Source organism: Pogoniulus pusillus, chromosome 8, assembly GCF_015220805.1.
Source record: "Pogoniulus pusillus isolate bPogPus1 chromosome 8, bPogPus1.pri, whole genome shotgun sequence".
Classification (NCBI taxonomy): domain Eukaryota; kingdom Metazoa; phylum Chordata; class Aves; order Piciformes; family Lybiidae; genus Pogoniulus; species Pogoniulus pusillus.
In genome coordinates this window covers 32,101,625-32,237,151 of record NC_087271.1, presented here as the reverse complement: position 1 = coordinate 32,237,151, position 135,527 = coordinate 32,101,625, and the positions used below count along the sequence as shown (strand labels likewise).

The following is a 135,527-nucleotide window of genomic DNA, read 5'->3' as shown; positions in this document are numbered from 1 at the left end:
ATGAATTAAAAACCCTGCCTGTCTGCATTAGCCTTTCTGCAGGGAGCCTTCCTGCCTCTCGTCATTTGCAGCTCATTAAAGGCAGCCACGTGTATGCAGCTCACAGCTGCCAGCTTAGCAGCTCAGCAGCAACTCCTTCCTCTGCCTGGAATATTTTGTATTTTACCTTGGGATCATTATTGTGAGTTTGAAAGTGTCTTTGATACAGGAGACTTACTCATGGGCCAAAGCATCATGAGTACATCTGTGGGAGTGAATGCCAAGACTCCACAAGCATAGTTAGAATTTCCCCTGGTTTTGTGTTACTATTTTCCAAGTTCTGATTGTTTAAACTGTTTAATTCCATGCAATTACTTCCTGTTGACTGAAATTCCAAAGAATCTCAGGGGATTTCCCTGATTTCAACATATTAATTAAAAAATAATATTCACACAGACATTAATATTCATAATTCATAACCAATTATTAATTTCCAATACACCTACAGATTAGTTCAGTCAGAAATTATTCCTTATGCTCTAATCCCTGTTTAGAACATAATGGGCCAAAGACTAAAGCAGACAGGATTAGTTCTTGGCAGGACTGAACACGCCTACAGCAGTGGAGAGGAGAGCTAGCAGTGACCCTTGAAGCATCTCACAGTATCACAGTATCATCAGGGTTGGAAGAGACCTCACAGATCAAGTCCCACCCTTTACCACAGAGCTCAAGGCTAGACCATGGCACCAAGTGCCACGTCCAACCTTGCCTTGAACTGCCCCAGGGACGGCGACTCCACCACCTCCCCGGGCAGCCCATTCCAGTGTCCAATGACTCTCTCAGTGAAGAACTTTCTCCTCACCTCAAGCCTAATCACCTCAACTTGTCTCACTTTGCTTTTGCCTCACAACTCTCATGCTCAGTTTTTAAGGCTTGTCCTCTCTGTTGAAACGATGCACAGTGGCTGAAAACTCTTCCAACTATCTTTGGAGACCTGTGCTCCAGCCTTGGAGTGTTGGAAACACAAGGGGAAGATTGGCTTTGAGAAGCTCACTACTTTGGTTGTCTGCTGGCCCCCCTTTTTTTTTTAAATGTAATCAGTTAGAAAACAAAAAGTCTTAAAAAAAAAAAAAAAGAAGAAAAACTAAGACCTGGAATACAGAAACAATCAGGTCTGAAACCTGCAAGTTTTGGAAAGTCATATTTTTTATATTTAGGAGTAACTTAGCCCCCTGTGCTCTTCTGAATGAGGACTCTTAAAGCCTACTAATGGAGAAGAGGAGGCTCAGGGGTGACCTTATTGCTGTCTACAGCTACCTGAGGGGTGGTTGTGGCCAGGAGGAGGTTGCTCTCTTCTCTCAGGTGGCCAGCACCAGAACGAGAGGACACAGCCTCAGGCTGCGCCAGGGGAGATTTAGGCTGGAGGTGAGGAGAAAGTTCTTCACTGAGAGAGTCATTGGACACTGGAATGGGCTGCCCGGGGAGGTGGTGGAGTCGCCGTCCCTGGGGCAGTTCAAGGCAAGGTTGGACATGGCACTTGGTGCCATGGTCTAGGCTTGAGCTCTGTGGTAAAGGGTTGGACTTGATGATCTATGAGGTCTCTTCCAACCCTGGTGATACTGTGATACTGTGAAATCAACGCTGCAAAGATGGGATAAAAAATTAAGTAAACACACAGGGCTTTTTTTTTTTTCCTCTAATGAAGCTCTCAAGTGTTCTAAGTGGCAAACCTTGTACTGGGGGCACCAGTGGGACTCCCATGCCACCATCTGGCCGTTGGTATGGGTCCTGCAGTCACCTCATCCCAGCATCGTGCTCAGAGTGACTGGTGCCCACCTGACCACCTGACATGGGTGGCCATGGACCTTCTAGGGTACTTGAGGCATTCTCTAATGCTGACTGTCAATGTGGGCTGAAAAGCCACAGAAAAGGAGGCTCGTGCCAATGGCAGCTCCCTGAATTGCTATGGCAACACATCTGCTTCCTCCACTTCCCACTCCCCCCTCCCTCCCCCTCGCAGGATAACTCCAGCCCCACCAGCGTCAACACAAGCCCAGGAGAAGTCCAATTCCCAACAAAACATCTTTTCACCAGTCCCTTGCTCCCCAAGCTGCAGCCTTCTCTGCAATGACTGTGAAAACATTTACTCTCCTACAAAGAATTTGTCTTGCTGCTGCTGCCCTGTTCATGAAAAAGCCACAGAATCCTGGAGCATTCAGGTGCCCTTACAGTATCAGGGTCAGCAGTGCCTTCCCCAGCCATGGGTATCATCACACTGCACAGCACACAACAACTCATCACCTCACATTTTTCTAGGCCTGCAAGTCTCTATTTGCCTTCCTCAAAGGTTTGATGATCACTGAGTTTTCCTTTCAGATTTCCCATGGAAGATCATTTGTTCTGGAAGATACACTGCTCACAGAAGAGTGTGGATTATGGTCCTAAGAAAGAAGGAGCTTGTCCTGGAAGGCTAATAGGACTATTAGATGTGCTGGCTTGCCCCAACCTTCTGCTGATGGGGAAAGCAAGGGTGGGAGGAAAACAAAGGCTTGGGCCATTATGTCCCTTCCCAAAGTGATAAACAGGTACCCACAGGTGTTTAAGTGCTTGTTGGTGTCTTGCCCAAATAAGGGTGAGCAAGCTCTGCTTTCACCTAATATGCTCAGCTTTGCAAATGCCATTTTGATTGGTGAATCTCTGTGGCCCAAGGAGCCTTTGCACTCAGGCAAATAACATACATTGAGCTAAGATGCAGACAGTTCTGCTGCCTCTGCCTGGCTGCCTCTGCCTCACTGCTCTTGGACAATGTGTTCTGCTCTGCCTTGTGCTTCAGACCAGCTTAGCCCTGATATTTTGGGCTTGGACTATCTGGAAACTTAAGTGCCTCAAGTTTCCCAGGAGAAGGCATTTAAGTGCCTCACGACATGGCAACAAGTGCCACCGACATGGTGCTCTCTGCACATCTGCAAGAGATGCTGCCTGCACCTCTGCAAACCTCCATGCCAAGAGGAACCAGGATCAAGTCAGAGATCATCTGCCTCTTTCCCAGCACCCTGGGAAGATCTGGAAGCCTTTCAATGGCCAAGCAGTTCCAACACTGCCAAAAAGGACCCAGGGACTACCTTGAACTTTCTACTCCCCAGCAGTGAGCAGCACAGACTTTCCCTAGGGCTCCAGGCTGCCTATTTGTAAGTGTGGCAAAGCCATTTTGTGGCTAAACCTCTCCAAATGTTCTGATTCTCCTGAGGGAATGAATCACCCATAAGCATCCTTGGGAAGACTTTTCCCAACCGAATGAGCACCCAAATTTAACTAATCAGTATATAGTTGTGGGTGGGGCTTTCTGGAGGTAAAATTAACTAATTGCTGCCTTGTTAATTGCCCCAACTAAATCAGAGCCCTGGAGAACCTGTGAACAGCACAACAACTGTGGCAGTTAGACCATTAACATCTGAGGTGCCTGAATGGCAGCACTGGCCACGGTGAGCCCCTCATACAGCTAGTTTCTGATATCAGGCACCATATCAGTTTGGAAGCACTTCCTCTCTGCTGTCACAACCTCTGCAGAAAATAATTGCTGGTAAAGGAAGAGTGCATGTTTGGCATTTCCTTCAGTGCCTTATCAGGTCAAGCTCCCAGGAAGGGCCACATAGACCCCACTGGCTGCTTAGCCAAGCCAGCCCTGAATTGGTAGGACCACTTGATTGCACTTCCACTGGGCAAGCAGGAGCTTTGCAAGGCCATTTCCACCAGCTCAGAAAGTTACATTTCTATTCAAGTGATCTGTGCTCTGATAAGATGCCCAGTTTGAAGTACCCCTGGCTTTGTAGACGCTCGTCAGCTCACTGAAGGAACAGAAGTAGAATCTCCCAAAAGTTAGGCTGCATTTTTAAGGAACATTGCAGTCACCAGCTGGAACATAGCTGCAGTGGTACTTATTTACCATGCCTTACCCTTTGCAGCATCCATGTATGGGTTCTGACATGCTGGTGGCAATAGTGAGAAGGGTCAGTGTCCTCAAATGCCACAGGCTGCACACTGAGACCTTACAGTGAGGATGTAGCAACATATTTAAAGAACATTATACATTCTGTCCCTTTGAGCCTGGCAATCTACTCAGCACATCCAGTGCAGAGATGCTGCAGTCAAGTGTGTGAAGAAACAGCCTCACAGGTAGCTCGCCTGAAGGGGTGCAGCTCTGCTCCTTCCCACTACAGTGAGCCTATCACTTTCACCCTTTACCCCTGAACTGCACAGCATTGTGTACCTCAAGAGACAGAAAAACAGGGTAAACCAGGCTGCACACCTCACCACCACTGATCCTTCCTGCATTCACTCCTGAAACTTCAGTTTCCTGAAGTTATTCTCAGCCAAGGTGATGACTTTGTTCTGTGGTTTTGTTTGCATCTTGTTCTGGACTTGTAAAAATCTCATTTGGTTTCCAGCTGTAGCCAGCAACTTGTTCCTAAGGGCAATCTTGTTAACTTCACTTGAACTTCTTTCTTTTCTCAGCTCACAGTAAGGAAATAGGATGCCACAGCTCTGCCAAAATATTTCACTGAATAAATAGAACTGCAGGCAGTCTCCACAAGCCAGTCTAACAGTGCCACATGAACCCAACTGGCAAGAAACAAGGGTTACATTTAAATTCAATTCCAATTCAGGAAAACATCAACACTTATTTACCACAGCCCATAAAGCTCATGTGACAAAATACCTCCAACAGACAGCTTAGTCCTCTTCAGCAATGCAAAAGCACATCACATCAAGTTGGCACATGTTCTCCAGTGTCACACCAGTCTGGTAGCAACACATGCACTGGCAAGTGACTGAAACCTCTGTGTGCTCAGGGGCCCTCAGAGCCTTTGGCAGTCCTAAATTCCCTTGCCACCTCTGTCTTGTTCCCAGGGAATCTTTCAATTGTGTGAAGTAGCTAAGGCTCCACCTCTACTATAAGCTATACATTACAGAACTGTCACACGTCCCATCTGACCCATTGCCATTACCATTCCCAATGTTGATGCCACCGCCACCTTGCCCCAATGAGGATGCCACTGGATGTGTTACCCAGATCCTGCAGAACAGTTAGTTCAGCTTGCCTGCAATGTAAGTGTTTTACTCCATGCCCTGGGATCACATACCTTGATAGTGCTGCCCATGGTAGTACCTGGGAATACAGCTTTAGCCAGAGCAAACCCTGCTGGCCCTGGCGATTGCATTCCTCGGGGCTATTGTATTTGTTTTCCCACGGGGAGCATAGCCTCTGGGCACAGTTGGCCCTTCCTGGCACAAGACAGGTGTAGGAAGCCCTGCTCTGAAAGCCATCTGCACTGCAGCCCTCTATACCTGCAGGCAGCCCAAGTGTGAGGACCCAGCGTGGCCCTGCCAACCACCATGATCAGACTCACAGTTTACTTGCCAGCTGTCAGCCGCAGCCTACTCACAGCACAGCTTATTCCATAACAAGACAGTGATAAAAACATACATCTTCTGCCAGCATAAGCTCTTTCAAACGTGTGCCCAGAAACAGAGTTAGGTGCTTATGCTGGTCTGGGCTTCTTTAAGTAGAAGTGCAGGGGCCATTGGCATCCATGCACATCTGCTAAACCTCACATTCCTCTGTGGCACACAAGTCCTCTCTGATTCCAGTGAGCACGGGACAGGTCCAACCTAGATCTGCCCATCAGGTCCTCTGCACCCAGTGCTACAGACAAGAGCATGATAAAGAGCAGGATGCATGACAGGAAATCAGGAGCTGAGCCTGAGGCAGATGAGCATCCATGGGTGGAGGTGGATCTGCAGAGACCTGCTGCACTGAGCCACCCCCCTGGCATGATGCTGCCTGCCTAGCCCTGCCCTGGCACTGCCCCTGTAAGGAGGCTGAGGGGGCTCATCCTCACCATCCTGGTAGACCTGATACTGCTTCTGGGCTCCTGCAGCAGCCCTGGCCTTTGCCTGTGGCCAGTGCTCCCATGTACCCAATGCTCGGAGGGATGGAGGCAGCTGTGTGGAATACCTGCACCCTTGGCATGAGGGGCATCTCTGAAGTAATCACAGATGATGAAAAAGAAATAGAAACTGCTTCTTCACCTCACTCTTAAGGCCTTCATATATGCCCCAAAGGAGAAAAAAAGTCAAGAATGCAATTTTGTTACCAGAACCCACACTATCAAATGTAATATATGCAGACAAGCAAAATAGCACCAGAATGGGAATTCCCAGCAGTTATTCCACATGCAGTGAAGGGCAAACTGGCCCAAGCCAGTCAATAGTGGCTGGTGGGGTCGTGCCCTGGAAGCCCCCTGGGCTGTGAGGCAGGGTTCCCTGGGGCACGGGATCTGCTCCAGCTGACTCCTGCTCCCCAGCACATACATTCACAAAACTGAAGGAAGAGATTTGTTGGGACTTAGATAACTCGGGCCACAATCAGCTTCTCCCACCAGCACACAATAAACAGGACAGCATCTGCTCCAGCAGCATGATGTCACCACCTCAGGTATCTCCAAGGTGGTTTCACCCGTGCTGATGTTCCCATCCTGACGGGTGTGGCCCCGAGATGCTATCTCCTGCAGGGCATGTGGGAAGGAGCAGGGCTGCGAGGAGCAGACCAGCGTTCCCAGCCCTTTGCAACTTCACAAAGAGCAGCCCAGAGGTTAAGAGCAGGCACTATCAACAGGGCTCCCTCAGCTCCTCAGCAATGCCCGCTCTGTTCCCAGGCCAGCTCCCTGTCGGGGTTTATCGAGGGGAAAAGCTTGCCTCAGGCTGCTGTGCTTATTGCTCCCACCTCTTCCAGGGATCCTGGAGAGGAGCACTTCATGCTCCATCTCAGCAGGACAGAGGTCTCAGTATAAAGAACCAAAACTGGAACATATTATTGCTTCCAACTCAAAGATACAAAGAAATGAGGAAAATGCCCCACGCCAAACATGGGCAGCATTACCCTGCCACCTTTGGTCAGAAGACTTATGTCAGACACAAGGGCTAACAGCATCATTTCCCCCGCTGGCAGGGGAGGCAGGAGCCTGCACACCCCCATCTGCACCACAGCCAGTGCTGGTATTTGCGCTAGCAGAGCCCCCACATTCCCCCAGCAGAACACAGGGCCCAGAGCCAGGCAGCTCTCCTGCAGGGATGGCTTCTTTGCTGGCCATTGAGCTGGCTGCCAGAGTGAAGGGATGGAAGTGAGACCATGTGGCTATAAATCGTGTCAAGTCTAATGATGTTTTTCAAGCACATTTTCCTCCCAAGGGATCAAACCCAAAAGATGGTTATGTTTGATCTTTAAGTAACCCAGAAACAAAACGTTTCCCAGACAAATAATCACATTGCACTGTGACAATGTTAATTATTACAAAAGAGCATTTTATTTCCATTTTTTTTCCTGGGTGTCCTATATAGCAATGTAACACTATGCAAATCTACTATTATATTAAGGTTCTTGCTACACAGTTAAGAAGTTTGTCCGTTTGGTCAGATTTCAGTTTTTCCTTGGCATTCTTGCAGGACTTGTCACCACTTAAGCACATGAATTATTGGAAGAGCCAAAAATGTGATCTGAGCCCTGGAGGAGGCACTTTCCAATCAGAATTTGCAGAAAGCTGTTGGGCAGACTAGATGCAAGAGGTCAGCAGAAACGTCTATCCTAATTTTGATGAATTGGGAGGTGCACCTCTCCAGCTTTTGATCAGAAAGTGGATTTGCTGTTGTGGCTTAATGTTCTATTAAGGTTGACATCTTATTTTTTGCTCACTTTGTCATCTCTGCTTCCATCACTGAGGAAGATTTGCATTATGCTTAAGCAATAATGTAAAAATGCCTTGCCAGTTATTCTGAATTTGCTGTACTTGTTAGGCACCTGATTAATGTAGTTATATAAACCCTTTGCATATAGATATATATATATATACAAACCATGCCAAAAGTATTATCCACGGAACGCCCACTCAGTCCAAGTCAAACACTAGAGGTCACAGAAAAGCCTAGTACACATTGCATGTGGATATACATATGAGCAGTACATGAATCACTGAGTAAATATGGCACTTCTACAGATTTTCCTGGATGTCACACAGAATTAGGAAACAATCTTCTCTTAGTTGAAGCACTTCTAAAACACTGCAATGTGGTTTTGGAAAATATACCCCACAGACTACACAGTAGGAAGTTTAGAAAAGTCAACAGTGCAGCTACCTGAGTTTGTTTCATTAAGTGTAATCAATGAACAGTAATGTGATAGTTTATCATTCACTGTGAGCCTGAGGGTTGCCGACCCACAAAAGCCATGCTGCCTAACCCTGCTACAGATAAAACAGCACAGCTTTCCAAGCAGGTGGCTCGGCAAGATAATGAACTGACACAGCAGCTCAGCACCTCCAAAGTGACTTGTCCCACCATCTCCTTGCCTGGGGCCGCAGCTGAAGGATCCTATCCCCCTGCTACAGCCACCCTAGTTGATTGGTTAGGGCTGGGTGATAGGTTGGACTGGATGATCTTGGAGGTCTCTTCCAGCCTTGTTGATTCTATGATTCTATGATTCTATCCAATCCTTCAGAGAGCTGATCCAGCAAAAAAAGAATCCCTCTTTTTTTTTTTTAAGCTGGCTTTTTGTCTGGCTTAACAAATTGATTTGTCCTGTGGAGGTATCAAGCCAGCACTGGACCAGTAAAGGTACAACAACACGTCGACAGGAATAAGGAGCATGGGAGAAGGACAGAACTGCACCAGCAGTTAGCTGGTAGACTGACCAAGCTGTCTCAGCAGATCCAAACCCTTGGAGAAGATACAGTTATTAGTGTGAAAGTGCTTACACCAGTATAGTTTATTCCTGTCGAAGTGAATAAAGATATGCCAGCACAAGGCACTTTATACTCCTGTAACTGTGTCCACATGAGGGGCTGCACTGGTATAATCAGTAACAAACTGGCCCCATCCCCTGCATGGGAATCCCCTAAGCCATATATTTACAAAAATGGCATAGAACTAAGTCTCAAACCTTCAGTTATGAGGTGTGCATAACTTCCACTTGGAAAACAGACCACAAACTACACATGAAACAACATTAAGACGCAAAATAAATTAGGGACTTAAAATGCTACCTGTAGGAATATAAAGATCTTTTAAAAAAAAACCTTTAAGTGTAATCCCATATTTCAAATCTAAGTAAAAGAACTATACAGCTCCACCAATTACTTGGACATTTTAAACAGCTTACATTCATCAGGGACAACAGCACTTTGGTTTACATAATTAGGTTAATATGAGCAACGAAGCATTTCCCTCCCTCACATTACATCAAAGTGAAATACATTTAGAATATATGTACTGCCAAGCTGTTCCACTAAGTGCATTCTACACACGAGTAAGAGTAGCTCTCACAATAGCTACACCAGTTACAACTCTTTGATAGAAGTAAATAAAGTCTCTTTTAAAAAGGCTTGCTTTGATTCCTTCATGCCTGACCCATTTTTTGATTAATCACATGGATCTTCTCTGGAACCCAGCCAAGCACAAAAAGGAAGTCAGACTCGGTAGTGTGGCAAGCCCACACGCTAGATTGCATAGCACACCCTGGATTAAAAAGGAAATTCTCATTTTAGGCTCCTCACCTTTATAAATCACTCTTAAAACAACAGTGTGCTTTTGTACTAAGCTTAAAAACTGACTAACTGTAGCTTCAGACACACAATAGCAGTTAGAAAACGTTTAAGAGCAACCAGCCTGACACTCACCAAACAATTATTTTACATCATTAAAAACAATCATCAACTCTCAGCCTCTGCAGCTTATGAACAGCATTGCCCTCTAGAAAGAGAAGTACTTATTCCTAGATATTCTTGCAAAGTATTTATCCTGCACCTGCATTTGGAGTCTTGTTGGATACAACAAAGAATTCTTCTCCCAGCAGAATATTTTACTATCATATGGTAGTATTTGATTAGCTTAAATCATCTTGTGAGCAGCACATGAGTTATCATATACTTGCTAAGCTTGTCTAAAAGAAACAAATGGATGGATTAAATAAACAACTGAACAGAGGATGAAGTTCCCAACCTGATGAAGAGGAGGCTCCGAGGTGACCTTATTGCAGCCTTTCAGTATCTGAAGGAGGCCTACAATAAAGCTGGGGAGGGACTTTTCAGGATATCAGGGAGTGACAGGACTTGGGGGAATGGAGCAAAGCTGGAGATGGGTAGGTTCAGGCTGGATGTGAGGAGGAAGTTGTTCAGCATGAGAGTGGTGAGACCCTGGAATGGGCTGCCCAGGGAAGCAGTTGAGGCCCTGTCCCTGGAAGTGTTTAAGGCCAGGCTGGATGAGGCTGTGGCCAACCTGGTCTAGGGTAGGGTGTCCCTGCCCATGGCAGGGGGGTTTGGAATTAGATGATCCTTGTGGTCCCTTCCAACCCTGACTGATTCTATGATTCCATGATGCATAAACATTACAGATTATTACATTATTCAAAAAAACAGACTTCCAATTGTATGATTTCTGATTTAATTACTAGCTGGGAGATGGAAACAGAGCCTTCATCACTGTCCCCTGGTAGGTTGAGACTTTTGAAAAGTTAACATACTCATTTAATCTCATTTTTGCAAATCTGCAAATGTTCCTGTGCTGAGCTTGGTTATAGGATATCCAAGTTCAATTAAGGAGCATATTGGATGCTGTTTCCTTGTCAGATGCTTTAGAAACTAAGCATGATTGCACTTGGTCTGGATTCCATTCCTGCAATGAGCCAAGCATGCGGGTAGGGAAGCGAACTGAGGGGGGCAGAGGGCTTTTGCTTCCTTGCAAAATGGGGGTGCTCAGTGGAGCACAGGGATTTTTTAAGATAGTGTTTCATTTTACTGGATTGACATTTCAAGCACAGTGAGTTCATTGCACCCCTTCCGTTCACATTAGCAGCCGTGTCCCTTTGGAAAACCTTCAACGTGAGTCATTTCAGTCTTGACTCCTCTGTAAACTGTGAGCTTACTCTTCCTGCACCAGAGAGGAAATGGCAGTCAGTGCCTTCTGCTCAGCATGGTATGTGAATGGACAGCTGGACCAAACTTGCCTAAAGGCCCTGACAGAGTTCTGCATCCTCCCTCAGACCCATTAAAACACATTAAAAATACTCCCTACTTGCTTAGACCATCTGAGAAAACCCTGTCATAAGTAAAAAAAAAGGATGGTCAACCCAGATTTGATTCCATTAGATGTTGAACACCTCCTACTTGCTACTGAAGAGGAAATAATGCATTCAATGCCGGCAGCACCACCCTTTGAAGACCATGTCCTAAGGGATTACCAATAACCAGGAAGACAATATAATCATCTCTTACAAACGATACAACCCAAAGTATACAGCTTGAACACAGTTCCCCTGTTTGGAATAGGCAAAGGAGGGGAAGGAAAAAAAAAAAGAAATTAAAAAAAGATCAGTAGATAAAACCATTTACTTTCACCTGTAAAAATTAAGTTACAGAGACCCTTGTTTGTCAGGGCAAAACAAATTTAAAAAATACCTTAAAGCAGTGAAAAAATATGAGACATTTTTATTTAAAAATATATGTACTCCTTACTCCAAATTGGTTTATACAGAAAGGATTTGTCTGGAAAAGAAAAAAAAAATTCATAATAATAATAATGACAAACTAAATGCATACTTGGGAGTATGCACTTTCTACAGGCTATTTGGTAGAAGTGTTATTTCTGGTTAACACTGAGCGAGAAGTTACTCAGCTTTCATTTGTTCCCTGACATCGGAAGGCAACGTTTCAAATAAGGTGTCCTCTACAGTGAAACCAGTCCGCTTCAGAGCTCTGCATTCACCAAGCTCAGGCGGGAGGATTTCAAAGTGATTGCCTTTAATATCCAAGTGGGAGAGGACCACCAAATTACCAATCTTAGGTGAAAGAACTGACAGGTTATTTTTCCCAATTTTCAGAGTCTTAAGCTTTTTGCAGAAGTATAGTTCATCTGGCACGCTCTCCACTTTGTTGCAAGTAATGGAAAAGTACTGTAAACTCTGCAGGACTCCTATTTCAGGCGGGATAAAGCGAATGTCATTGTAAGACAGATCCAAATATCTGATTTTGTTGCATAGGAACAGGTGGGATGGAAGAACCTCTATTTTGTTATGGCTGAAGGAAAGTCGTTCGAGACTGGTGAGCTTCTTTATGTGCTCTGGAATGTAGGTTATACTGTTGTACCACAGCTTTAGGATCGTCAGTTTGCGCAGATGCTGAAAACTTACTATTTCTTCGATGGATTTGAGGTTGTTTTCCTTTAGATCCAATTCCTGAAGACTGAGAAGGCTGAAGACTGCATGAGGTATGCGCTCTAAATCACAATGAACTAATTCCAGCTGTGTCAGGTTGACCATCTTCTTCAGGTTGTTGAGCATCACTAACTTGGTGCCATCGTTATGGATGCACAATTTTTGCAGGTGACTTGAAACATCCACTGCAGACTGTGGGATTTTCGACAAATTACTTTTTATGTAAAGAACTTTAAGGCTTTTAAGTTCTCGAAAAGACTCCAGCGTAATGTTTTTGGAAATATCATGACTTAAGGAGCCAATTAAATAGAGCTCTTCCAAATTTCTGAGGCCATACATCCAGTGTGGAAGCTCTCTGATGTCATCAAACTTGACGCTCAAGATCTTGAGGTTCTCCTTCAGAAACGCCAAGGCGGCGCTGTGGATCTTCACAGAGCACTGGTGCAGAGAGAGCTCCTGGAGATTGTCCAACTGTGCAATGGTTGCCGGTATCATTACGTTATTAATTATCTCAAGTTTTAACGACTGCAGCTCAGTAATTTCAAATACTGTGTCTGGCAGTCCAGAAAGCATGAAAAGCTGCAGCTCCAAATGGCTATGGGAGTTCGTCTGCAGCCTCTGTCGCAGTTTATCTGCGGTCCACTCGTTGTTTAGGTTCAGCTGCTTCAGTTTATTTTCACTGACTTCAGACAGGAAGACAGCAAACCGCTTGGAATAGAGAGGATCATACTGATCGATCATGTGAAGCATAAAAGCAAAGTCATTCCTGACGTCTGGGATATCATCAATTCCCGTCTCTTGCCGAACGTATTCGAAAGAATATTCCTTCAGCGAGCGGTAGAACAACCAATACAGTGTATAAAGGCATGTGAGGCCATAGATGCTTACAAAGCACAGGTAGCAGTAAGAAAGTTTAGAGAACAGATGTGCCATTGTGTGATTACAGCAGAAATTCTTGTAGCCTGTCATGTCTTCGATGTCGACGTTACAGACTACTGTAAAGTTAACTTCTGAGACAAGTGCTGTGTTGTAGGCAATTATAATAAGGAATTTAATGACCTTAAGTACAGTCTGGCGAACATACATGACATAGAGTATGTCACCTTCCTCAACATGCAGTCTAAATTTCTTCACCTTTTCAAACAGTGCTTTGGCCTGTTCACCTTCTTTTTTATCTAATGCCCCAGGTGTTCCCTTATCCACAACTAACTTCTCAGGGATTGATTTTAAAGACTGTGTCTTGACCAAAGTGCCTTCAGTGCTTGGCTGAGCAGTATTAGACTTGTTTACGTTGTTCTTCCTGTTATCCTTCTCTTCAGAGTCTTCCCCTGACACTTCAGATAAGGCTCTTGTTGTCCAGGGAGAGTCAAAACATTTCCCGAGTATTGAAATGAAGTGTTCAATTTTGGAGCTTGATCCAGGGAATTTGAACCAAAAGTTACTACAGAGCATGAAGACCAGCGTGTGTATAAGGACGAGGTAAGGGAAGTACTTGGCATACCAGTGCAGAGCACGTTCATAGCACACCTGATTTATAAAGCTGTATTGCTGAAGGTCCAAATCAGTTTTCAGTCCTTTCATTTCAACGGTAGCTGGAGGGGTGGATGGCTTGGGTGGAGGAATGGGGGTTGTGTCTGGGATTGTGTTAAACACATTTGAACTATTAGATTGGTTCTGGCAAGGCAGCACACGCTTTGGAAGGCATATTATCTTGTCTTGCATGACCTGAAACACACAAAAAGACATACTTTACACTAATGTACGAACAATGCTGGTAGTACCAATGGGTAGCTGTCCTTGGAGTTCCTCCAGCTGCCAGGCATTCCTCCCCACAGCCTGGCACTTGGCCCCACTGGCTGTGCTGTTATTGTTCCCAACAAGACGCTTGATCTATATGCCATAACTAGGTCACCTCTTTTCATCTATGGGTAGTTTTCCATAATTTGAATACAAGGGCATTCAGATAATCTACTAAAAGGAAAAGCCTGAGTAATGCTTCCAGAAAAGACCACGGTTCTACTGTGTTGTTCTTTCCAGAGACAGACTTTTCTTGTCAGGTGTATTCACCTTGGCTACATGATGCTCAGAGATAGTTTTGGCCTGAAAGCAGTATAACTACATTCATGTGGCTGTATGCTCACACTGTGGTGTCTTATCACACCAAAAAGGGCCGACAAAGAGCTGACATGGGCATATCTATGCTGGGACATTATTAATCTTCATTCTTAATACAGACAAGTAGAGAACTAATGGCACTTGTGTGCATGTGCACACAGACAGAATTTTTACTCAGTTTCTTATACATATACATAGAGTCCTCATACCACACACCTAAGAGGAGGAAAAAAAAGAGCTCTGGACTTCTGTCCTTGAATCTGTCTGCAATGCAAAAAAAAAGAAAGAGAGAGAGAAAAAATGCTGGACATCCTTGGTACCAAACTGAAGTCAGAGTGCCTTTTGGGACCAATCACCTTTGTTCTATGTTGGGATAACAATTTAAGTTCAATGCAAAGCTCTCTGTACGTCCAATTTTGAAAGGCTTCTCCATGTGATAAACCAAGAAGCTCTGTTCTTTACCCTGAATGACTAACTAGGATTTGCCCAAACAAAGAATGCTTGTGTAGTGTAGATGTGTTCTTTGACATCATGGCTGTGGAAAGCACTAAATACAGGGTATGCAACAAGAGCTACCAACATCAGATCCTCCTTGATGATCCACCCTGGTGTAGACAGATGCGAGATGGGACCACGTGCATTTAGAACACTGTCAGTGCTGTAACTGTTGACATGCAAAATCTCCTGCCTGTAAAAGGTACTCTACTATACAGCCTTACTTACACTCCGAATTCATGCCTCTGGTAATAAGCTGGAATAAAACCCCCACCCTATTATTTACAGTGTTTCCACATACTATTTTCAAAACAAGCAGGTGAAGTTAAAAATAATAGATGGTCTGTTCTGTGTGCTTAAGCAACCACTGAGCTGCTAATGCAAAAATCAGCCCTACAGAAAGAGATCTTTAAACACGGACATCATAACTTTTCAAATTAAAATACCTGAAAATGGAGAGTACATTAAAAATTGCAAAAGTCCAGTTGATTTCACATGAAATTTGGAACACGGTATGTGAAAATCTTGGGCCAGATCAGCGAGCAAATTCCCCTGAAGTAAGAGCCCAGTTGTGTCCCTTTAGCTCTCTTTCTAAGCTATGCCAAGAAATTTAAGATTTGTGTTTGAACTGTACTCTAACTTTCTATTTTCGTGGAGTTCATCCCAAACAGTACTCTCCATTTCTTTTTCAGCTTTTGGCTCTTTAGCCAAATGTAACTAACAGTGATTGACAGTAATGTCAATTGTTTACATGTAAGCATCCTCAAAGATACTCTGGAATGGAAGAGGCATAAAATTAGTTGCTGGCGACGTTAATAAAACAAGCACATTCATTTCAAATCTCTTTGAAGCATAAGGACAGAAAGAATATTAACAATGGCTAAATAAAGAAAAAAACAGAAATTACAAAATGATGTATTTCAAACTTCTTAACCAGAAAATGGCAACAGGAACTTAAGCTGGTCGTGTGTTTTGTTATGCCAAATTGTGGTGGAAACAGGCATTTGGGCACAAGGCAAAACAACAACTCTTCTCTTAGCTGGCACTGTTCCATCGAGTCTAAAAAGTCTCTGCTGACTTACAGCTGCTAAAGGTCTGGTCTGTCTTACTTGATGTTGCTACCTAAACAGCTTTAATCCTGAGAGCAGCAAACTTTTCCTTTGTCCATGGTGAACCCAAGAGAGGTGATACCATCCTTGCAGTATATTTCTTCCTTTGTGGTGCTCTTTCAGCACCCCCAAAAGCACCCCCCTTGCTCCCACCCCATTTGCTTTACCTGTAAGGTGCACCCAAACACACCGATCATCAGCATGGCGACGGAGAGATAGTCTGTGAACACATCCCACCAAGGCTTCAGCACTCTGAACGCCGGCTGCTGCTCTGAGAACTGCCGAAACTCAGTCACGGGAATCATCTTCCTGCAAAAGAGCAAGACCAGCACTCAGCCTCCTGCCGCCCATACCCCTCTGTCTGTAAAAGCAACTGCTTCTGGGAGGTTTGAAAGAACTGTCTCTGGACATGAAACTCTCAGGACATGGCACAGAAGTTGGCATCTACCACCCAAGTGCTCCCTCTGATGCCCTGCCTCAGGAGAGGGACGCTCAAAGGCAAGGGGGTGGAAGCTGAGGCATAGGAAGCTTCATGTAAACGTGAGGAGGAATGTTTTTCACTGCGAGTGTGACAGAACACTGCAACAGGCTGCCCAGGGGTACTGTGGAGTCTCCCTCTCTAGAGATACTCAAAACGTGCCTGGGTGCGTTTCTGTGTGATCTAGGTGATCCTGCTCTGGCAGGGGGGCTGGACTAGATGATCTTTCAAGGTCCCTTCCAGCCCCTGATATCCTGTGATTCTTTGATTCGAGCTGCCCTGCTGCAGCTCCTGTGAGGAAGGGGAAAATAGGACCCGGGTCCTGTCCATGCAAGCAAGCAAGCAAATCCCTCTCTGCACTGTCTCCAGCTATATCTGATGGGTCAGCAAAGCCTTCTGAATCCCTGAAAACCAGCCTATTCTGTAGATAGAGGCATTCAGCTTTATAGACATTAGCCTTGATCTCAAAGGTCTGCCTAAACCATTTGCCTTGCAGTCAAATTTCACAGGCCTTTTTAGCTATCATGTTTCATTCACCCCCATTTTACTTAGAGTGATTTCAGGGATGCTTTGGAATATTTTTGTGCATAGTCACTGCAGTTTCAAAATCTACTAAGTTTTGAGTGCAAGTTGCTAAAATGCTTTAGTGAACCAAAACTACAGGTAGATAAAGACTTTACCTCTGCCTCACATGTCTAAGCTTATATCATCACTTCCCCTGAAAAAATCAGCTAACACATGAACATGTACAGGCAAAGCAGCTGATTTTAATGCCTACAGCATACTGTGTCATTGGATCCCCGAGACCAAACCACACTGAAGCTCCCCAATAAGATATGATGGAAAGATAAATTCACACAGGAATGCAACAAAAATACTCCCAAAGGCAACTTACAACATTTCTCTTTCAACTAATACCACAAATGCTCACTACATTAACCTCATCTCACAGTAATATTGGAAGAGTTTATAACCTTGATCCAGCTATAGCCTGGGACCCCTTGGTGTGGGTTTGGTGCCACTTGGCTGTGCGCAGGCTTAGCGAGAAGCACACACTTGCCAATACTCTTTTGTCCACAGACTGAAAGGATTCAGTTCACTCAAAGCAAGAAAGGATTCAGGCCCTAAAGCCTGCAATCCATCACAAGCATACAGCTATCCCAAGAATTTATAACTGGCTCACACTACACTGGCCATACTTGTGTGGGAAGATGCTCACTCTTGACACCTTCTCAGGGACTGCTGTGCATCTGCTTGCCCAGCTCATCCTCACGGACTACTGCAGTCCCCAGAGGCACAAGATGATGTCTGCAAATGAGCTTGGGTTAGTAGCCAGGCTGCAGCTTTGCAGCTTTCTAAGTGAGTAGCACGAAAACTCTTAACCCTTTTCTCTGCTCCCTTCTCTTCTTGCAAACTTTCTGTGTTGCTTTAAGCCTCTTGCCCTTCTACAAGCTGTTCCCAGGATGCACACTCCAATGCCAGATGAAACTGCACGTACCTTTCACACGGCTGGCAGTCCCCAAGAGGAACACTTGGAAATTAATAGACTACCAATGAGAGTGATGGCAGTGCAAGCCTGACTTCACACAGCCAGGCTGGAGGCTCAGTAGCATCCATGCCAACATGTCCAAATTGCTGCAGTGGCTGTGAAGGAATGTAGCATTCATTATCAGACTTCATGCAGCCAGGAGCCACAGTTCTGATTTTTCTGTATCTGTCTTGCAAACGTTCAGCAGGTGTATTGGTGAAGATACATCTCTATAGCAGAGAGCAGCTAGGGTAGCTATTGGGAAAAACCTTTGCTGCCTTTACTTTTAGACACACTAGGGAGGAAAAAAAGGATCTCATAAATAAGAGGTGCCCCATGCACTCCTACATGCCCACTACTTCTTCAACTGAACTGGAGGAGAGAAGACTCTCCACTGGCAGCTCCAAGCTGAGCGATCGTGCACTGATCACTCTTCCACACCCATATGCATTTCGCTGCTATTGGCAAGGAATTACCCTCCTGGATTTTATTTCCTGGTGACTGGCAATGGCTGCTGGCAAGCCTTAAAAAATATTTTTTCTTGTCAAGCATTGAAAAAGAGAACATTCTTAAAGGAATACACTAATACAAACGTTAGCTAATCAGTTGCTATGCAACAGCCCTTCTCAAAGCCTTGTAACACATATGCCACTGTCAGATCAGGATTTGAGGCCATTTAGCTGGCTGGAATGACATCGGCAGGCCCAAGGATATGTATCAACAGACTGCTTTTAAATCACACCTCTCTTTTTTTGTTCCCCCCCCCCCCCTTCAATAATGGCTTATGAGGGCTTTCCACATTCTGATGTCACAAACTCTAGAGTTTGTCAGGTTTTCCCAAAAGTATGGCAAATTTGAGTGTCAGGTAAGGCAGAGTCATAATTCCAACAGTGGAGAGTCCTGAGAAAACACACGTGCTCACATGCACCAAAACATACAGAGACCCAGTCCTCACTGGTTAGACATCTAAGCAGCTCTGTGGATCTGGTCCATGGTGCTATGAAAGCCAGCTGTACTGCAACAGGGGAGGCAGTGCCTGACAGCAGAAACAACTAGAAACTATCTTGCAATTACTGTGCAGGGACAGCTTTCAAGACCAAAAATTAATTTGGCTCTTGCACTTGATAGGTTTTGCTCTGTATTTTTAGGGGATGTGTGGGGAAATAGATGAAGGCAGATGGTTTCTGGCTTCTCTGATCCCTTGGTCCCTTTAGAGGCTGCTGATTGCATAGTGTGACTCCTCATTAGTAGAGTGCACACAATGTTACTCTGGTTAATAGGGCAAACAGAGGGACGTCCACATACAGAAAGCAGCCTCTCTGCACCGTGCTAGAAAGCCCACCTCTGAGGGTGGAAGGATTGCAGTCCAACACTAGACTAGATTAAAATGTACCTGCCACTGAGATGTTTTTCTTTAATTTTGAAAAAGAACACAAATGTTACTGAATGATGGCAATATTAATGCACACCATAATGGCAGATAAACCAACAATGTCTAATGGCAGGCAGTATTTTTTAACTTGAGGAAGAAAAGGCATTCACAAGAAGCTTTAAATGGAGACTGGACAAGAAGAAGTAGAACAACTGTTTTCTAGCAACCTCTAGGGAACCCCTAATACTTGTCCCCTTGCTGTACTAGCAACAAAGAGAAAATGCTTGAAGGAAGTGCAGACAAATCTAGGTTTATCAGTGCTGCTGGTATCTGCAGGCAGAAAAGAACAAAATTATATTGTTTTTAATTGTCTCACTCTAGTTTTCCATTCTGGCCTGTCCAGTGACTGAAAGAACATCTATTAGTAGTGGCTCTGAGGTCTCAGAAATGGTGCAGCAGGTCCAGGTGGCTCAGAGCAATCCTGAAAACCCCTTCCTGGCTGTGGCCAGGAGTCTGATTCTTCCCCACTGCTACATTCAAAGCCAGACCACTGCCACACTCATTTATAACCACATGTAAACCAGGTGAAAGTGATCCAGTCAATAGTGAATTTAAACAAATCAAAGTAGGGATGCTAAAAAGTCACACCGCAGGTCAAATCACAACAATTTCTGGGACAGTCTATCTTCTACTGTAGTGTATATATATATATGTGTGTGTATATATACACTGTGTATATCTCTTCTTAGAACATGGAGACAGAGGAAAATGAGTTCAACAAAGAGTGAAAAATAAGACAGCATTAATAATTTCATTTCACTTATATTCTAAACGCACAGCACATCATAGCTGAGAAGTTGAGTCTGATTTATGTTAAATACCATTCTAACCTACTTTGGGAATACTGAACTATAAATACTGGATTTTTTTTTTCCAATTAAAATCAAAACTCATTCTCTTTTTTTTTAATCTCTCTTGCATTTTGAATAATCTTCAGTCTCCAGAGGGGAAAAAAAAATAAACAACTGCACATGAGATAAATCATCTGGTATTCAGCTACCAGAAGGAAATAAAAAGGAACTTGGATTTAAAAAAACAGTTGTACTGGATGTAAGCATTGCTGCAGAAAAGGGCTGAAGGTTTGCCAGATTAAATAAAATAACCTAACAAACAAATTAAAAAACAAAACAAAACAAACTCAACAAAAACCTGGAGGAGAGAAATTAGTAAAGTTGCTATTATTCTACATTTTCTAGGAGGTACAGAGAACTCGATGAGTGAAATTGAGTTATGTAATAAAATGAAATACTGAAATCCGGGTACAAGGAAGACGTGGTGTTTACTCCAGCAGAAAAACTAACTACAGGAATCAGCTAATGCATGGGAAGTTTGAAGCAAGACCTAAAAGAGTTATGGAGAATCACAGAATCCATCAGGTTGGAAGAGACCTCCAAGGTCATCCAGTCCAACCTAGCACCCAGCCCTATCCAATCAACTAGACCATGGCACTAAGTGCCTCATCCAATATTTTCTTCAACACTTCCAGGGACCACAACTCCACCACCTCCCTGGGCAACCCATTCCAATGCCAATCACTCTCTCTGTCAACAACTTCCTCCTAATACTCAGCCTATACCACCCTTGTCACAACGTGAGACTGTGTCCCCTTGTTCTGTTGCTGGTTGCCTGGCAGAAGAGACCAACCCCCACCTGGCTACAGCCTCCCTTCAGGTAGTTGTAGTCAGCAATGAGGTCACCCCTGAGAATATATAGATCCAAGTCAAAGAGATAATATTGGAAACAAATTAGACTTAATAAATCAAGAGACTGAATCACAGAATGGTTGTGAAATGGCCGCAGTGTGGAGCAAACCAACCTCTCTGCAATTTGCCTTCATCCGAGGGAACAAAGGAAAGTACAGAGGGCAGTTTGGAAGCAATGATGGCTCTTGCGAGTGTGGCTGAAGAGAAGATCGGGTGTGTCTTACAAACTGTGCAGCCCATGTGATGTGCAGTGCACAACAGAAGAGAAATGAATTCACTTCCCACTCACTGGTGGCTGAGAGGATGCTCAAGGCAGGGAGCGTGAGGCATTTCTGGGCAGGGCCTGCCTTTGCAGCACTGGGGCCCCTGAAGCCAAGCAGCCCAGCCAAGGCTGCAAGGCAGCAGCTCAACCTAAGCTATCAGCACCATGTCAGCGGGACCTCTGCGGGAATGGGCACGGAGATGCTGACAGTTTCCAGCTGTAGCTACCCTGCTTCCACCAGTGACATCAGCCGAACAGATCAGCTCCCCAGCCGTGGCACAGCTGCTCAGGCTGGCATTGTTCCAGCAGCGCTGTCACAAAGTGGTCAGCGAAGCCCCAGGGGTAACCCCTGGGCACTGCAAGCTACCCCCCACAGCTTTGTGTCCGCTACATTTCTGTGATCTCCTTGCAACAGCGCATAAGCAGCCCCAGTCAGCAACAACCCACCACGCCAGATGGGCAGATGCCCGGGGACATCAAAGTTTACACACTTGACCTGCCTGAGGTGCGTGATGCATTCTTTCATCAAGCTGCATTCGTCTTGAGAGATGCTTTACAAAGAAAAATCACATTAATCCTCACAGAAGTGCCCCTCTGCTGTAAAACTGCTTTTGGCTTCCAGTGGCTGCCAAGCCCAGTGCTTCCAGCTATTGCTAGGTGACGGTTGCTATTTTTATGCAGATTCTCACAGAATAACTTCATTCATTTCAGGGAGCACAAGTTCAGGGATCGACACCAAGCCCTCAGAACTGCAGGGCAGGCTGCTGGAGAAAATTCTGTTACCGGTGAGAGCTGCCCCACTGCTCCCCCTCTGCCCCACCTCAGATTTAAGGCACAGTTTGTAGAGATGCTGCCATGTAAAAACAGCAGACTGAGCGAAACGGAGAAATTAGTGGGAGGCCCTGCCTTCATCTCACCAGTGGTGATGCCACTGGTGTGCATTCCTCACCAAACCAGACTTTTAGCAGCCCCCACCGCAGCAAGACAGCGGCTAGGCTGCCTGCATGGTGCTGGTGGGGAAGCTGCTGAGTGGTCTGCAGCCTTTTGCAGGCGATGCTTAGCATTACCTGTTGGCACCAGCGCCCCTGCACCCCAGCTATGGCCTCCGTGCCCAGTAAAGCCCTGAGGCCTGTCCTTGTGATTTGCTGACCACCATGTGACAGAGAAGCAGCAGCAGCACTGCTGCTTCATGGGCTGTAGCAGATCAAGACTTGTCAGAACAAGATAGATGTGGAGATGCTGGAGCATGTCCAGAGAAGGGCCATAAGGATGCTCAGAGGGCTGGAGCAGCTCTGCTGTGAGGACAGACTGAAAGAGTTGGGGCTGTTCAGTCTGGAGAAGAGGAGGCTCCCAGGTGACCTTCTTGTGGCCTTCCAGGATCTGAAGGGGGACTACAAAAATGCTGGGGAGGGACTTTTTAGGCTCTCAGGGAGTGACAGGACTAGGGGGAATGAAGCAAAGTTGGAAGTGGGGAGATTCAGAGTGGCAGTGAGGAGGAAGTTCTTCAGCATGGGAGTGGTGAGAGGCTGGAATGGGTTGCCCAGGGAGGTGGTTGAGGCCTCATCCCTGGAGGTGTTTAAGGCCAGGCTGGATGAGTCTCTGGCCAGCCTGCTCTAGGGTAGGGTGTCCCTGCCCATGGCAGGGGACTTGGAACTAGATGATCCTTGTGATGCCTTCCAACTCTGACTGATTCTGTGATTCTGTTTGCCAAGCTACAGGTGCAGGGCTTGATATCCCCAGAGGGAAGGTGTTTTCCCTTTGGCATGAGGGGCCTTGGGCTGGTAGTCACAGGGCCACAACCACAGCTTGGCTGAGTGAGCTGGGAATGGTCAAGGCTAAGATGACCTCCAGAAACACTTCATACTGGGACTGCTTGATCTTTTACATCAGAGATCTGCTGAAAGGACAAAGCCCTGGGCTAGGCAAACCTGCCCTCCTGGCTGTCTTAAACATACTGTACGTGTTGTGATAAATTAGGAAATGGCTTTTGGGAATAGTGCCACAAGTAGGTCTCTGGGTTGGTTCCCACATGTGACTTACTGCATATTCATCTTCATTAAAGGAACAGAAGACAGCACATATTTAACATGCAACGAGCCTGTGATCTGTTAGTGAAGACTCAGCAAGCTCAGGCGCTGTGGGCCACATGTGCAGGGGCTACGCTCCAGAGGGTTTTGCTTTACACAGGACATGACACCGCACGCTCTGAACGCCACAGCCTGCAGTCCTTGGCTGTAAACATTTGCTTCTCTGCATGAATACCAAAGTCACTTTTCAGCTGGTTCTGTGCTGTCTGGCCTCTGCAGCCCTGGGCCAGGAGCTGAAGTCAAGCAAATTATGTTTTCAACACAGGGCCCAAGGCTGCACTGACAAACAGAATTTTGCATTCTTATTTGGTCTGATTGGGAACTGCACACCAAGACACTTAAATAAGAAGGGATATATGAGTTTTACAGTCAGGTAGTTCTTAAACAAGAGCATTGGTCTATGCAGAGCCCCAGGGCTTAGGGCCACAGTCTCCTCTAGCTGCATCTGATAGGCACAGCCTGGCACAAAACTGGCTTGGTACTACCACCAGCAGCAATATTTTCTATGCCAAATTTGTATTTTTGGGATGGGATTGAATCCTTTGAGTCACTGTAAAGTAAAACCTGTATAATTTTTAACCCAAAATTTAAATGAACCTCTAGCCAGCAATTATTCAAAGCATTTCTAGGAACAAGAGTAGCACACTGGATGTGCACACCACAAAACTTGTGGTCTTTTTATTTTAAACTTTCTAGACCCCTCCATGCCTCCAAATTTGGCCTGTGTATCAGGGATGCAGCTTTCACTGCAGTGTGAACAGCTGCCCCCAGCTGACTAATATATAAACCTTTGGAAAATGTAGGTTTGCATGTGTCTTTTGATCTTAGCAGCTGAACAGTCCATCTTCAGCAGGCCCCTCACAGCTCCTGGCACTGCCTATGTTGGCACCACGGATAACAGATAATGAACCTGCTTCACTTCATCGCCTAACCAGGAGAGGACTAAAAGTGGATCCGGGGATAAGGCACCAAATTTGGAAAACTGAGATTAGACTAAGGGGGAAATAAAATGATAAGGGCTGGAATTAGCAACTCCTAATTCCCAAGAGGTTGATGTTCCATCTGTATCAGTGTATTCTCACACACGTTGTATGTGCACTGAAATAACGTCTGAACTATCCAGACATTCAGTTTGGGTAATTACCTTGCTATATATTTGCACTGACCAAAATTCAGTATTCTGCTAAGTGTAGGTGCTTTGCTGCCCAGGGAGGTGGTGGAGTGCTGGAAGCATTGTGGCCTTCCAGTATCTGAAGGGGGCCTACAAAAAAGCTGGGGAGGGACTTTTTAGGATATCAGGGAGTGACAGGACTAGGGAGAATGAAGCAAAGTTGGAATCCCTGGAAGCATTCAAAAAAAGACTAGATGAGGCAATTAGTGCCATGGTCTGGTTGACTGGACAGGGCTGGGTGATAGGTTGGACTGGATGATCTTGGGGGGTCTCTTCCAACCTTGCTGATTCTATGATTCCCTGGGTAACATACAGTAATACCTGCATTCAGACACAGTATAATACCTTCTACTAACTTCTCCCTGAATTTGAGGCATTTCAGCAGATCAGTTTCCCTGCTATGGCTTTAAAGTCATTGCTGTTTCCTGTAATATAAAATGTAATTAAAAAAACAACAAAACCAACAAAACTAAATAAATAAATAAACCCCAAACAGCCAACCAAAAAAAAAACCAAAACCACAAAACAACCCAAACCACAAAACAAAAACCTGTCAACAGTTTTTGGTTGGAAAGACTACTTTGAATGCTGGGTATTCGGGAGTACAGCAAAGAAGTATAAGATGTTGCCACTCTTTCAAACATGATGGGCTACTTTTCGTTCCACTGACCCTAGGAGAGATTTTCAGGATGAAATGCCATCATTCTGAAGTCAGGAATATAAATAAATGATGCTGTTTCCTCAACATAAATCCCACATTAAGGAACTGGAAAGCCATTAAAAACAAACCATTTGCATCTAAACAGTTATTTTTAAAAGTCTGTGTGTTTACTGTATTTTTAAACAAATTCATCTTCTTTGGGCTGAGTCTGGTGAAGAAATGTGGCCTGGAGGAACAACAGAGCATGAGTCAGGAGTCCCCATTCGAACCTGGCCAGAGACTGCTGCTTTGGACACAGCGCCTTGACTGCCACGCCATCAATTTTCCAGCTGCAAAACTGAAAGGTGTCTACTTTCTTTACTACCTTTTGTAGGAAATAGGAATTAATAGTACTACAAAATCACAACAGTCTGCACAACAGCTATTTAGAATAGAAGCAGGGCTTCATTTCTGAACGGTGAAGGCCAGGATGTGCCATGTGAACTGAACTCTAGCACAGTCACAACCCAGCTGCTGAAAAGCCACCCTCTATTATACCGTCACAACCAAGCTTTCCCTGTGCCCTGGTTCTGCAGGTCCATAACCATGGGCAAAATTCCAGTGAACCACTGGGGAATTAGTTGCTTGAGAAACCTGAAAAGGTTTTAACTTCCAGAAACTTGCTGAACATCTTGACCTTTGCCATTCTTTCCCCTCATAATTTCTGAAGCCTATACTGCAATCCAGCATACATTTAGGCTTTGGTTGCCCCTCCGCCTAACACCTAGAAGGAAGCATAGTGGAGTTAGAAGTGGTAGTGAATCCCTGTACTCTGATGTTGGTACCATCTGCTGTGGCAATGGAAGCTCAAAGGCCTGAATTCATAACTCATAGGACATAAAGGACGTATAGAGGAAGTAACTTTAATAAACTGCATTTCAAAACACATGCTGCAATTTCCACCTACATATAAAGTAAGTGCACTTTGGCAACACATCCCAGAAAATAACCTTGCTGTTTGTTTCAGTTGACTTACAGTACTTTTTCATGTATTACACACCAAAAAAGACTTCCCATTGTCAGCAGCTCTTTGCCTTCAAATTGGTTGGACCAAAGACAAAAAAGCCTTCAGGACCAGATTCTGCCAGATAAAGTCTTAATGAAATCAATAGGAGTTCTCCCTGTACCAAGCACATAGGTCTGTGTGAAGATTTGCTTTGCTGAGTCCAAATCTAAAGAAAAGTACACTCTACACTTCTCCATGTCAAAGACCACTTCAAAGGCAATACTTGCCATTTTTCAGCTCAGGGAGTAACATTCTTAGTTTATCAAGGCTCAAGCTGCCAGCCCTCTTTCCAGAGCTGCAAAGCGTTCTTAATGCAAATGAAAGCCTTTATCAGCAAATCAAAGCACTGAGCAAGAAACTATCCAGTAAGTGGTATTTTAGTACCCCTGAAATATATCTAAAGGACTGAGAAAAGTAAACTCAGATCACATTTTAATCAAAGTTACACTAGGTTTTCCACAAACACTTATTTAACATACTCAGATAACGAAGACAGAAAGAATGACATAGAATGTCACAGGACAGACAATAATACACAAACCAGTGCCACTCATTGTTAAAGGAACAGTCAGAAGACTCAGGCTAATACGAGTGTTCATAATAAAAAATGTTCAGCTGATATAATTAAAAATTAATTCCTAATTGGGACAGGAAGCACAAAGGGTCCATTCTGAGTCTTAAGCAGCTCAACCATCTGAAAAGTTAGTTAATTTTTTTTAATGCAGTGATTGAAGCAAAAACATTAAAGAAATGCCTGTTTTCATGTCATGATTTGTGAGACTTCTTCACATAAAGGATCTTTTCTGCTCCTTCTTGCACGGTACACAAGAGAGCTTTCTAAACTTTGCAATAGTCTTATAAACATGGATCCCAAAATTCTCAGACAAACATACAGATATTCTTAGCCTGAAACACAGCTAATGAATTTTCTTCCCTCCAAACCATCCTTTATGATGGAAAATCCCAATAAGGTTCATAGTCTCTTCCATATTCCTGAAATTTGACTAAGAAAGACTAACATGAATAAATTCAAGTACATAAAATGTATGTGAGCTACACACACTTGAAGATAAATATGAACAGCTACAGAATCAGAATCAATGTTCAAGTAAGATGACTTCTAAAGATCGTAACCTTCAGAGATGTGGAACACCAGAGCTATTTCCTAAAATCTCTTTTTCAGCAGTGTCCAGCCATAGCCCACCAAAGAAAGATTTGCTCTAATCTTGTTTCATCAAAAATTCTCTTACTGCATCATAAAACAGAAAGAAAGGCTGCTTCCATCAAGCCTAAACTTTGCAGGATGAAAGCAGTTGCTGGGGAGATGAGGGGGTGGTGGTTTTGATAACACTATAGCAGGTCTACATGTCTTTGAAATTGTGCTGTCATAAGTAAATGATGGAAAAGAGCAAATACTCTTTTTAATCACATTACACTTAACAACGGTCTTTTCCAATGATATTGTCTGTGAATGTCTTGTTCTATAAGCCTGCGTGACAACTATCTACCCAAGACAGCTCACCAAGCATTCACACTGGCTGAAAAATGAAATCTCTAAAGATGCTCAGAACACCAAACTTGTATTCTGACAGCAACCTGCACTTCTGAGCTGTTGTGTTTTGCTGAAAATCGCATGCACGTCAGGATCTTACACTGCTGCATGTTCAAGGAAGAGCTTGATCTGTGCTCTGCTTCACCATATGCTCCAGAGCAAGCAAATCATTCAAGCTCCCACCTTGCTTTCAGTGATGAGTAAATAAAATTGGAAATGTTCTCAGTCCTTCAGCAGTCATATTGCTGGATTGCTGAATTTTGGATTCTCATCAATACAAAATCACTATGTGCTATTGGCACTGAAGGGAGACATGCTAGCACCTCCATTGTCAGCAGATCCTAGTTTAGCCAACTATGTTATGCTTGACATAAACTTCATCCTTCAGCTGTTTGCCCAGGGACTGCATGCAACAAACCAGATGCAAATTCAAGCTACATGCAATGACTTTTGTTGAGGTTTGTGTTTCTAAGATCTCTTTCTTACTGTGAAGATACTCAGTTTGGTTCACCACCCTGGGCATGTGTGGGCATTGCTCCATTGCTTTTGTTCATAATACAGGGCAGGCATTGCTGTCTTCCCATCTCTAGCCAGGCAAAGTGTCTTTAAATCTGACAGACCCTGGGTCAGCTTTCCTGGACATTTACATTTTGGTGCCTTACACAAGCAGCAAATCAGATAGCATACATTTCACAGGTGTAACATATAGAGTCGTAGCCTTGGACCAGGACAACTTTTCTTGGCCTTTTTTCCCAGTGTGGAGGTTATATGCACTCTGTTTCCATCTCTCACGAAGGACTCATTTACAACCTAGTGTTTGATCAGGTTAGACTTTAAAAGATGGGACACTGCATTGTACGTTTTTCACGTCTGGGAGATTCCTGCATTAAGATGCAGTGGATGTTTTTTCTTGGTTTCAAAGTAAACCAAAGTCCTCCCCTGAAGCACAGAATGGCACCATTCTCCACGGAAAGTGTCTCAGGCTGCTGTCACGGTGAGCATACAAAGTTCCACCAAATATGAAACAGCATTATGTGAAAACATTTGTAGGCTAGTGTTAAAAATCCATTCCTCTCTTTCTTAAAGTAAGCTAACTTTTGCACTGACTTTCAGGTGAGCAGCACCCAGGATTTTATACTTTGTTACATTCTTCTGACAAAGCATTTTGGAAGGAGAATGGCTTCTTTACTCTGTAAGGAGTATTTTGAGGTTTTCTTTCCTCCCTCCAAGTTATATTGTTTAATTTTCAGGGTTTTCTTTATTATATAGCCCTTCCCTTGCCCTTCAGAACTCTGTGACAATGAGAGCAGTATCTCTTCACTACATTTTCTCAAGGAGAAAAAAAGAACCCGGTTAAATTAAACTGTAGCTCCTGTAATTGTGAATTGTTTGGACAGTAATTGATTTTTCCCCCACTTCCCACAGCTTTCAAAAAGGCTTGGGCTGGGAAGTGCTTTTGTGGTGGTGAACACAGGCCACTTCAGCCAGTAACAACTGAGGTCAACAAACAATCAAGGGAACTGCTCCTCCCAGCACTCTCTGACCCAGTTCATAATTTCGGGTCTTAGTGTGTCCTCTCTCTGACACTAAGGCCACCTGAATACTGTCAAACACTAGCTCCTGACCAGCCCGGATGCCGCCCTCCTCCCATCAAAGCCCCTTATTGTGAGCCTCAAAACACAGACACAGAGGTGGGATGCGTCTGCCTCAGGAAGTCAACTCTAGTCAAACTAGTACAGGAACTGACTGCAAGATAACCAAGCACTGAGACAAGGAACTTGTGTGCACACGACTTCAGCAGTCTCCAGTTTTGTTCTTCACTGACAACCAACAGTTCCTTTCCAGTACTGGCCACACGAAGTAACTAGAATTGCAGGCTTTCCATCAGAAAGATTATTTACTTTTGTGAGCAGTTTTAAAAACAAAAGCAACAAAAAATCCACCCGCAGACAAACAAACGTAGAAAAAAAGAAGTTATTACAGTAAAACCTACAGTGGAAGCTGTTAGCATTTAGACTGGAAGAAAACAGCATCACAGCTGCCACATATTTAGCAAACTCAGAATACAACTGGGAAAGGAAATGATTCAGAAACCACAGGTGCTCAACACTAGTCTGCTGTGCCTCGCTGGCAGCCCCCGGGCACGGGCACTTGTGAGACAGCAGGATCCAAGGCCAGGTTAAATTAGGGATTAGCTCTGAACCACGCTCATCCCTGCTCATCTGCACCGCAGCGGCAAACAGGCATTTCTAAGAGAAAAGTGAGTGCTACACCCTCCTGAATGTTCTCATCATGCCAAAAACAATCACAGAAGCAGGGGGAGGCAAAGTAGGCATGTTTGATTGAATTGAAAATTATTATTTCTAATTCTGTCACCTTTTTCTCTGCTGTATTGCAAGGCACCTTACTACCTGTTCAGTTTTGTACAGCATCACTGAAGCCCACAGAGCAAACATATGCCTCTGTCTCTCAACAGTGCTGCTCCTCATACTGAGTCTTTCCTCACAGAAAGTACTCATTCCAAAAGAAAAAAGCAATTTTTTAAAGGCCCTCACACTTTGCAGTAACATTCCTCATTTTTAAAGGCTTAAATCCTAATGAAATTCCAGCAGGATACATTAGACAGTCTTTCATAAGCCTCGCGTTTTGCTTGGTCAACTCTTTCCAGTGAACTGGACAAACTGCATTTCGTGAATAAGGCACAAATCCGCCCAGCGCGCTGCGACAAGGCAGAGCTGCTCATAAACCGATTTAAAATCAGCACTGGGATACTTAAAAAATCTATTCGAAAACAGAACCACGAACGCCAGAACCTCGCAACGCCGCCGGGGACTGCGCACCTCTGGAGCCGGCAGCAGGGACCCGCCAGGCCCCCTAGGGCTGGGGGACTCCGAGTAGCCGCTAGGAAGGCACTGCGTTCCCCGCATCCGCGCTGCCCGGCGGCGGGCACGGTGGGAGCGCGGCCGAATTGCCGCTTCCCCGTCCATGCTCGCCGCCTCCCCACAGCGTGAGGCGGTTTGGGGACCTTTTTTTTTTTCGGGGAAAACACCGCTTAGGGCTTTTTCCCTCGAGCTGCCCGTCTCCAGGGCGACTGCTTCACCTCCCCCCGCCGACTCCGCTCCTGGGAAGCCCCGCTTGGCTCCGGGCCGACGCCCTGCGGGGCACCCCCGAAGCTGCCCGACCGCCGCTGCCGGCACCGGGGGGGCCCCGCCCGGCAGGGTATGTAGTGGGATGGCGGGGGAGGGGAGGAGCGGGGGAGTGGGGCATCGCTACAACTTCCCCGCGTCCCTCCACGGAGAAGGAGAGGGCAGTGATCCCTTCGAAAGTTTAGCTCCCCTAGTGCTACCCAGGGACGGGGGCGGCACCGCCGATGCCGCCGGCGGGCAGAGCGGCGTCCCGCAGCCTGGGCCGGACAGACCTCTTCTGCCCACAGGGACGCAGCGCCGGCCCCCGCGGCGGCTCTGACCCCCCACAGCCTCCAGGGCTGCCTCGAGGGCTACTCTCCACGCAGCGACACCCCAGCTTCAGTCCCAGCGCGGCCCCGCCCGGCGCGGGAAGCGGAGGGCGCAGGGAGAAGCAGACCGGGCGCCGCAGCGCCTACCTGGTGCGAGTCCGGGCAGGGGGCGTGGGGTCACGGGCGGCAGCGTCCGGGCGCGATCATTCCGCGATGCGGTACGGAGCGGAGCACGGCAGACAGGGCAGGGCCGGGCCGGGCCGGGCGGGGCGGGGAGGCTGCTCGCAGCCGCGCTCCGCCCGCCGGCGCTCCGCCCTCGCCGCCGCGGGGCCACGTCTCCGGTCTGACGCACGCGGTGGTGGCCGGGGGGCGCCGGGCCGGGACACCTCCCGCTGGCCGCGGCGCTCCGAGCGCGTCGGCCCGGCCGCGGAAGGCGGGACGGCTGCGCTCCGCCCACCCCCGCTCCTCCGGAGGCCGGGCGGGAAAGGGACGTTAGCGACAGACGAGGCCTCCGTGGGGGCCCGCGGCATCCCCAGCTGGAGCGGTTGTCAGCGGTACCCCGACGGAGCTGCCAGGTGGGGGCCGGCTGGACAAATGCGGCATAACCGGGCTGGGCCTGGGAGCTGCGTATTCTCCACGAAGCGTAGTTGGCGCCATGGAAAGTCATGAGGGGTGAGGGGAGCCGCAAGGGGCTGGCCCAGAGCTGGTGGGCGACTGTGGTCTGTGTCTAGAGGGTGACAAGCAAAGCGTGTCATGGAAGGGCCTTGACCTCCGTGCACTAGGCCGTGGAGGGACTATAAAGAGGCCAGACTGTAAAATGCCTGGGATTGTATTAACAGCAGGAACGTGCCTCAAAGAGTGACAATTGGAAACATAAACGTCTGGCCCAGCAATTCAAAAAGTGCAGACTGAAAACTGCTGCTGAAAGAAACCAGATATTTGGAGGGACTTTTGTCCAACACTTCCAGGAAAGATTTACATCTCCGATGGAACAAAGAGACAGGACAGATTTTGCATCAGACAGAAGTGCTCGTCTTCTGCTGACTTGCCCTTAACCTTAGGGACAGCGTCTCTATCCCCCCAGGGGCAATACAAATATGTAAACAAAGAAATACAAATATATAAGCCCCCTGGGGGGGACTTAGTGGAAACAAATGCAACTCGAGGCATCACAGCTGTTTCACTGAAGAAAATATTAACTGGAAAGTAGTAGTAGACTGAAGGTCTGCTCTGGATAGCTGTAGGTACTGCTGACTTCACGTGTTTTCAGACCCATCTGCTTCATGGACTGCTGAGAGCAAACCCGTGTTCCTCATTGGGCAGTCACTGATGTGATTTATAGCAGTGGGAGTTAAGATCATCTTTTGAGAGGTGTTTAGTTAAGTGTTTTGCCATGCAGAGCTGCTTTCCTCAGCTGAAGCCTTGAGGCTTTCTGAGGTACCTCAAGTAATGAGGTACCTGGCAGAAGCTGGAAGACGTTGTTGGCATAGCTCCCTTCAGAGCTGGCAGCCTAAAAGATTTCAACAATATTGTACTATTACATAATTTTAAGCATTAGCCCCATGCCTGGGGAGATACGGCTGAGGAATGAAACAGGACAAATGAGCATGGTTTCTATACAGACAAAAGCACTGGGTTTCTTTTTTGAGTTAAAGTAACAGTTAGGGTGATTGCTGCATTAATTTTCTTTTTATTGGTTTCTTTCCATTACTCTTAACTCTTGGCAGCATCCCTGTGCTGGATGGTTTCTTCCTTCAAACATTTGCAGGCCTTTCGTCATCGCTTAGCTCATTTAAGCTTTTCTCATAAGTCAGTCCCTCCTGTTACCTAATCATGGTGCTGCTTTTCCCTGAACTGCCTCTCAGTTGCTCATTTGTTTTATGGTGACACGGTGGCCAGTAATCCTGCCATTGTTAACGTTTCCTGTTGTGGACTTTTGGGTTATTTTTGTTCAGAGTTGCTGCAGTACTTGGAGGACTGAGCTAAGCTTCCCCCCGTGAAGAATAATTACTGGCAAGGTCACTGATACTGCAATAGAAAACATGCCCCATGGATAATTATAGCTGATGGGTTTGGGCATGGAGGCTTAGTGCAGTTCTGATATGTGACCTTCTGGTGGAAGAAGGCCCAAAAATTAATGTTTGATAGTAAAATCACAATTTGAGCTCCAACAACTTTTGCTCCACTGAAAAGGTTTTGCTGCCTGCAGAAAACTGTAATTTATTTGTGAATTCCTGCATTATTTTCTTTAAAAGCACCTGGGCAGGTGAAGTCTAAAATAATTTTGGGGTATTAATTTTACTAGAAGTATCATTTCTGCCGAAATGGTGGGCAACAGAAACAGAATTCAAACAACTGTATGACTGCAAGTTTTTTACATGCTTTCATTTCTTTTAAATTGACTCCAGCAGGACATGGGGCAGGTCACATTAATGCCCTTACTGCAAATTTAGTGCATTTGCCTTCACTGGTAACTGTTCTTTTCTGTCATTCATAGTTTACAAACTCCAGAAGGTGTTATTGCTGCTACTGAGTGCTACCTTGAGGTGATTAACACTGCAATGGAACCAAGGGCAGTTCTGGCTTGCACTCGGGTTAAAACTGCCACAGACCAGCTTTCCAGTCCTGTTGGACACAGGGACAGATTGCATCATCAGTGCTTAAGTGACAGTTATCTCCTGTTCACGTACCTGATTCCTGAGTGTGATCCAGGTTCAGGATGCTACATCCTGAAATTGTTGCACCAACATAGTATCTGCAAGAATGTAGATCCCACCTTCCACTGCTCCTTACTCAGGTATGGGGGTTTTTTAACCTCTTTACAGGCCCTTGGTAATTGGAGGATGCACCCTGAAAATACCCAAAGTCATCCAATGCCCTAAAGTCTGGGGTTCTAGCAGCTCTGAAACTGCGGATGGTGCTGAGCAGAGCCTGACAGATCACATACCTACTTGGCTTTAGGACAGATCAGGGCAAGAAAATGGGTTTGAGTACAAGACATTTGTCTGTACTTGGAAATACACCCACAAAGACAATGTTTTTCATCAGTCATCTCTCCAACAACTGTTGAAAACAACATAATCTGCTAACATAGAAAAGCTAAATTGGTTTCAGATGAAGTACTGAAAAAACTGCTGCTGTGATTTGGTTCAGCTCAAATTAAAAATGTGTGATTTGACAGCTCTAGAGCTCAGCTGCTTGAAGTTTCTGTTCAAGTTTTAGCTTTTCCTTTTCTTTGCCTTTTTCTAGTTTTACATTTCAACTCACACACACACCCCCCAGTTAGTGGTTTTGAGATACTGGTTTTAAATGTACCAGATGTTCAATAATAGCAGTGTACTGGAAATACAGACTTAGTTTGAAGTAAGTTGCATGGATGCTATGGGTTGAGTCTGGGCAAGAGAAGCAAAGGTTTGGGGAAAAGTGAAGAATCTTTTATATAATTTCTTAAGCCTGCAGCATCTTCTGTGGACTAAACCCTGCTTTAAGCAGAAGGAAAACACTAACAAGATGTTTGATCTCCTTAGCCCTTTTACTGTTCCTAAGTAAAGAAGAGACCTATTCATCATTGGTACGATTACAGTGGAAGCAGTGCAACTGCATCAGAGAAGAATTCAGACCAACTACTTCTCTGTAGAGAAGCTATTGACAAGCTGTCCCCACTGCACCTCGCATCATTGAGAAAGCAGAGAACCAAAGACATGCCAAAAGAAATACAACTCACTCCCATCTTCTGACCTATAACTGAAGCTCCTGAACTTGAATGATGCTTCACCTCTGTTACACTTCTGATCATCATTAGGTTTTCTGCTGTGATCTGTCTGAAAACATCTTCCTAACCAGGGAAGCTATGCTGAGTGCTGACTGTTGCAGCTCTAAGACACAGAGCTCTCTGCTTCACAGGATAGAGCATCTTATCTAACTTCAGAGGTGATGCAGTAAGTGGAAGTAGCTCAGATGAGACAGGAGGAATAGAGCCTGCAGCCAGAGCTTAGAGTGAGCACTTTATCATTACTAGATGCTACTTTCAGAATAGCAGAGGCTTTTGTTACAAGCAGTGCACCTCTAGGGGTGTGATCAAATAAGCAAGCTGTAGCAAGGACAAATGCTCATCAGGAAAGATATCAGGAACAGAGTTGATTACCAGCCTTGCTATCCTCAGGTGGCAGCTGAGGCTACTCAAGTTCCTGATTCCTATCCTTCCTCCACTCTCTGCTCCCTCATGTTCTTTGCCAAAATGCTGTAGATTGTCTGACATGCATACAGGCTTTTTAATGCAGACATCCATCTCTCACCCTCTTCCAAGTACTCATAAAGAGATGGCTTAATTATTTGGTTGTCTCTCATACTTGGTATTCTCCACAGCCTTCTGTCCCTCACACAAGCCAGATTGTGACAATCACAGAGCCACGTCTACTCATAACCGAATTTATGCACTTGATACAAAGTAGCTTTACTTCCATTGAAGTCTTTAGTTGCCAGAGCTCACCTGTCCTGGCTGAGCCAGGGGTTAAGTGGCATGCTTCCCCTGGCTGACATCCTGCTAAGAGAGAACAGGCTGTCAGCAACGGTCCACTTTGCTTGGATATTTCAAGCAGGATGCAAGGCCTTCACTGTCATTAGATCTCAGTTTTTCCCTAGTTCCCCCTCACCCATGAAATTCCACCACTGAATTACCTACCTTTTTATCTACTGCCTTTAAAAAGTTACTTACAAATCTTTCACTTCTAGCAAACCTGTGTCAATGAATCATAATTTAAAACCACAAACAACACATTCTTAATGAAAGTTTCCTATTCCACATCTAAATGACAAACGTTTGAGAAACAGGTCTCCAAATTTTCAGTATTTTAAAAACAATCATCTCAAAATAAAAAGAAGTGTCTGATAATCATCTGGAATTTTTAATTTCCTGTTTTTGTTGGGAATTTGTGTAGTCAGCAACATGAAATGCTTGTTAGCTGGGAAAGGGTCAGGATTAGAATGGATTCTTAAAATTAGAAAGTGCTAACATACAGCAGCAGTCTTGGCTGCTGAAACTTAAAACGTTTTGTGTTAATTGCTGGAACAGATCAACACTGAGAAAACCCACATGTGTAAGTGATTTTGTGCAATACAGCATCTGGCAGGAGAGGCAGTCTCAGGTAACTGGGGATGAGCTAATCAATAATTTACTTACAAAGGGGATTACCTGATCTAGACCTAGTTGACAGGGAATAAAATGTGAAGTCTAGTTAGGCAGCTTCTGCATCAGCTTAGTTGCTTTAAAAGTCATGGGATTCCTAACATAGAAGATTTTGGTCAGATAAAAGTAATCACATTATTTTTATTCATAGTGCTAAGCATCACTGAGCTATTCAGCAGTAAAAGTATATTCTGGTGTGAGTTTGCATGCCCATTGTGGAAGCACAAGATCACTTCAGAATGAAAAGCTGCATCATCATTCTAGCTTGGCACTGGTGTGATTCTTTACATTGCTGGCATAATGGCAAGGAGACAGCTGTCTGTTTTCTGGCATCATGAAACTAGGCCCATGCTGGCTATGAATGGATGCATGTTTTGCTTCTTATACATGACAGGTCCAAGCCAACAGTACTTCCGACAGTAGAACTGGCACACATCCTGCACTAAGCTTTGTGATTATTCACCAGCCAGCATGTGGAATGCATCTGACCCTGCTGCAATTATGTCTGCTGTGTTCAGACTTGCCCCCAGTTTGAATGGCAAAGTTAAAAGAGACTTTTTTTCTCCTGCTATTTGTTACTCGTGTATTTGAGCCTTTTATTTGACTAAGAATTCATTTCAATCAAACTATTAGAAAACTAAAACAACAAACCAAACCAAGAGAAAATTTAAGAGATAGTTTACAATTTTAATCCTAGTTACTTAACATTACTTCATCAGGAGGACAACCCAACAGACAATGTACTTCATTGCTATAGGACAACATTTGCTAGAAAGGCCACGGTGGGCACAGCCTCTGAATGTAACCTCATGGGAGAGGGAACAATGTTCAGGAAGACTGTTTGGAATGGTCATTTGTGGTGAGAGGGCATTAATAGCAGCAAGTTGTGGCCTAATGTAAATTGTCAGTCCCCTGTTCAGGCACTGTGTACACAGCATGCAGCTGATCCTTTCATTTTTGCTTTCTCCTTTCTTAAAGCTGTCAATAGTTGACTCTCCACAGGGACTGCACCCAATTCAGTTAGATCAGTGACTCCACACTTAAAAGTCTCTTCTGTTGTTGGCTGTGAGCCATTTATACAGTTAAAAGGATGCAGTCCAGGACCTTCCTTCTCACAGCTGTAGACATGTCTGGTGGATGTGATTTGCAGATTTGTCCAAACAGTCCAGGCTGTATTGCCATAAGTTACTATTGATATGAACAATTAATCACACTAAAGTAAGCTGTTTGTATTTGCATGTGCATACACATACATATACTAAAGCAAGCCTGCATGAAGCAGAAGGACAGGATTGGTTACTATAGCACAAACATAATGAAACATCCATGGAAGCTGTTTTGTCTACCTGTTGAGACCTTTAAGACTCAGACAACTTCCATTTTAGACTGGCTAAGAGACTGAACTGTCCCTTTTTCTATGCCTGGCCTCCTGTGCTGCATTGCATTTTTAAGGCACCGTATATGACAAACCTTCCAGGAACTCTGAACACAAATGGGAGTTCCACAGAGTCACTTGAAGCAGCAAAACACCACCATCAGTGAGGCCACACAGCTAGGTGGAATGTGATGAATTTCCAGAAATAGGATTGTTTCCCGGAGATTGTGTAAAATACAAGTATAAGGAGGGAACAAAGGTAGTGCTGACAGTCTCTGCACCACTAGGCTAATTTTAGTTTGTGAAAAGAAGAATGAAAAACCCAGACATGTTATAAGACCTTTTTCTAGGCTAACAGGAAGCCTTTATGTCAAGAGCAAACCCTGAAACAAAGCAGTGCAAAATTACCTCACCAAAAAAATGTAATCGCTGCATGATTTTGTCTTCTGAAACCAAACCCACTTTTAGCTTGAATTCACAGTATCACAGTATCACCAAGGTTGGAAGAGACCTCACAGAAATTCAGTGCTAATGGGCAGGTTAAGAGGTCTAGGTCTGTGCTTTCACCCAGCAATAACAAAGGAATGACTAGGTAAAAGGCAACTACTACCTGAAGGGACATTGTAGCCAGGTGGGGGGTGGCCTCTTCTCCCAGGCAACCAGCAACAGAACAAGGGGACACAGTCTCAAATTGTGCCAGTGAAAGTATAGGCTGGATGTTAAGAAGTTCTTCCCAGAGAGAGTGATTTGCCATTGGAATGGGCTGCCCAGGGAGGTGGTGGAGGCACCGTCTCTGGAGGTGTTCAAGAAAAGACTGGATGAGGCACTTAGTGCCATGGTCTGGTTGACTGGATAGGGCTAGGTGATAAGTTGGACTGGATGATCATCGAGGTCTCTTCCAACCTGGTTGATTCTATGATTCTATAAACAGATGAACTGTGCAGTTCTGAGGGGAGAGGAGAGTGGTGCATTTGGGGGTTCAAAAGCAATAGGAAACCTCTTCATTAAGAAACCAGTTCTGCTGACTAGAACCTACTCTGAAGCAGTGGTTAAGCAGGGCACTTTCAAAGGAAAGTACCATGCAGCATGCAGTAGAGTTTAGATTTCTGCTATAAAGAGAACAGTATCATCAGGGTTGGAAGAGACCTCACAGATCATCAAGTCCAACCCTTTACCACAGAGCTCAAGGCTAGACAGTGGCACCAAGTGCCGCGTCCAACCTTGCCTTGAACAGCTCCAGGGACAGCGACTCCACCACCTCCCCGGGCAGCCCATTGCAGTGTCCAATGACTCTCTCAGTGAAGAACTTTCTCCTCACCTCCAGCCTAAATCTCCCCTGGCGCAGCCTGAGGCTTTGTCCTCTTGTTCTGGTGCTGGCCACCTGAGAGAAGAGAGCAACCTTCTGCTCAACATGCTGGAGGAAATCCTGCATTTAAATAAGTTCACTGTTAGAAGTGCAAAATCTGGTGTGGTTTCAGTCCTGGAAGTGCTTTCTTCTCAACTTTAACAAACACAGCTTGAGTCCTGCCACTAGCTATTCATGACTAGGTAAGTAGTGTAACTTCTAGGAAGGCATCAGGTGTCAAACCCTGGTGATACTGTGGTTGCATACATCCAATTTCAGATGATCTTTCTCCACCATATACAAAGATGCCTGGATGGAACACGAAAAATAGGTATAGCATTTCCCAAAATAGGTTTTCAATTACTGTCATTCAGTTTTCAGTTCAGCAGAGAGAGAGGCAGGAACATGAATGCCTCATTTACATGAACCCAAGGATATGGAGCTAGGTACAGTCATCTTATTAAGGTTTAAAAAACAATAACACAATACTGTAGTAACTTTGTATACACACTTACTACAAAGAGCAGCTTATGTCCTAACAGCTGAACTCCCTTACTGCCACCAGCAGGGCTACATCCAAATAGCCAGCTAGAAACAATGTCCTATGCTATGCTGCCCGGAGTACTGCTGGAAAGGGCACTGACCAGTCCAGAGCTGTGCCACAGACTATGTCACAAGAGAGCATGCTAGTGCTTGGGCCCCCACCCAAGCTGTGTTTAGCTTATCCACACAGACATTGTCTGCACAGCTGCAGAAATATTTGCAGGCAGGCAGGGAGGAGAGGGCAGCAGAGCCATCTCCTTCAGCAGAACTATCAGTTTGTGCCAACTCACACTAATGGAATTTCAGCTTAGCCCTGACAACAGCAGTGTGCCAGATAGATAGCACTCCTCCAGACTCACACTGGGAAAACACACAGCAGTGACAGTCCAAAGGTGCTACAGCAGCTCTGCACAGGAAGCAAACAACTTCTTAACCCTGCACCTATATTTTGCCATTACCTCCGCAGCACCTCAGCGTTGCAGCCTTTAGTCTCTGCATCCAACAGGACTCCCACACACAAGGCACCCCGTGCATAGATCCTGAGCTAGTGCAGATGAGCTGGGAGAGCTGCCTGGCACAGCCCATCGGCCTAGCTTATGGCTCAAAAGCAGTCAAGCTGCATTAGCTAAAAGGGAGACAGCAATGCAGAGCAGCTCAGCCAGAGCAGAGGGCAGTCTGCATTTCCCCTCCTGGCAAGTCTCTTGGCAGCAAGTGATACTAGCAGAATGAGAGCACTCAGAGGGCCGTTGTCATCAGCAGTGCAGTCTAGTTGGAGGCCTGTAGCAAGCAGTGTTCCCCAAGGGCTGGTGCTGGGTCCAGCCTTGTTCAACACCTCTGTCAGTGACCTGGATGAAGGGATAGAGTGCACCCTCAACGAGTTTGCTTATGATGTGGTCATGGGTTTAGCCAGCTGAATCTGCTGATGTCATGCCAGCTTTAAAACTAAATTGCCAGTTAGAGCAACGTATTATGGGGCTTGTAGTTCGAAATGTAACATGAGAGGCTCCCTGTTTCCAGACGGGCCTTTCTTCCAGTTTGGGGAGTTGGTCTTTTCCACTGGGCTGGCTGCAAGCTTGGGGTCCGAGAGGGTCTGCTTCTGCTGTGCTTTTCTGCCAAACAGGCTGACGTGATTATACATCCTATAATTCCATTAAACTCTGCTTATCTCAACCCACAGGACTTCTCATGTAGTTCTCTCACTCTCCATCGTGGGAATAAGTCTCGTTTAGAGCAGGCTGTGTTAAACCAAGGCAGACAGAAAACTGTGAGGAGTGGCTGACACACCAGCAGGCTGTGCTGCCATTTAGTGAGACCTGGACAGGCTGAGAGTTGGGCAAAGGGGACCAGCATTAAGTTCTACAAGGGCAAGTGCAGGGTCTTACACATGGAGAGGAGTAACATCACGCACCAGCAGAGTCTAGGGACTGACTTGGTGGAAGGCAGCTCTGTGAAGAAGAACCTTAGAGTCCTGATGGATAGGTTGGACTGGAAGATCTTGGAGGTCTCTTCCAACCTGGTTGATTCTATGATACCAAGTTAACTGTGAGCCAGTAATGTGCCCTTTTGGCCAGGAAGGCCAAAAGGTATATTAAGAAGAATGTGGCCAGGAGGTTGAAGGAGGTCTCTCTCTGCCTTAGTGAGGCCGCATCTGTAGTACTGTGTCTAGTTCTGGGCTTCCCAGTTCAAGAGAGACAAGGAACTACTGGAGAGAGTTCATCAGAAGCTACAAAGATGATTATGGGACTGGAGCATCTCCTTGAGGAGGAAATGCTGAGAGACCTGAGTCTCTTTACCTTTGAGAAGACTGAGAGAATACCTTATCAATCTATAAATACCTAAAGGGTGTATGTTAAGAGATTGGCACTAGGCTCTCTTCAGTGGTGCCCAGTGACAAGGGGCAATGGGACACAAACTACAGCACAGGAAGTTCCACCTAAACATAAGGAAAAACTGCTTTCCTGTGAGGGTGAAGAAGCACTGGGGCAGGCTGTCCAGAGAGGTTTTGGAGTTTCCTTCTCTGCAGACTTTCAAGACCTGCCTGAACACATTCCTCTGCAACCTGATCTAGGCACACCTGCTCTAGCAGATCTTCAGAAGTCCTTTCCATTTTGCGATCCTGTGAGAAGACAACTTCTACAGGGGAGGAAAAAAAGGTTTGTAAAGTACTGCTTCTTTTTCCTTCCACTCTAACAGTAAAAACATATTACTGTCTCAACTTCTACAAAGCTGACACAAATGTGTTTATGAAAAAACAAACAAACGAAAAACCCCCACAAAACAACAGACAAAATGATGTGGAACTTTCCAACAGAAGCAACAGCAACAGTGAACATCTTGACTAGTTAAAGCCTTGATAATTACACCTGGGATCACCAAGGCAGGCAGTCTGTGCCTTTGGGGATAAGTCCATCTTCCCTTCCTCTCTTCCATCTTCAATACTCCTCTCAGACCTAGCAGAAACTTATAAGCTGAAAGGACTGACCTATTGGAGAGTAGCTCTGGGGAAAGGGACCTGGAGATCCCAGTGGACAACAGAATGACCATGAGCCAGCAATGTGCCCTTGTGGCCAAGAAGGCCAATGGCATGCTGGAGTGTATTAGGAAGAATGTGGATAGTAGGTCGAGAGATGTTCTCCCCATCTACTCTGTCCTGGTAAGGCTACATCTGTAATACTGTGTCCGGTTCTGGGCCTCTCAATTCAAAGGAGAGAAGACTGCTTCAAAGAGCTCAGCATAGAGCCACAAAAATAATGGAGTGGAACATCTCCCTTATGAGGAAAGGCTGAAGGAGCTGGGGCTCTTTAGCTCAGAGAATCATAGAATCAACCAGGTTGGAAGAGATCTCCAAGAAGAGGATAGTGAGGAGTGATCTCATTAATGTTTATAACCATGTGAAGAGCAAGTGTGAGGAGGATGGAGGCAAGCTCTTCTCAGTGATGTCCAGTGGCAGAACAAGGAGCAATAGGTGTAAGCTGGAGCACAGGAGGTTCCACATGAACGTAAGAAAAAGCTTTTTCACTGTGAGGGTGGTAGAACACTGGAACAGGGTGCCAAGAAGCTGCAGAGTCTCCTCCTCCAGAAACATTCAAAACCTGGCCCGTGTGACCTACTCTAGGTGACCCTACTACAGCAGGGGGGTTGGACTGAAAGATCTTTTGAGGTGCCTTCCAACTCCTAACATTCTGTGATTGTGTGAAACATGGGAGTGGATGATTCACCCAGAGCATACTGCATCCACAATAACAAATGCAGTTTCTGCAGATTTCTGAAGGATGACGAATATTTGCATCATATTGCTACTGGAAAGTAGGTAAGGAATAAACATTAAAGTTATTATGTGGCCTGTGTCTTTTCTCCTCAATAAATACTAAATGTGCTGCCTGATTTCAAATAAATTTAACAAAAAAAGTCTCAGATAAAATTGGTTCCCTCAAGTTGAATGAAAATAGGCAGCTGCCTGCCTAGGGGAAGAAGATCCTGCAAGTATTCCAGCCAAGAGAAAGTCTGCAAGATTTCAATTCAACACAAGAAAAATCTGTAAGAGGGAGGTCACTTTTAAATACCTAAGCTATGAGGAAATAAATCTTGAGGGACACTGGTCTGTAGGCTAAGTTTTGTCCCTTCAGCTGCTTATGAAATGCTGCAGTGTGAGGCTCTTCTTTCCTGGTTTGTTTTCTTAACTTTCAGCCAATTATGGAACAGTTTGTCAGAGAGTTCAGGCAGACTGTAAGCTTGTCCAAGCTAGGGACAGTAGGAAACATCTCCAAGTAGAAATGTAGAGGTAACACTTCTGCATCTGGAGAATCCTAGAGATCCCCAGGAGTTACGCTGCTGAAGTGCATTTTGTACCAACAGTTGGAAGACCTAAAATTGGCAGCTTTACCCTGCTGGCATTGCCACTGTTCCCCAAGGCTCTCACCAAAAGCAAACTCAAGCACAGAAACATAAAAGCCTTCAGATTTTTTTTCTTACTCCTGGCATGCTTTCAAAAGACCACATTGTGAGGAACTCCTAACTTCTGGTTTACACCTTCTGCCCCCCCCCCCCCCCCGACAGGACAGTGGCAGGATCAGTAACATCCTGTCGTGAACATTTAAGCCATTTAGAGAAATCAACTGCTGTAAGCAAGAAACTATCCTTTAATAGAGCGCCTTTAGAGTTGGTGCTCTATTAGATGATGATGGTGATGTTGACCTCTAGTGACTAGTCTGAGGATGGTGGCATGACCATAATGAAACATTTCTGTGAACAGCTGCCCAAAATTTCAGTGAAGATGGCAGAGTCACCTGCCTCGTGGAGGTGATTACACATCCTTTTCATGGAAGAGAAACCTCTGGCTGAAATAAAGACCCAAAAAAAAGGGATGCTATATAGCTTAAATTACACCTGCAGAGGGATTTAAATAGAGGCTGATTGCACATGGATGTCTTGAGCTGTACAGTGACTGCAGCCTCAAGAAAGAAAATGCACTCAGATTGAGTGAAAGACCTGGACAAAAGCAGCCCACTGAGGTAGACACCATGGTATAATACCAGAAGAAAGCCAGATGGTGAGAAGTCAGTTAGGGGAGGACCTGCATTGGAAGCAATTAACAAATCAGTTTCTCAAAACACAGAAATGAAGCAAGAGGAGGCAGTAGTGATTCATTGTGAATAAGCAGAGCATCAGAGGAACATCCCAACCCACTGTATTTCTTAACTGACACAACCCATTAGAGACATTTTGCCAGATATTAGTAATGGAAAACATTCTTAGACATTTAAATACTTGCCTTCAGGGAGTTATACATTTGATTTCTAAACTTCAGCCATTCTACATAATGAAACTATTTATTCAATTATGTTTGAAAAATCCTATAGAGTATGTTGTGTAACACATTCATAAAGCAAAACCATAAGATGCCTCACAAAGTCAGTCTGATCTTATCCAGATTAGAAATAACAAGTGTTTTATTCTCCTGCTTATTCAAAAGAAATTAAGAACCCCCCCAGCTCTTCTCAACAGAGCAACTCCAGGCACATGAAGACATGAACAGATACTCAGAAAAGGTTAAAGAGTGAAAATGACTCAAGGATTAGGAAGGAGAATACATTCCAAACTAGTCACACAACCCAAGTAATGTAATGACTATGCTGGCCCATGCAGAGAGAGATACCAGCAAAAAGGGAGTCAGGTGAGCAGAGTACACTCACAGGTAACTTTTCTGACATTGATCTGAACTGGGGAAGAATAAGAACACAATTCTTGGCCCCTCCAGAAGTAATAGCACCTGTTTCTCACTAGAAAAGGACTTTTCCTGTGTTTTGAGAACTTGTTTTCATTTAACACAACTTTTTTCTAATAGAGCTTAACATCCATCTTAATATTGCTGCATACTTCTGCTTGTACAGCATCAAAATCAGGCAGCAAAACAGTAAATTGAAAATGCATTTTTCCACTCAAACACATACATTAGGGAATTCACTAAGATATTTTTGTGGGTTTTGCTATTTGGGTAGTGTATTTGCTCTGCACTGAGTGTTTACCTGGCAACATGAACTGCTGTCCCTCCAAGAGCTTCATCTTTGATTTCCAGGGCTTTGCTCTATAGCGCAGACCTCACAGAGCTTGAATTATCATTTGTACTTAATTCATTAAATTATTTAAGATTTCAAAGCAGTTGTCCAGGCCTGAAATCGTGCTGCAGTTCCTATGAAGCCATGCAATAATGCCAGCAGGGGGAGATGCAGAGTAAAATATATCCAAAGCTGCATCAAGCCTGGGCAGGAGGAAAATGTTAGAGACGCAATGCCTTCCCCGAGGGCCTTGGAGCACTTAAAAGCAGAAATAAACATGCATTTAAAAGTAATTATTCTTACAACAGTCTAAAGACAAAATGCCAAGGATCTCGGTTTAGTTTTCTGGGCATAGCAAATTATTTCTGGACACTTACCTAGTAGCTTAGGTTTAAAATCTTCAATAATCATCCATGGGAGTTACACATTTGTGTAACTATATAATTGCAATCCTTTTGTTAGCATTCCTCAGCATATATTCTGTCTCTCAACTGGAGATGTTCTCAGGACATGTACCATTTAGAGAGGGAAAGGCAAAGACTTAGTTTGACATGCAAAGGTGTCAGGTTCCCTAACTGCACCAGGTGCACTTGCCATGCTTTACTGGCACTTGATTCAATATCAGTATGTGCAGCTTGTGCTAACAAAGCTCTCTGATTTTTCAGCATATTACTTGGCCTGGGAATGCCACTCCTTCCCCACTGATCTGTGGACTAACATAACTGCAAAGATGACACTGGCTTAACCCTGCTAAGACAGCAAAAATACAGCTGTTAAATGATTTCTAAGGATGCAAACAGAAATGCTGATATTGGAAGAGACTCAGATCTACAACCAAAGCTTCCTAGTCCAAATAGTTCTTTTTCCCCAGTACTCTACCTAGCCCAGGTCTTTCAACATACATCAGCAGTAGCCACTGGAAAACTACCAAGTTTGTGTCCCTGTCTATGTGCTTCTTACTCCACATTCTACACTTGGATATGGCTGGTATTTAGGTCACATTTCTATCTATGAACCATCAAAACTGGCACAGCCACCAACATAATCAGCCCTATTGTGCCCCTCTCAGCCTTCTCTCTCATGCCAGCACAAGCACGAATTCTCTTGCATGCAGGCTGTAATTTTATCAACAGCTGGACTCTAAGGGGGAGGGAGCAACTGCAGTGATTTAACATCTCCCTGCCCTCAGCACAGAAACTAAATGAATGTTTACCTAGACACAAGGGTCATAATGTCACTGTCATCTATAGGTTGTAGGAGACTCCTTTGCCCTATACAATTATCACTACGATTAAAACTCACTTAAAGGTTGGCCACTAATGAGAAAAAGCTGAGTTCAAATTAACTGTCACACAAGCCTTTCTCAGAAGGAGAAACACAAGAGGGATGCTGCAGCTTAAAGGAGTTTAAATCCTTACTAACCATACTAAATTTCTGCAGCATGGCTTTATTATTTTTTTTTCTGTAAAAGAACAAAACAACCCAGCAGCTTTTTTCAGAGAAGGAAAAAACAAACCAAAAAACAAACCACAATTTGTCCTCTGCTCTAGTTCTGTTTCCTTGAGTCTGCAAGGTCCTGGAGCAACACTCCAAGAAAAGCAAATGACTGATCAAGCCTGAAGTCTTAAAAGACAGTTTGTCGTGCACTATTTGCTACTTCACTGCTGACTCAAGAACATTTAGCCCTCGTGCACATTCCTCTTTTCCACCTGCCCACTGCTTCTGCTTCTTACCAGCAGTTGCACATTTGCATCACAAACACCTTTGATATATTGAGAACTAAGGGCAGGGCAACACAAAACACTCAGATCTTTTCACCAAAGCATCAGAAGTACTCTCTCAACTATTAGCCTTTATTTGTGAACTTAACTTATTGAAAGCCCCCATTTTAACACCATACCTAACACAACTCTCTGTTACACAGTATCACGGTATCACCAGGGTTGGAAGAGACCTCACAGATCATCAAGTCCAACCCTTTACCACAGAGCTCAAGGCTAGACCATGGCACCAAGTGCCACGTCCAACCTTGCCTTGAACAGCTCCAGGGACGGCAACTCCACCACCTCCCCGGGCAGCCCATTCCAGTAGCCAATGACACTCTCAGTGAAGAACTTTCTCCTCACCTCAACCCTAAATTTCCCCTGGCACAGTGTGCCTAAAGCGACTACACACTTTATCTAGTGTCAGACTCCTTTGTGTAAACAAAGCCACAACCCTTGAGGGATCTGTGTAGATTTACAGCAATGAAAACCAATCCCTCTTTATAGGCTGTTAGCATTATTTAATCCAGAAAAATCACACAACTATAGGTAAAAGCAAGACCCACTAAATTTAAAGCTTTGTCCCTCAAGTTTATCAGCATTTTCTCTTACCCACTGCTGGAAAGAATGTGTTATCAGTTAAGACCATTCAGTGGATTTATTTCTCAAGCTAGCAAAACCACACTTAGCATAAAAATAGATTTAAATCAAATAAGATTCATATGTCCTTGCCTTTGACATTGTGACTTGTTTCTAGCCATTTTTAAAACAGAAAGCAGTTATCCATTTCCTTTTCATGCATGTGTTATAATTTATGTCCACACAACAGAAAGAAACTAAATCACTGCTTTACAAGCTCCTTTTATCAAGGCATCTCTAACAATAAAAATAGTTACTTGGAATGGTATGAAATACCCTGAACTGCTGCTAGCTTTGGGTGGGAGTTGAGCACATTCACTAAGCAGTTACTCAAAAACTCAGCATCTTATACAGAATCAGTCCCTGCACAGCCCTCAAGTTACTTTGAGTTTGCTATAAGTAGACAGGCTGCTTTGATGAAAATCTAGCAGTATCTCTTATCAGTCAGATTACATAACCAACTCAGGAGTGAAAACTGTTCTTGTACAACAGTTTGATTACATAACCAACTCAGGAGTGAAAACTGTTCTTGTACAACAGTTTGCCTAGCTCCTGCCCTAGCTTCTCTTCCTCTTCAGTTTTCCATCTTCACTACAGGAGTGGCTCTATTGCTTTGAAATAGACACTTCTGCCCACTGCACAGTGATGTCAACTTCACGTTGCCTTCATTACAGAATCACAGAACAGTGATTCAGAGATCATCTAGTCCACCTCCTCTGATTCAGGTTGCACAGACACATGTCCAAACAGGTTTTGAGTCTCCACAGGCAGAGACTCAACCACCTCTGGGCATCCTGTTCCAGTGCTCTGTCACTCTCAAAGTAAAAACATTTTTCCTTATGCTCAAGTAAACCTCCTTAGTTGGAGTTTGTAATTGCTGCCCCCTTGTCCTATCATTGAGCACCGCTGAAAAGAGACCAGCCCAAATTTAATGACCTCTGTGCTTTAGAGATTTATAAGCATTGATGAGATCCCCTCCCAGTCTTCTCTTACCATCTATGTGGCCCTCCAGAAAGAGCTGTTCCATCACCTTTCCAGGGATGGAGGTAAGGATGACTGGCCTGTAGTTTACTGGGTCCTCCTTGCCCCTTCTGAAGACTGGAGCAGCACTGGCTTTCCTGCAGTCCTCAGGCACCTCTCCTGTACTCCATGGCCTTTCAAAAACAGAGAGTGGCTTAGCAAAACATCAACAGCTCTTACAGTACTCTTGGCTGCATTCCATCATGGCCCATGAATTTGTGGGTGTCCAACCTGTCTAGATAAGTGCTAACCCAGTCCTCCTTGAATAAAGGAGAATCTTCTTTCCTCCAGACTTTCTATCACCTCCAGAGATTGGGATTCCTGAGGGCCAAGCTTTAGCAATAAAGACTGAAGCAAGGAAAGCATTCAGTATCTCTGCCTTCTCTGTATCTTGTCAGCAGGTCACCCATCTCCTTCAGCAGCAGGCACACACTTTATCTGATATTCCTTTTCCTAGTGATGCATTTGAAGAAGCCTTTCTTGTTTTCTCCATCCTTTGCCAGGCTTAATTTCAAGAGAGCCTCAGCTTCCCTTGTTGCATCTCTACATACTTTGGCAGCGTTCCTATATTCCTCCCAAGTGGCCAGTCTTTTTCCACAAACTGTGAAGTTCCTTCTTCCATCTGAGCTTTTCTAGAAGATTCTTCCTCATCCAATGCAGGTCTCTCGCTACCCTTGTTTAATAACCCAGACTAAAATAAAACAGTACAGCAGCTGCTCCTGGAGAACCTGAACTGTAGTGGAAAACTCTCAGAGCACAGAAAGTGCTATCACTGCTCTATAATCAGAGCACTAATCTAGATAAAACAAAGACAGCTTGAGGAAAGCTGACAGTGTTAGGGATTTGTGAGCCCACTAACAAGCCCACAGTCACTACTTATGGTGAGTTATGCATCTTGAAAGCCTGATTAGTTTATCTTCTACTCCTAAATTTTCAGGCAACTGTTGCAACCAAGGTAACTGAGCAGCTTTTACCCAGTAAGACCAATTTAAGGTGTGCTATTTGTGAACTCTTCAAGAGCTTTTCTTTTAAATCTTTCTTACACATTCAACTTCATTAATACCTCATCTAAGATAAACATATTTAGTATATTACTGTGTCCTAGACCTGTTTAATACTACATCTGAATTCAATACATATGTATGTGCATATACACATATTATAGCCCAAGTACAGAAGTCCCATTTAATTAGAGTAATGTTCTACTACAACCACCAGAAAGGAGGCAGTCAGGGATAATTACTTGGTAAGCAAATGCTAAGTTGCATCCTAAAGAATCATCATAAAGAATAATATTGATCTTTGTCCCCTTCTCTTACTGACTTTGTTACTTGTCAGAATATACCAAACTCATTCAACTTGTTAAACCAGCAGAAAAGTAGTACAGGAAGTAGTATCTTACCTGTCTCTCGCATCAAATCAGCTCAGGTCCAGAAAAGCCAAAACAATGGTGTATCAGACCACAGGAGTCAGAGGATGGAAACCTCCCCTACTGGTGAAGAAGTTAAACACCTTTGGCTGTAATGAGTGACTTCACTTGACACAAACAAAACAACCAACCACCAAATATGTACAATTTTGTCGAGTTCTGTTGCTAAGCAAGGCTGATTTACCATAAACAGCCAATTCATTCTTTACTTGCAGGTTATCTGTTTTCCATGAAGAGTAGTGACTTATGCTCCTCCTTTTCCCCTACCATACAATCTTCAAGTTGCACTGCCAGTGAAGAGTGCAGTGACTGCCATTTCTACACAACAGTTTTCATCCTTGCATGCTTTTCAAATGTTAGTTGCCTCATCTTTTGACAAGAGTATTGTTTCTGCACTGCATAGGTATGAAAGCATAAGGGGAAAGAAAAGAAGTTTTATTCAGTTTCAAGTTTCATAAAGAAGTTTCACAAATGTAGAAGCAGATTAATAAATATTGCTTTTATAAAAAGGAAATAAGCAAGGGCAAGTAATAAATTCATCTGCTTAACAGCATGCTGACAAGCACCACAGTCATAACTGCCTACTAGCAAGTAGCACTTCCACATAGCCTTACTGAGCAAAGTATGAATAATCTCAGATGTCTCCCCTATTACTCTGAGCAATCAGTCCTTTCCCCTTTCTCTACAAGTAAACAAATATTCATCCTCTCTTATCCATTTCTCCAAGTGCTAAAGGCACATGACTTGCATACTGATACCACATACCATGGAGCCAACCCCAGGTTCCCACAGAAAGCCACCAGTTATCATCTCGCATTTCAAGAGATCTTGGAGCTACCAAAATATCCAATACTTTACACACATTCATGACTTACTGCAATCAGCATTTTTTGGGAGAAGGTTAGCCACATAAGCTGGGCAAAGCAGCACTGCCTTCTCATGTCTCCCAGTGCAATTTCAAGCTGCATTTGATATTTACTCAGCTTTGAAGTGGGAGATTTGGAAAAGGCCCTGTAACAATTACAATGGAAGCTTAGTTCTAATCAACAGAAGAGCTTCTCTCCTAGCCCAGAACATGCAACCTGCTTTGATATGCAGCAGCATAGCACTCCTTCCCACTGCTGTTCATTACCTTCACGCTTCCCTGTAAAGATACGCCTGGAATAGCTGAAAGCAGACTCTTGAGCTTTGCATTAAATGAAACATCTCACATGGAAAATAAAGGACATTTCATAGAATTGTAATGCAAAAAAAAATTTAATTAAAAAAGTTCACGATATGGAAAGTCACAATACAAAGTTCTTAAAACACAATACAACACTGGAACAAGTTGAAGAGTTCTGGGGTTGCCTTTTTATAAGAAGAGATTGCTTAATACAAAGCTAGATGCCAATGATACTTATGATACAAAGTTTGACAGTGGATTCATATCCTGAGCCCCTGAAAATCCTTTCATTTTAAGAACTATTGAATATTAAAGTCACAGTTGAAGTGAATGCAAGAAATTCAGTTGTGTTTGCCTCCACCCTCAATTCTAAGCAATAGCATTGGGTGTCATGGTACAAAGTGGATAATAAAGGCACACTGTGGTTTGAAAGCAAGGCTAAGGCTTCTAGCCTTCAGATTTTCTGCCTTGCCTGGGTGGTTTATAAAACTCTCAAACATGAAGTGAAAAAAATCCAAACTGCTCGAGGGGGTGCAGAGTGGAAAAAATAAAGTCTGCAAAAAAAAAATAAAAATCTAACCCATTTAATCTATAAAGCAGGATTTATTCTTACATGTTTCTTAGGTTTTCTCCTACCCTCTGATGTCACACATTTCAGAAATTAAGTACCTTTTCCTAAGTTATTTATGTTATTTCACTCTGACAGAACTAGCATAAAACTCACATTTAATTGTTTGCCTCCATCAATATTGTTGATGGTGGAAAAAGAGAGATACATTGCTAAAGCCAAAGTTACTGGCCAAGCCAGTTACTTGCTAATTTTTCAATACAGCTTTCCAATTTAGAAAAAGCTTTAAAAAAAAAAAAAAATCTTGATCTTTTAAAAATTACTAGACTGCAAGTCTTGTGTGTCAAATTCTGGCATGAAGCATTCTGCAACGTTGCAGTCCTAAAAGCCCTACAGCCATTATCAATAGAACTCTTGCCACGTTGGGTGCAAATCAATGTGCTCTAGTTTAATCACATCTACCACAACTAGCTCTGTCTGTGAGCCACATCAATTCCTATGGAACTATTACATAACTCAAAAGTCATTGAAAGTTTGTAAGATCTACATGCAGACACTATGAATGTCTGTTCCAGCAGCACTGGTCTGCACATAAACACAACTAATCATTTTATGCTAAACATGTCTGGAACAACACAAAAAAGTTTTAGTTGTATCACATTTTGTCTCCCTGAGAAGGAAAGTTCTGACTACAAGGATCTTTGGAATGTCAGCAGAAAAGTTAATTAAAATGCACCTCTTGCACTGCTACTGCAGAGACATCTACTTCCATGTTGATCAAACTTAATTTGGACATTTTCATTCAAAGCAAACCTTACAAAAAAGTGGAACTGAAATGGGAGCAAGGAATGACTAAAAAAGTAGTCTTAGTACTGAAGCTGTTTTTCTGTGTTATTACCAACTGCAATGCATAGTTAGCACACTTGATGAACACAAAATGATTAACAGCGCAGTTTACCTCATCTGTTTAATGCATAATTGAGATTTCTTTTGAAAACTTTACAGTAATGCAAAAAGGTTTTAAATGCATTTTTGGAAAGCATGGCCAGAGGCACAGCTTATGTTTTTAGCGAACATGATAAACACCATGGAAGTTAAGACTTCAAACAATAAAAGAGCACACAGCAGAAGAATGAAGTCAGGAACCATTTTATTTTCATCCAGTTTTGCAAGTATTAAGGGTAGTATAAGAGTTCATTCCGTCACTATAATTCATGAAATTATTGCACCCCTAGAAGAATGCTTCCTGTTTTCCCCTCCCAAGTGCTTATAAGCTGTGTGATTATTTGGTTTAACTGTGTCTTTCTGTTCCAATCCAATACAAACCTCCTTCATCCTCTTCCCTGCTACTGAAATCCAGTAACTAGGTTTGAAGAAGCAGTACAGAGGCAGTCAGTAATGAGAAGTTACACAATGTTAAACAGCAACATATTACAATAACACCTGGGATGCTCACAACATACAGAAGACAACGTTGCAACTATATCATGTTCTGTTTGCCATCATTATCTATGTGGTATTACCGTAAGTTTTGTTGTCTAGTACATGTGCACAAAATATTCCATAGTCTTCTGATTCCTCCCAATTTATATGCAACAATTCATTTCACATTTAATATTTTCAAGACAAAACATTGAAAGTGGTTTTCAGGGATTATTGTCCAACAGGTTTTATTAGCAAGAGTCAAATGGCATCTTCCACAATTATAGGTTTAATGCTCAGTACTTGTCAAAAGCTTTTAGAAATTAAGGTACGTTGAAGAATTACTTTCAGTACGCCTCATGCAAGTGAACTGCTCAAATTGTTTAAAATCTTAATTTAATATATTCTAGGTTAGTGAAGAGTTTGTAGTTAAAACCTAATTTCAGACAGTTCTTAGACCTCATATGGCAGGAAATGAAACTGTTTAAAAATTATCATTACCAACAGAAACAATTCCCATAAGAAAAAAAAGTATATACACTGTCATTATAGCCAATCAACACTTTCATTTCAGTACTATCAGAAACATTTTGCTGCATTATTTCAATCAGTAGAATTCAAGCAACAACATTTCAGGGTTTTCAAGCATATGATTACCTGTTAAAGGCTGCATTTTTTGTTAAGATCTAAATAAAGTTCTCTTTTCCAATAGAACCGACTCCACTCAATGCATTTAAGACTGATTTGTAAACTTCTCTCCCCTTCTCTACTGATACAGATCTTTAGAGAGATGTTAAGCAAAAAGGCTTATAGAGTGCAACGATGCAGTTTCATTTTTAAGTTAGGACTTATCTGAGCACGTCTGCAAACGCTCTCTTACACGAGGTGGAAGGGTTTTTAACAACCTTTCTTCTACGATTAGATTATTCCGCTTCAAGAACTGACATTCTTCCAGTTCAGCAGGAAGTGATTCCAGATAGTTTCCAATGAGCTCTAAATGAACCAGATTCAGTAGCTGACCCACACAAGGGGACAAATTCACCAGACTGTTATTTCCCAGAAGAAGAAATTGCAGCTTTTTGCACTGAAATAATCCATCAGGCAGCATCTCAATCTAGGGAAAAAAAAGACATTGGAAGCTGTTAGTCTGTATGCAGCTATGTATTTTGATGTTTCCTGGGTTTATTTTAGGGTAAAAAACTCTTAGCTTGTAGAAACACATGGAGAAGGAAGATTGCAATGCTTTTATCATTGTGTGGTAAAGTGCTTGAGAACACTACACACCTATTTTAGTATGAAGATACTTAACTACTGGCAGAGGCCAAAGTTTAAGTATGGTGGAGGAAGTACACGCATGCATGCACAGAAGTGCATCCAAAGGTGTGCAGATGGCAGGGGATATAAACAAGCTACTCTTAAGAATAACTTAAGAGAACAAACAGACTGTGGAGAGACATTAGCAGCTCCTGTGTTGCGAAACCTCTACAAGCAGTTATCTGTGCAGCACAGGAATAACTCAGTTCTGGTCCACACAACCAGCATAGCATCCAAACTTAAGCTCACCAATGAAAACAATTATAAACCTCAAAAAGAGTCTTACATCACAAGCCAGGATCTCACACTAATGAGCCAGACAGCTTAGCACTGCCAATGAAGTTACTATCTATCAATTGGCTGTTGATTCATTACAGCTTTCAATTTGACATTTCAGGTAAAAATTTTACACTCTTCACTTCCATCCAATGCTACATACAACAGACAGCTGCAGAGAAGGGGAAGATACCTTTCTGTAGCCTTCCCAACCTGCTGCTGCAGACCAAGATAGCTACACAAGCTCTGAACAGACAAGTTTCACTAACTACACAATCACCATCCCTTTTTTTCAGCTCTACTGTGTTTACTCTAATCATGAATCAAAGGCTGTTGCAGAACAAAGTGTAGGTAAGTCAATTTATTTTTTATCCCCCAGAAGCAGCAAGTCAAAAGTTTTACTTACATGATTTTTTGTCAAAGCCAGGTACTGCAGATTGGTCAAATAGCCAATTTCTTCTGGGATGGAGGTTAACTTATTATAGCTAAGATCCAAATAATGTAATTTTTTACAGAGGAATAGCTGCAATGGAACATTCTTAATATTATTATAATTTAGATACAATTGCTCCAGGTTTGATAATGCACCAATCTGCACAGGGACATAAGAAATACTGTTGTGCCACAGTTTTAAGCAAGAAAGGTTCTTAAGATGTTGAAAACTAATTATTTCTTCCACTGTTCTGAGATTATTTTCTTTTAAGTCAATTTCATGTAAATTGTTTAGGGTAAAAATTGAATGGGGAATGCGCTCTAAATCACAGCAGATTAATTCCAAGGTTCTCAGGTTTACCAGTTTCTTCAGGTTGTTTAACACTATCAGTTTATTCCCCTCATTGTTGATAGACAAGTGCTGTAAAGAGGGCAGAAGATCTGTAACCACTTGAGGTATGCGGGAAAGGTTGTTTTTCAAGTGAATCGATCTCAGATTTTTTAGCCCCTGAAAGCTTTCATTGTATATGGAGTTGTGATGTTCTAGCATAAAATATCCTGTTAAGCACAATTCTTGTAGGTTTTTCAGGTGAAATACCCAAAAGGGAATCCTTCCCATCTCGCTAGACTTGAGGCGCAGTGTTTTCAGGTTTTCTTCTAAGAAGCTGACTGCTGGATAATCCATAGTTAGTGAAGAGTGATAAACATTAAGTTCTTTCAGATTGACCAGTTGGGTCACAGCTGAAGGAAGTTTGGCTTCAGGGATAAGTTCCAGGCTTAGGACTTCTATTTCTGTCAGTTCAAAGACACTGTCTGGAAGACCATTTAACATGAAAAGGTGAAGTTCAATCTTGTCTTGGGAATTTCTTACTAGCTTATTTTTCAGCTTTTCCACTGACCATTCATTGTTAAGATTTATCTGTTTCAGTTTGTTTTCACTCAAATCAGACAGGAATATTGAGAATCGCTGGGAATAAAGAGGATCATACTGATCTGCCAAATGGAGAATAAATGCAAAATCATTCTTTACATCAGGTATGTCACTGTAATTACTTTTCTCTCTCAATTTCTCAAAAGAATATTGCTTAAGTGAACTTCTTAACATCCACCACAAACTATAAGTGCAAGTTAAGCCATAGAAGATCACTAAAACAACATAAAACGAAGCCAAAACTTTAAAAATTTCTGCTAGTGAATAAACACACTGGTACCTTTTATAGCCTGTAAAGGCTTGAACATTGACTACACAATCAATTTCAAGTGTAATAAATGATAAATAGTAGGGAACATAAATTATTATTATTACAAATACAATGACTTTCACTATAATCTGTTTCATATACACTCTATATATGACATCCTTCTCTTCAACGTGTACTCTGAATTTCTTCACTTTTTCAAATATAGCTTTAGCTTGTTCCCCTTCCTTTTTGTCAAGCACACTTGAGGAATTTTCTCTTCCAGTTGTTTCCAAGCCAGGCTGTGAATACGGCAGGGACTGTCTGCTGGCCCCTATATCTACTGAACTCCCAGGTGATGCTTTTGATTTGGCTATTGGCAACTTCCTCACAGACTGCTCAGCAACTGTTTCTGAGAGGGCACGTGTTGTCCATGGAGAATCGAAACACTTCTGCAGAATGGCTACAAAGTGCTCGAGCCTGGAACTTGTACTAGGATAGTAAAGCCAGAAATTACTGCAAGCTGCAAAAATAAAGGTATGCAGAAGCACTAGGTATGGAAAAAATTTGGCAAACCAGTGAAGCTGTCTCTCATAACATACTGCATCGATATACGAATACTGCTGCCGGTGGAGATCGTTCTGGATTTTAAGCGGGATGATTATCTGTGCTGGAGAGCTAGCAGACATGTTAAGATTGGCTTTAACTAAATCCCAAGGCACAGCACAATGATTGTCAAATTCTAGCTTGCAAGGAAGACAACACAGTACTCTGGTTTGAGTAAGCTGGAGGGCCCCAGCAAGCACAGCAACTAGCAGCATTATCATGGTGAGGTAATACCAGAAGACATCCCACCATGGTTTTAGTATGTGGTAGGATGACTGGGCATCTGCTAAGTATTTGAGTTCTGTTAGTGTGATCATGACTTTCACCTGTGAGAGAACAGCAGCTGGTAGAGAAAAAAGAAAAAAAGACATCCTTAGAGAAATGTTAAAAACAATTTATTTCACCATTCAAACAACTGAGCCTAATAAATGTTTTCAGTTTCACATGTGTAGCATTTGAACTAGCATCCAGAGCATAGCAAAGAGCTCCAAGAACTCCTGACATTTAACCCTAACCACCATCTTCTTTAAAAAGAGTTTAAGAATAAAACTAGCATCAGAGAATAGGAGAAAATAGATTTTGACCAAACATTTTTGTGCTGTTGAAGTAGAAGCAGCAGGCAGGTATAAATTAAAGAATTGTCTCATACATCAGCAGTAGTCTTCCACTGCTGTGCTACACTTAGATGGCAAAAGCAATTTCTGATTTCCAAAGAATTCCAAAATCAAAGCAATATGTTAACATGATGACTCTTGTAATTTAGACTTTGGCTTTAGATAAAAATATGCCACCCAATAATAAAAGAATACACAAAGATTCTCAGAAGAGCAGTTTTACATTAACTATTATGATATAATTCTTTGTCATCTCCCATCAAGAGAATATACTGACAATAGAAATTAAGATAACTTCTTGTTGTCCAGTATTGTCATACTTACAAAAATGTCACAACCCCTCAGCAGCACAAGTTTAATTCATACTTACTTTACTAATTAATGGGAATAAAATACACAGCTCTGGTCAGTCAGGAGGTCTACACCTTTTAAAATTCCTTGGACATGCCATCTTCACATTTGTCTTCATTCTGAATGGAAAAAACACTGAATATATTTTAATGGTTCAGTCTGAAGAGCAAATATTTCAGCTTTCATTAGGACTGTTGCCTTACTGCAGGCATCAGGATCCATGAAGCTATGCATTACTACAGCTAGACGAAATGGAAGAGAACATACTTGGGCATGATCATATAGAATGTGAAGTCAGAGTTCTGCATGATCAACACAAAACACAGGAGATCACCTACAGCTAGTCCTATTCCAACTGGAATTTTTTTAATCAAATAATGATGTTAAAATAAAATATAAGGCATGTAAGACTTCAAGAAGTCACAATTCTGTTATACCAAGGTTTGGCAGAAAAGCAAGTCTGTAAAAAATGGAGGCCAAAATTTTACATTCTGCATTACAAATGAATAAGCTATTAGGGCCAATGGCAATATCACAGACTCTACCATCTGGGAAGAAAACAAAAGCCTAAGTTGTCAAGCAGTACAGGTGTGAAGCAATGGTGGTGTTCTGCCTTTTTTTCTTACTTATAGAATCATTTAGGTTAGAAGGGGCCTTTAAGATCAAGTCCAGCCATTAACCTAACACAGCCAAATCCACCACTAAACCATGTCCCTGGGTGTTCTACAGGTCTTTTAAATACTTCATGGAATGGTGATTCCACCACTTCCCTGAAGAGCCTGTTCCAATGTTTGACAACATTTTCAGTGAAGAAATTTTTCCCAATATCCAAACTAAGCCTCCCCTGGTGCAACTTGAGCCTGTTACCTCTTGTTCTACTGCTTGTTGCTTGGGAAAAGAGACCAACCCTCACCTCACTACAGCTTCCTTTTCTCCAGGCTAAGCAACCCATTCTCTCAACCACTCCTCCTATGATTTATGCTCTCAACCAGCTTCATTGTTCCTTGTGGACATGCCCAGCACCTTAGTGTCTTGTAGTGAGGGGCCCAAAACTAAACACAGCACTCAAGATGTGATCTCACCAGTATCAAGCATAGTGCAACAATCACTTCCCCATACCTGTTTGCCTTATTTCTGATACAAGCCAAAATCTTACAGGACTTGATCACCTGGGCACACTGTCAGCTCATTTTCATAATATATTGGTACCAGATATTTCAGTTCCAAACAGAGCTGACAAGATATAAAAAGACAAACAACAGCTGACCTAAGGCAGCTTATTCTTATTCCAAATTCACAACTGAAGGGAAAAGAATGGCTGAAAGTTAACCCGTTTAGCATTCACAATACTACTTTTAATAGAATGTAGAAACTTACCAGGCCCACTCAAGGGAAAGCAGCTGAAGGACAGGATGGTTACAATACAGTCCTGGAGAGAAAAAATTGTCATCAGATAATGAAATATTTGGACTCTAACTGTATCAGAACAGCTCATTACTGCTTCAACAGCAGGGTTTCAAAAATCCAATATATAAAGGGCAAAAGATCTAACTAGATCTTGTAGATGCCACCTCCAAATTATTTACTTGGTCATCATCTGAAAGTTGCATTTCCCAAAGTAGAGATGAAGTAATGGCCCTCATCATTGTCCCCTTTCTAAGCATTAAAGCTATATAAGCTCAGCAATTTTGTATGTACATGAAGTTATGAGTCCTGCAGCGAAGATGTTCTAACCATAGCTAAAAAACCAGCATTTTTAATGTTACTGCAGCTCAGCTTGCAAAAACTACAATTGTAAATACCTTTAAAATGAGTTTTAGTATAATTCTTTGAGGTTTGAATATAAATTCGTAGTGTTAAAGCACAAAAAAGATACTAAATCCACCCAAACTAAGGCATTTATTCTGCAAAGAATATCTGGATCATGGCTCAGCTCAGGCCAAAAATGCTTAATTTGAATGCAGACAGAAAAATCAAGAGTTTCAGGGTTTTACTCTCAGCCTAGAATCAAAACCAGTCACTCTCATTTTAGCTTTGTTACAAAACTTAAAGACATGAGACCCCTGATAAAATTGTAAAGGACATACTACAACATAAATGTTGAATGATTTGGAATAAGAACAAAAGGTATAAAAAGCATATTTTTAATAAAGAAAAAAAACTTTGAAAAGTCAAAATGATTACTGAACTGTCTGAGAGTTTAGTGTGCAAAGCCTAATTAGCATGAGGATGGATGCAATTCTTTTTTTGACAAAGATGTCAAACTCATCAGAGACATATATTAATAGTTACATAAAAAACTCTTCTTAAAATGCTTATTAAAGACAATTACAATTTAAGACTGCACCTATGTTCTTTGCACTTTGAACACCACTCTCCAGTTAACAGGCCTATTTTGGTGAGTAAGCAAGGCTCTTGCTGAGTGTAAGGGAAAGAAGTTACAATCAAACACTGTTTGGTAAGTACAGTCTCTGAAAGCTACAGAAAGAAAAGAACCCAGAAATTAAACTTATAATTTATTGACAACATATTGGTATATTTGATGCTCAAACAGAAGAGGAGGCTCTAATGCAGACTGAGAACTCAAAGTGAGACTAACCCAAGAAATTTTGTAAGGTCTGTTTCTATTAAATGCCTAATTTGTCACCTCTCTGCCTGTAACTTGAAAGATGTTAGTCCCCATCATACATCCCAGGAACAAAGGCTGCAGTTTTAGAACACTTTCTAGCAGGAAGCAGATGTCAATATTAAGTATTGTAGCTCTGCTCTTGTACACAGCTACTTTTTGAAACCTTCCAATGACACACAGCTACTTCATATATGCAGAACTGTAATAAGTTCAGTTTCCTATCAGGTGCACACAATATATAAAAGTGTAATATTAACATGTGAATTATTAATGATAATTTTGCTAAAGTCCATTTTCTTTCAAATCCTATCCGTATGCCAACAGTGACTAATCAAATGAAATAATGCTGAACTGTAATGGGTTTGATAAATCTCATCTCCTGCAGCTTTCAACTTATATCAAAGCTGTAAAAGCTTTTCAAAGTACCTTAATTCAATTGGCAATCTCTCTTTGAAGATGAGAGACAAGTTTAGCCCCAGGCTAAGCAATGACTTCAGGAGAGCTATCCCAGACCAGTGCTGGGACACAGGCCAGAAAAATAAAGTAAAAACAATCACTAATACATAGGCAGTTTTTAGCTACTTCAAGACTTGCAAATTTCATCAATAGAAAAGATAACCAGACTATGAATAAAAGGCTGTAATTTTGAACAGTAATATCTATAAGCACAAACCAGACATCTCCACCCACTCCAACTGCTGCCAACGGTTACTTAACATTGCATTACTCTCATTTGGTGACTGCTTACATAATGTTAGGTACAATTAGTTAGGGATGGCTCTGCACCAAGGTAAATTCCTTGCTTGTCCTCCTCAAAGGATAATGGGATACAAAAAGCCAAAACCTGACAGGAGGCTTTGTTCTATTTTTAAGGCTATTTTTGCTGATTGTCTAAGAATTCAGATAGTGCACACATTTTAGTGTTATAAATATATATTTTTTTAATTGAAGCACATCTTGACAGTAATTCCAGTGGTCCCTTTATCTTGCCTTTTTCCCCCTCCCCCGCAGAGAAACCCAGCCAGCAAGTTTGCAGTCAATCTCTTTAGACTCATGCTGTCATTCCAGCAGCACAATGTGCTTCTCAACTGAGATAAGAAGGTGCTAAGTCAACGTGAACCTGAACTATGGTACCAACTTGGTTTCTAGCTAGTTGATGCATCACTTTTTCTTACAAAGTTTTGGATGCAAAAAAAAGTTCAACAATAAACTTAACATGCAACCAATTTTCCTTAATAGGCAGTTTTGAGACTCTCCTGTTCCTAGCACCATGCACAGCCTGAGTCTCAACTTGAAAAAAAAACAAAGACCCTCAACATTTCCAAAGGGGGGAAAAAAAAAGTTGCAAATTGTACTCACACACACTCATAACCCAAACCACATCTTTCCTAACTAAAAGTTGTGATTTCCTTTTCCAAACGCTCCCTAAACCAAGCCAGGTACTGTAAGAGTTCTGGGGCAGGTCTGACTTCATAAAGAATGATACTGTCATTCATTTTCTCAGCAGATGCATTGCCATGACTGCTCCTCCCCTTTTTTAAAAGCTTCCTACTGGCCAGTTGATTGAGCTGTAGGATCTTTTTGATGTGGTTTGTATTTTTGGATTTGTATTCCACTCAATGCACAAGAACATATAAACAAGATTAGAGAAAGCCTCTTTCCTGCTGCTTCTGAAGGAGGTCACAGGTGATAATTAAACAAGTATAAGTGATTACCTTTTTGTGTTTAAAATAAACATGAAGACATTCCCACATTTTACAATAACCTGCATATTCCTCAAGTGTAGTATGTTCAAGAGTACAACAGCACTGTTACAAGTTTACCATATTAACCTTCCAAACAATATCAGTCATTTGTGTCTGGATTAACTAAGAGGCCTTGCCTTTCTTAGACACACCTGCTCTCAAGACAGTATTGCCGAACATAAGATGCAAACCAGCAATAACTAAGTCTTACATTATCTAAGAAGCAGTCCTGGAGAAGGCTGATTACATAAGTCTATGTAGTCCAATAATTTCTGGGAAAAATATTTAAACATATTTTTAGTTTCAAATTTATAAAGTGGGGCTACACTTACATTTTGACTCTGAAGCAGTAGCAGTAAAGTACACAACACAGCAGCTGAAAAGTTAAGCACCTGCTACCTAGTTCTACCACTACTATGCTTTCAACAAGCTTGGAAAAATAATAAAACACAGCAGCTGCATTTTAAACTGTTTCCTCAGCTACCAAGCAGCTTGAACATTCTTTGGTACAACACAGAGGCCTTAGAGCAGATGGAAAAAAAACAATCATCTTAAAGGCAGCTTCACATAAACTCAGAATCTTTATTCTATTACTGCCTTTCTCTGGTACACTTAATGCAAAAGAAATACTTTATCTTGCAGTCTAATCTAAATTGAAAATAAGCTTTATTCCAATTTGATTTGCTTCACAAGCAAAAGACTCTTGAAATTATCCTACTGTGCAGGATTAGATATGCTACATTATGCATTTCCAATTTCTGTCTGCAGCACTCCAGAAAAGACCACTGTCATCTTTGAGCCATGTCAACTTCTTATTATATGTCATCAAGACACAAGTATTAAGCCTTTTCTCTACTCAAGGAAGGCCAGTAAAGAATTAAGCTGTGGTAGTAAGAGATATCACTGGTCAAACATTCACTAGGGAAATTGATCAAGCATTCTGGTTGCACAGGTAGTTAAAGCGTGATATCTGTAAATCCACGCACTCATATCAGTGAGGTCTGCCCAATTACATGAGGTTACTTGAGCTAAATTCTCGGCAGCAGATGGGAGGGAGAAACCAAGTCAATTTAATGGTTAAACTCTGTGATGAAGTCATACTATATGGTATGCATTTAAAGGATATGTTGAAAGTGCTTTTTATTTCATACTAGTCTACCCTGGAGAATAATTTAAAATACAAATGCATATTTAGTTATACATATTTTGACTGGTAAAAGCACTTTCTTAGTCCTCTCCAAAAGGTAAGTTCAGGGTGCTTGGACTGTGTTCTAGATAACACAGAGGGGTTCAATTTATACCCAAGTTTAAGACCAAATAGACAATGGGTAAGACAAGTAGCTTACACAAAAAACACTGCAAAACAAAATTAAGAAGCCTGCTCACAAAGTAAAAACCTAAGCTTATGTTACAGAATTAAAGAGAGAAGCAATATATTGGTTAAAAAAAAAGTAAAATAAAAGGGTAGACTAAATTTGCTTTGCACATAATTGCATCAATACAACTGATCTCTCTGAAAGCAAACTTTCTACATTCTGGGCAGATAGCTCTTCATTCATAGTCATAGTGCTTTGTAAGATCCCTACCAGATCAAGCAGAATCAAGACTAAGAATCAGATCCTAACATTTGTAGTGAAGAATACTTTGTACAGTGTTAATGTCCCAGCAGTATTTTCAAAGTCAGAGATTTTTTTAAGGTGTAAATTAAGCTTGTACCAGGTGATGATAGAAGTATGACAGAGGAAAGCCTTTAACTACAGAACTGTAATAGCACTGTGGTCTCCTCTTGCCTCGAGGACACGTTAAGATAAACCTGTAGGCATGATGTAGTTTTGCCAGACCATGGTCCTTTTAATTATTTTTAACTACAAACACAAAGATGTTAAGTTAAACGTAAGAGATAAGCTAAAATATTGATTACACTGAATAAGGAAGCGAGCATATGTTTAGAAGTGAGTGCTTTGGTTATATAAAGAATTGAAAGAGAAAATTCACTTAGAGACATATTCTGTTTCACAAATAATTTAACTTATTTAATTTGTATTCTCACTGGAAACTCCAGAACTATTTAGAATGCAATTTTTGTTATTATTGTTTGCTCCATTAATTTACATTTCTTCACACAGTTGTATATTTCACACATTCTACTTCTAAAAGCAAATTACAAACAGAAGGTTGCCAGAAATCCACAATGGCATTATCCATTAAAAAGTAGCTCTGCTGTTGTAAGTGTGCTTGGCAATTCCCACAGAAACATAGCAAAATGTTAACAGGTTAAAAAAATAACTGGAAATAGATCCAGGAGACTTTTTAAACAAGAAAAGAGTATAGCAAATGGTACCAGTTCTGATTGGAAGACCACAGCATGTTGAAGCATTAGTGATTCACTCTGGCTAATTAATCAGACCCAGGCCTGTGCTGCGCAGATCTCTTGGTCACAGGATAAATTTAGCCAGTTCATAGCAGAGGCTGTGTGCAGGCAGCTCCCACTTGGTAGCTAACACCACTTGCACATCCTTATCTTTATCAAGAAGTACAGCCCTAAGTTCTCCTGTGAACATCATTCCTGGTTGACAGGAGAAATTATGTAGAGAGTATTCTGAGACAAAATTCTGTAATAGCTTGAAAATAAGGCAGCCCTTCCTACAGGCAGGGTCTGTGCGGTGTGCTGCACAGGGACTGAAGGTTCATTTGGTACTGCACAACTTGTGTTCCAAACTTCTTTAGAAGGCACAAGGGATGCATGATTACCTATGCTCTACAGTGTTAAATCCAATAAAAAGCATTTCAAATTATACTGTATTGAGTTTGAGTATCTTTCTTACTGACATCATCACCTCTTGGTGCAAAACACAATCCGTATAGATTTTCTTCCAGAAGATCATTTCTGAAATTCTTGCATGTAAAAATAGAGGCCCCCAAAAAACTGAAACAAAGAAGTCATCCCAAATATCTGTTATGTGGCACCATGCAGTCTGATCATCTCTCATTCATAAAAGAGCATTAAAGAGGTTTTAATTTGAAGTGAAGGACTCTTCTTTCAGCCTCCTCTCTCCTTTTTTTGCTCAAACTCCCTTCCAATTAAACAGAATGTCTAAGAGACTCTCCTAAATTATCTATACACTTCTAAGAGCCAAAAGAACTGTATTTTTAATATTGGCATTAGACAGCCCATAATGAAGCACACATTTAATAATATGAACTGACTTTCTGTTGTAATTCTCACAAAGGGGACACAGGTACACAAGCTGAACCACCACCCTAACAGTACAAGAGACTTTTCTTTACAAATGAATTTGAAGCAAAGCACATTCAAAGCATGCATTGTTTATCTCCTCACAGACAATCTTACCCTTTTTTTTTTAATTAAATGTGATTGTATTTTTAAAATAGAATTGTGAGAGCACTGACATACTGGACTACATTACCCACATCAATGTACTTGCAGTTTCATCAACATTGCAGCAGAGTGGCTCAAGCTATCACAGACCCAACGAACATACAATCACAATCTTTATATATATTCAAAGAAACAAGTCTCATAACAAATCCATTAGTTTTTTCCTTTCAAAAAAATCTAGCACTCAAGTTACAGAGGTAAAAATTAAACAGAGCTTGTCAGACCAAGTAGATACATTTCCTTGATTAACGTAAATGGTTTTCTAAACAAGCCAAGTGTAAGAGGTTGAATCTAATTTACAGAAAATTTCCAGAGTGATTCCAAACTGCATCAGCTACGACAAAGCTGGTAACTTGACAAAAATCACAAGTGATCTACAGAAAAAGAGACAGGTCACAGGACATGCTGAACAAAGACTAGGTAAAAAGAAGATTTAACACTTACAGGGACTGTAGAAATATGATTATATAAGTTTAAATGTGCAAACAGAGTGTTTGGGTTTGGGGATTTTTTTTTTTGTTTGGGTTTTTGTTTCTTCCCCCCTAACTTTTGAGCCATGTGTTGGAAGCAGCCAAAAAGAGAGAGAAAAACCCTACCTGGACTAATCCTTTGTAGGAAAAATTTGCCACCAATGACATAGTTCTAAAAGCAGTGAAGTCTGTCCTCCACTAATACCCAAGAAAATATTTGTAGCAGACAGGGACCATCCCCATACAATCTGGATGCCTAAAGAGCTTTACCATCACATTTAGAGAAAGCAAACAAAACCAGAATCAGAACTGAAAGATTAACAATGCTCAGAAAAATGGTGACCCTTAAAAGTAGACTAAGGGAAGCAAGCCTTCTAGCACAAGGAAAGCAGGAATGAGAATATACTGGGAGTGGAGAGGAAGGGATAGATCAGCACAGGAAGAGCATTTGACATTTGAGGACAGAAGTAGATAGTCTATCTGTGCACAGCTAATGCTTATTCGAACCACTGTGGGAGAAGACAACACTCACCTGAGTGACAGCCCGGCATTCCTGCAGTCATGAGGTGTTACAGAAGGTATCAGAAGTGGAAAACATTACACTTTTAAATGATACCTAAAAGAACAGGCCTCCTTTGTTGTTTCTCTGCCCTCCAAACCAATGCAGTAACACTGAAGACCACACCAATGCTACAGTCTTTACTTCAAAGTTCCAAAGAAATCTTAGAGTAAGTTTGGAGTATGAAAAGTCTCATTGGTTCTTCATCTATTCTTTCCTAAGCAAGGGAGAGAACACCAAAAGCAGTCTCAAAAGGTCTAGATTAGGACCAAAACCTGTGGCACGCTGTACTTCTTACAACCCTCTTAGAAACCATCTTACACAACAGTACATCAAGTTCTTCATCCCAGTACTAACATAGCTAATGCGTAGCCAGACACCTTCCAACTGTGCAAAAAGATTTTCAAGCTTACTTGTAACACCTTTTTATTCTTGAAACCACATTCTTGGTCTGTCTCATGCTGAGACATAGGAATACATAACCCTAAGACAATGGTATCAGCACTATCCTCCAGCATTCTAAATGAAGCCTCAATGGTATCTATTTAATTCTGCATAGAGATAAGTACTACAATAGAAAATTAATTTGTATCCACTTAGTTTCCAGAAGCCAGACAGATACTCACAATATCTATTGTATCACAACATGCTGCAGTGCTCAGGACATCAGAAAGGCACAGGAAGATAACACTGGAGAACATTCACAAAAATACTACAAGATTTCCCTACTAGCAGATCCTTTAATTAATTATAGTTTATTATCTTCAATAGTAGCAGAAGTGCAAGGAGGTGCAAGACAGACACCGGCATAACAGTTATGATTACTTAACAAATCCCCCTCTTTCCTGGGGAAAAGGCAATTTTTTGTGCATTCTCTTCCATCTTCAGTGTACTTTCCAATGAAGTCATAAATCGCCAGAGACCCTTGAAAAAGCCAAGACTACTCCTACAACCTGGAAACAAGTCTGAACTCAAAAAATATTCTCAGAAAGAGAAGCCTTTAATTATATCCAAACCTGAACTAGTTCCGAATTAATTGAAGTACCACCAGGAATGCTGTTGTGCCATGGCAGAACAAAGTGGACTACAAATCCTACTTAAGTCAGGCAAGTATTTGGGTTGATTTTGTAGTCCACACGATGTCATGCTGCCGTACTAGGCTACCAGCAAATTCATTATATGTTAATGTAATATCATACATACTGATATATTCCTGATACGTATAGATAAAGGCCCTATAAGGGCTTCAACAGCAATACACTTAGATGAAGTTGGAAGAGGACGATGCTCTTTACACTGCTGGAAGTCCTGCTAGTTCTGCCGAGAGCGGAGTATTGAAATAGGGTTTTTAGCCACTCAAGACCTCCATTCTACATTATTTGCCCAGCTCAAACACTGCTTTCTAATACAATCATACCCAATCTAGTTACTAGTGATGCTTACCTCTGACAGATGAATAGCTCTATGCAACTAATTTTATTTCTCTCTACCTCCATGTCCTCAACTCTAAAATTATGGTAATGTTTCTCCTATTCTTCATAAAGTATTTAAAGGAGGAATGTCATACAGTAATAACACCTCTTACGAAGTAATTAGGCTGCTCTGGATTGTAATGCAGGTTCTGTTAGGTTCTGAGAGCTGGAAGCACACATGCTATTATTTTTCCTAAAAGTAGTCAGGCAGTTATCACAGTTGCCTCATCTCAGAAGTATAAACACAAATTGATAATTCATAATTTAACTAGAGTTGTTTCGGTGTTTTTATAATATAAACAGTTGTCTGGTACAATAAGTTAAAATTCCAGTCAGTCAAAAAAGGAAACTGACGTTTTTTTCAATATTTATAGACTTCCAAGATCAAGAAGTGTCCTATCAGGATAACAGATGTTGAGACAAACAGAAATGTCAAGTGAGGTCACAAATTAAAAAATATATACTAAATACATTATTTTTCTGCAAGATAATTATTACCACACACAAATATAGCCACAAGGTTTAAGAACAGTCAAATGCCAGTGTTTTGGTTGTAAGTATTCCTGATACTGCCTAAGTTTCATGAACTTTCCAGAGGGAATATTATTACTTCCACAGACAAGAATTTAACTGCATCTAGGAAAAGAGAACTGTCAGGACAGCAGTGGAGAAACATTTGATTTAACTCTATCAATTCTGACATTGGAAAGTCGATTCAGTTTTGCAGCAGTGACTTGTATCTCTTCTTGGAAGCAGCAGCTTTTCATCCCGTTTAACAGGAAAGACAGTTATTCTTGGAAGCCAGCCTGACAAGTTGAAACACTTGATTCTAGGTGCTCAGTCTAAACATAAAAAAATAAATTAATGAGACTATACGAGTTCCCAACTTCCATCTGATCCAAACTCAAGCACTCTTTGCATAAGGACTTTCCTGAAACCAGTGTTTTCTTTTTGAAGAATCTCTCCACACTAAAAAAAACAATCAAACCTGTGAAACTCTGCAGTCAAACATAATCTCATGAAATAGAAATGGAATAGGTTTTACTAATCCTGACAGGGAGCATGCTGTCCCCAGACTAAATACAACTCTGTTTCTGAGAACTGCATATATGGACTAGAAATAACTGTCAGAAGTACCTCTTAGAACAATGCTAAATTTCAGAACTATGTGCATGTGATCCAACTTGAGTACTACAGTAAACCTGCAGTAATTCTGATCTGTTTCCTGAACAAACATAAAATTAGCTCGGCACCTATGTCCACGCTCATACTTCTATCAAGGCCAAGTATGTTGTACAAGTGTCTTCCGGTGCACAAAATCTCCTTTTTGAGTAGGCCGTTCTGAGGAGACCAAACAACTGGCAAATTTTCTTCAGCTATCATTACTACAGGAAGCACACTTTTTTATATGAAGCCAAGTTTAATAGCTGCAAAAACAAGACTATAAGTTTTATCATCATCTGAATTAAGGACTTTGACATCACGTATTTGTAGAAAACTGAATAATAGGTTGAAACAAAACAGATACTAGTTCTAACAACTCGAGTTCAGTAAAGCACTTGAGTATTGACATACTCCTTTCCTCTTCAATTAAGCAATGTTTTATTGCTTTCCTGACTGAGTTGGTGTCAATGCAAAGTTAGTATTTAAGCAATGTTAATATTTAATTAAACCCCCGATTTACTTAGAAAACAGCTTCCCTGTACTGCAAAGGCTCTAGCAAAGTAACAATCATTTTCACACATCCACAGGCATGGGTTGGAAGTGACAGTTTACCTCGTTAATAATTTAAACAGACTAGAACTAGGTTTTACTTGAAACTTTTAAAATGTTCTCTCCTCTTCAAATATTTTAGATTGCACAACAAATGCTTATCAATAATTTGCTTTCATTCAGATAAAATCCCAAACAAACATAACAGCAAATTTAGATTCTAATAATGAAGTATTTACGCTTTGAACTATTTTCTTTTAAGTGACAGTTATAAAATCAGGGTCACTTTAGTTACGTCCAAATAAACCACATACTCTTGCAGCTGCTGTGCCACAAAACTGAAACTGTTTCTATATTAAACTAAATCCACAACTCAGCCTAGTGTTTTCCAAAGCTGCAAAGCATTTACAACAGTATATTAAGCCCACTAAACAATTAGCAGCAACAACACCAGATTGTATTAGTATCATATTCTATATTGGTATCATCAGATCTCTTATTGGTGTTTAATCCCTTTGTTTTTTCACAATCAATTAAATTCTTAATTTCAGTATGCAAAACTGTATTTCAGTTTACAGTATCGGAACACACTGCGATGTTGAGCACTTTTGATGGAACTGCACTCCTATAATTTAGTTCAAGTTGTGTAATGACCCTGTTTTGAAACAGAATGGCACCAAGAAGAATTAAATCGAAAATACTCCATTCCAAGTTTTTTTCACAATTCCTTTCTGATCTTTGAAAGGCCCTGGAATCCTTGTGTGTACCCAGAATGGCATTTGCAGCAGCTCTCTTGAGCTACATAGCCTGCCTGTCTTTCAATGTACTATACCACTAGAAAGTATAGCCTTTTGTATCATTAAGTTTTAATCAAGTAACTGGGAAAATAATTCACAAGTGTTATGCAACTTAAATACTGAATTACAATTTGGTTTCAAGGTGCTAGAAATTATAGAATTAGTTTATGCCACACTAACAATTGCTGAGGAAAAAAAAAAATCACCAAATCCAAGCACAGCCACAGTAAACTGAAGCCCGTTTACCATGTCTGCTAGAACTCTAATTGGAATGCATACACAAGGTAGTTCACTGTTTAGTTACTAATAACTTAGGACCATGTGACTGATAACAAGCTTTCTGACACTAATGAGGCTGACTTCCCATGTGGTAGTGGCAGAGTTAATAAAATGTAGGCCACTGTGTCTCAACTATCACAGAGCTCAGCTACAAGTTAAGTGACGTGGCTCTGAATTCACTTTATAAAGGACACAAACATATTAGACAAAGCATGCCATAGCTTGTTGCCAGTTAAGAAGAATAAAGTATACTATTTATTAGTTAATTGTTAACAGATTATTCATATATATCTATCTTACTAAACCAATGTAAAACCTATACCACTTAAACATTAAAATAGCATATTTAAATATTAATTCCACCTGACATCGCTTGCCCTTCTACATGGCTACCCATGATATGTGAACCAAGTATCTTCATAACCATAGCATAGATTTCTAACTTATCCCTAAGAGAGTATCTGCAAGAACAACTAGTAGAATAACACTAGGTGCAAGACAACAGCTGAACTGCTGTTATAATGATGCCTACAAAAAGGACAAATACAGCCCACAGGTTAGGACACAATACAGGCAGAAACGTGCAACGTTTAAACAGGCAATAGAAACCAGCGTAAATGACACCTTATCCCCTTAGTCACATAAAATATCCATTTCTAATCCTAGCTCAGTGAAGCTTTATGGCTTTAGCAGTAGGTACTGTAAGTTGAAGTAGAATTACTTGTGTCACAGTATCTTTTGCTACCTGTAGCACATTTGGCAAAGCAGGCACAGTATCAGCTAAAGCAAATTAATTATAAAAGTACTTCACTGGTCATGACATACTGATCAATGAAGTTCATGTTATGGCACTGAACTATTGATGGATATTTCTTTAACATTATTTGTCCCTCTCTAAAATTTACTTAACATGCTTTCATCAGCTTTGAAGAGCAGCTGTATTGATATCTTTCGAGAAACAAAGGCAATTTTCTTTTCCTCCCCATGAGAATTCTGTTTTTCTGAACAATGAAAAACAAAACTAAAAAGAGTCAGAGCAGCAATGCTATTCTCTGACGAGTGCAAGGGAACAAACACGTTAAAACTGAAAATTTTGAAAAGTTACATTATGCTGATGTAAAATTCACTAGAATGTACAACTATATGCTAATAGAAATCTCTGCAATAAACATTTTATCTAGCTGCTGCATAGAACTTTATGCACTGAAGAAAATCCTTAAGAAAACTTGTACCCTATCCTAACTCTTGACTCTCTACTATAGTTATTCTCTTTTCCACTCGCATGTCTCACACTGCTCAGCACCACAGACACTGAAGAAAAACACTACTAACCGTAATTCTTCTATTCCCCACACAGCTGAGTTACTCAGAATTAAAGAAACCACTCACAATATGCTTAGACAATACACAATAAGTTCTATGAGTGATGCACTAAAAGATTTCAATACTTAGGCTTTGTGGGCGTTCTCTCCCACTTCTCCCCCCCACCCCTCTCCTTGAAAGTGTAAGAGCACAAACAAGATAGAGCAGTAAGCCCCGATCTGTTGTCCTCTCTGCTTGGAAGGTGCCCAAGAAAAAAAAAATCTGAGGCACTAGGAAATAACCGATGCCTTACTTTATCACTGCATCAAACAAGCATGGAAAGCTGAAAGCCGACAGCACATATTGCTTAAATATTTAAGCTGCAAGTGACCAGCTCATTCTAGCACTACCTCAAAGGTACTGTTTTAAGTGACCATACTAGGTATTAATTCCCACAGTGTAGCTAATCAACATAATTAATTGCAACATTCATACAAAATTAAGCTTTAGGGATGTCAGCTTAAATCACTCTTACAGAACTGGTTAATACCAGTATTCACCACATGCAAATTCTTAATTGAAGCCAGGAAGTTGCTTCAATTTCACCACCGAACTGACTAGTAAAAAGTAAGCTATTTTAGGGATGTAAGGCTTAACTGAAATACAACCACCATGCAAAAAAAACTTACTACAAGATCGCTGCCTTACTGGGGATGAGAAATGCATTGGTAAGACAGAGGAAATTGAAAGAAGACGGAAACATGCTTCTGATTTCACACACAGTCCTATCAGGCCTCAAAACTGAGTTTAAGCATTTTCTCCCCTTCGGAGAAGTTGGGACTTGGCACCCGCCTGCCCTTTGCTCGAGGGCAGGTGCTGCCGTCACGCCATGGGCCGAGGGGTGCAGCTGCCGCCCGACCGCGCCGAGCCCGGGGCAGAAGCAAGAAGCCCCAGGCGACCTGTAGCGCCCCGGGTCACTTGAGGACACGGACAAATATCGGTTACGCAAATCAGAAAACGGTTTTCTTCCACACCCCATGCGCACGGGAGCGAGGCGGCCGCCGGGCACTGGGACAGGCAGAGACTCGCTCCGGCGCCCCGCGCCCAGTCCCACCCATAGCCCCAAAAGGCCTGTGGGGAAAGGCCAGGTGAGCGGCCCCGTTGAGGGAAGGGTGACCGTTCCGCAGGCCCTGCAGGTGGTCACCCCGGCCTCTCAGGGAGACGGGAGGAGCAGCAGTAGTCTCCCACCGGCGACAAGGACCAGCCGTTCTAGTGAAAGCCCCGTTGCGTCCTGCCCCACAGTCGTTTCCCCTCCTTCCGCCTACCCCTCCCGTGCCAGGGGAGAGGAGCACCTGTCAGCGGCGGCCGCCTCCCGCTTACCTGGCCTGGCCGCGCCGCCGCCCCTCCCGCCTCGTCTGGTCCGGTCTGGTCCGGCCCGGCCAGCCCACACGCGCGCCGCTGCAGCCACGCAACGGCGTGCCGCCCGCGCGCGGCGTCCGCGAGGCAGCCGGCAGCGGAGCGCGAGGCACCGGCTCCAACTGGCACTTCTCGGATCCGGCCCAGCCCCGCCCCGCCACAGTCACGTGACTGGCGCCCCCAGCCAATGGGACGCGGCCTGGGGAACCGCTGACGATCCGCAGGGCGGGGGAGGGGGCCGAGGAGGACAAAAGCGCCCGGGGTGCCCGGGCCCCTCCTGCCCCCGCGGCGCTCACCTGCCGGGGCACCTGCCGGCGTCTCCCGAGCTGCCGCCGGGGACGGAGTGGGGGGTGTACTCCCGGCACCGCGGCTGTGCCCGCAAGGGGAAAACTTGCCAGGCTGAGATGCTCCCCCCACCCCCGACCCGATGCAAGGGCAGCAGCCGCTCCCACCGGTGCCGGCATTTAAATCAATCCAAGCGGCAGAAAGTGGAAGAAGTGAGAGGAAATTATCGCCGACGAGTCAACAATAAAAATTAATGAGGGCGATGCTTGCAATGAGGCAATTTAATCTGACAGAGGGTATGCGGTTTCTGGTCATCGGAGGCCTCGGCTGGGTCCTGGAGCGGCCCCGGGGGAGGCTGCGTGGGCAGCGGGAGGGGACGAAGCCAGACCCCGTGAGGGCGAATAGAAAGAATGGAGCTCATCCTTGCGAGGAAAGTACTACGGGAGCCACTTGGGAATGTTACCGCGCGGCTGCATTCAGAGTAAGCTCACAGCCCGGCGGCCCCGCAACTAGACGTGCTACCGCTCTGTTCTGCAGCAGCAGTCGTCTCTCCGCTGTGGCCAGGTGCATTCAGTGTCCATGCAGCTTTTTACACAGGACAGATTGGAGTCTGTATTTTAGTGTATGGCAAGGCCCTTCTACACCTCTTCAGCTCCAGTGAAAACTTGCTAACAACGTAAGAAAGTTCACAAACACAGACAATGTTCTTGAAAAAGTCAAGCATTGACTCATTTGTCTGTCTGACTTCCTCTTTTCTCTAGTGGACAGTGCGGCTCACTCCAAATGTCTGAAGAGGCAGGTATTGCTGGGTAGATGCATGAAAGCCTGAAGGAAATATTTGATTCCTCCCCAGATTTCTGCAAATGTCTAGGATAAATGAGCTGTGTCTGCCTCCTCTCACATATCAAATGGCTCAATCTACTCATTTTTCTGCCATATTTTCACTATCTATCCACTCCATTGCAAGAATCTGTTCAAAATTCTAGGTGCAATTATATAACTATACTAGTCACACTCACTCTGCTACAGTAATGTTTGTCTAGTCATCAGTTTCCAGAGAAACTAGTCAGTTTTCAAAACACTGCTTTTCTTCCACAAAACACCAAATTTCTTTTCTTCATAGATATGTACAACCTCCTCTCCTCTCATTTAAACAGTACATACACTAAAATACCAATTTGCAAATTATATCCAGTACACATTTAGCTACTACTGCTGAACCACTAAAATATAACATACTTATTCTTGGTTTAAGTTACAAGCATTGCAGTTGAGACAGAAGTGGAACCAATTCAAAATAAAAGCTAAGAGCCTTTTCAGATCCAAACATATGAAATACTAATGCAAGCATATATGTTATTTGGAGGGGGGAAAATGGCAACTAGCACATTTGTATCACTAGTTTGCAGACACATGAGTAGCCTAGCAGAGAAAGTATGTTTTTTGTTTTATGCTGATAGTTTCTTCTCAGGGTGCTGGACTTTGATAGTAACCTAACCTCAGAAAAGCCTCCATTTTCCTCACAAAGATTACAACAGCATGGCATTGTCTTCAACAACTGCTCCAAGAGTCATTGGTAAGGTTTGGAAAATAGCTGACAGCAGGCCAGCAAACTTCCCAGGAGACCAACTCCGTTTTGCCTCATGACCTGCAGTCCCTTAAATTGACTGTAACTCAGTTTCCATCAAGACAAATCTTCTGCTCTGTTAGAGTTTCCCTGAAGAATAATTTAATCCATTTTACCCTGTTGAAACTATTTCCCCTTTCTATGATCAAAATAAACAAAAGTACATCTTACTCTACAATCTTTCTACTAACTCAAAAATGACAAGTCTGTCTCCAGGATCTGCCAGTTTCCTTTTGTCAGGAATAGGTTAGGTAGTCAAATAAATGTTTGATTATAAACCCAAGAACTACTTATGCTAAACTGTAAACCCAAGAACTACTTGTGCAAAAAATAGAAGTGAAAGTACTGAATTAAGTCAGAACACTGAAATTAATGATTAGAAGGTTCACAACGGCTTGAGCCAAAGATTGCAACTCAACTTCTAGGTTTGGTTCTTATTTGCCCTGCTACTGAGTAGCTCCTGGGGAGATGCAAGCACTGCACTCGTCAATCACACCCCATAAACCTCCAAGTGATGATATGTGAGCAAACAGAATATTTTGTTAACCACCCCCTCAAGAACAATGCTGGGTTTAGCTATTCAGCTCCAGATTGCATACCTAGCAGATCATGTTCTTCTTTGGGGTTATCTCAGTGTAATTATTTTAGGATTGATATCTTCCGGTCTTTTTCAAGGAACATCTGGAAAATGTTCTTCAAGCTCTGTCATCCTAATTGTTTGTCACCACCATCATAAGATACTGAAAAACAACAGCTTGACAATCCAGGGAAAGTTGAGTTTCATTTCACACATCATGCCAGTCTCCAATCTTTTTTAACTTGATATTTAAATGTTATGAAACCAGCTTTGAATCTCTAAAGAAGTAACAGTTTCAAATGTTACACCAGCATGACTAATGGGTGTCCTGAGCACCTGCAAAAATCCTTTCACTTGTAGGACTTTTGGAAATTTCATGTAGTAAGAAAGGGAAAGCTACACAAAGGAATCCTGTATGTTTAAAAGACTGATATTTATAGTCAAAATTTTACTTGAAAATATTTTCTATTTAAATAGTTTTTACTATCAGAGAGATGATAGTCTACTTGGCTTTAAACCCTCCAGTAGTGTTTGGAGTTGCAGGAGCAACAGAATCTTGATTGGCAATTGCTTTGGCAGCGGTTATCTGAAGCCAGTTCTTTGCATAAACTACCACATGACAACTTGTCTTGTGATTGCCAAGTGAAATTCTGACTGTTTCTCAAGATCCCATCTTGTGACATGAAAGGCTACAGCTTCATAGTTAGCAAAAGCATGAACCAGTCAGTTACAGCTCTCTAAAATGCTGTACTACCATTCATTCTCCTAAAGAGAATAAAACACATGTAGGCTCCATATAACTTAATTTCAGTCCCTGGCATGTCCTGATTATTACCACACTTCTACTTTCTGGTATTTACCGAAGCTTCTTTGTCTCCTTTTGAGAGTTTATAAATCATGTTATATATGTGTCAGATCACTGATTTCCTGGTGCAATAGTGTGGCTTGCACTTAAAACAAAGCTCTCACTGCAGGGGTGGGTATTTTAGAACAATACTTCCCTCTGCTGGATCTGTGGACAGTCACAGCTCTCGTCCAATATGGAGAAACCTACCCAAACCCTCTACCTCTAGCTCAGACAAGACACCTGCTCCTTCCAGACAGCTTTGCATAGTAAGAAACTTGGGAAGGTCTTCTTAATTTAGCAAATGAATATGACAATCATAAACGTTTAATCCAGCATCAACTGGACAGAATGCTCAAGAATGGAGTGTCTCAAAGTTGTAGATACTGCTAAAATTGGAAGCTTTAGGGTCTCCCATTTTGTATTCACTCCAAACCCCTGATGTTAGCTTTAGGGCTGCACTAGGCAAGTTCAGAGGATGCTTCCTTGGCTGGATGTACTTCTGTGAAAAAGCATCTAGAACACAGAATATCCCAAGAACAGAAACATACATAAATGATCCTACAAACACAGAATGTTTGAGAAGTCAACATAGTGCTGCCTGTTCTACTTGTAGAGTAGACAAAGTGACAGCACCATGTTTATATGATTTTTTTGGCCCACTACAGTGCAGGCACCCTAAAAAACCCAGAAATGTACAATATAGGGTTGCTAGTATGAACTGCACATTGCATCAGTGGATATATATATCTATTATATAGATCTATTCTCTGCAAAAAAATTCTCTACACAATCTATGCTGATTTTAACTGGCAACTCATGTCAGCTTAATTCTTGTTTTGCATGAGGCCAGGAACTTGTCCTAGTACAGTACTACATGTACTTATAAATTGTACAAATTTGACTGAAAAACATAATTAAGCATTTTGCTCAAAGATTCTGTTCATATATTCTGCTGAATTAAGACTTTTGGTTGACTTCAAAAGACATGAAAATGATGAATAAGTTAAAGATGAGGGAAAGAGTAGAAGCCTAAGATAGAAGCCGAAACCAATATTCCCAGTCCAAGAAATTTAGCTTGAAAAGGAAGACAGATGTTCCATAGAAAAACTGTCAAAAGATTGGTTCAAAGATGTGGTACTCAATGTTAAAAGGTAGAAGAGGTAGCAGTGCTGAAAAACATATTGAGGTTAACTGTAATAAGCCTTCATCAAAGACAGGAAATAGTTGATCATGCAGTAGGTGGTTCCTGATTTGTGTTCATAACAAAGCCTGTGCTAAGCATAATGAAGGTCCAGTTAGAAAATAGCATGTATGAAATATTCTCATGGGGGAAAGAAATATTCAAAGAGTTTGGAGAGAAAATAAAATGTTTGAATAAAGAAACCAGATATCAGGATCAAAAAGACATCCTGAGTAACCGCAACAGGGAAATGAAGAATCATAAAGCATAAGGTGGAATAAGCAGTGCTTTTCTAAGGAGGATACTTTCCAGTCATCACCTGTTTCTTAAATGCTGAAGAAAAAGAACTACTCTCTGCTTCTTCTAGATGACATTGCATTTTTTACTTCTGGTGGTCCTTACATTTTACTAATTGTGAAGTCTTTGAGATGTTCCAGGAAAGCTTCTATGGTGGACTCCAAGTGGACAGAGATTGGAGGAATCCATAATAAAATACATTGCTGATACATTTCAAGCAGAACTTTGACTTCTGTTTTCTAGAAAACATGGGAAAAAATAAGATAAAAAGATACATTGTACTAAAGTAATTCTGCTGGAATTAAAACACAAAGAAGGCACCTCTGGAATCTGTCAGAATGGACATCCATTGTCATACCCATTTTCTTTATTAATGGCTTGATTCTGCAGTGAAAAGATATCCAATTTTGACCACAAACTGTCGTAACACAAAGCATATAATCTTATTTAAAAAAGGTCAAAATTACAGAGACAGCCTTGGCAGTAAGAACAATATCCAAATGAATTAATATTATTTTTTTATGGATACTGGTAAGGAATTCTAGACTTATCCACCACCTGCCTCACTCTGCAGTTGCATTCAATTTTCTTTGAGATATACAAAATGAGGTCATTTAATATCAGAGTGCTCTCAGCACCTGCTATGATTAGATCTTCAGAAGCAATAAAGTCAATATAATCTGAACTCCAGGATCAAGCTAGTTGTCTATGATGCCTTTTTTTAAATAGTGCCAAGCATATACAGTAGCTACTATCTGGTAAGTAAATCATTACAGTGCAGCCCACTGGTCAAAGAAAATATCATTATTTTTGAATGAGAATCAAAGTAAAGAATAAATGTGTACAACATAGCCTGATAAGAGGGGCTCCTTGGCATATTTTTAGGATGATCAATCACCAAAAAAAAATGCAGTTAGACATGAGTCATACAGCTCACCTCAAATAACTGAAAGGCTTTATGCGTTTGTTTAATACTGCATACTGTTGAGTAATATAGGAAACTCTCACCAAAGTATTTCCAGCTTCCTACACTCTCCTGACGCAATCCAGTGTTAGTCACAGTGTGGGAGCAGTCAGATATAGCCACATCACCTTCCCCAACTCAGATGCAGGCTGGACTCAGCCTGTAGGAATAAAGTGAGGATTTGAAGGTGTTTGGGCTGCATTTCCTCACTTCTATTATCATACGTTGTATTTCAGATGGCACATTAATTTCTCAGAACCTCTCTCTAATAACAGAATTCACAATATTTTTCTTGAACAAGGCTTACAGCCGCAAGAGCAGGCTGTGAAGTGGCAGCATAGCAATGGTAAAGATCGTGCCTCCAGCTTGACAGATTCCAAATTATCCACAGCTGAGACATAGGTGTCGGTGTCCTGTCTGACCTACTGCACAGGCCTGAGTATAGGACTGGACACTGAACTGATGCAGACATCACTATGCCTTCATGTGCTTCTTGCTTGAAAAGCAGGACTGCTGTGCAGTTCTGAGGAAGAAAAGGAATAGCAGAAAATAATAACAAAAGGAATAGTGAGAAAAGAGGTTCTCTCATCTTCTGTCCAATTGCTTTTGTGATCAGAAAAATAGGCTTTCATCCCTTTTTTGTTAGTAAACAAGACTGTGTCAAAGGCTCATATGTCCTATCAGTAATTCAATATTTTTTCCTCTTGACAAAAAAACTCTTGGGGCCTAAATTCATATAAAAAGAAATTACAAGGCATATGTGCCTTTTGAACTGCCACATGTAAGGTTTTATTTTTATGACTTGCATAACACCACTTTGGAAAGTATTGGCTATATCCCAAGGGAAAGCTGATCTAAATTTTATGGTTTTCATCTCTACTTTGATTTTTCCAAGATAAAGGTTCATTAGAGTCTTATTTACTGCAGCTAGGGTAGAAAACTCAGACAAAACAGATCTGAAGTCAGCTGATTTTCTGTGTACTGTTAGTGGTGCAATTTGTGCATCCAAGTTCTGCCAAATGATTTTCTCCTCTTTAGCTGAACTGCCTCTCATTAATCTCTTTTGAAGTGAAGAAATTCCTGACCACCATTCCTACTTCACAAATAAGAGGGAGATGGGTTATGTGAAAATAGCCTAAAAATACTTCAGTTCTTACTTCTAATGAATAAGAATGTGTTAAGCAGTTAGACCAGCCATGCAAGACTGTAACAAAAAAATTTAGGACAAATTACTGTGCACTTAGAAAATGAGTGAGACGCTTCTAAACTGAAAGTCAGTTTGAGATACTTCAGGTGCTTTAGAAAAGCCAGTAAGGTTTAATGCAGGTGCTGGGAGAATTACTTATATATGGAAATAAATATTACTTCTGGGTATGAAAGGCAATTTTAAAAAAGCAAATACCTCACCATACCTAAATTCATTACTTCAGTTGAGTCCTGGGATTCAGGACCAGTTTAATTTCATGAAAACTATTGAATACTGACTTCTAAAAACTTGGTTTAATATATTTAATCATTGGGCTTAGATGTCAGTGCTCCTTCTCTCAGTGCTGTGCTAGCACTTGAAAAACCCATTTAAGTCTTTGAAACAGAAGTTTCACATTGTCAGAAGCGGGGAAAGGTCAAACTGCTCCATCAGTTTCTCTAACACTGTTAGACAGGCCTCCTTTAAGACTTTCTGACTGATAGACACAAAATGTCATTAAGTTAAAGAAATAAAACTTTCCAATTTAGGAGAGAACAAAAAAAAAACCCAAACCCCAAAACTATTGGTCACAAGTAGCATGTTCATAGTGGTCCGTCACTTCAGTGGGCTGATGGTTGCATACGTTGGACCTCTTACAAGCTTTTCACATTACCTCAAAGGAAATTTAGACCAAAATTGTGGCACCAGATGCTACAGAATTATAATTAAAAGACCAAATAGTATTGCTTTTGCTGCATTAAACTGCAGCAGATCCTACCAACTTGTGTGCTCATATGGGTGTCATATAATCAAGCGTCTTGATGAAATGTCACAGCCAGTTGGGGCAGATGAGACTTTAAAGCCATTTTTATTCTTCACTGTCTCAGTTATCTGGTAATCTGAGCATCATTTAAGAGACTAAGGACTCAAACAGTGTTTTCTTCATTAACTGAGGATTGAATCGGTAGTATCTTAACAACATCCTTTCTGCTGTCACAGACCTAAAAGTAGTGGTGTCATGCAGAAGCCCGATATGGGCTGGATTTGCCCGTTGATGTCTGTTTTGCATATGATATTCTGCAAAAATATGGGCATCAATGTGACAAACAGCCAAGGGAAGGCTAAAAGTTCTCTTTCCCTCCCATTTTAAACCCCGCCTTGGGACATGGCAAGGTTTGACATCTACTGCCCTCCGGTGGATGCTCGGAGACGTCACAGAAAAAGGCCTTTAAGATCAAGACCAACCGTTAACTCAGTGTTGCAAAGTACACCACTACACTATGTTCCCAAGTTCCACGTCTATGTCTTTTAAATAACTCCAGGGACGGTGACTTCACCACTTTTCTGTTCTAATACCTGACAACCCTTTTGGTGATGGAATTTCCCCTAATGTTCAATATAAACCTTCCCATGCCTTCTGCCAAGTAGGAGTATTGCATCTGAGACCGTAAGAATTCTTCAGAAGCATGACTGAAAGAAGGAATAAAATGTTAAATTCTTTGTGTACCATATTTCGGATATATATAGAAAAAATAGGTAGGACTAATTTCTTAATTTTACTCATTTGCTCCAGTTTTATCAGAGCATTACTACACATAAGCAGAAGTTTTCTATTTTGCTCTCTGGAATGGGTCCTCTTCAATCAGCTCTCATTTTATATAAATCACACACACAGAGAATCAGTCAGGGTTGGAAGGGACCACAAGGATCATCTAGTTCCAACCCCCCTGCCATGCACAGGGACACCCTACCCTAGGCCAGGTTAGCCAGAGCCTCATCCGGCCTGGCTTTAAACACCTCCAGGGATGGGGCCTCAACCACCTTCCTGGGCAACCCATTCCAGGGTCTCACCACTCTCATGCTGAAGAACTTCCTCCTCAGGTCCAGTCACACATAATAACCGTAAAATCATATATATATATAAACAAGTCATATCTATAACACATAACGATTTTATACACATAAAACACAATACATAATGATCTCCAGATCTCCAAGTAGGTGTACCTACCACATTTGGTATCTGCATTCTGCCAGATAATCCACCTCTTTGTAATTATTATTGATAGACATGAACATTTTCTAGTAGGGCCATTTGGGAAAAAATCAATTATGACTTGATATAGAAAGAGTTTTCCTGCTAGGCTTTTATGGTTCTTTTAAAAATGTGGATCAGTATTACTGGACATTTTAGAACAAGAAATGGATTTCACATGTAATGTTATGCTAGGCTGCTATGAAAATCTGATTTGTGAGGTTCCTTCAGCTTGGCAGTGGTAGAGATGCTGCATGTTAAGATCACAATGTTACTTAGTATATGAAATCTATTGAAGTTCTACAACCTCTTAAAGTTCTTTGCAGTGATGAAGATATTAAGGCAAATTGGTTTTGTAAAGATTGTAAGGTAGCAATAATAGGTTGTAAAGGCATTGCAAAATTACATACACACACACACATATATATATATAATCCAGTTTAGTGATGAGATACTGGTTAAAAGGAACCTTTTTATTTATGGAGTAAGTCTGTTTGGTCTGGTTGTGAAAGGGAATTTCAGAAATGCAAATGCTGTGACCTGGGTATTAAATGATTCTTAACCATCTTGACACTCTATTCTTCCAGATAGCCACCCCAAAGAGGAGAACTAGCTAGCCCAATTTGCTCCAACCGAGCACAACTTTTTATGTCACTCAGGAGATGCTATGTATATTTATGTATGTGTACACACAGCTCCACATTAGGGAGTATTTGAACACATAGTGCTCAGAAAAACTGTAATTCCAGTTCTGAACTGGTAAATGAGGAGTCATCTCTAAAACACTCAGCTAAGGGGAGACATTTCTGAAATACACAGCCAAGGTGTCCTGCCTTACTTAGGTGACCAGACGTCTCATCGAGCTACTGCTACACCTTTCACCTGCGTGGTGTATTGGTGAGACCTTTACGTCCTGCCGCCTCAGCCACCTGCCTCGGTGCAATGGCTAACACTGCTTTGGCGCATCACCTACCTCTGAGGAATGAAGCGCGCCAGCCTTCTGCATTCTCTAGGCCGTGCCTATCGATGTCATCCCCTGCACCTCATGGCCTTGGCTGCTGGGACGTCTGCGAGGAACCCACCCACGCCCTCGTGTGCCGGATGCGGGGCAGGCCTTCACCTATCTCGGACCATGCCGTTTAAGAGTTCCGTGTGCCGGGGCGGGCTAAGAGGGAAGGGCTCTCTCTGCCCCCCGGGCCCGCCATTTTCCTCGGGGTTCCCTCGCCCTCCCCCTGAGGCGCCGCGAGGGAGCGCCCGCGAGCGGCGGGAGAAGGCCCCCCCCCACCCCCGAGCTGGGCACCAGGTAGGCGGCGGGCGGGCGGGCGCGGCCGGTTCCCGCGGGCGGCTCCGCGCCGCCCCTTGCAGGCGGGAGCGTGGCGGCGGGGGGGAGGCGGCGCCGAGGTGGTGAGTCGTGGCGGCGAGTCCCGGAGCTGCTAGCTCTGCCTTTAGAGTCTTTTTCTGCCTGGGCCCGCAGACGAGGCCGCCCCGGGGCGGACTGGGCCTCGCAAGTCCCGGAGCCTGAGCTGGCCTTTAGAGTGATCGGCTGACAGTGCCCGGGGCTGGCCGAATGCGGAATGTACACGTGTAGGGCGTCCCATGGCCGACTTCAGTGCGGGGCCTTGTCGGTGAGGGCGGCGAGTTTGCTAGTGCCTGGTAGTTTCTGGCCGTTCGGACTTTGTGCTGCGAGCACAGAGTACCTCAGGTTGAAAATATAATTGGGCAGAGGGTGTCGGCAAACCAGTAAGTGCAATATAAAGTGGTTAAATAGCAAAGCTGCTATATGGAGGGCGAGGAAAAGTAAGAATCTTTCTCCCAACCTCATCCCTCTCCTCTTTCCGTATCATAAAATTTACTTTTCTGTGCTCAGTTTCCTCCATCCCATGCGGATTCTGGAAGAAGAAATGATGAAATGTTAACTGCTAAGACAAATCTTTCACATACAGCAGTTTTTGAGTTCAAGGCCTTTAAGAACTTGCAGTCTCCCTGAATCTGTCAATTGTAACAACAACCTCTTGACCTGTCATTTATTAGTTTAGATAGTAGAGAAAGTTTTGGTGGAGGCTTGGTAAGATAGCACTCTTTTTTTTTGGCCTTTTCTCAAAAGCTTTCCTCTAGACAACACATGCGAAGATAGAGTCTTTCAAAGGCTCCTCTCAGCACGGCTGAGCTCTAAACTTTCCCAGATTTGTGTATAAACTCAACACCTGTAACAGTGATGATGGTTATGTTGTTGTGGTGGATGATGGGCTTGCAGACTTTCTGAGGCTTCACAGTAAAATGAGACCTAGTATTACATAGGGAAAAAAGCAGCACCTTAAGGTGTCTGACCGTAAGCTCAAAGACATTATTTTTGTGGCACAACTGAACCTCAAAAACCAAGCAACTGCAGCATTTGGCCTTTAGTTTCAAAGGGGAAAAAAATAAATGAATTGTAAACATGTAACTTCTCATAAAATGCCCTAGTAGTAGAGTAGAAAGCTGGGCAGCTGTGAGGGAGGCAAAAGAGCCTGTAACTTGAAGGTTTTATCTGTGCTGGAGTGATTTTAAAGCACAGTGTGAGTTAAATGTCTTATTAGTACATAGAGTTCCCATGACAAAGTCTTAACTGTATCTTCCTATATAAGTTCAGTCACCAAGTCTGAATTTAAGACAGATTAGCAAACAGAGTGTTTTCTGCTCAGTCACTGCATTTACTATGTTGGCCTTTCTGGTGCCCTTCCTTGATAAAAAAATGTAGGAAGTTGCAGGAGTAATCAATCATTTGGTATCCTTTATTTCCCCTAAAATGTTCATTTTCCTGTGAACATGCAAGTTTGAATTCTAGGAGGACTGATTGTGAGTTAAAGTATTAGTGCTTCAAAGCTCTGAAAACTAGAATGGGCTGAAAAATATTCCTGACTTTTAATTTCTAAGTTTAACAGATGTGATTCCTGGCCAAAAAAACCGAGGTTTAGAAGCCTGGCTCTGGGGTTTTAAAAAAACCCAGACGTTAATAAGAGAAAAATTAATGCTTTTCATTACCCAACAAAAGACCAGTGCCTTTTTTTTCTGTTTGAAGAACTTTACAAAACTTTAAGAGACCTGAAACAGGGTTTGCAGTGCCTGTGCAGCTGCCAAGCACTGTGTAACTTTGCTGAGCTGGAAGAAGCTTTTTATCTCGATGGGAAAAACTTAGTACGTTATAAAACTAATTATTGATGTCTTATATGTATTTGGTCTTTGCCAAAACAAATGCAGAGGTCATAATTAAACATGCACTCATCCTAAAAATAGCTGTAAATAATTTTGAGCCTGTGGTATGTATTAATGTCGTACACAATTATAGTAGGAAAATGTGTGTTTCAAAAAAAAAAAGTGTAGGTTTCAATTTGTTTTGTGATCAGTGTGGGAGACTGTCTTGTTATATTTAGGAAGCCTTTGTTTTTACATCCTAGCAGCTTAAATGGAAGTATTCAGTGTTGCAGAAGAGAAAAGAGCTATTTTTAGAAAGAAATCAAGTCACAAAAATATTTTATAGGAGACCTTCCCATTTAGTGGCTGAGCCCTCTTGAATCTGAACAAATGCTGCCCCAGAAGTCCTACAAAGACTGAAATCTTTGTGGGACAAATGATACATACTACTGCATTGACTTTTTTGCTGAGGCTGCTCAGCAAAATATTGTTTCTGTTATGTTCCTCATATCGTGTTCATGATTCCTACATTCCTGTGGTGTGAATTTTATTTTTTTTCCCCCACTTCAGGTATTTCAAGTTCTTGCAGAGACTGACCACACTGCAGTGATACAGGTCTGTTGCTTTTCACATCATGTTGCAGTTTTATGTGGTTGTCTAGTGTCAGTGCCCGATCAAATGCCATGCTGTCTTGCACTGCAGCATGGCACTAATGCTAGAAATATTTATAATTGTTTATAATTTTTCTTACAAAATTTTAAACTTAATTTTCCATGTCAGGTTTGCATGTGTTTTAATTTCATATTGCTGCTACTCAATACAAACTGAAACAGTCTGCAGTATGTGTGTCTCTGCTAATTCCTGCAAGTGCCATGGAGTGTCCTGCACTGTGCAAAGCATAGTTCTATTTCTGATTTGACCCTGAGAGAATAGCACTATTGTTATAGTCACATTTTAAGATGGTATCAGTATGTTACATAAATAGCTTTTGCAAGCATACATAAGGAGAGAAATCTAGACCTTCACAATAATTTTTATTTCATGTAGTTGCTATCAAATATTATGTCAAACATGATAAGTGCTGTTATTAAAAGTAACTTAAAATGTGCTTGCAGGTCTTTCTAAGCAGATCTATTTCTTTTGTGTCTTTCAGAGTGTCTGCGGACTAGTGTCAAAGAATTAACTGCTATTTACTTTTGGTACTTCTCAGGCCAGCAGAGTTGAGGAAATTGCCGGTGTTTGTCTCTATGTCAAGGAAACATCCATAAATTGTGTACTTTGCAGACTGCTAAGTGCAATGGGATTACTTGGGCATAATTGAGGGTCTAACTGAGTTAGCTGCAACCCAGTACTCTGTGAGAGAGACTCTTATTTCAGCACTGAGACTTGAGTTTGGAAAAGAGAAAGGCAAAAGCAGCATACTTTTAAAATATAACTTAAGGGAGTATTGTTTGACCTTTCTGTTAGTTTACACTGAAAGTGTAAAGAACAATTTCTTACTGGGCTAAATTCATCTTTCTTAATGAAAACAAACCATATTTTACTTTGGTATTAAATTACCTTTTCTGCTTCTATCTGTGAGGGTTGCATGGTAGTGTTTTAAAACAAATAGTGTATTTTTTCCTTCCTTTTTTGTTTGTTTGGGTTTTTTTTTTTTTCAGGTAGAAAAGTCTGGAGGAAGCAGAGGTTATCTATTCTTTAATGACTATGGAAAACAATAATTATTCTGCTGTGGCTGCTGTGTTTCTGACATAGGTCTTTCACTTATGTGTGTTTTCTTTACACATTCCAGACATTTTGACAATGTTGTCCAATGTATATGTTTAAAAATAACATTTTAGGAGTAGCAGCTCATAATTCTTTTTTATAGTTATTGGTTGAAAGGGTACATTTTCTCTATGTGGGGAATGATCTGTTAATCTGTTTCTAGCTGTCTTGTTCCTGCTGTGCTAGATACTTAATTTGATACTTGCCGAGTCACTGTGGCAAAACAGTGTAGTTACAAAGTTCATATTCCTGCCTCTCCAGTGTGACCAGCGATGTTAATTATCTCAGTTTCTGTGTACCTGGTTTGAAACAGTTGAGAATGGAGACCAGTTCTAAATATGTGTGCCCTTTTTTAAAAATGAGCTCTCTTTCCATTCTGTCTAAATTGGCAGTTGCCACAGTAATTTCTGTTACACAACAGTTCTAACAGACTGTGAACTTGAATTGCATTTCATCTTCATTGTTATTCATGGAGAAAGTACTATCAAATAGAGGAAACCTTCCTTCTAGGTGACATTCAGAAACGTTTTGCAGCCCTGTTAGTTAAAAAAGTTTCATCTTCTATGCTTAGAAATGTAGTAAGGTAATAATTTACTAGAACTTACTTTTATGAAACAAAATCCCTGAATGGAAGAGGAGGGGGATCTTACCTGTTGAAATTGCTTAGTGATGTGTAGAAATTCGTTCCTGGAATCTGTAAGGTTTTTTCAGGTCAGTTATTTATTATACAGGCATGCTTTTTGCTTCACGAAGCTTCTGTTGCCTTGGCATTAAAACATACCAACTACGAACAGATTTGCTTTCAAGATCCATCAAACATTCAGCTTCTGCAGTAAGTATTCCTTCAGCTTCATAGATAGAACTATTTCATGCAGTGTTTTAAGAGGCATGCTAATTTTGTAGTCTTGCCAATGTACATGCATTAGCTGTCTTTATTTTTTATTATGTTAATCCAAACATTTCCTACCAAGAACAAAATATTTGCATCAGTGAAATATTTTACCACCTCAGTGTAACAGAATTTAGTACTTATTACTTTGCATATCCTTTTTTGTCTTTAAAGTCAGGTATAGCACTTACTGGGCCAGAAGGATTGCCTGGGTGCTAGGGCATTAGAGCTAGAGATACAGGAGATAGGTTCAGTCCCAGCTTCACAGACTTTTGGTAAGACAACTTGTTAATGTTCTCAGTTTTCTTTTAATAGTACTTCTTGATGGTGCAATAACAAGGGTTATATAAGTACCTCAAACTTCAACTTTACACAGGCTCTTCTTAATTTCCCTAGGATTGTGTCACTTAATTAGAAATCTTCCATTTTCATTGACAGAAAATAGAGCTTTGAAACATGATAGATGGTTAGAGCTCTCACTTTGTGCTGCATATAGAATGCTGAAATGTGTTCCCAGATCAGAACTTGGGTCAACAAAGGCACGTGTCAGATCCTTCATAACAGATGTTCAAACCATTATACTGGGCAATTATAGCGTATTTCGCTTATATGAGGAGTTTCTTTTAGCATGCAAGCCACTTGGGAGAACAGATTTTGCCTGAGTTTGTTTTTCATATACTATTTGTATTCTTCTTCGTGGAGTTTGGTATTTTCACTAAACATGCTGAAATCTAATCCTGGGTTGTTGCGTTTGTTTGCTTTTAAATTTTCCTAAGACCTTGGCTTCAGTTGTAGCTTTTGACATTGAATTCCATGATTTAATTATACATCACGTAAAAATATTTGCTTTTATCATTGTTGTGTTGCCAGCCTTTTTGTATTGGGAAGATAAATATAAGCAGCGTATGACTTTCTATCAGGCGTTTTCCGTGAATGAAAGTATTAGGGAAAGCAGAAGGTCAGAGTTAGAGCTTGATGAGGATATCTCTCTTCTGCTTATCTCTGATCTTCAGCTTGTGGAAATCCTAGCCCTGCACCTAGGAATGGCTTGAAGATTGTCAAGTGATGATGTAGCATGGCTAAAAGAAAAAAGCGTCTTAGAAATTCATATGCTATTCTGGAAGAAAGAATGCTGCTTTAGGTATTATTGTAAAATGCCACTTAGGTGATTGGCTTTTTCAAAGTACTAGGAGAGACCTACATCTCACTGTAAGCTGAATCTGTGTAAACCTGAGAACTAATGTAGGTCCAGCTATTCTGTTGTGTAACTAGTTTCAAGGCACAAGAGAAAATAAATAGGAAGACTTGAATAATTAACTATTTAAACTTAAAATAGTATGGGAGCTGTAAGGTAAAGGCTCGTTTTACTTGTCAAAACATTTTTAGCTAGAGAATGTTACTTAAGTTCAGATTTACATTGTAATTGATGATAAAAGTTCTAAATGTGATACACTTTGAGCTTTTAGAAAATCCAAACAATCAAGAAGCTGGTCAATGGGAAAAAATCAGTCATGGCAGCATACAGAATTCTCATTATTAACTAGAAAGACTTAAAGTGAGACTTGCTATTTGTTGGAGTCCACGAAGTAGTCTAGCATGTGAAAAAAGATGTGTGTGGGGCTCAGTCTAAGTACCTGTGTTATTTGTGTTTATATAGCACAGCCCAGTATCTTCCAAGACATAACACTGCAAAGTTGCATTAATCTCCTAAAGCATACACATGTTTTTAAATAGATACAGCACGGTTTACCCTACTTATAACTCCCTCTTGTTCTGTGTCAAGAAGTACAATTTCAGCTGTCTTATCTTAATGGTTTTCTCTCTGAGGACAAATTAAAGGTATCCCATGCTTGATTCCTCTGGTGTTTGTGTCTCATAGAGGAGGTCAGAATCAGATCTGTAGAGAAGACACATATAAGCAGAGAACTATCTGTTTTATTTTATAGTTTCCCATACTTCAAATTGTGATGTATATGGTAGCTTCATTACTGTCAACAAGTTGAGTGCAAACTTGTGCCTCTGTAATATTTCTACTACAAGTCATTCCCATTTATTCAAAGTTGAAATGTGAAGCGTAATAGTAAAGCAGACATTTTCTTCTAGGACTATGGTAACTAGAGTATGTGTTTTTAATCTTTCAGACAGTAATTAGCAGTGTAAAAGTAACTAAAATCAGTAGTCTGATTTAAACAGGAATTGCTGATATACTGAGTGACTGTAATTCCTATATTTTTTTTCCTTTATCAAGCTGCTTAGCAAAGGTAGAAATGGGCTTGAACTTTTCTGTTTGCACACAGAAACAAATCCACTTTTCCCCTCTAAGCTCTATTTCTTGTTTTAGCTTAAAAATACTACAACAATTAATAAATTTTTCTCAGCCTTTATAGAGAGTAGTCATTGAAAGTTTATTGGAAAGGACTTTTCCAAAATCTTTGTTGAAGGTCTGAATATACAGCAAAAAAACATATTCTATCATGATTTTGCTGTGTTGTAAGTAAATACTTCCAGGTTTTAAAAGTCTGAGTGAAAATAGGAAATGGTTTTGCTATTTTCCTCTTGATCATCAATTTCACAAATAAAATTGCATCCAAAATGCATGCTTATTGAAGTAGGTTGAGCAGGAGTTGGGCTGGAAATAACACAGCCTATAAGTTGTTAGTGCATCATAGGAAAAAATAATGTGCATATTCTCTTTTTTAGGTCATCTTTTAAAGCTGCAAAGGTAAATTATGCCCTTGCTCCATCCTTGCTGAAAGTTAGGACAGCTTTGTATATTTTCTTGTTAGCCTGAATTCAAGCTATTATAGAAACTTTGATGAAAGAACATGTCTATAATTTTGTGTGCCTACTGAATTCAGCTGTTGATGGTGTATTTGAGAAAGCATGAAGGAGGGTTTGTCACGCAGAATCCAACAATACAGTGCTTTATCTTTCTTAACAAAACCCTTCTGTCTGTCTATTTTGATCTTACAGACAATGACCTTCAGACACAAAAACACAAGACGAATTGAAGGCCTGGATAGCAATGTGTGGTAAGTAGAAGGAAAATATCTGCTAATTTCAGAAAATGTCTTTCTCTGATATATATCCTTTCCAGGTCGATAATTATTGCCAGTAAGAAGGTATATAGCACTTGCCATCTCTGCTGAAATATATTTGGCACCTGCTTGGAAGCAGTGAACCAAATTCTGCTGGAGGAACGAATTACTTCTTACTCTTGAGCTTTAAATATTAGGCTTAGGCTTCTCTTCATCTAATAAACCAGACAAGTGTAACTCTTGGAGATAGCTAACTTTAAAATATAATGTTAACTTCATTGAGTAATGTTTTTCAATTACACTTCATCTGTGTTTACTGAATGAGTCAGATTTCTTCTGAGAGCCATTATACTTGTATTTATAATTTAGCTCACTATTTTTAATACACTTTTTTTTTCCCCCATGGCATTAAATTGATCTTGAAGTAATATTACTATCACTGGTAAATACAGGATTTTGTTAGTTGGTGAAAATACTAATGTGGGCTTACATTAGTTGTGTATATATGTATATGTATGTGCACATGGTGTTTTGGTCATAGAAAGGTAGGGATTGAAATGGACCTCCAAAGAGCATCGAATCCAACCCACCTGCCACAGCAGGATTATCTAGGGCAAGTCACACAAGAACGCATCCGAATGGGTCTTTGAAATCTCTAGAGGAGACTCCCTGACGTCTTTGGCCAGCCTGCTCCAGGGCTCCCGCACCCTTACAGTAAAGAATTTTTTCCTCATGTTGAGGTGGAACTTCCTGTGTTCCAGTTCATGTCCAGTGGATCTTGTCCTATCACAGGATGCCACCGAAGAGAAACGGTCTCCTTCTTGACACCCACCCTTCAGATGGGTTATGTTGTGCACCCACCTGCATAACATTTAGGTGTCAGCTTATCCAAGGTCTTGCAGAGGACAAACCAATCAGCATCTACGTTTTGCTAGTCCCAAACTCATTTTTAGCAATTTGTGTTCACTTTTGAAAGAGCTGTGATGCTGTGTGGGTTGGTTTTTTTTTGGTAGTGCTTGGGGTTTAAAAATCAAAATCTTGTTAACATTTTGGTAGGAAGGAAAGGATAAAATGCAAAGCTTGCCTGTGAGGAGTAGAAAAAATATTTCAAGAATCCTAACATTTCTATCTGGCAAGCTACTAGGAGCAGTTAATGAATAGCCTGAAAGTGTACATTGCTTAAAATGTAACAAAAGAATTTACCAGACTCTGAGGTCACTGGATAGTTTACATTGCACCTTCATGTGACAGAGTCTTGGCTTTAAATCATTTAATGTGTCTGCTTTGATAAGGTCTATTTCATTTTGCAAAGAGAGTAGATCTAATTTCTGCCCATATCCAGAGTTACTGTGCATTTGTGTCTGTGCACATCTGAACACAGTTCCACTGGCAGAAGAGTTATTTGATGGATCCAGAATGTCAACCTTGTATTTGATTACTTCTGACTCTGGTGGTTACTTTTAATGTTGTCCCAGACCCTACCTCTCCATGTGAGCACTCTATTTAAATCTGTTTCCACTGCTGTGAATTTTGTAAAATTAAATACTGTCTCCCCCCTCCCCCCCTTTCGATGCTAATGAGAGAAAGGATAATTTTGTCTGGTGTGTTAATCTTAAGCTACTTTTTTCCCTTTAGGGTTGAATTTACAAAGGTAGCAGCAGATCCCTCAATTGTTAATCTTGGTCAAGGCCTCCCTGATATATCCCCTCCCAGCTATGTTAAAGAAGAGCTGGCAAAGGCATCAGCGGTTGACAGACTGAACCAGTACACACGAGCATTTGTAAGTACTGTGGAACTTGAGATGTGAGTTCAGTGGAGAACATGCCACAGGGAAAAGAAATTACTTTGCTTTAAATTGATTTTTATCTGTAGGTCATACTGATATGTCACAAATGAGTAGCTTTATCTGTTATTAATGAGCATCTTCTCTATAGGTTTCTTTAAGGCAAAATCTTTCATCAAGAGCAAAATGCTGGAACAGGTTGTCTTTGAAGGGCCAATTCAAAGTTTAAAGAGTGTAAATTATACATTTATCTCAGATTTTGGTCTATGTAAACATGAATCTGATAGGATAATGGGAAATGAGAAAGAAATACTTGATAACACTTTGGACATCACCTTTGGGATCAAGAAAATATTCACCCATAACATGTAGTAGACTTCTGAGGAGAATAGGAAGTGATGAAAGCATGAAGTTTTTGCCCCTGGAAGATAATCACTACTCATTCTGTAAGCTGACCTGTAGTGTTTATGTCTGGGTGTGAGTGTGTGTCATTGATCATTGCCCAAGGCAGGATACTAAAATGGACTATTACTGTTTTAGTATGACGTCTTCCTTGTATGATTTATCTTTCTTTTATTTTGTGGTGAAGATAAAGCATAGTGAGAAACATGTCTCAGGATTGTTATGAGACCCTAATGAGTCTATCCAATATTTTTCTAGATGACCATGTTATGTAACAGTGGTAGAAAAATATTGTGCAGACTGGTAGGCCAGCAATTCTGTTGGTAGTTATGGCATCATTGTGTATATATTCCAACATAACTTTTTGCCTGTTTGCTGAGAATCTGCATGTGTTAGAGGTGGGGGAAAGCAGTGGCTAGTAGCTGCCTAAAGGACAAACTATCACAGCAAGCAGGATGGAAGCCTCACCAACCACAGTACCTGAGCAAGACAGGCCCAGAGATGGTTGAGGCCAGCCCAGATTGCCAGGCTAGGTTGTGGTGGTGAGGTGGGCCTAGGGTTAAGCCAGGAAGTCACTCCTGGCATTGTTATCAGTGGTCAGATGTAACAGGCAGGTCCAGGGTGACGTGTCGGTTCTACGGTCAAGCCACAAAATGGATCTACAGGTAGAGGCCAGGTTAAAGGAGTCTATGGCCAGGTACAACCAAAGCTGTAACTGAATTGCAGACCAGCTGCCTTAATGCATAGCAATTAAGTGGAGCCCCTGGGCATAGCTCTTGGGTAGAGGTCCCAGGTAAGGCTGTCATGGACACTAAGGCTTATTAGGGCACTGAGAGCCTTAGCAAAAACTAAAAGGAAAAAAAAATATCCTCAGTGACTGTAGTGTCATTCCATCCCTCTTTGGGTTGTTTTGTTTAATCTTTTAGAGATACATAAAACTCTCTATATAAATATGCAAGTATAAAGTAATTATTTTGCCAGACACACATAAAAGACAGCTGGGATTTAATTAACTTCTGGGTAAATGTTAGTATGTTCATCACTCATGATAAGGTAGCTTTAAAGTCTTTGCTGACCAGACAGACAAAGTTTGGAGGAGCATTAGCACAGAGGGAAGGGTTTACAGAGAGAATGGGCTACAGTTTACCTTCTGATGAATATTCACAGACTAAAACTTAAACAGTTTGCAAATCAAGCATAAATGTAATTTCCCTAATGCATGTAGTTATTCAATATTTACTTTTATCACTTTGTTCTTTTTTTTCCAAATAGTTCCAATGATAATTATGAATGTTTGAAGGTTTATTATACTATAGATAGTAATTAAAGAGGAATTTTGACCATTATTCTCAACTTCATCCTTTGCACATCCTCTACAGACTTCAGCACTTGCAAGGTTTTTGAGCACAAGTATTTGTGGTAGCAAATATAGGAGAGATGAGTATGAATGACACACATCCAGCTGACATGTCTCAGCTGTCTGTAGAGCTATGACCTGTAGACAGGCCTAACGTGACTGGGGTGGTGCAGCATTCCTGTGTAGGTGAGACACTCGTGGCAAGAAATATCTGTCATTTGAATCAGCAATGACTTGTAAACTTTTATTGTAATATTTTTGTTTGCAGAAGGGTTCATGATTTTATACCTTCATGAGGAGAGAAGTACAACGCTCAATATTTTAGCTAATATTTTTTGTTACATACTTGTGTTTTCTCAGAGTGCTGTCTTCTGTTTCTACCAAGTCTGAAAAAAAGAAAAAATATTTTCACAACAGGAAGCCTGTAGTCTTGCTGAGTAAACGGAATTGCACTTCCTTATTTCCATATTGTGTATGATTTTTGTTGCATACTTGTTTTCCTGTTCCTTGCACTTTCGAGAAGAGTACATTAACTGCTGTATTACCTGTAGGGGGCACTGTAGTGAATTGTGCTCTGAGATACAGCTACGCACCGTCATTGTGGTCACAAGTGCTATTTATCAGTAGTATACAAGCAGAATAAAAAGATTCCTCCTGTGCCAAAGAATTTTTAGTTGAAAAGTAAAGAACAAAAGGAGGTTCTGATTAAAATATGGACATGTGGGAAAGAGACTCTAAAGGAGGCAAGGCTGAATTTGTGTCAGAGTATTCACACAGATTCACAGAATGTTAGAGGTTGGAAGGGACCTCTAGAGATCATTGAGTCCAACCCCCCCGCCAAAGCAGGGTCACCTAGAACAGACTGCACAGGAATGCATCCAGGTGGGTTTTGAAGGTCTCCAGAGCAGAAGACTCCACAACCTCTCTGGGCAGCATGTTCCAGTGCTCTGTCACCCTTACCATAAAGAAGTGTCTGCTCCTGTTAAGGTGGAACCTCCTGTGCTCTAGCTTGTTCCTTGTCCTATCACTGGGCACCACTAAAAGGAGACTGTCACCTTCATCTTGACACCCATTCCTCAGATATTTGTAAATCTTGATAAAATCACCTATCAGCCTTCTCAAGACTGAACAGTCCCAGGTCTTTCAGTCTTTTTTCATAGGAAAGATATTCAAGTCCTGCAATCATCCTTGTAGCTCTTTGTTGTTCTCTATCCTGGCTCTTGTCCTTGTTTTCCTGTAGGCTACTTGAAACTTTCCTAAGATGCTGTAATATGATAGAAATTAAAAAGGGTAAGATATAAAAAAAAAAATTCTCGGTAGATACAAATAAATTTAAGCCAATGTGCAGAAACTTCAAATCATGCTAGCAGTTAACAGCCATTAGCACTGAAGGCTCATTTTGTATTTCTCTCTTTTGCAATGTATTCTTTTGATAGATGTAGAAAAATCCCCAAATACAGCCTTTGTGCAGCATGAGGAGCACACCAGTCACTTGCGTTTGTTTGCTTTGAACAGGGACATCCATCGCTGGTGAAAGCCTTGTCTCAAGTCTATGGGAGAGTTTGTGGAAGGAACATTGATCCTCTCACAGAAATCTTGGTGACCGTGGGAGCTTTCGGGTCTCTCTTCAGTACAATACAGGCATTAATTGAAGAGGGAGATGAAGTAAGTTTTGATTTGAAATACTGACATAGACTTAAATGAGAATTTACCTGGTTTTATTTGTCTTCTTTTAAATATAAGTTAACATTGTGGCTTTTTTCTGATCTCTACTGATTAGATTTGTTACAGTTTCACCGAAGCCATGACCAGGAGATTAGCCTTTTGAAGTCTTTCTTTCATTCACCAACTTACAAACTCCTTGCTTTCATACTAATGGTACTTGCAGCTGTTTCTTTATCACTGTTATTGTTAGGTGGCACACACCAGTTTGTTATTTGAGAACACTTGAAGGATGTTAACTGCAGCAAAAGACTAATTGTGGTGCAAAGTATTGCTGGTGTTTGAATAACCATTGTTTATCAAGTTCTCTTTTAAACCATTTCAGGTAGCAGCACAGGCAGCAGAAAAATCTGTTAAAGAAAGGATTGCTAGTTTACTAGTTGTGATGATTCATGCCTTCACTACTGATGTTGGCCTTTTTGACAATTATAGAAAATTAATTTTGGGGGGGGGGGATCTGTATCTGTAGTGGACAAGAATCTTTTATGTGGTTGTGTTTTGTTTGTGTATTCTCATCTGTGTCTTCCCTTTCTGTTCTGATATTCACTTTGTTTTTTCTAACAGTTCCTTGCTACTGGCCTTTAGTGTTTTGTTTTGGTTGGTTGGTTTTGTTTTGTTTTGTCCTGGTTTTCTATTATCTAGCCTCTATGCTGTTTTATTTGTATTTATTCTCTTTTTCTACCTGAAGACGTTATTTTGATAAAATTTGGGGGCTTAAGCCATTCTTCTTAGATTTCTAGATACTTGGAAGTCCTGGAATTTCATGGACAGAATTAGGCAGCTGTGCTGTAATTTAACAATTGAATGTTGCTGTCCCCCATCTTTGTTTTGCACCTTCGCATCTGTGTGCAGGACCCCAGTGCGTGTTGTCAAAAACGTGTAACGCCTATCACACTCAGACTGAGGACATTGTTATATGAGACTCTAAAGAGGAATATTCTGCACTGTTAGATCAGGATGGAGTGGCAGAAACATTACCAAGTTAGATCACCAAAGCAGATCTGGAAATATGATAGGGTTGTGGATGGTCAATTTTATTTCTGATATTCATGGTTGTAATTTCAGGTAATAATAATAGAGCCATTTTTTGACTGTTATGAACCAATGGTGAAGATGGCAGGTGCAAAGCCTGTTTTTATCCCACTGAGATATGTGAGTAGCCTTTTGAAAGTAATTTATCCTATAAAGTTTCTCATCTGTACTTAATATACTTTGATGCTTTACTGTATAGTTCTTCATAATATCCAATTTCATAACAATGAGATAATTGCTATAGTGTAAAACTGAGATAATGATAATCCTAAAGAGGCAGAATACTTGACTCGTGTTGGAGAAGATTGCTACTGGTGGCCTTATGTTGGCAGTTTGCAAGGCTCACTCTGGACACAAAAGGTTGATCCTGTTATTACTGCCTTGGATGACTGGCAGCCTTGTATGGGGAGGGCTAAGGGCCTCTTTAGGCAGGACTGTTGCGTGAACACCACGAAATCAGAACACCAGAGTAACTAAACCACCAGGACTGCAGTAGGAATAGCTGTAACTGTTCCTCTGTGTGCCCTCCTCCTTGGGATATTTTGAATGACAGGGTTCCTCCAAGTATTTTCTGTTTCACATCCTTGTTTTTGGTCCAACCATCTGCCAGTAATGTACAGCATCACCATGCTCTTTGTACTCTGCAGCAAATGGCACAAACTTTCTTGTGCTAATACCAGAGCAACTCCAGAGCCTTGGTGGTGCAGACCTTTCTGCTGTTCGAATATTTTCATATGGGCAAGGAGGAGGAAAAGACCTTGAATCTCTTCAGCAGTGGTCAGTCTAGCCAAGCAGGCACACACTTGTGCTAGTTTCTAGGAAGACGTAAACACTCCTGACAAATGACTTGGCTTCCTGCATTACACACTTGTTATAATCAGCATATGTGAAACCAGGTCCTGGGGAAGTTTTAAGACAGTGGCCACAGAGACCGTCCACTGTCATAATATCTTCCTTGGTCTTAGCCTCCCTGCCTGTTCCTAAAAATGCCTGCTTCAAGGAGAAGAGGATAGATTTGGCAGGTTAAGTATGGTTATGAAAGTGTCTGAGGGTGATAAGTTGGGTATCTCTGCTTAGGCTGTGATCTATTCTATTCAATTAATGCATAAATTACTCTTTAGCTTGGTTTTGTTTTTTTAGAAAAGTGATGGAAACTCTGCATCTAGTGCCAACTGGGTCTTAGATCCTGCTGAACTTGCAAGTAAATTTAATTCCAAAACGAAAGCAATCATTCTGAATACCCCTAACAACCCTCTAGGCAAGGTAAGAGTCCTGCTTTAACATTACTACAATTTCAGAGTATGTCTTAAATATCATGATTAATGCATTGTCCCTTTCTTTCTTGTATATCAGGTGTTTACCAGAACAGAGCTCCAAGTAATAGCTGACCTCTGTATTAAACATGATGTCCTGTGCATCAGCGATGAGGTGTATGAATGGATGGTGTATAAAGGAAATAAACACGTTAAAATAGGTACTGATTTTAGTAGCATCTTAGAAGTGGTTATGGGATTATGTAAGCGTGTCTCAAAGATAATGGTTGCTGGAAGGAGCTCAAACTTCAATCTTTGACTATTTGACAATGTTTAGCCTCTATGGAGAAGAGCTCCTTCCTTCCTTTTCTGAAAAATGCTTTAAAGAATAATTTACAAGTAGAACTTCAAAAAAGTCATAAGTGACTCTAGAGCAGCTATCCATAGAAACTGGTGGGATGCTTATAAATCAGTTATGATCATTTGAATATTCAGTTGCTTCAGCCATGACAAGTATAATTGCTGTTCATTGGACTGTGCTTTGAAGAACTAATATAAGGAACAGGATAAAAACTTTCTTCTCGAAGCACTGTAGAGATAATCACTGAGGGAAATACATAGTGAGAAACAATTACTATTGCTCAATTACTTATAAAATTCCCAAACATATAAAAAGTGGAGAAAGTGGAGGGACAGTGTTAAATAATTGACATGGAATTCAGTGAAGTTGCTGTATGGCCGTGTAAAAGCACCCTAAAGACTTCAAGCACTATTGCTATAGGAGTAAAGTACCATTGCAAGAACAGAAAACCAACTATGATGTTACATCCCTGTCCTTGTTTTATTTATGGATCCAGATTTCACTGAAGTTAATGGAACTGCTCCTACTGTTTCAGAACAAGTTAATCTAGTGCAGGATACCAAACTCCCTCTCCAATCTTATAATTTTGCAGCTAAGCATTTATGTAAAAAATTCTAGTATGATAGTTTTGGTTTGGATCTGCTGATAAATTGAAGATGGCTAAAATGTAAAACTTCCTTCTTATATGTACATTTTGTTTCTGATGGTAGTATCTTGCATGAACTATCTGTTATGATGTACTTACTGTCAGGCTGAAGGCACCTTTCAGTCATGTGCAATAGAGAGGTTTAGTTGACATTAAACAATGACATAAAGAAACATAAATATAACTTAGGCATGAAAAAGCTTAGTCTTTTTTTCCAGGCTTTGCCACTGATTGAATGCGGAGTAACTGCTTCTGTGCTTCAATTCTATTTGTGAAGACTGGCAATAAAAGAAACTTTCCATTACTGGAGGCTACTTAATTCAAAAAACATACCTTATAAATAATAAAAAAGGAAATTCTATCTAAATCACCTTGTAAAGCTTATTAGTTCAGTGTTCGTACAGCTGCAGTACATTGATTGTATTGGCTATGCATAGGCTATGAGTCTGTTTTGAAATTGACCTAATGTTGTGGCTCTTGTGGTGCAAAATAGCCTCAAACTAGTGCCTTCTCAAAGACCTTCAGACATGGAAGAAAGGGAACATTTCAGGTACATTATGATGGCAGTGGTCTGAGTCACCACATTCTAAACAGTTACCACAGTAACCAACCGTGTGGCTCATCATATCCCAATTACTAAGTAAGATGAGTTAAATTAAAACTCTCTTCATGGCCTTAGCAGGTGATTAATGCAAACAGCTGTCCTCAGAACCAAAATCTGAGTGGTGTAAGCCATTTTCTTTTGCAATGGCAGAATGTCTGAACATTCATGTTGTCAGTTACGTTTCATCTTAGCATACAAGTGGTGAATTCTTAAGACACAGTAACTCTGTTGTTTGTTAGTATCAGCTCTGTCATTCTCATGTTTCAAACAAAAACATTTCCAGTTGAACAAAAGGCATTCTGTAGTTTAGCATTAAATGTAAAACCACCAGGTAATGATAATGCAGCTTAAAGCATGGACCGTTAATCAGCTAGGTTTAGGTACATATTCTCTGTCAGATCGTCTGATACCATCCTTAATGTTAAAATGACTATAAAACCTTCAGGGTAATGCTGTAAACAATAACATTCTTTCAGTAAAAGAAGCATGACTGCTCTTTTTAACCTAAGTTTCTTGATTATTATTTTTTAAGTCTACAAAGATAATACAAGAAAAAACAAAGATGTTATTTTACTATTTCAAAATGCTGATGTTTCCATATTAGCTGCTACGGTGCAGTGATGCTTTGTGAGGTGCCAAATGAAGATTGCATCAATTCATGAAGTCTGATGTAACGGAGGTTGCAAGGCAGATCATAAAGTTAGTACAGTCTTTGTACTGTCACTGAAGCAGTTTTCTATAGTGTGGAGCTCTTCATCGTGTTTCTTACCATTAGCTGACTTCTGTAAAAGTGTGGACCTCCTCTAAGTAATGATTAGGGTTGCAATGGCAGATTTAGAGATTGCATCTCGTTAACTGTGGATTCTGAACAAGCCTCTCAAGAAGTTGAGTGCCATCTTAGCTAACGGGCGCATTATATGTGCTGGTTTGCACTTGGTGTTTGAATTGTAGTGAGATTTGGTTATGGTGTCATACAGTGGCACAGAGGAATTTCCTTCTCTGTTTAAAGCTTGCTGCTTGTAAAAGCAATGGAGCTGCTTCTTCCCTGTACCATTTTCCTGCTGCTGCTGTTTGAAATACTGTTGCATTCAGACTCCAATGTTGAATTTCTATGACTGTGTGGCAAGACAGTCTTGCCAGAGTGCATTAGCAGTGAAATAAAATTATTTTTGTAGTAGTCTGTGAGAGCTGGTTTGGTTGCCATTATGAAGTGATCTGTACTCCTGACCTAGCTAGCCAGAAGGTGCATCTGTTCAAACTGCCTTAATCCTTACAGAAATCCTTAGCTAAATGTTATTGTTAGCCAATTCTAGGCCTGTTCAAATTATGTAACAAGACAACCTATTCATTCATTCTGCTAGTTTTCTGGTTCTTGTGATGTTTGGTTCCAGGTTAGAAATCTTAGTAATTCTTTTATTTTTTCAATGTCTTCATCAGTGACACTCAACTGGACAGTTCTATCCAAATGGCTTGTGGTGCCTGAGCTAATGTTGTATATAGCACTATTATCATGCATCAGAAATAATGCTGTCTTGAGATGAATAGATAGCTACTGCTTAGATCCTATCTTTCTTATGAGTAATTATGCATTTGAGCTGAGTTTGTGAAAACTACATGTGCCTGCAGTTTTCTGCCTGTTTCTCCTTTCATTAACCCTTACCCTTCTTTTCATGCCAAAAATCATTGGTCCATGTATCCTTTCAAATTTATATAATTTTACAGTGTTCTCAGTGCTTGCTTAATAAGCTGCAGTGATGTGTCGACATGGAGGCCCGAGCTAGGGGCAGTACAGTTTTCTAACTACATAGAATATGTGAGTGCATCTATAACCAAGTAATTTTATTTTACATACAGCTCTGTTGCCAGGTATGTGGGAAAGAACAATAACTATAGGAAGTGCTGGAAAGACATACAGTGTAACTGGTTGGAAGGTAAGAAAAATCAATATAAAGAATTCAGTTATATAAGTAACAATACATTTATTCCACTGAAAAAGTCTCTGGTTTTATTAGCTGTCTTTTGAAAGCTTCTGTCAAATCTTCATGTCTCTGAAACATGAAGAGAGCATTCAGTTGGAGCAGTTGCCTATCTCTTATATATAATGTTTTCATTTCCCTCTTGTCTTTTGATTAATAAGCTCTTATGAGAAAACAGTACTAAAAAAGTAAACACAGCATTGATTTGTTCAAAACCAGAGAAAACATGGATATTGTAATTTAGCTTTCCAGTTTTATGGTGCTATTTTCAGATTGTGTCAGTGGTGTATTTTGGAGTGGCTTGAATTTATGTAAAATATTTAGTGATAGTATTTTGTTTGACTTTCAATATACATCAGACAGTAGACAAAAATTTTAAAACATTTGGCAACTAAATTCTCTTATCACCTGTCTTCATACTGAACATATATGATTCATTATTAAGGTTTTATGCTCAAACAACCTTTGGTGCAGGAGGTTATGAGGTGGAATAATTCTAAACCAAAATGCTCAATTTGATTTCTAACTCTTGTTACATGAAGAGTTAAAAGTTTGAGGAATACCCTATAAGTGAAACTATAACTGCTGACACAAGTCTCAGATTTTTTTTTCATGTCATCATTCAGCAAGCTTTGAGTAAACCAATTTTTTTCTTCTTTCTTTATCAAAACAAATTCACTACCAATACTTAAGAGACTAAAATGGAGGCTAATTTTCTTTCTTAATATTAACACCACTGCTCTAAGTGTAACATATGAATACTTTCTCCCTCAGATTGGTTGGTCTATTGGCCCTCAGAATCTAATTAAGCATTTGCAAGTTGTTCACCAAAATACACTGTATACTTGCCCAACTCCAATACAGGTAGGTGATGGGGTGGAGGAGGTTATTTTCCAGTGCAGCAAAATTGCAGGCCTCACTGTAACAAAACAATCACAACTACGAATTTGAGTTGTCAAAATGTATATTCAGGGTGCAAGAAGAGGAGACAGCAGACATTAAAAATAAATCAGTCCTTCAGACACTTTCTTCTTTTACCTATAAACTGCAACTTCTTGTATGCTACATGTCAATCTTAATTTTGTAGCAAATACAAATATAAGGTGTTACAATAAGATATGTCTACTAGTTTCTAGTATTCTGTGATACATTATGATTTATACTTAAACCTTTCTTCAGATTGTGAAGTCTTGTGTCATGGACTGTGACTACTGTGTATGATTAGTGCCTAGCACATGATTGGGTGCTTTGGGTGTTGCCACAGCACAAAGCAACGAACACGTAGCTTGTGTAATTTATGTATACTGATTTGCTTCATAAGGGGCAGAAACAAAGGAAAATCTACATGGTTTCACTAGGAGGTATGTGTCTGTGAATTCATTGGGTGTCCATCAGTACTTTGAACATTAATTATGTTTCCAGGAGGCTTTGGCACAAGCACTTTGGGTAGACTATAAACGCATGGATGACCCAGACTGCTATTTTTACTCACTGTCTCGAGAGCTGGAAAGCAAGCGCAATCGGATGGCTCAGCTGCTTCAAGAAGTTGGACTAAAGCCTGTCATTCCAGAGGGAGGATACTTTATTATTGCTGATGTTTCTGCTCTAAGTTAGTATAAAGTTGTTTAAAAAGCTGTGGGAAACAAATATTATAGTTAATCTGAAAATTTAGTTTTTGTTTTAGACTATATACTCATGTTGCCATAACATTGTCAGAAGTACTAACTGGGACTGAAATGTTGTGTTTGACCATAGCCTAGGAGGTAGATTTTTATAAGTTTCAGTAAAGCCTTTGTGATCCTAACTACTGTCTGTTTTGCAAATCTTTGGCAAGGTTTTAGGGAATATAAAGCAGGTGGATAAAAATTTCTGTTTTCAAAGGGTCTATGATTATGTAAATGTTTGAGAGCCAGGGAAACCTAGCTCCTGAGTTTGTACTACTTGTACTTTCCCTTTTCTGTGGTTGGTTGTTTTTTCCCTTGGGGGAGTTCCTTGTTTCTCTTAATATGAAGTCAGGTTCCAAAGGCTTTTTGAGGCTTTCTGATTTCTAAACTCTTATGTGCTACCAAAATTCACAAAACCTTTTGGAGATTCAATTTATGGTAACTTTGGAGAAAGAATTCCCACAGGATCATGTTTTCACTTTTTTTTTTTTTGATAACTGGTCCTAATGACACTTATCATTCACAAAGGATTGTTTCAATGCAGGTAGACCTTGCAGTGTTACTACATGTCACAAAATTTTAGATACCCTAGTTTCACAGATGAAAAGAATTGCACTTGCAATGATTATCGCTGTCCATGCAATAAATGCAGTCTTCAGTACCCTTTTCAGTCCTAATAACTCAGTAGCCCAGGTTTGAGGATTTCTTAGATGACTGCCTGGCTTTCTTACAAGCTGCATGTTTGAATTTGCTTTGAATGGAAAGCAAGTGCTCAAGTCAGAATGGAAAGGGTCAATCTGTTGGCCTATTTCAATCGTTATTGTACAATGTATTAGTTATATTTAAAAATAAAGACATACATTCTTAGTCTTAACTATAATAAAGAGCTGCTAATGAAAGCCTTCCAAAGGGAGTCTAGGAAATCTTACATGTTTGTTTTACATTTAATATTTTAGATGTGGATCTCTCTGACATAGTTGAGGAACAACCTTATGATTATAAATTTGTCAAGTGGATGATAAAATCTAAGGTAAGGCATCTTAGTCATGCTCTAGTTTTAGAAATGCTTTTTTGTTGAAATCAAGAGCAATACAACTGTACTTACTGAATAGTGTAGTAGAGATACTTCATACAAAATATTATTTGGTGTTTATACTAACTGCTGATAATGATGTAGCTAAAACATTGCTAAATATGCTGAAATTGTACCCTGTAGGTTTGTGTTACATCTCAACAGTTTTCTTTCAGCATGCTTAAATGCTATTTGTACAAAAGTACCTTTGAAATGTTTTGCCTAAGAAATGTAATTTGAATTCAGTCAAGCCTAGCTAGTGCATATGAAACTGAGCCTTGCCTTTCCCTCTCGTTGGGAGGGAGAGTTCTAAAAGCCAGAACAGTAAAACCATCATGCTTCAAACAGATTTATTTTGTTTTAATACATATATAAAATAAGCAAATAATATTTTGTGGTTTGCATTTCAGAAGCTGTCAGCAATTCCTCTTTCAGCATTCTGTGGCCCTGAGACAAAAAGGCAGTTTGAAAAATATATACGTTTTTGCTTCATTAAGGTAAATTTGTGTCCTGGGAAGGCTTGAGACTCCTAAAAATCAATGCAGTACAGAAATATTCAAGAGATGGATACATTTTGCTCAGGATCTCCTGGGTTGGATAGTTTTAGGAACAGAATGTTAGATTGATGTAGAATTTATCTCAAAGTAGATTCAACTATCTCTTTTGCTGAGGGACTTTAAACCACAGATGTGGGTGGTGCAGCTAAGAAGGACAAATGACAGAAAGCAACTGGGTAGGCAGGCCTATGGTAACTTACTGTATTTCTTTTAAAAACATTGTTGACTAATGGTTACAGTGAAAATGAATGACACAGGCATGCTACCAATTAAGATGAATTCTTCAATCCAAAGCAGGAATTAGTTGTATAGCAAAGCGCTTTACTACATGACCATTCAGTTTCCAACCACAAAAACAGCAAGGAGATCATCTTCAAACTTTTTCTCTCTTACCTGAAAATACATAGGGTTTCACACTGGCTCCAAATTATGAAAAAAAGCAAAGACATGGGAAGTCATCTTACATGTGTTTTGTGAATTGGCTGACTTCTGATGTTTTGTGAGCACCTGTTTTCCACATATTCTTCCTCCTCTTGGATCTGTTCTGGAAAAGACTGAATGACTCTGAGGACAGGAGCACAAACCCTATGAGGAGAGACTGAGGGAGCTGGGGGTGTTTAGCCTGGAGAAGAGGAGGCTCAGGGGTGACTTCATTGCTGTCTACAACTACCTGAAGGGAAGTTGTAGCCAGGTGGGGGTTGGTCTCTTCTCCCAAGCAACCAGCAACAGAACAAGGGGACACAGTCTCAAGTTGTGCCAGTGGAGGTATAGGCTGGATGTTAGGAGGAAATTCTTGATAGAGAGAGTGATTTCCCATTGGAATGGGCTGCCCAGGGAGGTGGTGGAGTCACCGTCCCTGGAGGTGTTCATGAAAAGCCTGGCTGAGGCACTTAGTGCTATGGTCTAGTTGATTTGATAGGGCTGGGGGATAGGTTGGACTGGATAATCTTAGAGGTCTCTTCCAACCTGGTTGATTCTATAATCTTTGATAAGCCTGCAGACATAAGATGTTTTACAATTGTTCAGTAACAGGGCCAGCATAATAGAACATGGGCAACTCAACTGTTCTAGTGTAAAGACTGGATCCTTAGCTTGAACCAGTAATGAAGGGGGGTTTCTGCTTCTGTTACTTAGTTCTTTTGATGAGATACAAAGACTGTGATATACTGAGCTGATAACAAATGCAAGCTGGGTACAGAGTAGCTTGATAGTAGCTCTGCAGAAGGAGACTTGGGTGTATTGACTGATGAAGAGCTCAAAATGAACCAGCAGTGTGCTCATGCAGCCCAGAGGTCAAATCCTATCCTAGGCCACATCAAGAGAGGTGATTCTTCCCCTTTACTCTGCTCTTGTGACCCCCCACCTTGAATACTGCATCCAGTTCTGGTGTGCCCATCATAAGAAGGATATAGAGCTGTTGGAGCAAGTCCATAAGAGGGCCACAAAGACAATCCAAGGGCTGGAACACCTCTGCTATGAGGGCAGGCAGAGGGAGCTGGGGTTGTTCAGCCTAGAGAAGAGAAGAGAAGACTCTGGGGAGGACCTTCCAGTACACTGGAGAGGCACTTGTCATAAAGGTGTCTAACAGTAGGACAAGGGGGAATGGTTTGAAGTTGAGAGAGAGCAGGGTTAGACTGGATCTTAGGAAGAAGTTTTTCTGTACAAGGGTGGTGAGAGTCTGGAGTAGGTTGCCCAGGGAGGCTGTGGATGCCTCCTCTCTGGGGGCCTTCAAGGCCAGGTTGGATGAGGGTCTAGTTGAGAGGCATCCCTGCCCATGGCAGAGATGGTGGAGTAGATGATCTCTAAGCTTCCTAAGCCATTCTGTGATTCTGTGACAAGGCACAATGGTTTGAAACTGCAGCAGGGTAGCATTTAGGTGCATCAGGAGGAAGTTCTTTGCACTTGGTGAAATACTGGAATAGGTTGCCCAGAAATGTGGTTGAGGTCCCATGCCTAGAGACATTCAATATCAGACTTGATGTGGCCCTGGGCAGCCTGATCTAGTTGGATGTATCCCTGCTGACTCCAGGAGGATTGAACAAGATAACCTTTGAAGGTTCCTTCCAACCCAATCCAATCTGTGAATCTGTCAATGTGTGAACAATCAGGATGAAACTAGCTGGTTGTAAATGTAGCATGCCTAAGATGAATAGGCCTAATCATGTCAAGTTAGACTACTTGTATGACTCAACAGGTTGTATTCAAGGCACTCAGCTGGCCAGTGATCACCCATATTTATGGGAGATTGTGTTAAAGCAGTTTACAGTGTAACTTGATTTCATGGAGATTTAAAAATACCAGTTGCAGACATAATGATTAAGAAACTATGCTATCATGTGTCTAATACAGAGCTACCAAGTACAGCACTGCCTAAATGCCAGGTATTTATTATTAGAAGTACTGCTTTCATTAAATTTGATAGGATAACTACTGAGAAAATATATTTTAAATACACCTAAAAAAATTTGCACGAATCAGCACTGAAAATTTTGTGTAAGCTGGATTTGTAGCTGTAATTGTTACTGGAAAACTGAGAGATCTAGACAAGATGCAACTGGAACTGCCAAATAGTGATAATCATGACTGCTACTCTCTTTTCAAAACCTCCATACTTGCAGTAATAGTAATATTCTTTGTTTTGCAGAAAGACAGCACAATAGATGCAGCTGAAGTGATCTTGAAGAACTGGAATAAACAGACAGCCTGATTTTTTTTTTTTGTCTTCTCAAGTCTTCCATCTGGTATAATTATTTAAAAGTAGAAGGGGGTTATTGCAAATATAAAAACAAAGTATTTAACACAGTACAGAATTAATATGATGTTCTAAGTAACATTGTGCTGCCACCTGCTGAGGAGTTAAAACAATCATTTACTGAAATACGTTTTAGTGCTGCTCAGGAGTTTATTTTTAGACTTTCCAAAAGAATGTATTCTTTCTTTAAAAAAATCTCTGGGATTCACTTACTGTATTGAAAGACAAAAAATTGTAGCACTCTTGTGTAAAACAAATAAATGGTACAGGTATTTTAAAACAAGAACAAAGTGGCAGGTGGCTTTGATATGAGTATAACAACTAGATGTGAGGCTTAAATAGCCTGCAGTGGAGGAAAGCTAAGATATACCTCACATTTGATAAGTACAGTGACTTTCTGCATACCTATGGACCCTGTCCATGCACGAATTTCATAGCCTTAAATAAACTGGTTTAGTTAAATCATTGCAGAGTTTATACTGTGGACAAGACTGAAAAGTGCTGAGTGGTTACTATTTTTCCACAACAGTCATGTGTGCTTTTCTGAAGTTATCCAGTCCTCAATAACGTTACAAAAGCAGCATCTAGAATTGGAATTCTATTTACTCATGTCTACCTAGTTAGTTATTATGTGGATGGATCTACAAAGCAGAATAGAAGACTTTGCTTTAGAGGCGCCTTCACAGTCAGATGTACAGTGACATATTTAAACCTATCATCATTTTTTTTTGCCACGTTCACAATATTGGTAACTTCACAACAAACTTATTTTAAACATTCTAGACCAAGGAGGGCCACAGAGAGATGGGCTCAACTAACTTTGTTTTAAGTTGAGTTGATAAAGTGCTTTTGAAAAACATTATCAATATGGAAAATTCCTTTCTAGTTGCCTTCTATTTCTCTTGTCTCTGAGATATTTTTGTTTGTGGCTGGGTTTCCCACTAATAGAGCCAATCCAAGTAGGTAAGCTTTTAAGACTGTGTGTTTTATTCTCCATGTGGTTCTTATATTCTTCCCACAGGCCTTATAGTAGGAAGTTTGAGCTAACTCGGTAACTAGTTATGTAAATACTTGACCTATTATATGATATTAGCTGGAATCTTAACTCAATTCCATCAGACTGTGACTATGGCCAGGACCTAAAGGAAAGTATAGAAGCTAGATTCCAAGAACAGTTGCTTGGCCTTTTTTAAGTACTCCTTGGTCTTGGGCTTTTAGGAGTCCAGTAGTTAGGACTTTCATAGTCTTTGTAGCCATCTTGCACTGCTGTTCCCTGATTCTCAGCAGAAGATGACTGGCTGGTATTGTTAAGATGATGTGTAATCTTCATGTAGAAAAAAATCAATGTAGTGATTGAAATAATTTCAGTGAAATTTCTGTAGTAGTTTTGTATGATAATGTCTACACTAAATCCAGGGGGTACTCTTTAAAAAAAAAAAGCTATATTTCTGAAATCTGCACTGTATTTTACAAGGAGTTTAAAATCTGTTTAAGTTGCACTTGAGAGCTGTGCTGCTGCAGGAGCTGAGAAGGCAGTGCAACAGTCTATTGAGCAACATGATAGTTTGGAAAATGAAAATGTAAACTAGTCTGTCATTTTAATTGAGAAGTAATTTTCTTATAAAATTAAGCAATTTTTATGCAGCACAAATAGGAGGAAAAAAGCATAGGTTTCTATGAAATGTTTGTATGATTATGTTAATCAGAATTTTCTAATTTCTAAGCCTCTTAAATGGTATAAAATACTTGAATTTTAATTTCTTATCCTTGAAAGAGGTGATTCTCAATGCAGTTAAACTTTTTGCACATATAATTATTTTCATCATTGTTACATAGAAAAAGTTCTAAAGATCTTTGCATCATGCTTCTCTTTAAGATAATAGCTGCAGAGAGCTTCCTATCTTTAAAAACCTTGCTTCTATAATCTAAGCTTTCCCTGAGATAGCTGAGCTGTTAGCATGTGAGCACATACTTAATTGGGTTATGTGGCCTCACAATAGTAAGGTATTAAGGTTTCTTTCATTCATCTCTCTTTACAATGTGTTCATGCTCTACAAAAAATCCCCAAAACACTCCACTGCTACCAAAGCACTTGATTTAAACACACTTTTATTACTCTCACTGGCAAGTGGGACGCTGTATGAAATCACAGAATATGCATGGAAGAAAAAATTGTATGTAGGGTTAAGAGGAAATAAAACTGAAGCAAAATAATTTTTTCATTGTTATGTTTGAAATGTCTCACTAGTATGCTAATGATTCACCAGCTGAAACACTAGATTTCAGTTGGGGCACACAGGTGACTAAAGGTAGCTCTGCATTGTGTATAGGTGGAAAACCTTACTCCTCTGCACTGGTTTGGCTGGGCTAGAGTTAATTTTCTTCATAGTAGCTGGTATGGGGCTATGATTTGGATTTGTGCTGAAAATAGTGTTGATAACACACATTTTAGTGACTGCTGAGTAGTTCTTACACAGTGTCAAGGCCTTTTCTGCTTCTCAGAGTGCCCTGACAGAGGTTGAATGTGCACAGAAAGCTGGCAGAGGACACAGCTGGGGCAACCACCTGGAAGTGACAACAGGGATATTCCATATCATGTAGTAGTCATACTCAGCAATAAAACTGGTGAGGAGGCTGAAGGAGAGGTGGCTGCTCCTTGGGGACTGACTGAGCACCCGTTGGTTGGTGGTGAGCAATTGTTTACATTTGCATCACTTATCTTTCTTGGATTTTATTTTGCTCTCTGATATTTCCATCCCACTTTTCCTTACAATTTTAAAAACAATTATTTCTTTTTTAATCATTAAACTGTTTTTTTTTCTCAACTCATGAGTTTCTTTCTTGCTTCTACCCTTCCAGTTCTCCCTCCATCCTACTGTGGTGGGGAGGGAGGGAGTGAGCAGCTGGGGTTAAACCACTGTCCTCGTGTTATAGGACCCATTATCTTAGGCTCCAGTAGTTAATTGTTTCACTCTATTTTGTCCAGGTGCTGTGATGTGGGAATCTTTTTGTTTCATGAAATGTAAGAACACATAAGATGCAGCGCAAAAACGAATGTGCCAAGCATATTTCAGCTGCTTTGGATATTTATTATATTCTTAATTTGCTCCTTTTGAGGCATTTAACATCTGCAATTTTAACAAAATAACCACTGGCTATGTCAACAAAGCCTTACAAAGGACTTCTAGATAGTCAAGAAAGAACCAGTAACTTGTTTTCATTAATGTGCTGTTCATTGTGTTTGCAAAGGCATCTGAACATGCCATTGCATTGTGGTTGAAATGATGCTGGCAATATTGGCAGCATAAGAATTGAAATTTAATCACACACTTGTATTTCTGACAGTAGCCAGCATGAGATACTTAAGGTGACATTTAAAGAAACTCCTGAATGGCAAATTAAGTAAGTTTTAAGATTGTTGTTGTAGCTAAAGTGGGGGGAAAGAACAGATAGAGCTGAGGATGAGGTGAACCTACTGTAAGTTACTATTATGACCTGTTGCTGACAGAAACTGTTAATAGTGGTATACCCATCTGCCACATCAACTGTTTCCCCAGATGTTTGTTGATAAAGTGCTTGAAAAAATGCTGCAGGCAGAGAATAAGGAAATGTGGAGGTATTCTGAAAATTACTGTCTTTCTGTGGTGGAAATTAAATTATTTGAGTTTGAGAATAAGGTGAAGAGGATTCTGCTGTTGGCAGTGATTGCTAGCAGATGATCGCATAAGAAGCAGATGATTGCTTAAGAAGTCAGGACAAACCTGGAAAGCTTGATGGGACTAATTGGGCTGATGGGGCACATCTGTTGCAGGTGCTGCTACATCCACATTTCAGAGTCTATGAGGAAACTTAGTATCAGACGCTGAATTCACACTAACACTGTGGGTTTTATTGCTCTTTACTGAGAATTTATGGAAAGGGTCATTGCAAATGGGTAAAAAAGAGAAGCTTTAAATTAATATCTTAGCATCTGTATTTTTTTCATGGCCAGATCAGCCCCCGGCCAGCTAGATCGACTGTAGTAGGTATCAGCAGTAACGGAGCACTAAACTTCTCTGGTATTTTTTCACCCTGAGAACTGGCTTTTGCCTATTTTGGTTGCAAAGCCAAGAACGTGTTCCCCGGACACTTGTGTGCTAACTCTGGCCGTTTTGCTCCAACTCCTTTTCTGCTGTGTGTCACAAAAGGGTTGGGACCGTGCGCGGCAACAGCTGACCCGGAGGGAGGTGTCGCTGGCAGCTCGGCTGTGGCGCAGCGATGGCAGCTTCCACAGGTGACTCTGCTCTTCGGCTGGGTGCCGGGGCACCGAGTCGCAGTTTGCCACAGGGGGAAGGTTCCAGCTCACCCGCCTGCTGTGAAGCTATTGTAAAGGGCAGGCGCTCTGGTTCGTCAGAACAAGACTTTGATCCTTAAGACGCCCTGCGTACCAGGCTGCAGGCACTCGCTCTCTCCGTTCCCGGGACTCGTGAAGCCCTTCCCCTAAGCGAGCCGAGGCCTCCGGCAGCGCCCTCGGGACCAAGCCTCAGCTGCTCCGGAGCGCGGTAAACACAGCCCCGCCTGCGAGCGGGCTCGAGGGGAGGGGTGGGGCCTGCCCGCGCGCGCCTGACTCTGCGTCTTTTGTCCCTTCGCGCGAACCGTAGCGAGCTCCGCCCCTGCCGCCGCTCTATAAATGAGGACCTTGCCCAGCTGCCGGGCTCTACACAGGCGCTGCGGCCGGTGCGCGTCGAGATGGCGTCCACGAGCCGGTACGGCAGGCCGGCCTGCCTGCTCCAGGGGCCGTGAGGTGGAGGGTCTCGGGGGAGGACACGGGCCTCGTGGGAGGACACGGGCCTCGTGGGAGGACGCGGGCGGGGCCCCGCCATCTCTTACTGTTTCCAGCATAGGGGAGAAAATGGCCGCGTTACCCCCGCGGGGTACCCGAGCGGGAACCGGTGGCGTTGTCGCCCTTGTCCGACCCCGGAGCCTTGGAGCGGTCCTCTCGGTTCGCGGTGCAGCTGACCTCTCCCCGGTGTCACTCATGTGTGCGGCTTCTGGTGGGGTGGTAGGAGGTGCGCGGGGGGCCGGCTCCTGCGAGGCTTCTCCGTGTGGGCCGAGCCGGGCGCCTCCCCGTCGAGCGGCCTCTGAAGGGCCGAGGGTGACTGAGGTCGCTGCAGTTTATGTGCCTTGGTGCTTCGTATTGTAATGAGTTGATAGCGCTCTGAAGAGAAGTGAGCATTTTGGTGGCTTTCGTGGCGATTGCGACTTGATTCCAGCGCTTCTCGTTAGTGTGAGCTCGGTAGCACTCGTGCTTGTGATCGAGTCCTTTTTGCTATAGGGCCAGGCTCTAGTCTCGGCAGTGCCTTAGTTTCGTGCCGCTGAAGGAGGCTCCCCGGGGAGAGGATTTCTCAGTTCGGAGCGTTGCGTCCCCTAAGTCGTGGGACGGGCATAGAGTCACTTTCCCCCCGTCCCGCGGGTGGGCACCGTCTGGGAGCGGAGCTGCCGAACCCGCTCGGCCCGGCGCCGGGCTGCGTGCGGCCGAGCGTCGCACACGCCTCAGCACCGTCTCGGAGCCGGGACGTCTGCGCTCTGGCTTGGCTCCACATTATCGGGTCCTGAACACGTTTTTCGGGCTCCCACCCTAAATCCCTACCAGTCCTAGACAGTGGCCAAATGAGTCTGAGGCTCTGAGTTGGTTTTTCCGTGGAGACGTATCGAGGTTGTCAAATGGGGAATAAAGGGAGGCCTGCGAAGTGACTCCTGCCAAACCTGTCCTAACAGCTAGGGAGTGCTTCCTAGTAGTCTTAGTGCAACTCGGAAGCTATTTGCCGAGATTAATCTTTACGCAGTTGCCATGTGTTTTCCTTTATTATAGTTGAGGTAGTATATCGAACCTTCAGGTTACAGGACTATACTATAAACATTTAGATAAAGTTGTTAAACTTGGGGCAGGAAGACTGATTTTGAGTTATGTTTTGTGAAGGTAAGGTCTGAAACCAGTATTGTTTTTAGGCTTCTGGATCTTATTTTTATTCTGGCTATTGTATTGCTGTCCTTTTGCACGATGCCAAATGTCAGATGATCGCACATGCTTTGTCAACACTTCTGTCATATGAAACTGTAACTGGGGTGAAGTGAGAATGAAAGTAGTTTAAATAGCTCTTCTGTAGTATTTTGAACATAATCTACAGATCTCGAGTGTTCTTCATGGCAGCTTTAATACTAATAGCGATGCTGATTTTCAGTTTTGGTTTTAAGTCACTGAATTAAAACCAAAATATTAGCTAAAAAATGAAAATTGAGCTGGAATGTACAGATTAGTCTGAAATAATAGACTAATGGAATCGGAGGAGAACACAGATTAACTTTTAATAGGATATTTCCTGCAGTTGAAAAGATGAGAAGTTATTTTTTGGCACAATCAGATTTAAATTGGTGGACACTCATTATGATTTCTTTTTTGTGAGCAGCTTCCTTATCTTCTGCTTTCTAGCCTGAGGAAAATGGCTTGAAATATAGGGATGCTAGCTATAAATATGTATTTCAGTTTTGAAATTATCCCTGTTAACAGAATTAATGAACAGTCGCTAGTAGCTTGAGTGGGGTATTTACTTCCAAAAAGTTTGGTTAGTAACATTGTCATTACTGTAGTTGGCAGCTAAAAGCTGTCATTTTAAATAGTGCTAATTCTCTATACAAAGGGTTTTTTTATATCTGCCATAACTGTTGAACATGTATGGGTGTGAAAGAAACAGATCTCTGTTACAAGAAACAGTTGTCGCATAATCCCCTTTGTTTGCTTTTAGTTAAGATCTCTTAATTAGTGAGTTGCTTACTTTAAAATAGGAGTTTTTCCTCAAATACTTGAATATGATAAAACAGTGCTAGAATCAGCTGTTTCCTAAAAACGAGTATTGTCTATGTACTTCCTGAATTAAGGACCTGGTAAGTAATATTGATTTGATTAGACTGGGTGAGAATGCTCCTTTGGAATGAAGGAATAGCCACTAACTTCTTGAGGAATTTGATTTAGTGCTTGGCTGCAGGTTAGACTAAATCAAGTCTGTTATTTAGATTTTAGATGTTTTAATTTGAAGTGTTTTTAGTACAAGATGCACCATGAAAATTGCAAAGTTTAATAGCATCTGAAGTCATATTAGTGTTTAAATAAAAGTCAAAGTTCAGGTATTTCAGGTTAATATTCTATCACACAAATAACTGTAAATTCTATATTACAGAAGAGTTCAGAAAGGAGCTCTTATACTTCTGACTCTGCAGCCTGCTTGAATTTAAGTAATTAATACTGATTTTTTTTTTTCCTTAGTTTGGATGTACTTCCTAGAGTGACCTGCCCAAATCATCCAGATTCCATTCTGGTAGAGGATTACAGAGCTGGTGATATGATTTGTTCAGAATGTGGGCTAGTAGTAGGTAAGTAGCTGTTTGTATTTTTATGAATTGCCATGTAACTTCAATTGTGTATGTACATTTGTTTTCCCACAAAACTGGTATATGATAATTCAAGTATTAAAAAGCTTTTTCTTGACTTGTAGATGTTTTCTTTTATGATATTCTGTTGCATAGAAGCTTACTGGTATGACTTGTCTGCTTGTAACTTCTTGCATTATGAAAGGCTCTCTTGAAAGGCTAAAAATATGCTGTAATATTGAATTAGAATATTGTGCTGTCTGTTCAAGTATTCTATCTTTAATCATGACTTTTCTTTTCAGCCAGGAAAGCATAAGCAGTGCAATAAAAGTTCTCTGTCAAATTGCCTTAAAAAAAGGATTCTGTTCCCCATTAGTTAGAGGTTATCTTCTGCCCTGAAGGATTTCTCTTTATATCCTTGCCAGTACCTGGTTTTGTTAATTACTTCTAAGGATTTTAATACAAAGTAAATATCCATTGTACCTCTGGATTTTGCTGAGCTCCTTTCCTCGGAGCACCTGGCAGCAACTTCTATAGGCTGAACTGTATTAAGTATACTGGAATATTTAAAATGAAGGACCTTTTAGGCATTGTTTTTGAATGAGAGTGAGTCATGTTGTCATAGAACATTCTGTGTATTAATTTTTATGTATCATTTCCAGGCAGAGTGTCTTATTGTCTGTTCCTTTTGCATTGGAGATGTTTTGTGCTTATGTTTTGATAATTTGTTAAACCTCAGTGATTTTTACTAAATTTTTGTACATACCATGACCAAAAGAAAATCTCTATTTTGAGGGTGTAGGGTAGGGTCCTTGATTCACTCATGGTGCTAAGTACTTCAGATGAGTTTATATCCCTTTCTCCCAAGCTATGATGGTTTTGTTTTGGCTCTTCTCTTGCGTTGAATTGAAAGTTTTCATAAAATTGTGAATCTAAAGGTTCAATAAGTTTCAGCACGGGTACTGCTATTTTGTCTAGGTGCCAAAAAAAAAAAGTATTTATTAAAAAGTTCACTTCTACATAGCTTACTAAAGTAGACATTGAAAGATTTAAACTTGAGAAACCATTAAGAAAGTCCAGGATAAAAAGTGGGGATGATGTTTTTCTCTTTATTTTTTCTTTCTGTAAGCACACAGTGCTTTTTAAACAGGCTTTTTTATGGGTTTGTCACTTAAGGACTTTAATGTTTACTTTTATTTGCTGATTCTTCTAATTTTGTTTTGCCTAGCTTCAGTAATTTAGTTTGTATGCTTAAGTTCAATTCACTAGCTAAGGTATCTAGCAGCTAGTTTGGAAAAACGATTAAATCAAATGAAGATAAATAATTGAAGAGAACATGATGAAACAGAAGTGTAAACATGCAACATTTTCTGGCTTGGCCTGGCAGGAATTTTAGAGGAGGAGTAAACTAGATCTGATTCTTGATGCCCGTTTTCTGGGAATGCATGTAAAGTAGAGATGTTTTAAAGGAGTGGTGGAAAAAATTTGTTTCTGAATGAGGAAACCTCTATGTGTTTGTTGCAGAGTCCATGATACTTGTTTCCCTTAAGAGAGTATCAATTTCATTTCTTGTTCTTACAGGAGGAAGTTGTGGATTTGTGTTTCAAGGGTTACACTGGTTATATATGTAGCTCATGAAAATAGGGCCCACTGAAAATGTTTTGAAAGTTAGTGACATCTTTATTACTGAAGGGAATCCATGAGACCAGTTGAAAACCTCCAAAGACGAAATGTACTGTAGCTAAAGAAGTGTTACAGGTTTATTTAAAAAGACTGTGACTTGGGCATCTGCAGAGCACTGCTGGTGTATATGGTGCAGAACAAGAAATACAAAATTTGTGCCTTTATTTTAGTGTGTTTAAGTACATAGTGGTGCAACTTTGCTGTTTTATTTATTTATACAGTTTTTAGTACAATTTGAGCAGACAGTCTTTGACTGTTTCCACTTGATATTGTTCTTGCAAAAGACTAACACTCCATATTTGTGGGAAAAGTGTCTTAAGATAAAATAGTTTGTGCATAGGTAATTTGCAGATTTTGTAATCAGTCCTCTGTGAATGTGTGATTAAATTAGTATTATGATTGAGGTTACATTTATCAGGTCTGTAGCCGGAAGGGTGAAGCAATACACAAGTTTTTGGGAAGCAGAAATCCATGAAAAGAAATAGCTGATCCCTAGCACTTGAATTCTATGTCTTAGGCAGAGCTGTATTTTGGAAACACTGTTTTTTAAATGTATTTTTTCCAGAAAGATGTCTAAGTCAAAGTTGTTTTGCACTCAGGTGTTCTTAGTGTTTGAATAAGATTCAAGTTTTTAGTTAAATCCAGGATGATGCTTTTTTTCTTTGCACTTTTTTTTCACTTTTCTCAAGTTGTGCTGAGTTGTTGTGCAGTATTAAAAAGATTAAAGTGTGTAATGTCAGAATGACTGAAACTGGAGGCTTCAAAATACAGCTTGAACCTACAAAAACTCTCATCTGCCTTGCCACTGTTACTTTTCCTGGACTAGCTTGTATCCCATCTCTTCATGGTAACTGTTTGTAGCTTGTTAACTTTTCCTTCTGCTACTCGCCTTTTGCGTAAAAGACAGTAGGAGATTTAAATCGAGTAGAAGACAGTAGGAGACTTAAATTGCTGTTATCCATGGAATTTTGATATTAATCTGTATTGACATGCATCTAAAACTTTACAACTCTGTGCCCAAGCTTGTTTGTTTTATTACACATACTTTTCTCAAAACATTTTATGATAAATGCTAGAGTGTGTGTTAATGTGCTGGCTTGAGAATTCGTGAAGTGAGTTCTTAGGGTCTGAAGAAGTAGTTCTGTGTTTATTTAAAATATTGACCATATCTAGTTCTTCAATAAGACTAGGTGGAGGGAGAAGCATTGTATTCAGGAACACAAGGCTAGTAAATCCTCTTTCTTGACAGGTAAATATTTTGCTTACTACCTTTTAGGCAGTAAAAAAGGCTGGAAGTCAGCTGATACACCAGAAGGGACTGAAGAAAGCAGGATCGAAGTGGAATACAAAGCACTGAATTTTCTTCCTGTGGCAAGGTGGTGAGCTGAAATTTCAGAGTGGGATCAGAATGAGTCCAGTGGCATGTACAGAATCACAGTTAAATAGGGACACCTTTCTGATTCAAGACTTACCTTAAAATTCTATGTAGTTTCCTTAAATGTCTTAGTGTGCAGGAGCTGGAGCAGCAAGGAATCAATTCTCAGCATTTAGTAAGTGATTTTTCTCTGGTTAGCTGTCTGCCTCAATAGGCAAATATGGCTTAGAGAAGAACAGTGCTTTTGTATGGAGTCTTTTTGAATAGCCTTGTTAAATAAAAAGCAGAAGTCTGTCTTCAGCTGATGAGAGTCCTTGGACAAGTATCAACACATTAAGTCTTTGAATCAGATTATGATATATGAGCTGATGTTTATTCTATGTTCTATGTATATCTGAGTGTTCAGTTGAACATTTTCCCCCAAAATTCTTTAATAGCTTGTGGTCTGCAATAAGGTTGTTATAAAATTCTGGCTGAATGTGTGGTTCACTAGTGTTTTTAAGAATTTGGAGATCTTAAATGGCCTGTCTGAAATTCAGGTATAGTGTATGAAATGTAGGTAAGAATTAATTGTACCGCAGATCCTTTTTCTTTACAATATGACCAACGAGCAGAAAAGGGTTTCATAATTACCTCTCTGCTGGACAGTTCATTAATTGTGATGTCTGTCTGTCATTAGGGTTAAGATTGATTGTGTCTATACATGCATGATCCTGTTCTGAAAACCAAAGAAACTTAGTAACCTTTAAGTGCTTGGGTACTTCAGACTCTCATCCAGTAGGTGGATAGGAGGGCAGGTAAATGGTTACATTCATTCTATCTTTATACCTCCAAATGATAAAGACTCTTCTCATATCTGTGTGTATGTTTGTGGTTACTTCTTTCTGTATTACCATCATTTTAAAAGATGAAATCTCAATTGAAAGTATTGCCTAAGTAAATAGGGAAAAAATCTCTTACGTACCAGTATGTATTAGCACCTCTATTTCTTGCTGCTGCTTCTGCTCTTGCTGTCCAGAGCACTAAAAAGTGTCTGACAAAAGTTAATCCTTGCATATAAAACTCTTTTCATTTGCATAAAAGGCAATTATAAAGGATGCTGATGCTTAAATACTGCTTAGTTGATTTTTGTATGAGCATTTATGGTTGTTTGATTTACACAGGGAATTTGAAATATGAAGAAAGAAATTTGATAGCTCTTTTTGCTCAGCATCTCAGTATGTGGCTTAAATCTGACCTTTTTCAGCTTTAAAGGCAAGGGTGATGGTTCTGGCTGGTTCAGCAATAATGCTTGTAGAAGTGGAAACTTAGACTTCAGATGTCAATAGTTGGCCTCTTTTGTCAGAGCTTGTAAGCACTGCTTTTAGCATGAAAATTCCTGGAGGAATTTTTCGAGTTAGTGGCTTCTAAGCTGGAAACCAGAGGTGTTTGAGAGTCACTATGAAGAATCCTTCCATTAATTGAAGTATTAGCTTTATTTAGTGGAATAACAGTAACACTTTGAATTATCCTATTTGGGGAACGTTTGTTTTGTTTTGTTTTCCTCCTTTGTTTATGTATCAGATTGGCCAAGTTTTTGGGGCAGATAAGAGCTAGAAAGGCTCTGAACTCCTCTGGTGGAATGAAGCCACTTTTTTTGTGACACACTGTAGATCAGGTCCCACATTTTTCAGTAGAATTCCATATTTGGAAATATTTGTACTGTTTGTCTTTTAAAGGCCACAAGTCCTGGAGAGATGTAAGTTTAACTGACCAGATTTGCCAACCAGATTGTGGACAACTACTTTTAAATTTGTCATCATTTTGATGTGCAGGAGCTGCTGAGCATTTGTTCTTGTAACAGTCCTTTGCTTGCAGTGTCATACTAACTGTTTTAGTCCTTGGTTGCCTAGTGGTGCTATTGATGTCTGGAAACTAGTCAAAATCTTCCGTAGACTTTTTTGTTGTTATTTAACATCTCAAAGCCTGCTCTGGTTCTGTTTGTTGTTTCAGCTGAGTCTTGTGAATAGGTTGGTGATGATGCATCTGTTGTATTGATAATTGATTGAAAGCAAGAATATTATTACCTTACAATAGGCTGGAAATTTGATTGAAGATGCTGTAACTGAAAAATTGTGACGATGTGTTTCCCAAACAGTTTATTTTTTAGTAACATTTTAATAAATCTGCTCTTAAGTAGAAGTTCTGAAGCTGAAAACTGGAGAAGAAAAAAAGCCCAAACAAATGGAGTTTGTATTTTGGAAGCTGTAAAGTGAGGTACTACTATATGAAGCAGCCTGTAAGGTAATAAATAGAATGTGAAGGCGTAGATATATGGAGTTCTATGCTGAACTCTGGGTTCCTCAGTGCTAGAATGATAGAGACTTGCTTGAGCAAGTTCAGCAGAAGATTGCAAAAGTAATTTTTAGAGACTAGAGCATCTTCCATGTGAAGAGAGGCTGAGACAGTCAGCTTGGAAAAGAGAACATTTAGCTGTTCAGCCTGGCTCTGTATGGTTCATGTCGTCATGATTCTCCTCAGCTTGGAGTGTGTACATTTTTCATTGTAGTCTGTCTCAGCACCTTATTACTCTGAATAATAAGGAGCTGACTGAAGTGAATTGTAATTCTTTGTATATTTTTAAAAAATATTGGCGTTGTAAAATGCTTTTAATTAAAAGCATACTATATGTGCTCACTAGATGGCAGCAGATTCCTTAACTAACTGTCAGAAAGAAATGTTCTTTAGAAACAATACATATTTTGGTACTTTAAAGTGCAAATAAACTTTAATACCGTACTTACTTTACTCTTAACGTATTGGCTGATATACAAAACTTGATGCAATGTACAGCTAACATTAGAGGTCTTCCAAAAAAGACTTAGGAACATGCCTTCTCAGAACTGTCTGGACTAGGATATGGAGGATAACATTACTGGAGGCTTGAATTTCATCCTATTTCTTGTTTTGATTAAACGTCTTCAATTTACAGCTATAGTGTCTTTATATAATAGGTAATACAAAACACAAAAAGTGTGTAAAATACAGGTCTATTCTGAGTGACTGCAAGTGGACTGCAACTTTAAAATAGCTGGTATTATTTCTCTATAAACATGTAATTGCAAATTTAGCCCTTGTTGAAGAAAAACCTTTTCCCTTGGGAAATCATTTTCTATTTTTAGAGGAGAGTAAACATACATGATTTGTGATGTGTAGACAAGCAAGTTAATATTAGAAAACTGTTCAAAATGATAATTTTCAATACTGACCTGAGTTTACTCCTGTCTGTCTGTAGTGCATGTTCTTTGCTTTTGGCAGTTGTGAAGAAAAGTAACCTTGGTCTGAGGTTTTCCGTTCTGAATAACAGTTCTGCATTTTACTAAATGAGCTTTTCAGATGGTGGGCAACCTGAGCCAGTGAAGTTTGCAGTGTGTGTTTCTACTAGAGCCTGTGTTAGTCTTATAGACTGTGTTTTAAAGGATAACTGAATGCTGGAAGAATAGTTTATTAAATTAAATAGGGCAAAGGAGGGAAAAACTCATCTGTTCAGAATATCAGTCTGGAGATGGGTTCCACAAGGATTTGGTCCTGTAAACAGCTCGTTAAAAAAAAAAAAAAAAAAAAAAAGTGCTTCAGAGGAGGAAATTGAAGAGATGAGCTTGTCTGATTGTTGAAAGTTAAATAAAGGAGTGTCTAATCTAGCCATACTTAGCAAAGTTTATTTTTGTTCGAAAGAACTGCATCAAAAGGAAATCGTGAAAGGAATATGCAGCCACTCCCATACTTAATTGTAGCTCGATACTGTTGCCAAAACCAATCCTAATAATGATGTGAGAAAGCAGAGAACTTACTGAGAGCTTTTTTCACTCTGACGTTTGCCTGTTGCACCTATTTTCTGTGAATTTCAGGAAAAGCAGAGCAGCGTATGACCCAGCAAATTCAGTTTTAGAACTTGAAATGTTAACTCAAGATCAGCCTTGAAGGCTAATTCCTTACACTGCTTTTGTAAGACTGACTTCAGTGTTTTAAGTTTTGGGTTGCTCACTTAGGCTGAAGCTTTGCTGCATCTCTACAAATGTTGCTGTTCCAAAGTATTTTCATTTAAGGTTTCAAAGAGTTAAAAATAATTAATCACCTTGTTTTTTGTCTAATGGATTAATTAGTTGTTTGTAGTCGAGTATGTTTTCCATCTGTGGAAACTTTTTGAACTATCTGTTATTTGTTAATATTTATAGCTTGTGTCACACTTTTACAGAAGCCTTTTGAAAGGTGAAATGCAGTTCTGAATATACAGAAAGAAACTTATTTTCTATAATGGCAGGCTTCTTGGCAAAGTAAAGAAATAATGCATACTGCAGCTTAATTACACAAATGCTTTATATTCAGTGATTAGTTCTACTTAATTTTTTCTCACTGCAAAATAGTATTCTCAATCCTCTGTAATGTGTTTGCCAAAGCAGGCAGTGATATAACACTTTTTTGTTAGAGCAGGAATGGTTCATAACTCACAAGAGGCAGATCCCTGAGTGAGTCATTTAGGTCATTCCCACTTGTGTGGAAAAAATATTACATCATTGCCCTGTACTCAGTGTTCTATTTATACCATGCCAGAATTTTAAGTACATTTTTCTTTTTTTAGATGCTGTAAACAGTATTGTGGGGTTGTCTTAAAGTAAAGTTACTGCTAGGCTATAGAAGGAGCATTACTGAATCAAATATTTACATAGTCCTGGAGGTAGAGGAGCATGCAGTCTGCTAGTTTAAGCTTACAAGGGAGTGGGCAGACCTCAGTAGCAGAAAGAATGGATCTGTGCCTTATTTGACTTTGCTGTATTTTTAATCTTCTGCTTTGTTGTTTGTTTTTTTTTGGTGGGGGATGAGGGGGGTTTGGTATTTTGTTAGGGTTTTTTTATGTTGTCCCCATCCATTCCCTCCCTGATAGTTTTCATTAGAGCAGTAAATAAAGGCAGAGCGTAGCTATGAGCATGTCTGACAAATAGTGATGAGAACACCTCAAATCTAAATTTACCTTTTTTTGGTTGTTATGATTTATTATGATTCTTTCACAGCTTTCAATTTTAAGCAGACTCCTTGCATAAATAGTTTAAAAATCAAGTTCTTGATTCAGAATAATTGCCTCCTTGCCCTAATTAATTAATTGCCCTAATTAAATAGTGCAGTTGCACTACTATCCATTGCTCCTGTGTTTTCTTCAGCTTCGTGTCTTGTATTGCCATTATTTTTAGAGTTCTTTTGTCTGTCTGCTTATGTTTTCACCAGGTCAAACCAGCTTCTGTGGTTTCATACTAAGACTTCCATATCGGAAACATTTCTTGCAGGCAACATTACTTATTTTTTGCAGATGTTCTTTCACAACACAAATGCTGATAGTGAATTTTCCCTCTGGTTTAGGAAAGTAGGGATGACAATTCTTATATCCTACACAGAGCTCTTACCTGCTTTACTGCAAAACAATGAAAGTGTTCTTTTCCTGAGTTTCTCTACAAGTATTCTTAAAAATTCTGTAGTATTGCTCTGGGAACAGCCTCTTTGAGATGTAGCTTTTAGCAGACCTGTGAATAGGCACGAACTGCACTGCCGACAGCAGGGGGGATGGTTTCTGGGTTTGTTTTTCCTTTGGTGTGATATCTGGTTTAGGATTGCATTATTGTAATTACTGTATGAGAATGTTCCTTAGAGTTACTTTTATTTTGAAAAGTTACTGTAAGAAAGCTGTAAAGAAGCATGATATTTAGAGGACTGAGAGGAATGTAGTTTTGTTCAGATTTGTCTTTAGTGCTTTTCTGCTTACTCTGAATCTCTATTTACACTGTTTTACCTGGAATAGTTTAGACAGAGTTTGAAAGTAAGTATTTTAATGTATATTGTGTATTCATGCTGCCAAGCATCATAAATGGAATTGTGCAGGAGCAGACCTCTCTTCAAGAAGAATAATTGAGCTGCAAACTGCTGTTATGATGGGTAGAAGAAGGTGGTATATTTCAGGGTAGCAAGGACCTGGAGCTCATGCACAGAAGTGATTTACAACATGTAATGAGCTTGCACATGATAGATATTTCACATGTGCACTTTGAACATGTGGCAGATGTTGAGAGAATATAAGTTACAATAACTTAGTCATTTGTCTAAGGGCCAAGAGCATCCATGGGCAACCACGACCTTGAGCTTGAAATCAAGGTCTTGATTTCTTTTGTGTATTGGGGATCCCATGATTCTCTTTTAGGATGATTGTATCTCTTTGTGTTCTGGATGCATTTCTCTACTTGTGTTTTTCATGTGGCTCTAATTGTCTGGGTTTATTTTGTTTAAGTTTCTTCCCCCCCCCTTCTTTAACTTTTAAATATCAAACATTTTGGTACCTTGTCCTGCGAGTTACTGTTCTCTTCAGGAATGCCAACAAACTGCCTTCTTATAATGGAGAGTTCAGATATGTAACTTAATGTTTCATGAAGTGTTTCAAAATGTTACATTAATGAAGACTGTTGCTTTCTGTGAACTCAGGTGACCGTGTCATAGATGTAGGGTCAGAGTGGAGAACTTTCAGCAATGACAAAGCAACAAAAGACCCATCTCGAGTCGGGGATACTCAGAATCCTTTGTTGAGCGATGGCGACTTGAGTACAATGATTGGCAAGGTAACACTAAATATTAAATGTTATGAAGTTTAGAGTTTGTGTCAAGTACATGTTTGTGTGTCCATAGGGAAGCTATTCAGAGAATGTATTTACAGGCAGATTTTTGTCTATGTTGAATTCTTATGTTTCAGTGGTGTGTAAAATATGACTCTTACCTGTAGGGTAGCAGGAAGGGGTTGACCTCTTCAACAAAATAGATTTTGCAGTTCCACTCTGCTGTGGTGGTTGATGGTGCAGTCTTTAAAGAAGCATTGGGGCTTAGCATGTGTATTTGAGGTCTCAATAGCTAATGCTACGCAACTTGAGCTATCATTTTTTGTAATGAAATCTGTATCAGATTCATGTTAAGGACCTAGAGATCTACATGTATGTGTTTTTCCAGTTAATATTAAAGCATTAAATGTAGAATTCTTTCACGATGCGAGCGGTCCAGAAGAAAGTATTCAGTGTGTATTTGAGTTGAAATTTGGTGGTATAGCCATATCCTACCTTTTCTCATGAGAACAAGCAAGGTTAATTGTCCTTTCCCTTTAATGAAGTAGTGGCCCAGGTAAGTGCCCATTGGTGTATTTTGTGTTGTATTTTTCACTGCAAGATCCAAACTGATTTATGTAGATTTCTTGAGTGTCTCATGAAAGATGGCCCAGATGCTACTAAGTAACTATTAAAAAGAAATTGCTGCTTTGTGTAACATGGTACATGCACACCAGGATTACCAAAAAGTTTTTGTTCCAGTGGTGTTGCTAAGGTGAAGGGGAGTGTGCACCATACTTCTCAACCAAGACTGTTTCAAAGAAATGAAGTCAATTAGTGAATACTGACATGGACAGCAAATCTTCCACCATTGGTGAAACAGAAATTTTCTGTCCAGAGGATTATCCAAACAGATGCTTGTGTTTTGGCGTTGTTGCCCACTTGATTTTAGAATGCCTTGTGGTGGCTTTTGGAGTCCCTCCAGGCTAACTTATTCACTGCTCCATTTAAAAAAAAAAAAAGGGCATTGCTAAGTAGCTCTGTGAGGCAGGGCTGTAGAAATCACTGAAGTTTTACTATCACCTGTATAGGTCTAGAAAGACTGTAGTTCTTTGGGCCCGTATTTCTGTTGCTGATTTGGTCAGCTTATGATAAAGATCAGCAATAGACCTTTATAGGTGGAGAAGTGAAGAGTTTACTTCAGGTTCATACTTGTCTTGTTTTGGGACTGTAAATGCAGATTTGTTTCTGAGAGCTCAAATTGATTTAGTAGGTAGACAGACCTTCTAAGCTTGTTTAGAACCTGTATGTTGGAAAAGACAAAAGATATTGCAGCTGAAGGTGGAATTTGTATCCAGGGGAATGGTGACTTATGCTGCTAATTGCATTCTCTCTGGTGGTTTAGATCCTCATTAGAATAACAGGGATAACAGCCTCAGTAGGACAATTAAAGACATAAGGAAACACTTGTAAAAAGTTTGTTTTTCAGTGAAAATGGAAAACTTTCAGAGATGGACATTCATCTAATGAAGCATTTAGTTTGTTAACCAGAACATCCCAGAGTAGGTATAATCAAAGTTGCTGTAGCAGAGAGTGCAGTTCAGTGAAGATAAGAAGTGGACATGTCAGCATGGCATGATTTAGCCTAGGAGAACTGAGTGAAAATATCAAGCACTGTAACTGTCAGGATTCTGTTGGAGAATGAAGAGGTTGCAGTCAGTCCTATTGTGGATACTTAATCTGTGTGGAGAGCTGTCATAGAGGAGGCACATTATTTTCTACAGGAAATAAGGAGTGTCTTTGACAAGCCAGGATGTGCTCCGTACAAGAGTTCCTGTGTTTGTCTTGCCAGTGAGTAAGGGCTCTGGGATGTCAGCTCATTGCTGTGAACTCTGGGTCAAGAGCTGCACTTTTCCTCTGTCATTTGGAAGGAAGAGTGGCTTGTATCAGAAGATACTGAAGGAGTTTCCTATAGGTGCAAAACAGGCATGAATTTTGCAGCACAAATAACTAAACCAAGGAAGTTGTGTGTCTCCTGAAGTCCTTGCCAGCAGTGGACTGGGATGAGGATTAACTGAGATATGCACAGTGATTGAACAAGGGTGAAATTGATGTAGTTATGACAAAGAAAAGCAGTATCTGACAGGAGCAGCCTTCATGAATTCCAGAGAATGAAGCAGGGCAAGATTGTATTTTTGCAGTTCCTAGAGTATCCTGGAGTGCACCACAGATGTGCATGCCGAGGATTGCTTTCGCCTTTTTCTAGGACAGGTATTCCCTTCTGCAGTGAATAATAAAGTCTTCAAAACACACTCCTGCCTCTCCACACTTCCCAAACACCACTTCTCCCACCTCAAAAAAACCCAAGCCAACCGAACCCAACACAAAACAACAAACCAAACCCCAACCAAACAACAACCACCCCCATGCACAAACTAATACTGACACAGAACCTGTGTTGTGGGAAATTGAAATGAGAAGTATGCTGATAATTCTGATGGTGCATCATACTGGAGATCTGTTGTAAATCTCTGGGAACACTGATGGAAGTGGAGTCTGAACCATTTGCCAGTGACAGCTGTAAAGTTCTAGTGACCAACTGTTGCCCTGAAATAGGGAAGGAAAGGGTACAGTTCTGTTTCAGAGGATGGTTTGTTACTCTTTTCTCTTTGGAACCAGGAGGTGCTGCTTCAGGACTTCCTTCTGCTAGGGGTATGTGGTCTGTATCTGCTAGCAGTAAGAGAGAGGCTGCTTTGCCATGCAAAGGAATTAGTTCTTAATTGGTTTTAGTGCTTAAGAGAGCCATCTGTCTGAGGCAGAAACAGTCTGTGTTGGAAGAAAGATTAATTTTCTGTGAAGAGAAGGATGAATACCATAGTTGACTCTGATGCAAGTGGTTTGTAATTTTGGGGCAGATCTTCAGGATATTGGCATAGAGCTGTGTCTCTCCACCTTTCTTGTTGAGATGGCAAAGGTATGAGTAAATGTCTTAGGCCATAACAATTAACCATATGATGCTTAAAATCTGTTTGATTTCAGTTAAAACTGTATAGCATTTTTTTCCCATGAGGGGAAGAGGACTTAGGGTTGGACTTGATGATCTGTGAGGTCTCTTCCAACCCTGATGATACTGTGTGATACTGTGATACTTCTAGCATGATTGTCAAAGGCTAAAGGAAGATATTATAGAATTAGAGGCTGTTTTAAAATAGAAGGTCTGTTCCATAAGACATGGGTCAGGGAAGAATTAAAGCGCTCTGTCTCCATCAGGGTAGACTGGAGGAAGAGTGTGGTAGGGTGTTCACTGTATCTTGGCCCTGCTTTGTATCACCTGGGCACCCTTATACATGGCTATGTCTTCAACTTGAGCAAGTGGAAATAGCCAGGTTTGCAGTCAGTCATCAGTCAAGATCTGCTTTGTGCTTACAGTTTTTGCCAAAATGGAACAGCATAGTAGTCCATGTTTGCAGCCACTTTATCAGCTTGCTTAAATGCTCAAATCTGTCTGCAATAGAAGTTGGATCTCCTTGCCCAGCTGTACTGTTTGAAGGCTGCCAAATAATAAATGCTTGCTGATTCAGGGAATCCAGGTTTCTACCCATGACTTGGAATGATTGTGAAGAAGCATTTTCCATTTGAGAGAACTCACAGCCCCACATGCTGTGACAGCAAACATGGGAGCAGACAATATGAATTGCAGACATTGCTCTTCTGGACTTACAGACCATGCTGTTATCTTTAGCTGTTACTAATCTGATGTGGCCTTACTTGTTAAGGACATGCTTCAAACTGATGGCTAATTGAAGACCCTAGACATTTCAGACCCTCTTAGACAAAATTGATTGTGTCTTTAAGTATGCACAGTCAGTGTGAAACACAGAACCTGATGGTTAGAACAGTGTTGATTACATCATGTTTCAGCAGTGTTCATTTGCATAAGTGTTTGAGCCAAACACCTCAAATCAAGGTGTATATAGCTGGAATATGCTTGTTCTTGAAATGGGGAAGTTGCTTGTGTTTTCACTGACAAGGAAATTGTCTTTTCAGGGCACAGGTGCAGCAAGCTTTGATGAATTTGGGAATTCAAAGTACCAAAATCGCAGAACTATGAGCAGCTCTGACCGTGCAATGATGAATGCTTTTAAAGAAATTACCAACATGGCAGACAGAATCAACCTCCCTAGAAATATAGTTGTAAGTTCCTGTCTCACTTCCTTACATTGTTCTGGCATTGTCTTAGTTAGCATAATATAATGAGCGCATGAATTTTTGATATTGCTGCTAATTAAATGGCCTAAAGTTAATTAAATTTAGTTTTTTTGCTTTGAAGGATCGAACAAATAATTTATTCAAGCAAGTGTATGAGCAAAAGAGCCTGAAGGGGAGGAGTAATGATGCCATTGCTTCTGCCTGTCTCTACATAGCCTGTAGGCAAGAGGGTGTTCCAAGAACATTTAAAGGTAAGTTTTTGGGTTTACAGATTCAATTTTGCTGTGGAGGAGAGGTCTAGTTACTGTCACTGTAGTGTTCTTAGACCATTGCATCGGTTGTTCTCAGCTGCAGCTCACCTTTGAGGAAGAGGGTAGGGTGGGCTCTGGAAGTTTGCTATATCTGTGAAGCAAGTAGGCTCTCAGGCATGGAATTTTTGGTTAGGCATTAGAAAGTCATTCTGAGTGTTGATAAAACTTAAAAGACGTTGCCTAGGTCAGAGGGTGATGGGGACTGTTGTAACTGAATTTAAACCCGCAGTTCTGCAGCTTCCCCATAATGTGCAACTTTCCCTGACAGGGACAGAACTCTCTTTGGCATTGAGCACCAAACTGTCCTTACTAACCAAGATGGTTTGGTTAGCTCTTTACAGAAGATATGCACTGACTTGAAAGGGTCTGGAAGTTCCACAAATGTGAGAAGCTTATTTAGCGATGTTGATGTTCATGACACTGGCTTTCTTTGTGGCTCTTAATATGTTAAGAATCCAGTTGAATTATTTTGGGGGAGTAAATCCTGCCTAGCTTAAAGTTTTTATTTTTCACTTTCTGTTTAGAAATCTGTGCAGTGTCCAGGATTTCAAAGAAGGAAATAGGTCGGTGCTTTAAACTTATTTTGAAAGCTCTTGAAACCAGTGTAGATCTGATTACAACTGGAGACTTCATGTCAAGATTCTGTTCCAATCTGGGTCTTCCCAAACAAGTACAAATGGCAGCAACACATATTGCCCGTAAAGCTGTGGAATTAGATTTGGTTCCTGGGAGGAGCCCCATCTCTGTAGCAGCTGCAGCTATCTACATGGCATCACAAGCTTCTGCAGAGAAAAGGACACAGAAAGGTAAAACTTTGTTTTGTCGTTCTGGCACTAGGAGTTGGCTTCTTGAGTGCAAGGGAGCAGTGCGTTCAAATGAGCATAGTTTTAACTTCACTCCTGCTAATGCTTGCATGTGTATATTCTACTGCTCTCAAATACAGTGCAAACCTGGAGTCATTTGCAGGTATTATGGCTTTAGATTACTTTGAGGCTTTGATTGTTCTAGCAGCTAGGGAATTGCCTAAATTAGTATGCATGTTCCTTGACTTCTTGTGAGCCTTTGACAAAGGTTGGACAGCAGGGTTGGCCAGAAATCACCTTTGGCATTACACTGTTATGGTGAGGTGACCCTTAGGAGGCCAATGAACAGTTCTTCAAGACTGTTCGTTAAGCTTCAGAGTAGCATGGGGACAGCCCCAAGAGAATCAGGCCTACGTTGGAGCAGTGAATGGGTCAGGAAGGGAGATAAAGCTATGGTGGTTAGAACTTGGTGTGACAAATGGGCCCAGGTGCTGGAAGCTGGCTCTGCATTGTGTTTAGTCCAGATCAGAAATGTTAGAGAGCTGCTTTTGGGAAAAGAATAGCCATTACCTGTCAGGTCCTGGTGCTTTGTTCTGCATTAATCACTGCTTGCCCTGTCCCTGGAGCTTTCATCATGTTGGCAGTTTCCTGAGTGAGCTAGAGCCCAAGCAGTACAGTGCCTTCATCCTTACTTGCCTTGAGCTATTGGATTATGTCTCTTAAGAGTGATCGTTGAAACAAAAAGCAGCTGCCTGCCCTGGATACAGATATGACTCTATGCTCCTTCACTGCCTAAGAGCTATCCTGCAGTTCAAGGTTTAAATTCCAAAGTTTGGTTAAGTTAGTTGAATCTTGAATAAATTTCTGTGCCCCTCAAACAAAATCTTTGCTTCTGGCTTAATGCATTTTAAGGTAAATAAATTCCATGTTATCTGAAGGTATCACTTCTTCGCTATGCCTTTTTTTTTTGTGCCAGTTTTGCTTATATTTAATTCAAGTGCAAAAATGAAGAACCTGATGTTGATGAAGCTCTATTAGAATATTACTAGGCACAAGGTGAGTTTGCAGTAGGTGTTTCTAGTGACTTCTGCTGTCATCCCTCTACCAATTTGAAACTGACGCTATTGCAAGGTGGATAGCACAGGTCCAATTATGGCACAAAGACTTGTAGAGAGTAGTAGTCAGGGCAGTTAGAGGTGTTTTTATCAGGCATTGGGGAGAGTTACAAATTAAGCTGCTTGTGAGATTGTGCTTGTTGGTTTCTTCAGTACCAATGGCAAGAGTGAAAACTAAACACTTACCTGCTCTTTGTCTTAGAAATTGGCGACATTGCTGGTGTGGCTGATGTTACGATTAGACAATCGTACAGGCTGATCTATCCTCGGGCTCCAGATCTCTTCCCAGCAGACTTCAAGTTTGATACCCCAGTTGACAAACTACCACAGCTGTGAAATTGCAGAGGCTTTCTTTTAAATTTCTATTACAAACAACCCAACAACCCAACCAAAACAACCAACAACAAACTTTTGAATTTTGCCTATACCAGAGGATGTACAAAGTGTTAATACTGAGTCTTTGTGTTGTGGAACTGGAGGATATGGAGAAGGAGCATAACTGCTGGAACGCAGCACACATTCCAAGGGTAAACAAGCTCACTGTGTGGCATTTTGTATGTATATATTAGTGGAAGTAAATATTTAACAGCTGTTGCAACAAAGTTAATTTCATATTGTTGTACTTATTTAGATTTCTTTTGTAGGGATCTAGTAAGATGTATTTTGGAAAATTTAAAATATTACATAATTCCCAAATAAACTGGTTTTGGAAAACACCATTGTGTGAAAATGACTGAATATGCACATCCTAAGGGTCTAAGCTAGATAGGAGCCTTTCCTGGCAGCTGGCAGGCAGGAGTATGGAGCACATAGCCCCAGAAAGGAGCTGTCAGCAAAGCATGTGAGAGCTGAGGTGGCAGCGAGGGGGCACAGCTTTCACCCAGCAAGGGCCTTTTAAAGGCCCCCAGGGAGTGCCAGTGACCTGGAGCGCTGGCCAACAGCAGGCAGGCAGGCAGGAGAGGGTAGGGCAGTTGATGCAGTCAGGGTGAAATCTCTCTCCCAAACCAAAGGTAAGCCATAAAGTTCAGCAGGAGTGATGGTGCCCATTCAGAGAACAGGCACACCATCTGCACTTTCTACAAGGGATGCACTGGTTCAGACTGAGCTTCCTCAGGAACTCGCAGCTCGCCAGGTCTCTGGCTGCAGTGAGTGCCACAGCCCCTCTCTGGAAGCAGCCTGAATTAGGGAAAATGGCTGAGAGAGATGTGAGCAGGTGAACTATTTGCTCAGCCTGCTAGTAGAACTAAGAGGAAGTGGGACAGGACAGTTCACAAACACCCAAAAGACCAACCTCCCATAGTATTACCACTACCTCCACAAAGGAGAGTCATAGTTGTAGGTAACTGCCTTCTGAAAGGACCAGAGGGTCCAATATGCAGGGCAAAACCCTCATAGGGAAGTCTGTTGCCTCACAGGAGCCCAGATTAGAGATAGCACCAGATATCTCACCTATGTGAGTGGTGGAGAAGCTGTAACATAGTCCAAGGGCAATAGTATGGTTAGGAAAGAGATTTGGGGCACAGGTTATCTTTCCTCCCTCCTCCCAGTAGTGGGTAGAGACTCTGGGACAGGCAAATCGATTCCATTAATACATGGCTCTTTGATTGATGTGTCAGAATCTTGGGTTCTTTCACAATGGGTTAGCCTATGTGGCACCAGGTATGCTGCTCCCCAGTGGGAGCCACCTTTCTCAAATGGTAAAGAGGGTCCTTGCCCAGGAACTATCAGGACTAATTAATAGGACTTTAGATGTGAATGGGGCAGGGGGAGAAATCAGGCTTGCCTGTGATAAACAGAGGGGCTCCTAAACTCACTGTGGGCTCCTAAGGCACTAGAAGCTGTCGGTGAAGCTCCATGGAACTGTCAGTCCACCCTCCAGCCTGACTGGCCAGGGGTACAGCTTTTGGCACTTGTGTCTGAAGGCAGCACTTGTTTGAATTGATGCACCAGATGCTAAGAAGTGAAGTCCCTCAGTTATTCAGTCTCCTCCAAACTAACAGCTTTGAAAATGAGCTGCCTCCTGACAGTGTCCCTTTGTGTGCAAAGTAACAAATGTACTTCACTGGGAGTCTTCTGGTTCCTGAGTTAATTTTGTATCACAGGTGCAAATTAATTGCCAAGATGAACAGCTGAGGGGGTCAGCCTGCTCCACATCTGGTCCTGAGCCACGCAGAGGGAAGGCTGTGTCCAGTGCTAGCAGTGCTAATTGTCAATAGTCCTCACTGTTTTCTTGCTGGATTAGTTTTAATCTTCTTCTGCCAGTTGAGACTATTGAAATGTGGCAGCTCAGCTTTTTTTCCCTTTTTTATTCCCTGTAAACAAGTAACAAAGGCTGCACAGTTCTGTTATACCACTGAAGCTGCTGGTTGCAGGCCTGAAAAATTCTAGTGCAGATGTTAAGGTGGGATTGCATTCTAATATCCAACAGGTTTCCTCGCACCGCGATGCAACAGTTTGTATGACATGAGCTTCTCTGTCTTGCTCTTAGCTACTTTGCCTTCCTCCTTTGAATAGGCAGGGCCTGATCTTTCATGTGCTGTTACAGTTTGGAAATGCAGAGGTGGAAGTTCTTTTGCCAGGAGTATGCTTTCCAGCATACATCTACTGTGTGGAGGTTGAAAATGGCTGGAACTTAACCTTTGCAGTAATGCCTGTTTTTAAATGCATTTAGGCATTTTGCTTGAGCATTTGCAAGGGATGAGCTTGCAGCTGAAATTGTTACATACAGCAAAGGCTGCCTGGTCTGAGACTTAATCTGTGCAAAGTTCTGGAGGGCTGCAGAGGGAGACTGGGATCTTGGCTTGACCCTGCCTCTACCTGCAGTTCAGCAAGCAGTTCCAATACTACCCTTGGTGTGGAGAGGGTAGCAACTGCACAAGAGAGAGAACTTTTTTGAATGGATGTTGTATACTGAAACTCAGTTACTCCTGGTCCCAGTAGACTAACAGTGAATGTGAAGTGCTCCAGGAGAAACAAACAGTGCAGCTCTGAATTAATTTTCAGGCAGTTATGACCCCTCTGGTAAGCTACTTCGATAAGGCTAAAGAATTGGGCTTCTTAGATTACAGAGGTTTCTCATTCAG

The 135,527-nt window shown here is 41.2% G+C and overlaps 4 protein-coding genes across 12 annotated transcripts; 2 read left to right on the top strand and 2 right to left on the bottom strand.

Moving 5' to 3' along the window:
* Nucleotides 1–11,496: 11,496 nt before the first annotated feature.
* LRRC8C (leucine rich repeat containing 8 VRAC subunit C) lies at nucleotides 11,497–31,548 on the bottom strand. The gene is made up of 3 exons (XM_064147970.1): nucleotides 31,478–31,548; nucleotides 16,125–16,266; nucleotides 11,497–13,963 (listed from the first exon to the last, which is right to left on the bottom strand). Exons 2-3 carry the CDS (start codon nucleotides 16,260–16,262, stop codon nucleotides 11,693–11,695), a joined length of 2,409 nt encoding a protein of 802 aa, XP_064004040.1. The 5' UTR covers nucleotides 16,263–16,266; nucleotides 31,478–31,548; the 3' UTR covers nucleotides 11,497–11,692.
* Nucleotides 31,549–53,050: 21,502 nt separating this feature from the next.
* Nucleotides 53,051–83,949, bottom strand: LRRC8B (leucine rich repeat containing 8 VRAC subunit B). Of its 3 annotated transcripts, none has more exons than XM_064147959.1 (5): nucleotides 83,864–83,949; nucleotides 59,488–59,539; nucleotides 58,130–58,229; nucleotides 55,336–57,488; nucleotides 53,051–54,453 (listed from the first exon to the last, which is right to left on the bottom strand). In XM_064147959.1, the coding sequence occupies exons 4-5, from the start codon at nucleotides 57,460–57,462 to the stop codon at nucleotides 54,181–54,183; spliced, it is 2,400 nt and encodes a 799-aa protein (XP_064004029.1). In that variant the 5' UTR covers nucleotides 57,463–57,488; nucleotides 58,130–58,229; nucleotides 59,488–59,539; nucleotides 83,864–83,949; the 3' UTR covers nucleotides 53,051–54,180. The 3 variants fall into 3 exon arrangements, with proteins under 3 accessions (XP_064004029.1, XP_064004030.1, XP_064004028.1); XM_064147960.1 differs by lacking the exon at nucleotides 83,864–83,949 and adding an exon at nucleotides 73,857–74,035 and having other exon boundaries at nucleotides 58,130–58,245; XM_064147958.1 differs by lacking the exon at nucleotides 83,864–83,949 and adding an exon at nucleotides 73,857–74,035.
* A 10-nt stretch (nucleotides 83,950–83,959) lies between these two features.
* Nucleotides 83,960–111,150, top strand: KYAT3 (kynurenine aminotransferase 3). 7 transcript variants are annotated; one of them, XM_064147961.1, is made up of 16 exons: nucleotides 83,960–84,193; nucleotides 86,632–86,676; nucleotides 88,560–88,660; nucleotides 91,418–91,439; nucleotides 91,691–91,749; nucleotides 93,391–93,535; nucleotides 96,813–96,962; nucleotides 98,085–98,171; nucleotides 99,192–99,314; nucleotides 99,405–99,525; nucleotides 102,770–102,846; nucleotides 103,666–103,755; nucleotides 104,314–104,500; nucleotides 105,512–105,585; nucleotides 106,038–106,124; nucleotides 108,829–111,150. In XM_064147961.1, the coding sequence occupies exons 1-16, from the start codon at nucleotides 84,023–84,025 to the stop codon at nucleotides 108,889–108,891; spliced, it is 1,602 nt and encodes a 533-aa protein (XP_064004031.1). In that variant the 5' UTR covers nucleotides 83,960–84,022; the 3' UTR covers nucleotides 108,892–111,150. The 7 variants fall into 7 exon arrangements, with proteins under 7 accessions (XP_064004031.1, XP_064004032.1, XP_064004037.1 ...); XM_064147963.1 differs by lacking the exon at nucleotides 91,418–91,439 and adding an exon at nucleotides 87,215–87,334 and having other exon boundaries at nucleotides 84,179–84,193; XM_064147962.1 differs by lacking the exon at nucleotides 86,632–86,676.
* A 2,426-nt stretch (nucleotides 111,151–113,576) lies between these two features.
* GTF2B (general transcription factor IIB) lies at nucleotides 113,577–133,160 on the top strand. The gene is made up of 7 exons (XM_064147969.1): nucleotides 113,577–113,681; nucleotides 116,237–116,343; nucleotides 125,900–126,033; nucleotides 130,054–130,200; nucleotides 130,337–130,466; nucleotides 131,051–131,332; nucleotides 132,647–133,160. Exons 1-7 carry the CDS (start codon nucleotides 113,665–113,667, stop codon nucleotides 132,778–132,780), a joined length of 951 nt encoding a protein of 316 aa, XP_064004039.1. The 5' UTR covers nucleotides 113,577–113,664; the 3' UTR covers nucleotides 132,781–133,160.
* Nucleotides 133,161–135,527: the final 2,367 nt, after the last annotated feature.

What these genes read in the sequence shown, in the direction of transcription:
- LRRC8C (XM_064147970.1), bottom strand. Translation starts at nt 16,262, where the DNA reads ATGATTCCCGTGACTGAGTTTCGGCAGTTCTCAGAGCAGCAGCCGGCG. An exon ending in TGTTTGGGTGCACCTTACAG is followed by an intron (nt 13,964 to 16,124) that starts GTAAAGCAAATG and finishes TGTGTGTTTCAG; the next exon opens with GTCATGCAAGACAAGATAAT.
- LRRC8B (XM_064147959.1), bottom strand. Translation starts at nt 57,462, where the DNA reads ATGATCACACTAACAGAACTCAAATACTTAGCAGATGCCCAGTCATCC. An exon ending in TGGCTTTGACAAAAAATCAT is followed by an intron (nt 54,454 to 55,335) that starts GTAAGTAAAACT and finishes TTTTTTCCCTAG; the next exon opens with ATTGAGATGCTGCCTGATGG.
- KYAT3 (XM_064147961.1), top strand. Translation starts at nt 84,023, where the DNA reads ATGCCGTTTAAGAGTTCCGTGTGCCGGGGCGGGCTAAGAGGGAAGGGC. An exon ending in ACCCCCGAGCTGGGCACCAG is followed by an intron (nt 84,194 to 86,631) that starts GTAGGCGGCGGG and finishes CCCCCACTTCAG; the next exon opens with GTATTTCAAGTTCTTGCAGA. An exon ending in CTAACAACCCTCTAGGCAAG is followed by an intron (nt 99,315 to 99,404) that starts GTAAGAGTCCTG and finishes CTTGTATATCAG; the next exon opens with GTGTTTACCAGAACAGAGCT.
- GTF2B (XM_064147969.1), top strand. An exon ending in AGAATGTGGGCTAGTAGTAG is followed by an intron (nt 116,344 to 125,899) that starts GTAAGTAGCTGT and finishes CTGTGAACTCAG; the next exon opens with GTGACCGTGTCATAGATGTA. An exon ending in TGTTCCAAGAACATTTAAAG is followed by an intron (nt 130,467 to 131,050) that starts GTAAGTTTTTGG and finishes CTTTCTGTTTAG; the next exon opens with AAATCTGTGCAGTGTCCAGG.